A 144,179-nucleotide genomic window follows, 5' to 3' on the forward strand; every position below is an offset into this window, starting at 1 on the left:
GAATTTAGTAAAAGGTACCTACTTGAAACATCTTTGACTGTCTCTCTAGCAGAGTGACAAATACAGGTCTTTGTTCTTCTGCCTCATCACTGAGGCTTTCACTGAATGAAAGCCATCATTGAGTGACCAATGAGTCACTCTCAGTGAACATCACAGACTTTTTTTGTGCTTCAATTCCTCCTAACATTAGATGCAATGATGTGGAAAATAACTATAAAAAAAATTAACAGGTGACATTTTTTTAAGTTACTTTCTTAAGTTTCTTTTAAAGCAGAATCTGGCTCAGAAAACAGGATCATAACATTTGTCCCTTCAATGGAATGCTCTTCAATTGCTAATTTTTTAGCAAAGGATTTCTTTTTGCCCTAGCAATTTAAAATATAGTAAATGTGGAGATCAAATCATGCCATGCCCAGCTTCATAACTGTCTGCTGAAGTCTGATTCCAGAGAAATTATTGATTTTTTTTCTGCTCTATTAATATATGAATCAGAGAAAACAAATCAAAAAACCTGGAATTTTTCAAATTGATATTGTTTGACCATCTCACTAAATAAGCATGCAACATACATGTATACAGCTTTACCTATCTGTTATTCAGTGATATACTTCTATCAAACCATCATAGGGCACTCTCCACAAGCGGTTAAAATATTTTCTAATAATCATCTCATTATCACATCAAACAGGGCCTCTTTCTGAGTTTCTAGCAGAATTTGCTTCCCTAGATACAGTAGCTCTGAAGGCTATACCTCATGAGAGTTCAGGTTTCATGAATGCAAAGCCATCAGTTGCTCCTATAGATACCACACCTCATTTTCCTGTGGGAAATACAGGCAGTCTTGACTCCTCTAATACAAACCAGAAGAAAATAGCAGATCTATCTTTGACATGTCATATGGGAAAAGGCTGCTTTTCTGAAAAAAACCTGCCTTTCTAACTCTGCTGTGTGACACATTGCTTCATTTCTCTTCCTCTTTGAGTTTAAAAGGGGGCATTTTGGAATTGTTATAACAGGTACTTTTTTAAGGCTGAAAGTCCACTGTATCTACATGAGTAATCAGTACCCATCTGTGGGGTTGGACAAAGAAAACAAGCTTGCTTTTTCAATATCTAATATCAATATTAAGCAGCAAAGGAAGCTGCTGTTCTGCTCTGTTCTGTTCAGAGTTAAACAGAAGTTTGTCACAAATTATTGAATTATCTCACAAAAAGACATCCTACTGAGGAATCTAATTTGGGATTGCAATTGGCCTGAATCTCTACATGATCTATGGATACCAGTAAACACCTTCAACCCCTCTAAGGTTTAAATCACTTTCTGCAACAGCTGATTCATCTTTTAATTGATCATAGAGCATGCTTATTGTGGCTATGTTTCTTACTGAAGCATCTCAGGAGCATACAATTAAATCATAATTACAAAAAATCGAGTCCAAATTCCATTTAAGTAAGCAATTCATACCTATGCAGCTTTGGGGTCTTTGAAAAATTGTACCACTGGTATTTTTTCTTTCAAAAATCCTTCCTCAGGTTTTCTCATGTGCCACCAAACCTTGTATTTTTATTATTTTTCATTTCTCTACAAATAAACTTAGTCTAACAGATAAATCTGCAATTTCTTGCTCATATGTATATTCTGTGTATTCGTGAGTCGTAGCTATCTATGAGAAAGATGCATTTACAGTAAGAGCTGAATGAAATGAATTTGAATTTCTAGAATGCTTGTCAATGTAACACCACTATCCTGCTCAATATATTTCCTTGTAATAGTAAATTTACATTTCCTCAGAAAACTGAGAAGGTGAAAAATATTACAAACCTATTTTCAATATATGTCAAATACAGACAGCAAGAACAACTACTTGTTATACACTGTTTCTGTGTTTTGAACAGTGCCTAATTTTTTTCATATCTCAACCATTACTATTACTTATTTACTGTTTCTGCAAATTATACTGGCAGAAAGGCAAAGTTCAAAACTCGAGTTTTAACTTTTCCATCTTTCCCTTCTCTCTCCACATATTTGTAAAAATCGCAAGGGAGTTAAACACCATTTTCTCTCTCATTTCATATCTTTTCTACTCAATGCTGGGGTTTAATACCTTGCATTTGCTCCAGGGTGAGTAATTGAACTATGATACATTGACTTGCAAAGACTTGTTATGCCCAGAGCATGTACAGCTGTGTGAAGCAAAGAATACAAAGTTCTGAAATCATAATCAAACCATATGACATCATGTGGTTTCCAGAATGCTTTCTCTGTAATTTGTGAATTAACTTTTTTGTTTTATGAACAGATTATTGATAGAATTGAAATTACATGCTTCAACACAGATCTGTCTCTTAAATTTAAAATTATACATTAAGCATAAAACTAACAGAGTTTTCTCCTGGAACCAATCGCCTTTTGTTGCTTATATTACTTTATTTTTTATTCCTGAGTTCCTAATCTGTTGAATAGTTACACTTTGGAAAAAGTTGTTACAAAAAATAATGAGTGCCTGCATTAACATGAAGAACTTGAACATAAACCAAGACACAGTTTAGGCCTTGATCATGCAAGCCTTCTTCCACAAGATGAATTAAGGTGTGCACTTAAGACTGATTTGGATGTCTGTTGACTTTACTGTTAGCTCTTTGATTTTTCCAAGTTATTTGCAAATTTCAGCCCCCAACACTGAAAACTGGAAATAGAACAGCCAGGTGCAACATCAACCTATAAAAAGATACACCTAATTTTTTTCTTTTTTACACCTCTATTTTTACATACTCACACACACACATATATATGTGTGTTTAAAATAAAGACCATTTAAGATTTCTCCTGATGAAACCTGAGCACCACAGACTGTCACAGAAAAATAATCAGCTATTTTCAGATCAGGTGGTGGTCTGGGTTTAGTAAATATCTCTTTTTTCTAATCACTGCCATTGATCAGTCATCTGACTGAATAATCAATAATGACTGAAGAGAGATTTCTTAGTCTTTGATCAAGAAAGTGGAAAAAAGCAGCCAACCAAACCTCAGCTGGTCAGGAAAAAAAGACTTATTTACTAATGATTGCAGTGCAGAAACTGTAAACACTTTCTTTAGTCATATTCTCAACAGGAAACTGAGCTGCTGCTCTTGTTTTGAATTCTAATTGTCAGGTTGCAAAATATTATAACCGATATATGTTAAAATGTGAGAAAACTTAGACTTTAAAATCCAGGTGTTTCTACAATGGACCTGTTTGGTGGTCTCTATTTGTACAGCTATGCCACTGTTGGAACAAACCCGGAGGAGTTTTGTAGAGTAGGGACTTCTAAATGCAGCTCTCATACCCTCAAAAGTTTACCTTACATCCTACTTCACTATGAGATTACTGATAAGATACTAGTTTAATACTATGAGATTACTGATAAGATACTGATAAAATACTAGTTTTAGTGTACAGCTTGGCTTTACATAGAAGTGTTACATGCCTTACTGGTATTTAATAATTTTAAATATGGTCTGTAAAGTTAGACAAAAATATGACACTTCATATTAGCAACAGTTTGGACTCTATCTAAAATGATCACAAAAATATCTTACAATCTCTCCCTTGCTTGAAGTTTTATGTGTTTGTATTTTTCACTTAGTACCTCTGTGTTAACCCACCATATTAATCATTCAGCATTTGTCAAGGAGGAAGCCTGGTCTACTTTTGAAGCTAATTTCCAACAAAGTTACCTTTCTTTATGTGGAATTACGAGTGTGATCTTTCGGAGACAAATGGAACTGGCAGACTGTAGGTGGTGAGCAGCAGGCAAGAGACCCTGCTTCTACAACACATCTCCAGAGTTAAGAGCACTCTGCTTGGAGTCATAAATGATGCTGGTACAGCCTCAGCCTTGGAAAATATGCTCCATAGGTAGACGGCTTCAACAAGTGTGCTTAAGAAACACAGACTCTGCTAGGCAGCATGTGACATCTCGAGCAAGGAAAAACAAAACAAAACAAAACAAATCAATACGTCAAGGAACTTTCTACTGCAAACTTCAGGTTCTCATTAACCTTTTCTGTTCCACCATGACAGAAAAAGGATAAATTTAGCAAGGAAATGTCAATTCAATCTAAAATGTTGCTGAAACCTAATTTAAGAACTCTAGCTCTCACTTTATCAAAACCCCTTTATTTAAACACATAGAATCATAGAGTAGTTTTGGTTTGAAAGGATCTTAAAGTCATCTAGTTCCAACCCCCCCTGCCATGGACAGGAACACCTTTCAGTAGACCAGGTTTTCTAGAGTCCCATCCAGCCTGGTCTTGAACACTTCCAGGGATAGTACATCTACAGCTTCCCTGGGCAATCTGTGTCTGTGTCTCACTACCCTTATGGTAAAAAAAATTCATTTATATATATATAATCTAAACCTCCTATCTTTCAGTTTAAAGCCATTCTCCCTCATACTACCACTACACACTCTTGTCAAAAGTCCTTCCCCAGCATTTTTTTGTCCCCTTTCCACCCCTTCCAGGTGCTGGAAGACTGCAATAAGGTGTTCCCAAAGCCTTCTGTTCTCCATACTTGACAACCCCAACTCCCTCTGGCTGTCTTCATAGAAGAGGTTCTCCAACTTTCTGATCATCTTCTGTCTCTCCTCTGGACTCAGTCCATCTGATCCATGCACTTCTTTGGGAGCCCAGGCGTTGGATGCATGTCCCAAGGTAGAGTGTCATGAGGGCAGAGTAGAGGGGCAGAATCATCTCCTTCAACCTGCTTTCTGCATTCTTTTACTGCAGCCCAGGATACAATTGGTTTCTGGGCTGTGTGTGCACATTATCAGCTTCTTTTGAGTTTGTCATCAATCAGCACCTTCAAGTCCTTCTTCTCAGAGAGTCTGTCAATCCATTCTCCTCCCAGCCGATACCTATGCTTGGGATTTTCCCAACTAATGTGTTGGACCTTGGTCCTGGCCTTGTTGAGCTCCATGAGGTTCACACAGGCCCTCTTCTCAAGCCTGTCATGATGCCTGTGGATGGCATCCCTCTACTCCAGCATGCTGGTAACACCACACAGCTTTGTGTTATCAGCAAACTTGCTAAGGATGCACTCTGTGCAACTGTCCATGTCACCAGCAAATTTATTCAACTGTGCTAGTTCCACCATTAACCCTAGAGAAACACCATTTGTCAGTGACCTCCACTTGGACTTGGAATGCAACTTGTGAGTGTGACCATCCAGCCACATTTTTTTATCCACCAAGTGGCCCATCTATCACATCCATGTCTGTCCAGATTGGAAACAACGATGTAATCTGCTTGAATAGAGGTTTTTAAAGTGGGGCCCCAATGAAACTGGCTTACTGATTGGAATGTCTGAAATTCCATCTCCAGGCTCAGGGCTTGTCCCACTGCCACTAGCATCAAAGTAGTAGGATTGGGATGGATTGAGGTTCCCCTCCTCCAGAAACTTTAAAGTCCTTTTCACCAGCTGGGCAAGCTCGTTACTGAGGATATTCTTCCCCTTGTCTTACAGACAGAGCCCATCAGCCCCTAGAGGAGTAGGTTTCTCAAAGTGAGGCCTGTGGTCTAAGTAGCTGAATCTCTCTGGCTGGGGCACCATACAGCACTAGAACAGTTTGCCGATTTGCCTGTACTTGAGTACTCTGACTTTTTTTTCTACGTCAACATTATTTGAAAACATGTTTTAAACTGAAATGTGAAGTGGTGGTGGGAGGTATTTAGTGGGACCAAGAGCGGAAAGGATGGGCAAGGGTAGATTTTTCCATTAAACTTTGAGCTAGTATGGTTTTATTACTTTAACTTAACTTTTTGGTTAATTATTCATCAAATAATGCACTACATATTTTACTGTGTTTCAAGCAGAAATCTAGATTTTGAAATCACATTGAACCTTATATTTTGAATAATTATAAGTGCTTTCATCTATGACACTTGAAAATGCTGATTTATTTAGAAGTTTCTGTTCAGAATTTATGTAGAACTAAGAACATCTAATAATAACCTGGTGGTTGGTAAATGAGCACTACAGTCCCAGTGACAAAACCACTGGATTTAGCTTGATAAAATAAAATAGAAAAAAAATTAAGTTCAGCAATTCCTCTGTTGCCATGATCCGCTCCTGAATGTGTTCCTACTGAGTTTGTTATTGCAAAGTGTGGCAGATGTTGCTATACTGATTGCAAATTTCTTATTTATACCATGTAAAATGTGCAATTTCAGGTCAGTTTCTCAGATCTCAAGTGAACCAGATTTCCAAGCATGTGCTTAACCTCAAAGTGACTTAGAACAATAAAAACAAGACTGCCATAAATAAGAACTAGAGGCATCAAGGAATTTGAGTGAACTGGGGCCTTGGAAGGAGCTAGAATTCAGCACAAGTAGCACAGCGTATTAGGGCTTCTTGTGTGATCCTGGCTGGGAGGCACATCTCCTGTATAATTCTCCATAGGAATACAATTTTGCCGAGGAATATGTACAAGCAAATGATTAACCAGATTAGAGAAGCAAAACCAAACAACAACCCCTATTTCAATGACAATATTTGAAGTCCATGGATAGAGAACAGTCATTACGACTGCTAATAAATAATGATTCAGTGATAACACACAACTACAGAGTGTAAAGGAAAATGTACTGCTCTTTTATATATATATAATTTCACCCACATGAAGTTAGTGCATTGTATTTCTCATCTATTATATATCTCTGATAAACAACTTCAGTACTGTCTTCTGACAGGATATTTTATTTTTGCTGCTTTTGTTTGATTTATTTATTTATTTATTTATTTGTTACCTTTCTATAGCAGTTACCATGCTGGGACTTTTAGAAAAGATCACCATTCAAAATGCCTAGAATGCAAGCAGTGTCTTCCATGTAATTGCAGTTTTCTAGCTCACTCTCTGTTAAATTTTTCAATTATATGTTTTCTTAGTGCTACATTAAAAATGAGGCTATTTCTTAGGACTAAATACTAAATGTTTGACATTTCTTTTCATTTTGAATGAGGTTGCATAGTTGACTTACCAAGCAACAATTTTCAGTCTGTAAATATTTTTCATTCAAAAACATGAAGATCTTTGTCACAGTTTATTGCCTTTTTGACAATACAGTGAAACATGTTAAAAGATAGTCCCTACATAAAATGCTCTGCAATTTAGTGAATAGCAGACTCTCTTGCTATGATGAAATTCTTAATGCCTCTGTACAAGCATGACACAGAAGCTGATATTCCACCTCCTGAGTTGCCACTATCATGCTATGTGTTTACACATAAGTTTGCAATATTTCCACAGCCTTTTACAAATAACACAGTGTTATTTTTAAATAAATACACTGGCTGGTAAACCCACAAAGAACTTTCAGAATTAGCTTTTAGGTTTCAAGGCATATGCATGTGTATTTATATGCTAAGTGTAAGAAGAGTAAATATAAGGATCTTTCCTTTATTATTCCTATAAAGGATTCTTTGTGTATTTCCTCATATTTATTGCATACAATCATATTTTATTCTATTTTCTCTGCATTTTTATGCTTAGATATAGAGGACTTAATAAGCAACTACCAAACAGCAAAATAATGAATAGCATAAGATACATGGAATAATCTTGCTAAAGAACCATGCTATGCGCATTGAACATATATTGAGCATTTAACATAAAGACATACATTTCAAAAGCTACAGAAAATCTTCTGCTGTAAATATTATCAACAAGTTAATATAGGGAGCCAGAGATTCAAATTTCATGAAGAAAATTCTTTTCCGATAGCTCTTTCATGGCTTCCATCATTCATCCAGGGCAGATGCAGTATTAGAAGATAATTTGAGGTTAATGCTTCTCTTATTTAAAGACTTTTACTCAGTTTTATTCCCTACATTCCCTTCAGAGCTCCATGTGTATGTGATAGAATCAGCCAATCATTCAAAATGCTAGAAGTGAATATTTTTTATGAATAATAAAATTTCATTTAAGATAATGAAATATTAAATTTTACATGTGCTATTAAATCTCTTACACTGTTGCATTCATAAGGCTTATAGACTATAGATATTCACTAAAAGCAACAAGCTTGGAATTATTCTCTGAGCCTATGCCAAATTGCACGGACTGGCATCATCCAGAACATAAATGCTCCCTACCAAGTCTCCACTGAACCCTATATAATGTCCTTCTATCCCAGAATTTTCTTGTGTGTGCCCAATTCAAAACACAAAAATAAGACAGTGCTTGTGTTGCATGGCTGCATAATAATGTTTTCATAAAACTGAACAGAGAGGGTGAGTTGTGTGTGATGAAGTATAACATCAAAGCGTCTGAGCAAGTAAGGTTTCCTGGGTAATGAAAGAACTTGGAGGAAAAATCACATATTGGTAGTGATTTCTGCTGCATGGTGCCTCCTGAAAAATCTGGCATTTTCTTCTATGATATAAGATTTGAGCCCCAGTCCTTGCTCAGCAAGGTTATTTAGAGCAGGCTTAAGGTACAAGGAGTCAAAATAAACAGTCAAAATGAAGCTTCCTAGAGAGCATTGACTTCTCCAACCCTACCCATTCAGCCTAAAGTTACCCATATTTCAGGAGAGGAAATTAGATGTAGAAAAGGGGAGAAAGAGAGAAAAGCAAGAAATAGCGACATCCTTGGATCCTAGTGTGGTCTCCTCTACCACAAAATCCAAGGACAACAGGATGTAACCATGTGCATCTCAGGGCAATGGGTTTCATGTGCTCTGGACTCCTGTGACCAACCCCACCCAGGTGGGGGTTTCCAGTCATCCAACTACTCTTGGGCTCGAGTGGGGCAAAATATTGTGGAGATTGATTTCCAGAACTCTGGTGAGACCCACAACACTTGCAATAATATTTAGTAACACTAAAAATTTCAAGTTTTATCTGTGAAAAAACAGAATTACACTTTTTGTTCCACTGTCATTCTGGAAATGGAGCACTAGCTTTTCTCCTTGGTATTGTGGAGTGAAATCTTTGCACACATCAGATTCAAACCAAATTATCTCAGAGTATGCAGGTGATATTTCTGCAGCAGTCCATAATAGAAGTTCTCATAAAGCTTCAGAAGTGTTCTACAGAGACATGGTGGAAAAGCTCTGAAGACATGTAGTGTCTTGTCAACCCATTCTATTTCCTATCCATGATCTTCCACTACAATATTTTTCTTCTTTTTGAGTTTTTCTTCCAAGTCTTCTGTGTCTTATTCTCTGGTGTGTCCTTGGAAGAGCACTGGGACCAGCTACCCCACTGGGACCATCACTCTGAACCTCTGCAAAAAATATGAAGGAAAATTATCTGAAGAGCTATAAAAGAATGTGTCTCCAGATGGGACCAACCTCCAATAAAAAAGTTAATAAAAACCCACTTTACTACACTTATTTTAATTGTACCTTCTGCAGTATTAGAAATCAAACTTCTTATGGAAGTATAACAAGGTTGGTAAGGATAATTTCCTATCAATAAATGAGTTGGGCATTGTAAGAAGTTTAATGCAGTATAAAGTAAACTTATGGAGCCCAAGTAGCAAATCTCTCTTTCTTCCTCTTAGATATTTTAGTGCAGTTTATTTGTAGACATCACTGCAAATAAAGACTGACAAGGAAACATTGGTGGTTATAGCTTGTGTTTTAATGTGCAGTGGGGCCTTTGCACAATGCATTCATTACACCTTTTTCAAGGTCACCTTGAAAATTCATGCTTTTTGTTTGTAATTATTCAGATCACAATGACCACCATGCATATGCAACTAGAATTCTGGGAATAGAAGTTACATGCACATAGCAAGAAGGAAGAGAGCTAAAATGATATTTTAGTCTGCAGGTACACTGAGAATCATAGGCATATCTTTAGACTGTTCCTTGCATATTTCAAGGGGTTTTGCCCCTAATTCATATAATGAACAATCCATTAAAGCTAGCATTACTGCTCCTATTTGCTAGTACATAAAGAGCATAAATTCCACTGGAAGAGTGTATTTTCTTTTTTCTCTATGGCATCCCACTGGTGGTTCCTTTTTCTGATCTGCTCAGTGGTGGAGGACCTCAGAGTGTATTTCTGGGGGTACCACTTTTATATAGCCCAAGACCTGGCAATCCAGAGGTGTCCATGTCATTCCTACAGCTTGGAATGGGATGTGTTCAAGCAGTTGCTTCCTTTCCAACCATTTGCCATGGTGGGAGACTTTGTACGAACAGGTTACCCAGATCTGTCTCACCAGGTCTAGTGTCTTCCTGTTGTTGCCTCTGTGCTTTTCCCGCAGTCTGCACAGTGGAGTCTTGCCCAGTGGGCTAATTCCAAGCCTTTCACCTCCATGTAGGCCTGAAATTAATGCCTCCCTCTTTGCCATCTGTGCCTGTCATGGTAGTTTATCTTATGGGGACAGTGGTTTTGAGACATTTTAAATTAATGCTTTAAGTCCTGACATACACAAATTCTTCCTAGAGAGACCTCTGTCTTTAAAATATGAGGAAAAAAGGTCCAACCATCATGAGATCATTGCATTTTGATAGTGCTAAATGTTTCTAAATCAATTTCCAGAATTCCACCTATTTATTTGGAAGATCAGATAGTATGTTAATGTCACAAGAGTTTTGTAAATTGAAACTCCAAATGCAAAGCAGCTAAGCTGTCAAAACCCCCAAACAAACCCAGACCTCATCATCATATTGTATTCCAGAAAAGGGGGGAAAATCTTCAAAGACATGCATAAGATCTCCAAAATTCTATCCAAAATCAAGAGATTCATCAATTCAATATTTCAACTGAACGATTAGATAATTTATAAAAAGAAGCTGGAATAGAAAACCAATAAACATTGCTCTGGGGTCAGCTAGGCTAAACATAAGCTCATCCACAGCAAGTACACCACATAACAGATGATGGATGTACATGTCGGAAATAAATAAGTCCCATCAAAAAGTCCTTATGCAGTCTCCAGGGTTTGTGGACAGTTGTAATAAAATCCATTTTCCACATATTTCATTCTTCACCTTCCTTGTTTCCCTACACATCCTTTCCAGGTTTCCATCACCAGTGTCTGTCTTCCTACTCAAAGACAAATCTGCATCATTATGAACTGTCAGATTCTCTTCTTTTGGTAAAATTATATCTAGCCATAAAAGTAGCAGTCTCTATCCAGTTTCTAGTTCATACATGTACATTTACTTATGACCAAGAGTATTTAATAAAACGTAGATAGTTTTCTTCTTATATTTACTGAAATAAACAACAATTACTGTTTTAATAAGTAATTGCTCAGCAATGATTTTTCTTCTGATTCAAACCTAGTATTTCTGTAAGAACTTCTTTAGTTCATTCTTATTTTATTTCTGGTGCTTTCTCTTTCAGGAGCTCCAAATGGACATTATTAAGGAGCAGTTTATTTGTCTAGTATCCTCATCATTTTTTACTGCTTTTGGAGCAGCAGATGGTGATTAGATAATTCTATAGGGCTACAAATTGTAATTAAGTTCACCTGGTATAAATATCAGTGTTCAAAATTATATGTTTGAGCTGCCCACTCTTCCTAAATGTTTCAACAACCAGAGTTCTTACAAGATGCAATGGGTTGTTGATCATTTAGTCTTCTTAATCCTAATCAATAAAGTAATTGAGCAATGGCCTTTGAAAATTGCTTTTCCAATGTTTATTTCATATTCAGAATAATAATCATCTGTTCATACAATTTTCAATGTTATCTGTAATATTGCCCTTGTAAAAACTGATCTTATAGTCAGCTAGTATTGATAATGATTGTTCCATTTTATTTTTTGCTCAGTGTAGAACCCTTCCAGATTTTTGATAAATTTGGCCATTAGATTTATTTGCTAATAATTCTAATATAGCCTGTCTTGGCTTTCCTATGTAGTTCCACAGTTATTGTCAGATTAATTAAACATAGTTACAAGATTCCTGTTTGGATTTAAATTTATTTATTTTTATATTTATTCACTAATTATTTCAAAGTGCATTTGGGGAAATTCTTGGACAATACTAATCCTCATTTTAAAAACAAATAGTTTGAAAGAACTCTGTTTCATTTTGCCATCACTTTTGCCATCACAAGCAAAAAAACCTGAGAGAGGAACTGCATTAAGTGACATTCTTAGTTACAAAATAATTTCCATATTTATTATACTGATGGTTGAGAAAGTGAATTTTTGTGGGAGATCCCTTACCTACAGCGCCCTGCTGCAAGGCCTTGTGTGTTCCTAATGTCATTCCACATAACTGTAATTGCTACACGGGATCTGGCCCTGCATGACAGGGAAAAAATCAATAAACAAAACTTAAATACTATAATGATTAGGGCAATAGTTGCACCTTACATTACACCCTTTGACTTCACTGGCACGTGTCCCATTTATGCTCAATTTACCAATCATCCTCTTATAGCATTCCCTTGTCTCTTTTCAGCTACTTGTATTTGGGGCTTTCAGGTCTTCCCACAGATAAAAGGAGTTTATTCCATTACCTTGATGTCTGAAATGTCACTGCATTGGAAATTACTTTAAGGAAATTCAGTCCAGACTATTCCTTTTATAAACAACTCTTTCAAAAGACTGGGAAGCTTTTGAAATTAAGAAAATAAATAAATGAATGAAAACAAGATGCTCAACTTTTATTTTTATTTTACAGTAGAGCAAAATTAGAACTAAAAAAGACAAACCACAAGTATAAAGGTTTGTACACCTCACTTCAACCCTGCAGTTTGTCTGCTTAAACTTGAGTATCCCTGCTCCTCACTGTCATAACTGTAGGACCCATCACTTCCCTTTGGCTGTTCATACAGTTTATTGACCTTCCTTTCCTAAATATGCTCAGTAGCTCTCCAGGCAGTCTATCTCACCTGTTGACCACAAAATAACACGACATATTCTTAAAAAATACACTGCTGCATTTTGGGACTTTAAAATTACAGTAAAATAAGCTTAAATTAAAACTGGAAAGGATTTAGCTGAGCCTTGCAAAAAATTCCTACAGTAAAATCCTTTACGCTTGGTGAGGGTTGCTAGGGAAAGCAGTAATGTGACACAATAAACAACAAAACAAAACACTAATAAGTGCACAATGAACTACAAAGCTGTGTTGGCAGAAAAATAGACAAAGGGTTCATTTTTCAAAATGCATAATGAATGAGCAGGTTCATTCTCATTTTCAGATATAACATCAGAATCTTGGGCTTCATCTCCTGGCAAATTATTGAGGTTTCAACAATCAAATCAAGTCAGCATTCCTGAAGATAAGCTAAAATGACAAATTAGTCTTTTTTTTTTTCTTTCAGCATCTGTGATAGCATTAATCATGTAACGGTGGCTTATTTATGATCCTTTCTTTGATCTTCACAATGCATATCTACTGGGAGAGTTGAAAGCAATAAAGATAATTTTGATGTATTTTTGGAAGGTGTACTATTTTTATGTGAAAATGTAAAAAATCACAAAAAAAAAGAAGTGATATAATGTATGGCTAATACTGAAAAAGTACAGTCCTTGCTTTCTTCCTAGATAGGGGATTAGTTCAGAATTATCATTCAGGAACTCCTTAAGATTAGAGAGAGGTAATTCAATAACATCATAAAAACCAGAAAATAGCAATGTTACTAGAAATTGCCATGTAATGAAGAGAGAAAAAAAAAAGAAATAGAAGAATATGAAGATTGCATCATTTCCTTATTTATTAATAAATCACTGACGTATAAAACTATAGCTCACAAAGGACTGTATTTCAAAAAATGGCTAAAATGATTCAGTGGTTGAGTCTCAGTGATTCTGTAAAATGGCATAAGGGCATTGTTTAGTACACCAAACTGAAATTTCAGAAGTCTTTTTCCCAAGTCATAGAATACAAAATGGGATATTGAGTAGAAGGGATTTTCTTAGTGTCTATAATAAAGAAGGGAAACCTAAATTAAAATCATTGTTCTGCTTCAGTGTCCCAAGCTGACTACAGAAAGGAAATGTACATAGTTACAATTCCATCAATGATTCTCATTCTCTGTCTCTGTGGAAAATATTGTGAATTATTCATAAAAAAATCTTCATCTGAAGGGGAAAAGATGGAAGACAACATTTTATTTTTGTATTTGAAAAGGAGGAAATGTAATGCTAGTCTTAAGTTTTTCAATATTTATGTAGCCAAGATTATAGCTATGATTATGTGTGTATATTCTCAGAGACTCAGTCTACAAAGAAATGTAATCCAACATCATTTAATATATCTCAAAATAATGCATGATTTACTATTCCTTATGAATGCAGTACTTCAAGTCTTCTTCCATCTGGACATGTGTTATTCTGCAGTACTTTTGAGAACAATTTGGAGTTTCACTTTGATAACATATGATATTCCATATAATTTTTAAAGAGATTTTCATTTTGAAGAACCCTTGATTAATGTCTTTGTTTGCCCAATTCCTTTTGCTGGCTCTTAATTGTTTCTTGTATTAACAGTTTTAATGAATTTAGAGCCAAAGTCTATTAAAAAGTAAATCTTTAATTCCGCAGTAAAAGTTGTTGGACTCAGGGTTTTTCTAATCCCTTTAGCTGCTCAATTCCCAGGATTCGTGGTTGACAGCAATTTTTTGGTCCAATTTCCTAAGAGAAAATCCAAATTTCCCTCATTACGCCTAGCTAGGACCTTGAGTAAAGTGATAATAAAATATTTCACTGCTTATAGAACATTTCACACATTCAAAGCTTTAGGGAAATAGTAACTAATTAAATGAGTTGGACCTTCTTGTTGTTAACGCTGTTCACAGAGCATGCTGACTTCTGTCATAATTGCTCTTCCAGTGCTAATATAAAAATGACATTCAATGCATCTTGACACAGTACTTCTCAATATAGAAATGGTTGAGAAAGCCTCGAAGTTGACAGACAAAGGGAAAATTTAAGAAACCAGTAGTATATCTCAAGAAGCTGTATTAGTAATCTTACATTAGTTGTGGCTACAGAGGATACAGGAGTCTTGTGCAGACGTCTTAAATAGGATGGTAACAAAGTACTCAGGTTTCAGCTGGGGTAGAATTAATTTCTCAGTAGCTTTTGCAGGGCTGTGTTTTGGATTCAGAATTAAAATGCTGTTGATAACACTTTGATGTTTTGTTTTTTGCTAAGGTGTGTTTATGCTAAGTCCAGGACTTTTTGAACTCTTTTCGTGCTCTGCCAGTAAAGAGGAACATAAAAGAAATTGGGAGGGAGCAAAGCTGGGACAGGTGACCCAAACTGACCAAAAATATATTACACACCGCTGAACCTCGTGCTCAGCATTTAAACTGGGGGCACATATCCAAAATGAGGATTGATCTGGACTTGGGAAGGAGGATCTGGCATCCGTCAGCATGTGATGAGAGGTTGTAGTGCCTCATTTGCTTTTTTATCTCATTACTCCAATTATTATAATTTACTACTATCACTGTACTTGTACGGTACAAGTACTGTATTAAGTAAAATAATACAGTACTGTAATATACTATAATTTTGCTTATTACACTGTTCTAACCTCAAAATCTACAAGTTTTACTGATCCTCCTCCCCATTCCACTGGATTTGCGGGGAAGGAGGAGGTTGAGTGAGCAGCTGTGTGGTGCTTAATTTCCTGCTGGGTTTAAACCACCACTGAAAGATAGCAGCAAATAACACCCCAAGCATTTGCTTCAAATTTTGAACTCAATTTCTTTTCCTCATCAAATATCTACCTTGGAACTATCCTTAGTCAAACAAACAATATGGTTTACAGGCTTTTGGCAATTTACAGCACTGCTGAGAATAGCTGAAATGAGATTAACTTGATGCACTTTCTGTCTTTTTTTGTAGAATTATTATTATTTCTTATTTCTATCACATAACCTTTTTTTTTTTTTCAGTAGAGTATTTCTTTTGCCTTTACTCTGTCTATCCATAAGCTTTGGAAGACTATGTCCTAAGAGTCGATTTCTTCTACTATTCTTTTTGGGATGATGAGACTGCACCTTCTCCAGCCTGATTCTTGGCTTGGCAGGCATAACTGAGCCACAAATATCCTAAGCTGGTTTGACGATGGGGAAAATAAAGTAGCTGAGTAGCCACATTTAGTACAGTATCATGGGGAAAAGGGGAAAAAAAAAGAATTTTTGCCTATCATCTGTCTTTGGACACTTCAGAAAGCATAGAGCACAGCATGAAATCTAGGCAGATCTGGAATACATTGAATACATCAGAGTTTTAAAACAGAGACAGAAAACAGCAGTTAAGAGCATTGAAGTATAGAAAGAGGCAACAAAAAGTTTGGCTAACCGTAAAGTTACTGTAGGATGTAGAAAACACATTAATCTCTGTATTATTTTCTTGCAGAGATTCTAATATCAGAACATCTCCTTCATGGAACACCCTTTGCATACTTTTCAGACTGAGAATCCAAATACAACTGGCTGCAAAAAGTAGTTGTGAATCAGGCATTAAGGATGCTGATGGAATTGGTTGCACTCAATTTTTATTATCTGTTAGGCTTTTATCTATTGTATATAGGTGTAATTAATCCAGTTTCAAGTAAAAGGATCACTAAAGGCTTGACGTATTAAAAAGTAGGTTGTCCTATTTGGAGATAAAATGAATCATTCAGTTTTAGGGGTAAAGCACATGTGGCTATTAGCTCAGAGTTGTGCCCAAATAAACAGCCCAAAAACCAAGGCAATATTGTTGAACACAAAAGAATAAAGAATTATTTAAAGAAAATTATTCAGCATTTCAGTAATAATACACCTGGAGACTTATTTTCATTTTGTCTTCAATTATCAAAAAATATTGTGAGTCCAAGTGCCTTCACAAACCTGAGGGATTTAAGGACCTGGATGTGGGTTCCACACTGGCATGTGATACTATTATTACCATTACACATTTGGATCAATAGATATCAAGCACTGGCAAAAGAAACAGAGTTGAAAAAATTACTGTACTTCTAATGTTTTTGCATAAGGAAAGGAAAACAAGAAGACAGATAAGACATGAAAGTATATAAAAGGATGTTAAAATAGCAAAGTGAAGCTCATGAAGTGGTTGCAAATTATTTTGTATGCTTTTGTTGCTCTGCATAAAAAGACATAAATTGTTACATTGAACCACTGCATTTTAAAATTACCAGCAAATACTCAGAGTGGAAAATGACAACCTTACTAACAGAGATGGCAAATTTATAAGTGACTGTAAGAGTCTTGTTGAGGAAAGCTTTGGACAGCACACTTATAAGAATAATTATTCTAACTACGACAGATCCACCTGTAAGTAGAAGGATTGGGCAATTACATATACATAATACTATTTTTTTCCATCAAATTTTGGCCCTACAATAGCAAATATAATTGTCTTTTAAATTCTCTAGCCAAACTAATTTCAAGGTGACTTTTCAAAAAAAAAAGTCATTAAATTAACAAAAATATAGTAATTAAACCACCATTAATGAAATGAAGCGCTCCTTGCTAAAATGCAAATCTAAATATTATTTCAAGACATCTAAAAATAAATTTCTGTCTTAGAAGAACATGTCTTCTGAAGTTTCATGACACGTCCAATTTTATTACTTTATCCAAAAGTATTTTTACTGTGTTTTTAAACTACTCTTCTTTGTGAATCAGTACTTTGGTTATTAACCAGGGAGATGAGCCTGAAAATGAAAATGCAATTATAGAGAACCAAGAAAAAATTATTTTCTTTCACACGGGATAGAAGTATTCTGAGTCTCTTGCTGGTATAGTTACATTATTTTCAGACTACTGAACTATACTTAAAAATAGAAAAACTACTGTGAAATTGAATTAACATTATATAGCCGTTTCAGCAGGCATTGAAGTGCTAGCAGAAAATTCCTACAGAAGTAAAAGTGTAGTAAAGAAAAACAATGGAGAACTTGTGCAAGAGATATTTGCATTTTATTTGCAGAATTGATGTTTAATGTTAGAAAATAATACTGACTGATATTTTTAGGTCATTCAGAATTAAGGTCAGACATGACAGTATTGCAATCTAATTCAAAAACCTATGTCAATAGTTAGCAGACCTTATTAATAATTAGGTATTTTATCAGGTTCTTACATGCTGTTTAAACATTTGGCAAGAAACAGTATTATTGGATATCAATGATGTATTTCATCATTCATATTCAAATTGCTGAAAAATCTGCATACTAACATGGACACTATTTATCATTTTTTTATCATTTATGTGATTCATAAGATACTCATCTTCAAGCAGGAAAAATATTTAGAAATATGACCTTTCTTAAAGGCAGGTCAGCAGGTAAAATTCATCCTTGCTTAAAGACTTCCAAAGAAAGGACATATCAGACAGCTAGACTGTGAGGACGAGGCACACATCACCTTGCCATTACTCAGAAACAACAAAATAGGATTAAAAAAGTGAGAATGTCTTATGATTTAATGTAGGACTTCAGCAGCCACCAGCCTAATGAAAGCAGCCATACGGCTCTCAGGGGTCCATCTGCGCATTTGCCACCAGCCTTGTGAGATTCTTATACCAATCAGGCATTACGTCTAAGTCTGTTCTGAAATATTTTTCCTCTCTCTGTTTATCATAGTTCCCAATAAAAATGGCAAGTCCAGACTCACTAAGTGTAATCCAGTGGCATAAAACTTCTTACTTTAACACATGAGGTAACTAACCTTGCATTATAAGGTATTAGTCATCGCACATTCTGCTTTTGTAGGTGCAAGTCATAAAGGCCAAACTGTCCTATCTTCTCTGCACACTGAGACTGGGCTTTGGCAGCTCTTTCCAAGAGGTCCTCTTGAAACATTCCTCATCCTGGCCTCAGCCACATGTCCCCTGACTATCAAAAGGCTTCAGCATTTCCCTCCCTCTAACTCAAGGAAGGGTTTGCAGCCAACTGTGAGACCAAGACATCTGAGACACCCCATGTGTCCAGATGGCTCGCCAGTCAGACAGCTGATGTACTCAGCACATGGCCCCTCCTTTCCCTTTCTTATTTCTTTTCCCCAATTCTATTGCAAAATAAAGCAACAGCAAACAGTAAGAAAAAGAAAACAAACAAAACTTAGAATCCCCCAAAACTGAGAGTTTATCTCTTTTTTTCAATCCACCAACTCAGATTCAGAGCTGCAATGTAGAAAATCACATAAAAAGTAAACTCAGTGTTAATTTAGCTGCTTTCTTCAGATATCCCCTCCTGACACAGTTTCTGCCAGCACTATCATCAGAAATGCCATCATACAAAAAATACAAAGGCAGCAAGATAATTTAGGTGTTCGGATATAATGAGATGTGGAATCAAGGTGACAATATAGAGAGTAACATGCTTTAGTTACCTTGGCAGTATGTAATATGCACTTTTATTATTTTCCTAGCAGGAATATGTCTACCATTTGAAGAAATGTATCCTTTAAGAAAAAAGATCCTTCAGGGTCATATATATCTAGTTAATAACATATCCATAAAGGATTGCATTGAATTATTTACAACCATGGGTAGCAAATATCATAATTAATTCTCATTAATTTTTCATTAATATGTAAAAAGTACTAGATGACTTTCAAATACTGATAAAAATCAGCAATTTCCCTGAATCAATCCTAGTTCTTACATCAATGTTCCAGAAACTGATAATATATGAATAAAGGAAATATTACATTCTCACTGATAGATATATATATACACACACAAATATATATAATGCAATCTCCTCTAGGAATTCACCTACTTTGTCAAAAATATTTCTGTTCACACTATGAATACCATTCTTGCCCCCTGGGTTTACATTAGTGTTTGATTTATTTATATTTTTCTGTCTCATTTAAATGTAGTGATTGAATCAGCTATTGAGATATTTCACAAAAATGCAAATTACTTTTTGACTTCTTTAAAAGAAGTGAGCAGTCAGGAAATTGCCAGAGAAAAAGAACACTCACTAGAGGATCTATGTTGGTCATGGGATAATTCCAAGATAAATACAATTCCAGCTTCAAAGACATTAACAGCAAAGAGCTGTCTCATCAAACAATGCTAATCATCACATAAACTGAAAGCAGTCAAACAGCCTCTGGCATGTGAGATGATACACATATACAGCTGTAGGAACATTTGGAGTAGCAGCAACACATTTTAGAGGCAATTATTTTGAAGTTAGGAGAGAATGGCATCATTCCTTGTCACAAACATCAGTGGCAGCAAAGCAAGATGTAATTCAGAATCCCTAATACAAGTTTTGAACATCAGCTACATCCTTGTGACAAAGCTGAATTTTTCAAGTCATGCAGTTGCATTCAAACCACAGGACTGTCTCAAGAACAAAGTTTTAATGCCAAGGTAAATGCTGAACATAGCTTTAGTAATATGACCAACAAACCTCAATCAGCCTCCTGAATAACACTGTCCCTATTCCTCAAGATCTGCTTCAGTTAAACATGTAGTGTGTATTTTTTTCTGTCCCAGGAACCAGAGATATCAATGACAAATCTGTGCAATGGACTTTAAAGTGAAAGAAAGGATGCTTAAAGAAAGAACCTGGTTACTGCCCCTCAATTAACCTTTCTTAAGTTTGAAGCACAGCAGTCTGTTTGTGAGACACAGCCCATGTTCAGATGAATATGCTATTTTTGGTCTCCTCAGCTATATCAAGTACTCCCACATTCACTATAGGGCAGGAGTAGCCATTACTGGTTAGATGAATGTTTCTTCACCTCTCTATCAATCTGCACCCCAAAGAAAAGGTGAAAAGCCTGAGAATATTTTGCTGGTGTTTCACAGCGAAACTCCTGTGACTATTTCCTGACAAATTGGGCTACAATGCAGCTGAAGAAAGGTATTGTAAACTATGAAAAAGGGAAAAGTGACATCTCTGACCAGGTTGTTGTGCAACTGCAGTCAGCACAGCACAGTGGCTAAGAAAGCCAGTCTGTTAAGTAGGCTTTGCTGGCTCAGCCACAGTACCATGATTATGTTTTCTCTGGGCCATAAGGGTGCAACCTAATGGACTGCTGCATTAACAGAGCTTACTGATAATTATCAAAAAACCCAAACCCAACTGGAAAAAATACCCCAATCTCTTTGTTTATGCCATGCAAATGTGGTTAGACATCAGGCATCCACATAGATGGCTGCAACCCATAATTTCAAGTGAGATAGTGCAACCAGTTTTGTCAAGAAATAATGTTTAGTGTTGTTCAGCACAGGATGCTGCATCTATGGAGGAGCACTAGTTCCTCATTTTCCATCCCTTTAATACTGACTGTTTGTTTGGTATTTATTTAGCTCAGAAATAGCCTTGGGACTTGTGTGCCTGACCTGACACCTGTGCTACAGTCTATCATACAGTAGGTTTTGTCCTTTATAGGAAAAATATATTTTCACCAATTTCTAATTCATTCAAAGACTCAATCACAATCTACAATTAAAATGGATTGCATTAAAAAATAGAAATTACCAAGGGTAATTATCATTCAATAACTAGAAATACATTAGGTAGAACCACATTATTTTGGTGTGAAAATGTCAAAATGGCCTCGGGAAATCAGTCAGGGTTTTGATTGTCAATGAGAGCAAATGACATACAAGGATATGGGCAGACTGACATGTTGCTTGCTTCAGATTCAGGAGATCACTTTGAAGTAGCTGCAGGTTAATTTCCAGGAGTACAGAGCATCAGCAGAGGCTGTCTTTTTTCAGCTTTCTTAAGATCATGACTAATGTGCTTGAGCAAGCCAAAGCCTGAGAGAGCCAAAGCCAAGGCATTCCAAGTAGCTGCCATCTCTGAAAAAAATAAGTAACTTGAAAAACTATGAAAGGCTGAACATTTTGGTTATGTAGTAAGCAATGGTAAGCCTATGATAATGTAGCTTGATTACTAAAACATATGTCTTGATTTTAAAAATATTTCCCACTCTGAGCCCAACTCCTTACTGAGCACTTTATCAGCCATGGATAAGATTTTCTGTCCACACCTGAACACAGAGTCTGGGTTTGTGATTCATCAGGCCAAATGTAGGTTTTTTTTCAGCTAAACTTATAGTCCACATAATTTCTACAGTCAGTGGAGAAAGTTAGCTCAGGCCTCTATTGATGTCTGAATAGATCTTCTAAATCATACTCTAAAATCACTGTTTATTTCTATTGAATATTAAAATTACTTCCCAGAGAATTCTTGGGGTGAATATTTCTACAAAGTAGACTTTTAACTTTAGTTAAGGTGAAATGCAACCTTTATGATAATTTATGCTTTAAATTTTGCCTCTTTTAACTATAAGATTCATGGTGTTCTATGAAAACTTGGTTGTTTCCTTCCTGATGGCTAGAACTACATGAATACAAGCTAAGCAAGAGAAAGATGTACTCTTGGTGAAAAAAAAATTAAAAATCCAAGCCTGACAGCAGGATGTAATCACTTCTTTCCAATGTACATGAGGTAACGATGGGGAAAGTACTAAAAGTCAGAGGAAAATTAGCAGGCCAGATGGCTGGTGAAACAGTGACAAAATGACAGGAAAATGAAAAACCCAATAAAAATGAGCAAGTGACTATAGGAAGTGCATGCAAGGCATTAGAAATTAAATAATAAAGAACCAGAGAAAATAAAGAGCATCGTTGGAGGATAAAGGAGACAGAAAACAAGAAAACTTTGTATAGGGTAAGATCCAAGAGAGGTGACATGTAGCAACAGATGTTTCCCTGTGGCAAACTGATGAAGAGCCACATGAGTAGGGTATAAAGCTACTAAATATATATCTTGCTCACATCACTGGTATGTGATTTTTAGGCTTCTTTTGTAAGAGGGATCAAGGACTCCAAGAGACAAAGAGAAAAAATAGTGTGAACTACTGTAAATAGTAACAGTGGTAATGATAATAACAGTACTCTAGCCTCTGCAGTGACTTCATTATAGACTTCAAAGCACAATAGAAGCATTAATTAACCCTTATGTGATGTCTCTGAGGTGAGGTGTGCTTTCAGATAAACAGACTGAGAATCTAAAATTTGACGTAAACAAAATTAATCCACAAATAATAAAAAACATAGAAATAACTTAATTTAAAAAAAAAAACCTGATGCCCAGTACCTAGTCTAGCTAACAGGATATTCTTGTAAAATTCTACAGAGTTTTTCAAAAGGCTACAAAACCTGTTTGCAAGAAGATAATTTCCATTGTCACCAAAGTCAAAAAGGATTTTTGCTTGCCTGTAGTGTAGCGGAATACAAAGATCCTGATGCATCTGACAGACAATTTAGGCAACTGGGTTAAAGCTGTTGGAGTGTGAAATAGTGAAATGATACATTGCAAAGGGCATTTATTATAAATTTAGCATTTTGTCACAACAGTAGTACTTCAGTCACACATTTTGTCCTTTATTGGATGAGATATCATTATAAAATATGCTGAATGTGTACATTAAATGAATTTTAATATAGGACTTAAACTGAATGCAGAATAGAATATGAATCTGAGACATGACTGCTTACCAAATAGGAGGAGATTAAAAGACCACACAAACACAAACCCATCAAACCCCGACCCAAAACTTTCTTACTAATTAAAGAACAATGCTTTAGGATGTAATTTCGCTGTTCAATCTGTTGCACAGCCTAAAAGAAACAAAAAATATCTGGTTCAACTGATGACTGGAATCTTTATTCATTCTCACACCGAAATATTCTTACTTTAAATCTGTAGGCCTATGAAATCCATGCAGACTGAATAATATTTATCCTAAAGAAAAATATCTCATTATTTAGGTAATATAGGAATTTAGGTAAAATAGGAATATCTGCAAAGACCACAGAAACAATGTACTCAATGTATGAAAATATAGTGTAGAAAAAGTAACGTGCCATCACCACCAGATGTAAAGATTCTGCAGATAAGCAAGCTGTCATTTGTGGGGGGGAGGTTGTTGTATAACATGTACCAAAATAAATATAACAAAAAAATTCCTATCTGTCCAGGTGAGGAAAACAGGAAAGAACTGTTTTGTGGCAAGTGCTCAGCTGAACTCTAAGCTATGAGATGTTTGGTTCAAGATGGGCATTCAGCTCTCTCATTCTCCCAACAGAAGTGCAAATTCAGCAGTTCAGTGCAGAACACAACCTGACTGTGCTGATGGAGGGCTCTTATTAACAACCAAATTGGAGCACATCAATGGCGATTTGTGGTACTTTCCAAGCACATTTTATGCAAATTGAGGAGAAATGGATCAAGATGATGCACTTGATTTCATTTTCTTGGGTTTTGTGGTTATTTTGGGGGATTTTCAGATCAGTCAAGGTATAAACTTTTCTGGGGTTTTGTCCTAAATTTCTCAATTATCCCCACTTTTTCTGCTTTCATTCAGTATGGGTCTGTTTCAGAGCATATGACCTCAATATATTCTGAATATATTCTGAAACTAAGGAACAAAATAAATTCCCAATGCATCCCTAGTTGTCCTAAGATCATTCCCTCCATGGAAACAGCACAAAGTCCCAAGGAGGATTTGGGGACATTCAGTGCAGCTGTCAGGTCTTCTGCTCCATCTGCTCTCTTCTAAATGTCACTCTTTTGAGTATTGTCTGCTAGGTTTGCATTACTACTGTGGGCAAAGCAGGAGCTGAACTTGCTTAATTCCATCTTTGATTCAGTTATATGACACCTGCAAGTACTTTGTGGAAAACATAGGTCTATAAATTAGACAAAATAAAATTATAAATGGAAGTCTTTTCAAAATAAAAACAGCAGACAAAATGTCACTGCTTACAGCTATGACAAAGAACACTTGTTAGCCCTCTGATTCTTAGAGAGGAAAAAGTTGTATCTGGACTAAGAACATTTGTGTTTATTTTCCAGTTGAATACGATGCTAGTGAAATTGACACCAACATGATTCTTACGTCATTTAGGGCCGCAAAATAGAAATATCCCATTGCAAAGAGCAAACTGGTCACTGTTCTTACACTTAGGCTTATAATACCTACAAATCAAAAATTACTTTCCCCAGGCCTTTCAATTTATTTATACTATCCAAAGAACAACTTTTGGAATACCTTATCAAAGAGAGAAAGTCCAACCACATTAAGGATGGAAGAAGACAGCTTAAAATAAGAAATATCTATTTGAGGCACACTTACACAACAGAACAAATAGGAACATTAGAGGATGAACAGTAAGTGAATTTACTCTTTCTCCTTGAGAAAATGAGATTAGAGATTTTTCCAAATGTGTCTTGTATCAGAATGTATTTGGTAAATCTCATTGTTGTTGTTTACTCCATTTACTCTGCTCCATTGAGATGCGGTTGATGTATGAAATGGCATTCTACTCCATCCCTTTTAAGTTCTACTTAGAATCAGTTTTGAAATTATTAAATAATAATTAAAGCTATACGTGTGACAGCTTGAAATGTTGTACAAAGCTACATGAAGAGGTGTTTTCAGAATGAAGTGTCAGAAATAGAAAGAACTAGAGGAGATATAATAGGATGAATAATCACCTAACGAGAAAGAAAACCTCACAAAAATTAAAGTGCATACTGGCTTTCAATAGCTGCAAGTATCAAACACACCTGAAATTAAAGAAACAATTTCAATGTACAGATGTGTCCTGGGGAAAATGCTTAATATAAGCTACGATAAATAAATAGGACAATTTTCTATGAATGAAAAATTTACCCAAGAAAGTTGGTCTGGTAAAAGAGAAGTGCTTTTGTGGATTATATGGCACCCTTCTGAAAAATATGTGAACAAATTGGAATCAAATGGATTTTTGAAAACTAAAGAAAGGAAATGTATCTAGTGTTGGTCATAGTCAGCAAGAAAAAATGAGAAGGGCTGGAAAGAAGCCAGAGGAGACTGACAACTGGCAAGTGGTAAGAATAGGTATGACTTCCTATGGAACACAGCATCAGGAACTTGGATGATCACAGCCCCCTCAGATCTTGGTAAATTTACATCTTCCAGAAAGTCAGCTGGATTTAACAGCATGGCAACATCCTGCACAGTTGGGGGCAACAAAAAGAAATCTGAAGCTGGTGTTCCTTTCCTGCTGGGTTTTTACATCTCCAGTTGAGAGGCAGCAGGCAGCCTCAGCAGAGTACCTTTATGTGTGTACTTGTTTCATGTCAAAATAGGGAATAAACTGTTGGAGTAGTGCAGCAACAGAGAGGAAGCTTGAGGTTTTCTGAAGGAGGCTCACCAGCTGCACACATAAAAATGTTCTGCTGGGAAAACACAGAACTAATATTCCAAGGACATTTATGGGGAAACAGAAACAATATAATGAGCAAAGAATGGGCAAAACAAGCAGATAATGAGTTGATACTGCCGTAGTCATTACAGGAGAGTTGAGACACTGCACAAAAAGCTGGGGAGAAGATAAATAAGGACATGTCATCAGGGACAAATCAAAAGCTTAATGGTCTATGGGAAGTTGAAAGTTTATTTCTAAAAGGGCATATTGGGCAATTATAGACCTGTCAACTAAGTAGGAAGGAAGAGAAAAACCAACATGAAAGATTATCCATCTGAGACCAAAAGATAACACACTTATTTCTGTCATTAAAGCCAGAAATTTTTCAGGTATTGAAAAGTTCTTGAATTGCTTTCTGTTTTGTTGATTGCTTTTGTGTACTTTTTAAAGTTCAGTCCTAATGAGATTTTATTTCTACTTATTTTAGAATTTCCTAATACAATAGGGCTATAGATTCAGGAAATACATTCCAAGAAATACTTGTCTATCATATCCAAAGTAACAGGAACTTAAGACACTACATCCTTACAAATACAGCTATATCTTCTCTTTATGGAATTTTCCTTCTTGGAAGTTCTCACAAAAAAAAAGTATTTCTAACAATAGGCTGGCATTTAAATGGTAAACACGACAGTTTACATTTTCAGATGTTTATGTAATTTTATGAAACTCTACACTGATGGGAGACAGGCCTATGGTAACCAATGGTAGCTTCATCAAGATAGTTGCTTATTGCATTCTGTTGAACTGAAAGAGAAAAAAAATTCATACCATTTTCAGAAGATAAAGTATTGCAACAAAATTGATTAGACCTGTTGTAGTGTGTTCATTAAGTTCATTTAATTCCTCCCCCATTTTATGTATCTGCTCCCCCCCATTTTGTGTAAAATGGTTCTGCCCTCCTCAGTTTTCCCGCTGCAGCCCTGCCAGTTCTATTGTCAATCTTTTAGGTTATATAATTCCTCCTCACCTTTTTCCCTTATATGTATGCTTTTTCTCCTCCCTGGGCCAAGTCAATCACACCCCCCCCCCCCCCACTCCACCTAGTATTCTAGAAGCTTCTCCACTTTGGGGGTTGTGGTTGGCTGTGGTCCCGGGGCCCCTCCCATACCTGGTACCTATTGGGCTCTCCACTATGTCATTTGTGTTAAGTTCATCCCCTCTTCTCCCCCTATTGATCTTCTGTAAATCCCCCCTTATCCACCCCTTCCCTTTATAAGCCTGAGGCACCTTTTGTTCTGGGTGATTCGCTGATACATCGTGGGCTTTCCAATAAACCTGTTTCGCCCCCAGCGAGTGTCCAGCTCCTTCCTTCTCATCGTTTAGCAGCGATCCAGTCCACAACCAGCACAGGCCGAGGCCTTACGACGCCGAGGGGCGCTGGCAGACCATGCAGCTGGGTGTCGGCCTTAACCTCAGCTAGCCGGACTCTGACCTTCTCTGCTCTAAAAGGCCAAATACACCTCGCTGCAGACCTGCATTTTTTCCTTTTGTTTTCATGACTGAAAACTTCAAACACAGAGAAAAATATGAAGTTGGTTGAAGTTATGTCGTCCAGTCTTGACATTGTTCCACCTTGAGCATTAGCTGCTAGTATTTTTTAATATTTGTAAGTTACATCATTTCTTGAGTGAAATGCATACCAAAAAGATTAAATCTTAAAGTACAAGAGCTTTGCAACTCAGAGTACGGAATGGACTTTAAAAAGACTCTCCTCTAAGACATATTTTACATCTAATATCTATGCTACACCTTAAAGAGTGACTGTAAACATCAATTAAGCTTTCAAAACAAAAAAAAATGCAAGAGGTGAAGTTGATGCAATAATTAATTCATAATAAGTATATCCAGGAAGAAGGAGACAGGGATAATACAGAACTTAGCATTTCCAGAAATAGAAAATAGTATGTTTTCCTGTGTCAGAGGGGGTATAGTCAAAATGTCAACAGATGAGAAAGAATATCTAGTGGCAGAAAACCATCAGTATTGACACACAAAAGCCGAATAGATAATATGAAGCAAAACCTGATATTTAAAAAATATACAATAGATTATTTCCTTTTCTTTTCCTGACTTAATTTCGCAAATTCTAAAATTAATATTTTAATTGATTTATTATTCCATTTTTCTTACCGCTTCTGCTTTTTAATAACAGTTCCACAAGTAATAATGATTAATTTTATTTAATTTGAATTTGCAATGATATTTTAATGACATTAAGAAGCTGATAATTTATATCCAAAATAAAATCTTTCTAGTGAGCTACAAAGATAACTATTTCTTATATAAGAAATAGTCATTAAGGGAGAAATGTTGCTAGTCTGATGTGGTGGGCTGACCCTGGCTGGACACCTAATGCCCACCAAAACCACTCTATCACTCTCTTCAAAAGCTGGACAGGGGAAAAAATACAATGAAAGGCTCATGAGACAAGTTAAAGACAGAGAGAAGTCACTCACCAGTTACTGTCATGGACAAAACAGACTTGATGTGGGGAAGATTAGTGTAATTTATTACTAAACATGTCAAAGTTGGATAATGAGAAAATAAAAACAAATCTTAAAATCTTCTTACTCTTCTCTCCTTCTGAGGCTTAATTTCATGCCCAGTTTTCTACCTTTTTCTCCCTAGGGACATAGGTGAATGGGAAGTGGGAGCTGTGGCCATTCCATAGCACATCTCTGTCACAGCTTCTTCCTCAATGGGACAACTCCTCACTGTGCTCCATCATGGGGTCTCTTCCACAGGAGACAGTCCTCTAAAACTTTTGTGTCAGTCCTCCCCAGAAGATGCCCCCAGTTCAGTAACTGCTCCAGCACAGGTCCCTCCCACAGGGTGCAGTCTTTCAGAAAGAGACTCTACCAGCATGGGCTTCCCATGTGGCCACTGCCTCCTTCAAGCATTCACCTGCTCTGGTGTGGAATTCTACTTGGTCTCTGGGTAGATTTCTGCTCCACCATGGACATCCATGGGCTGCAGGGACACAGGTTCTTCACCATAGTCTGTACCACAGGCTTCAAGGGATACCCAGCTCCAAGTGCCTGGAGCACCTCCTCTTTATCCAGTGACCTTGGTGTCTGATGGGTTGTTGCTTTCACTGGTCTCTCCAGCTAGAATTGTGCAGTTTTCTGTTTCTCCCCAGTTCTTATATATGTAATCCCAGAGGCATTACCACTGCCTTGGCCAGCAGTAGGTCCTTCTTGGAGCTCACTGGCATGGGCTCTGTCAGATATGAGGGAAGCTTCTCACAGAAAAATCCCTGTAATCCGTTCCCCTACCAAAACCTTGTCACAAAAACCCAATATTTCTAACTATAACATACGTAATTTGTATTTTGTAATTAAACCAATTTTTCCACAACTTCTTTAATTGTCTTGCTACTATTAAGTAATTAAAGTGCATTGGTTAATGCATAATGTCACTTTCATTTAGAAATACCAGAAATTACTAGATGTGATATATTTTGATTTTTTAAAAAATGCAGCAACCTAATGTATTTTTGTCTCTCCCCAAAAAGCCCTGCCATTTCGCTGAGATACACTACTTACCAGATTCCCGTGTCTATAAATTCTCATTCTAATGTAACAGGAAAAAAACAAAAACAAAAAAACCCCTCAAACCTTGTGAAACACTGAGCACCTTTCATTACAGTTGTGTGAATTGAATAAGAAACTGAATTCCTAAGTTCATCTTAAGTATATATAACTGGAAAAAAATATAAAAAATGAGAAGTGGATGTTGCTACTTTCCAGCTATCTTGTTTTGGACCTCTTCTCTGAAAGATTACCATAGGTATCACTTAAATTAGATCACAAACTAGAAATCTTGCTCTATCAGCTCAAATTTAACAGTTTCTATGAAACTTCATTTATTTACATCTTGTTAAGTTTCACTCGTATTTAACTGGGAAGTAACACTGCCTGGATAGCACTTCATTGTGTGCTTGTCTTCAAAGCTGTGCTTAATTCAAACTCATGGTAAGGATCAGTGTGTGTGGCAACACACTTCCGATCTGGCCTGCCGCTTCAGCAGGACTTCAGCAATACAAAGCAATGTTTGCTTTCTTCTAACAATTCAGACAAAAGTAAAAAATCATGTTTTTACCGCCCCTGCACTTGCTGTAACTATGTCACAGCAGGTGGCAATTCGTGCATCTTAGTGCTGGGATGCTCCTTATTAGAAGCACCATTTCAGGGTAACATCCAAGGTACCTACCACAAGTCTCAACTTTCTTGTATAAACAGCTTTCCTGGCTTACTTTCAGCACTTAAGAAATGTTTTAGTTAGAAGCATCTACCTAATATAAATTCTAACATTTGAACCCACATATCATTTCTTTTGCATTCCTATGCAAACCATCCTCGATTATGTTTAACAAAATTTCATTGCAGTTTGTTCTGTGAATGTATTTTTTCTTCTTCTCTGAAATATATATTTGAACTGAATTTAATGTTTCATGAAAGTTGCTGGTGTGAAGGTCTTTGAACCTGAAGCTCTTCCTTTCCCACAGAACAGATTCTTTACTGTGTAGAGAGATACTTTCAGTTCCCATGTTTTCTATACCTTTAAACTCTTCATGCTTCATCAGGGATTTAAATATGTATATACAGGGGATTGAGTTAATTTTAGACCACAGAAGCATCTCAAATTATCAATTAATCACTGTTAGTCTAAAGTGCATGCCCTTTAAAGAAATACCAATGATTACTGTTGCCTTTTGAGTTGAAGTATTTTAAAACAGTATGATTCTTCAGTTATGATAGACATTATTTAAGTAGTACTTTAGAGCTTCTCCAGGAAAGTCTATAGTAATAACATAAGAAAACAAAGAAATAATTTTTCACTCAATTCCATCTATTGTAAAATAAATTAATTAATTGAGAAAACAGACAAAACCACATTTTTTAATCTCCTTCTTATCTTCATATGAAATATATAGTACTTCCTCTTTCTTTTGTCTAGATTAAGAACTCTACATATGCATGCTTTATATGAAATATTAATATTTTTTTAATCTTGAAATTTTGTCACAAATTCTGGTAGAACATACTTTCTCATGCAAATGGCAGTCTTCTTAATTAGCTGGATGAAGTAAAAGGGTGCAATAATGCATCTAATTTTCTTTTTTTGAGAGTGTGTATATTTTTACTCCTTCTTCTAGAAAATACTAAAGAAAGATGAACTGAAGAAAGAATACTGAAGGAAGATGAAGATAAATGTGAGAAATTAACAGAGAACTATATTTACTAACAATAATTAAAATACACACAAATATGAAAGTCAGTTTCAAATGCAAAGCACTGTAGAAAATCAACTACATTTTTCATATCTTTACAAAAAACCTTCTTCAGACAAAAACCTACAACCTACTGGTATCAGTGCCATCTCTTGTAAAATATGCATAGTTCTTTTCTCTTTTTCACTGTGGTTGTAAGTTAATTAAAGTATACCACATGTTTAAAGATCTTTTATCACAGACATAATATTCCTGAAAATCAGAAATTAAGATGAAGCCTAAATGATAAAATAAATGTAGAAGTGACAAATTAATAGCAAAAGCAGATGCTAATATACTTAGGTTGTTTTATTTAATCTCTACATTTCACATTTAATTATATCAGTGTAAAAATAAATCACATCTCAATCCTTTATAACACTTGCAGCAACATACAACGTCATCCTTTCCTCTTTTGTTTTAAATGTCTGTAGGCCACTTTTGAATCATATTAACTATTCAAGATTATATTTTAAATCTGGTCATCCTTTCTGTGCTTATAGAGTAATTGCAGCATAATTTCATCAAAATGCCAATGAACATGCTGTTTGGATAGTTGAATAGATCATGGTATCTCTCTAGGAAGTACTCCCGGCAATAAATTAACTATGATTTCCATTGTGTTCTATAATTAGCAATTATTGGTGAGCTGAATGTTTACAAACAGAGCTACACATTTTCACAGTGACATATTTCACAAAATCTTTGCAATTTCATAGGTAATAGTAATGTAATGCAAAATGCAAGTTAAAGGTGCTTCAAGGACATAAAGCACCCAGTGATCTGAAATTCCTTGGAAGTATTTGAAGTAGAGACCTGACTGTAAGACCCATAAAACCTCTGTGTTTTCATCAGGATACAATCACAACCAACAAATATAAGTGTACTAAAATTGTGTTACCAGCAGTATGTGTTTTGTAGTGCTGTGATAGCACAGCCAGACACCCTGCATATGCATTTCATGTAAACATGGGATTGTTGTAACCACCAATGGGGCTAAAAAGCATTGGTGAAGCTCAAGGAAGACTACACCAAGAATCTGCAAGATAAAGAACAAGACAAGCAGAAGAAACTGCCAATAGGCAGAATCTCCTGCCAAATACCCCAGAAGGATGAATCGGAAAATCCAAAGCAATATAAGCCCTGTTTGGTGAGAAAAGGGGTATAAAGAAGGCTAAAACACCACCAGTGAAGAGGAAGGATGGAGAAGACAGGAGTCTCCTCTCTGATTTGTCTCTCCAAAGAGCTGTCCAGGCTGGTCACCATGACCGTGGTAGCTCAGTATCACCAAGGAGCATGGCACTCATTGTGAACTGCACAACATCACCTCCAGGACACAGTGTGCTCATCACTAACTTCAGACATAGCTGTTAACTTACGTGAGTTCGTAGTGGTAATGGTCATTAATGTGTAGGAGAAAACCATTAGCAAGCAGTCTGTTGGTAATGAATGAATGGATCTATTAAAGGTTTGTTCCTAATGTTTAAAGGCAGCCTGATTTATCAGTCTTCTAAACACTCCCATCAGAACCATGTCGCATCTCCTAACTTAAATACACAAACATATATTTGTGTTGTAACAATGCATAAACATTTGTAATATATTATTGTTTGTGCTGTCACAAGAAGAAATGTAAACTGTGTAGAAGATCAGACCCTCTAAAGCATGGATACAATTCTTCCATTGTAAATAAAATGTTTTTTTCTAAGGTTTATTCAAGTCAAAAAGAAAGTTAACAAAAATTGGTAACATTTTTCCCCCTCGTCACAGAAGTAAAACTTGAGGTTTCTAAGATAACTCTTGAGTCCTTCTCATTGATACACAGAGATAGTTCATGCTTTATATTGTTGCTGATGAAGAAGAAATGCTCTTGCTGTGAGTAACTTGAAGATATAAGGTTCTTTTTGTCCTGTGCCAATTTTGAGAATTAATTCATTATTATCAACTGGATAATCTTCAAATTTATCTCTGTCTATATTTATGCTTGTCTATATTTGCCTCTGTCTATATTTACGCTTGTTCACGAATGCCTCAGTTCTGTCATTCAAAGCAGGAAATTAAGTGCGGGCCTTTAGTTTGTTTCAAGAAGAAAGGAAAAAAAGACTCAAGAGTTTTGCTTTACTACTTCTGTACAGTCATCCAAAAAATTTTTTAGAATTTTTTAATAAAGAAGGGAATTAGAATTTTCCAAGTAAACTAATAATTAATTGAATAAAAAGTTATAGGCATCCTTGTAAGAACAAAAGTAATAGAGACTATTCTTTCTGGCTTTGCACACAGCTAAAATTCCTTGTAAATTTCAAAATTTAAAATTTACTTTTGCATCATGAGTTCAAATCATTTACATAATTAGCATTGAGGAAAGAAGGTGAACTTCTAAGGGAATAGTATATTCACCCTTTCTTTTCTCATTTTTGAGCAGCAATCCAGTGTGCTTTTCTGAAAGGTGGAGACCAATGAGAAAGCTCTATTGATCCACCTCCATCTCCTGCTCCGAGATAAATAATGCCTAAAGCAAACTGGCTTCAAAGAGATGCACTGATTTGAAGACAATTTAAATGGAAAGAATATGTGTGTGAAGGGAAAATTCCTCCACAAGAGCCAAATGCAGACTATCAAATTTAACACATTAAAAGGTATTGCAGAAAATATGCTGCACAATGGTTACTAGAGTCCTCAGCAGTCCTTTCACACCCATCCAGTTTTGTAGAGATATATGTTGCCCTAAGGCAGTCCCTAGTATTCAGAGGAAAGAAGTAAATTTCTAGGGACTGAGCCAAGATTATGCATTTTACAAAACTGGACAGTATCTATCCTTAACTTTGTCTTTTATCTTGTTAATTTATGAGCCTCTCGGGCAAATTGCCAGAAAAATTAGAACAGTAATATTCAAACACCTACCCTCAAAAGATACATTGTATGATATAATTTCCCTTCTCTTCATTGTGCTGCTTACATAATGATGCAATTAAGCAGTTTTCATTAGAACACAGAAGAATCAGGGATCTAGACTTTGTTGAGCTCTCTTGAGCAGCTCTCACAAAGAATGTTTTTACAAGCCATAGAATGAACTACTGGCCAGTGTGAATAAATTTGAAAAGAGCATACAAGAACCTGTGAGATAGTCTGTCAGTTTGGAAACTGGTTCTTTTTGTGATGAATATTCAGAGCCAGTGAGAAAATTACTGTCAAGTTTGCCAGGGAGAAGTATCTGATAAAGTCCTACATAAATCATATAAATACACAGAATGTAAAGTATAAGTAATTGTATTTTTCTTGTTTTAGGAATTAACTTTCCCTATTGATTTAATGTCTATCTATCATCAGCTAATATTTTGTCTCCATTTCTGATTATTGCCAGGTAAATTAAACGTTCATTACATTTCTCAGACTCTTACTATTGTGTTGAAATTCTGTTTCTCTGATTTGAGTGTACATTGTTAACAGACGAATTTACTTGACTCTCATTGCACACTGCTATAAATGAGCACGCAACATGCAAACCAAATGAAAGGCAAGCCTTTCATTTGGGTAACCTAATCCATGAATCATGAGGGAAAGCATGGGGTAATCTACATCTTCTCAAAGGTACTCATTTTCATTGTGCAAGAAGTAAGAACACAGTAGAGTAAATGAGAACAAGGCTCATTCTATGTAGACAGAACTCATTTAATATACCTTTGGAATTTAAGGGAAACATGATTAACAAAAGAAGACTAAGAATGATATTTATATATTCATGCATTCTTTTTAAATCATGCAATTCTGAAGTGCTGAAGGGCTTTTTCATGTTACTTTGAGTAGAATAGCAGCTGTGACTGACTATTCTTTAAACTTTTTGTAATTTTTATTAGCTTGCATCCTTTGTGATTTCTGTACTCAGTAAAATAATGCCCTTGTCAGCACCTTTAGAAGACATCGATACAACAGAAAGAAATGCATTTCCTGTATTCACTGTGAATGAACCGGAATAACTGGTTCAAGCTCAGTAACTGTCCTCTAATAAACCTGTCACTGCTAGGAGCAAAGCAAATACACTCCAGATAACCCACGAATGATTTCTTATGTACAAAGATAGATTTAACCCAGAGAATTTTTAATTCATGGCCAGAATTAAGTAACTTTCAAGTTCCTGTCTATCAGTGTCCACTCTCAAAAGTACATGAGAATTCTTTATGATTTTAGGACATTGGTATTCCAAATATCCTGCCTATGATAAAGCTGAGACATTTCCATCTCTCCTTCCAAGTTATTAATTATCTTTGCAATAACAGCTAGATTTTACAGGTTTTGCATGCAAAATATGTTTAATCCTCCTATCTGTATTCAGTTCAACTATCATTCCCAGATATGTGATAAATCTTTAATCTTATGATGAACCTTGTCTTCCTGCCCTGAAAATGGCCTTTGGGCTAGGCTTCTCTGCTTTTTCTTGATCTGGTATAATTTTTTGATTTTTAGATTGCACATATGAACTTGTTTCATTTGTGAGTCTTAGTCCTAGACTAGCCTCAGGTCTACAAGATCTGATGAAATGCATCTCAGGCTCCTGTGCCAAACCAGTCTCCAACAAATTTGAAAGTTCATGGCCATCTTACAAAGTCCTGTTCCCTGAAAAAAGGGAAACTTCAGGCCCATTTTTAAAAAGGAGGAAAAAGAAAGACCCAGGGAACTACAGACTGATAAGCCTCAGTTCTGCTCCTGGGAAGATAATGGAGCAGATCCTCATGGAAACAATGTTAAAGCTTATCCAAGAAAAGGAGGTGACCCAAGACAGCCAGCATGACTTCACAAATGGAAAATCATTCCTGACCAATTTGGAAGCTTTCCATGATATGGTGCCAGCATCGGTCAACAAGGAAAGATCACTTGTTGTCATCTACCTGGATTTTGTAGGCCCTTTGAGATGATCCCACTTGACATCCTTATCTGCAAATTGGACACACATTAATTTCAAGGGCAGATTATTCAGTGGATAAGGAATTCTCTGGATGGACGTAGCCAGAGAGTTTTAGTCAATGGTTTCATGTCCAGGTGAAGGCTGGTGATGAGTGGTGTCACTCAGGGCTCTATCTTGGGACTGCTGCTCTTCAGTATCTTCATCAGTGAAACAGACAATGGGGTCAAGTGCACCCTCAGCAAGTTTGCAGATGGCACCAAGCTGAGCAGTGCAGTTAGCGCAATAGAATGATGGGATAACATCCAGGGGCACCTGGACAACCTTGAGAAGTAGACATCACCAAGTTCAGCAAGTGCAAGGTGCTTATCACGAGGTGCCAGACAAGTAAAAACTGAGACAAAACTCATTGAGTCCTGACGAGAAGGGTTTGAGACTTTGACTTCTCATGGATGGAAAGCTGGATATGAGCCAGACATTTGTGCTTGCAGCCCAGAAAGCCATCTGCATCCTGGGCCTGATTAAAAGCAGCTTGGGCAGCAGGTCAAGGGAGGTGATTCTGCCCCTCATTCTGCTCTCGTGAGACTCCAACTAGAGAACTGCATCCTGGTCTGGGGTCCCCAACACAAGAAAGATGTGGACTTGTTGGAGGGGACCCAGAGAGAGCCCCCACAAATCATTTGAGTGCTGGAGCACTTCTCCTTTGAAGACAGGCTGAGAAAACTGGAGTTGTTCAGACCTGGAGAAGAGAATGCTCCTTGTAGACCACAGGAACAGGTTTCATAGGACATGGAGCAACCTCACAATGGTGTAGTGGAAGACGTCCCTGCCTACGGCTGGGAGGTTGGAACTAGATGCTCTTTAAGGTCCCTACCAACCCAAAGTGCTCTATGATTATGTAAGTCTAAAATGAGTTTTCTGGAGCACATGTTTTGAAGAACATATTGTCTCTCTCCCCTCCTCCCCACCAACCAACATCATCAATAAAGGTTAGTAAACAGTTTTGTGAATGCAGAAGCATGCATGCCAGTTAGGAAGATTTAAACTTGCTCCTATTGGAGTAAATTCCGGGGGTGTTTTGCGACTAAAAGTTGAATCCAAATTTAAAACCACAATTTTTATTCTTCTGAAGTATCTTTCTCTAACAGTCTCTGACTTGTAGGAGTTATAGGTTTTTTTAGCTGGATGAAATTTCTTCTGAGAGTGCTTTTTGAGTCTTTATTACCTGTGAAAGAAAGAACTGGAAATGTGATGGAAAGTAGACTTCTTTAATAAACTTGTGCTGGGAGACTGCTTCCCCCTCCCCTTTTGTTTTACTTTCAGAAAACTGAAACACTGTTGTTATGTCCCCTCAGAGATGGTACTATTGGTGAGGAAAGTGCAAAAGGATTTCACCATTTCATTCAGAAAAATGGCACACCTATCTAGGGTAAAACACTCATTAGAAAACATATGAAAACCCTACCTTCTTCTTTAAAGTTAAAAGCAGTTCCTGTTTTCCTGAATTTTTTTAAACAGACAATTTAGGCATAAGTTAATAATTATTCATAGGATGTTGATTTTTATCTCAATGATAGTTTGATATTGTGCAGCTTACTAAAAGTCCAACTGCATTAGAGATACTAAAGAGTGAACAGAGATTGAAATAAGAGATCACGTAGGTAACTCCCAGTCATGTTAATGCCAGGAGATCTATTGCCAGAAGATCCAAGAAAAACTTTCAGTACATTGCTTAATGACAAGTTTGTACCCTGATGCTTTTAGTGTTCAATTATTTTTCAAACTCAAAAATCATAGCAGGATATGTTGTAACTAGACTAGTAATATTGTGTCAGCTTAAAAAAAAAAAGAGGGAATTAAAGAAAAAAAGGAGAATTCTAGATCACTGTCAGCTGCAACAGTATCATAACAGAAGGTTTTGCACTTTCAATCAAATATGAAAATGCAAGTATTAATATTGAAAATGCGACCCACAAAGCCTCCTTTTCCTCTAGTCCTTCTAGAAATGCACAAGCTGCGAAATCAGTTGGTCTCAACTATCATCTTTGTGAGAAATAAAACAGGCCAGAAGAATAATCATTAACTTAATATTTCCCAAGGAAATGAATGACAAAAATAGTAATTTGTTCAGATCAGAGCTGAAAATAAAGACAAGTTCTGCTGTTGCTGAAAATAGCATCTGTCAACTGGATTTGAGGGTCTCAGCCTTCTGTACTTGTCTGTGTCTTTTTTGAAAGAGTAAAAAAGTTAGAGAAGGGTACCCAAAGTATATAAGATGTGTATAATTTACTTTCAGTCACTGAGCCAAAAGACACATGACAGCAAAAGTTCTTTGCAAAATACCAATCTCTGGCTACCTATATATAATTATCAGGAAGCAAATGCTTTTCTATCCTTATCACCTTTAGTGTTCCTCAGGGATACTGCAAGACAGAAAGAAACAAAATTTTAAAAAATCTTTAGTGAAAATATTTTCTGCTAATCCACAGTTTCTTTACTTTTTATCCTTTATCTTGTATATTATCTCAATTGATTAATGCTCTACAATGCAGTTGTATGCTATGTAAAGCCTTCGTTATGCATTTTAGACATCAAAAAAAATTAAAGAATGATGACAGGTATGATGGTCTTGGTATAACCCAAGATTAAATTATGTAAATTAATTAAATTACTGAATTTCAGCAACTGAACAATAAGTCAGTTGACTGTGAAACTTCTGAATTATAGGTCATGGAAAGAGGAGAAATAGTTTTAAGGTTAGTTATATTTAATGGGAATTGTCTCCAAAGATAAGCCACAAATATAAAAATCACTAGGTTGTAGAAGGTTCAGGTGGGATTAGTTGTCAATAAAGTATCATCAGAAGCGGAGATACAGAGTCCTATAATGGAGGACTTGGTGATAGAGAATGGTTTTCCAGGATCAAACTTTCAAATTTAATCTTGATTCATAGCCCATGTTGGTACTGAATTAGATTTATTGTCACCTGTTTCATTAATTTCCTAATGTAATGACAACCAGGTCTATGCATCCCAGGAAGAGAAATGCCAGCCTCTGCTTGCCCACATGCCTTAAGAATCCAGCAAGTGAAATGCGTCCCAGAGGAATGTGTGTGAGGCTTAAACACACCAATTTATGTAGAGTTGATTATGAAACAGTGATGATACAAGGCTGTCCTTAAACTCACCATTGCCAGTTCAGTAAATCTGGCTAATGAACGAAATATTGCACTTTGATATTCTTCTTGACTGGTTACTATAAATTTAAATAAACATGTTTATTTATAAGGATGACAATGGTCATTGCAGGCTTTCCTCAAAAGAAGGCATTGCATGTTTATATTTGCTCATGGAATAACTTTGAAGGGCTTTTTTTTTTATTATTTCCTTAGTAACAACTTCTAAGTGAAAAAGTACAGATTTCTTGTAAAAACATCTTTTATTGAACATGTGTTTTTCACTGATACTCTGCAGGGAACGTTTTTCTAAAAAGCAAACCAAACAGCCTTTGTGTAACTGGTTGGGAACACAAAAGCAAAACTGTCAGCTAACTTTCCATTTTGCTACATAGAGAACATCCTCATAGGATGCTTTGGAAGACAGTTCTAGAGCAGTTGTTTCTGCTTTAGCTTTTTTATTTAGCCTGTAATATCAGTATTGCTTAACATAAAAATTTTATTGTAAAGATTTGAACCTATATGCTTGCTGACCCCAAGCTGTAAACTATAAATCTCATTTTCTTCCATGCCTTTTTTTTTTGGTTCATACATTACAGAAATTCTGTGGAGGACATCAGTGCATGATCTCTGATAATTCCTCCCTCTAGCAGACTGAGTAATCTCCTCAAGAGAAATCGTTTGGATGGAAAACATTGGGGCAAAAATGTCGGTCCCTTTAACTACTCATCCATATACACTGATTCTACTCATGGGAGTGCTATTTGAGGTACCATGCAGAAGTTTGAGATGAAAAGTATTTAAGACAAACTGCAGTTCCTATCAACTGCAGCAATGGAATTTTTGGGTATACAGCATGCTTGGTCTCTGGAAGATTCTGAAGTGTGGAATTAGTAAGGTGATGATGGGTAAGAAAAGCAATGAACAATTATTGTAAGATGTGAGTTATATGTCAAACACAGATATTAGTAGCTGTGCCATCTTTTATGTCTGTACCATAGTGGAAACAATAGAGAAAATGGAAACAGTATAAACAAGTGAAGGAGAAAATTATTTAGAATCATTTAAAGAGTAATTTCTTAAATCAAGGTCATGGTGATAAAAATATTAGAAACATTGGTGTTTTCAACCATTTAAACTAATGCTAGCTTCTATAATTTCTAGTGTCTGTTTGATAATATTTTAGTGTTCCTTTGCCTACTCATGCAGATTATTTAGCTCAATAGCCTGGCTCTTTGTCTTTGCTTTCACTCTGAGCTGCCTTTATATATTAAGAAAAATTCATTTGTTCTACCTAGCAGCCATAATTTTAGGAGTAGTGCACTTCCTTTTCAAGCTTATGACATATAAAAAAGTCTCTACAGCCTATTTAAACAGAATCTCTCCCAGAGGTTGTTGCCAAAGCTTGTCTTTTATGATTTTCATTTTTATAAGTCTCATTTTTTAAGCCAAATTTGACACAGAACAAAAGCACACACGAAGGGACTGGAGAAGGTGGAAAGGACAAATTTCAGAACAAAAGCAATTAAAAAGTGTGAAAATGAAAATGACAAAGCAGTTTGAAGACTCTAGTGATGCAGAGAAATTAAATGTTCTGGCATGGGATTTACCAAACACACCTGGCAAAATAGTGCTTGCCCTCTTCAAGGGTCATTTTAATAGATATCTTCCTATTCTCTCTTCAAGGGTAATTTTAACAGATATTTTCTTATTGTCTTACTCCTACTTTCAGTTTAGGGCCGATATTACAGATTTGCTACAATGACTGATCACTGCTTATGGATGTCATGGTAAACACTTGCAAAAAATATGTATAAAGGAATATTCTTTCTGAGGTAAATCACTTCTGGGCTGTGTCAACAAGGAGAAAATAAGACAAAGACTTTTTTTCCCGTAACAGCCTACATGTGGCAGAGGATTGCTCTTTTACACAGCCCCAGAAGATGATTCTGGACTTCAGGCACTGTTTTCTATACTTCTCCAGCAAGATTTTATCAATTCTGAAATCATCAGTAGGGCCTCTGAAAAAAAAAGTAAGAAGAGGAGCTATGAACTTGACCACAGGGCTACAAACACCAAATCCTCTTTTTCACTGAATTTGCTGAAAAACTTTGAAAATTCGTGATTTTATGACAATTACATGGGGCAGGGATGTGCAAAAGAGATGTTTATTGTACCTATAACTATCATTCTAGATAATAATAGAAATTAAATTATATCTGATGCCTGTGCTATCACAAAATCACCAGTTTAACATATCAAAATCATTTACAATCACCTCGGTCTACCAATGATTTTCATTTATTTGCAAAATATGGATAAAATGTTGATAAAATAATATGTGCTATTCTGTATAATCTTATTTTGGTTTTGCTTTTTATCATGGAGACCTTTAAACATGTTAGAGTCCTGAACTGTATTTAAATTCTTCATAATTATTGATATCTTAAGAAGCCAAGATCCTCTCTTACATTTAGTTACTACAGATTTTGTTTTACTCAAACTAATTTTATTTCAAAAAGTACAAAACTTATGAAATACAAGAAATTATTCATTTTGGAAAATCAGCATTGCTAAATCAGCTTATCACACAATTACTGTTACACATTATATATGATCACCTACACACCAGAACAAAACAAAAAAAATATATTATCATGAAAATCTTTAATGTATTCTATATATAAATAATATTTGGTCTCTCAAAAACCTAGTCCATATTAAGTAACTAATAGAAAATACTAAAGCAAAAATATCAAGTGGGGTATTTTTATTTTTACTGAATGCAACACAAAAAGATGATGTGAAGAAAAAGAGATTAAGTTTTTGGAAATGGGGAATGTGAAAATTTTATAAATTCCACATTATAATGTTTCTTGTGAAGATACAGCCAGAAAACTGGAGATGAGTTCACCTGTATAGTGATGCAGGTTTATATCTATTTAATCTGGGCTGGTGATATAATTATAGAAAAGCTTAAATTGTGAGCACTGTCAGTCAGTAATAATTGAATGCAGCCACATGTGTATGACAGGGATGAATGCTTGAAAATGTTTCATTTAATTTTATTTCTTAAACTAAAAATAGGGTCAAATTTACAACTTTGTACACCCCAAACAATTTTTACCTTAATCTTCCACATTCTAATACTTGAAGTGAGTGAAAATATGATAAATAATTTAGTTGTATAAACTTATTAATGAGGAGCTGAGCCCTCAGATCTGAAGTATGGACATTCAAAGATTGTTGCCCGTGTTGCCTTTGACGTGTACTTTCCACTGCACTTCTAGAATGTCATGAGGTTCCTACAATGAATTTTTATTGCATAACTCTGTTGTTAGAACTGATGCTTCTGAGGCAGGCAAGATGAAAAGGTCTTCTTTATGTTCTATCATAAGTGGTATTTGGAAAACTTCGGTCTATTAACAACCATTGTATCTTTATGGATTTTTAAATTTTTCTGTCTATGCTAAATCTTGTCTATGCTGTGTAAAACAAGAAGACCTGATAAACTCACTAAATTAATTTTCCTGTCTTGCACAAAACTCAAACTTCAAAAAAGCTCAACAAAACAATAAAAAAACCCAACCAAATAAAACCTCAAATGCCATATCCCACTTTAAAAAATTCAGATTATACAACCATATAGCAATTAGCTCCACTATCTTAAGATTCTAATTTTTTGTAATACACTTGTTATCTATGAAACTTTCAGTTTCTGCATTTGGAAAATCCATGATCAATATTAAAATTAATCACATTGTTATCATGCAAAATGATGTTGCTACAATAATTTCTGAAACAAATCCCTTCGTACATAAATTTAGCAAGATCATCTTAACCTGATTGTCTTAAGGACTATTGAGCTTATTTTAATATCGTTTTCTGAGGGCTTGTACTGATATTGCAGCATTGTTTTTGTTCTATCAATACACATTTTCTGACATAATAGAGGCATTTATAGCCTGCAAATATGTGGGGAAAAAAGTTGAATAATTACACAGTAAAAGTTGAATAACTACACAGCTGTGACACTTGTGTGCCATAATTTTGAGATGAGTTATGTACATTTCATAATTGCAGTAAAAATACTCAGAATAACTTCATAGATGGTTTGACCAGTATTTAAATTAGAAACCTTTGAGATTGGAGAAGTAATTCAGGTCTTTCTCAGCATTGCAACTGTTGATTCATTCATTTAATTGAAATTAAATTATATATTTTTTTCTTTTTTCAAAAAAGGATGAGGAAACTTTTAAAACTAGTGAAAATATTCTTATTTTATATGGAAGAGAAACTGTGATTCTTGTGTGGTGAAATTATGCCCAATTTTTCAAAATCCTTCATTTTCTCTATTAAAATGCATTGTGAGTTTGCTACTGTCGTAAATGTGGAGAATTATGTCTACATGAAAAATACGTACCATTTTTCCTACAAAGGAGAAATATATAGTTTGGTATTTACCATTTGTCAGGAAAAAAATAACATGGAGATTAGTTGCACAGGAAAAAAAAGGCCTTTGAGATTACAGTATGAAAATAGATCTTGGAAATCTAAACTTCCAACTACCCACAGCTCTTTTTAAAGAAAACAGCAAGCACATCTAAAATTAGTATCCTTGGCTTTCATTTTTAGTGTTCATAATTTGTGTCTGTGCATAGCCTCAAGGTCCTCCCTACTGTAAGAATGTCTTTATATTAGGTTAACCAATCAAAAAAAATTTATTTTTCAAAAAAATCCTACCAACAGGCAAACAAAAAAAAAACCCCTAAAAACAGCCACCAAGGAGGTAAAATTTCCATTTCCTCAGCTGGAACGCATGGTGCTCTGCCTTGGGGTGGGTGATAAACCTAGAGTTTGAGGGTAAGGATTACAGAGAGGATGGGTATGAGTAACACTGCAGCACCATGGGCCCTGTGCTCAGGAAGAACAAGTGGTTGAGGCCTTCTAGAGGCAGCTAAAAGCAGATTTGCGTTTTCAGGTCCTTATGCCCGTGGGGAGCTTCAACCAGCACATCTGCTGGAGGGAGAGCACAGCATGATTTAAGGCATCCAGGGGGGTTTTTGGAACACATCAGAGAAAACTTCCTGATCCAAGTGATATATGTGCCAAAAAAACAGAAGTGCTCTGGAGGTTCTCATGCTCACAAAAAAGGAAGGACTTGCTGGAAATGTGAAGGTTGAAGGCAGACTTGACTACAGTGGCCATGAGATCATGGAGTTCAGGATCCTGAGAGGGAGGAACAGGGCAAAAAGCAAGATCAGAGCACTGGGCTTCAGAGGGTCAGATTTTGGTCTCTTCATGATCCGTTCAGTAGATTCCCATAAGATAAGATCCTGGAGCCCCTTTGGGCCCAAGTAGCTGTTACATGTGATGGAGCCCTGCTTTACCAGAAATGGCAAAACACCTGTCTGCCAAATGCAGGTAATGAATGAATCCCTTATTTTGATCTGATTGCAAGGGAAGGTTTTCTTTCCCTATTAGATTGTGCTTATCTCAACCCTCAAGTTTACTCACTTTTTACTTTGAATTCTTTTCCCCATTCCATGGTGCGGTGTGAACTTTGTGGGGCTTAGTTGCCTACCAAGCCACACACATCTTCCCAAATTCCAGAAAGTGGCAGGACATCTGCTGAACAAGGGGAAATAGTGAATTAATTTCTCTTTCTCCCTGCCTTGTAATGCAATATATGCAATATATGTTTTTCTTGCTAAACTGGTTTTATCTTGACCTGTGAGGGATGTTTTTACATCATTTCCCCTGCCAATCCTGTTGAGGAGAAGGAGTGAGAGTGACTGCATAGACATCTGGCAACTGACCAAGGGAAACCACCACAAGAAATAATATCTCTTAGTCCCTGAAGGCATTTTTGTTTAAGACAGGCTTACTTTAGCCTCCCAAGATAATTGGGAGGTATTTCTCCAAACCCTCTTCAAGCCCTTTCTACACAATTGTGCAGTATGTTCTTATAGTTTCCCCAGTAATTCACCTGTTATGCAAGAACATACTACTTCCCTGATATTAATCCTGTCACATACACTGGCTTATTCACTGGTCTATTAAATTCCTCTTTAGAATGAAGAATTTTCTAAAATGTATGGTCACCTAAATAATTTCCTATAGCAGTAAGATCCTTTCTTTTCAAAATTCAGACCCTTATTGTTTTAGAGCAACTATTTTAAATGCAATTTTTCTTCACTGTGCCATGAAGGATTTTTTTAAAATGTTTGCTGCAAAACACGTTTTTAAGCATGTATTATGTGGGCTCAGCTGTGATACAAAAAGGTTTTGTACTGCTGGTAGGCAAGATAAATGATTTTATGAAATCAAATTAGTAAGAGTGTCAGGTCTGAGGAACATCCTTACCTGTTGATCTCTAGGGTTATGTTCAAAAGAAATTTTTAATAAGCTGATCTCTGAAATACCATGACCAGGGGGCACATTTTCTTAAAGGATTAAGTTCTGATTGTTTGGCTGAAAACATGAGGAAGAGAGATGTGGAAAGGATAACATTAAAGGTCTTTCTTTGACAATTATGTTATCTATAAATCAATAACAGGTACAGAGCTGAAAAATAATTGACTGTTTTTCTGCCATAGCTCTCATGCTTAAAAAGGAAAACATTTTTCCTCATTATGTCCTCAAAATATGCCACAGAGCTCTTCAAAAGATTCTGCTATCGAGACCTCCAAACTACACTATCAGAAAAACCATCCCTGAGGAAAAACTTTACTTTTGAGAAAGCATATGACTGAATGCCCTCCTCTTTATAGATAAAAGCTTGGCAGAAACTTTGGTGATTTCAGACTGCACAAAAGGCCAACTAAATTCTTTTTCTCCAGATATATTTCTTAACTACCTTTCACTCACAAAGTGCATTACAATTGTCAAGTGGCCCCAGTCACGCTGTTATGAACTCAAACTTTCATTACATCAAAATGTAAAAAGGTCACAAATGTCATGTGTAATCCTAGGAGGAGACCCAGCTCTTCACATTTGTCAATAATGAATAGTTTCAGTCTGCATACTTTCTCTCAAATTGGAATTTTGTTTTCCATCTGTAGGGAAATGCAATAATCAGTCTACCAGATAGAGTGAATGATGTTTGAAAACCCTCTAGAAAGTGTTATAGCAAGACACCATTTCCTGCAAATCTTCCTTCATGTGGTATATTTTATCACACATTTGAGGGGCTTAAACATATGTAATGGAAGGGGAGATAATTCATTTAACCTTGTACATAGCATATGGCCTTTTGAATGACTGTAAATGAAAATTATAAAACAGTGTTTCTTGGTTCATTTCTACAAAGCATTATTGTTTCTCCATTAATAACCAGCATCATGACTTCTTAAAAGTCTGCAGCATACATAGAAAACATCAGTTCAAGTGCACTCATCTCATTATTATTTTTAATTATTTTTGAATTCTCCTCTCAGTTGTAAAGCTTTCATTTATATCAAGAAATCCTGTTTTCATAGGAATTATATAACTCAGTAAATCAGAGGTCAATATTTGGTCTTTTTTTTTTTACTTTCAACACATTTTATAACATTTTATAACATTTTTCCTTAAAGCTATATTAAAATGAGCCTTAAACAACTTCTTCAATTCAATAGCAGCCTTATTTGTTTAATACACAGTTAACATTACCACTTTTACAGAGTACATTTAGCAATAATAATATGAACTGCTTGTTTTATATTACAACTAGGAGTTTACATTCTTCCTTAGGCCATTCTCAAATTCCTTAAAATTTTCACATATCTGTCTAAATAAAGCACATTTTGTCTCTTCCATCAGATACAGTCTACAGACGTAAAAAAAATAAAATTAAATGCTTGCTGCACACAAGACCTTTTTGTAAAATCAAGAAGCCTGATTGAAGGAGAGGATTGGTTTCGGGTGTGGGGTTTTTTGTCTGGTTGGTTTACATGTATAACTCAAGATGTTGTCTGTGGAAAGTAATATTCTATAAAATGCTAAGGAAAAATGCTAGAAAACTTCTACCAATGTAAATTTATCTCACACAAAAAATTAGTAACATTTAATTGAGACGTTTCATAAGATAAATTTGGTCCTTAAATGGAAAAGTAACTCTAAAAAGGAAGGTCATACACTGGGCTCCTAGATATATTTCAGGGAACTTCCTGTACCAAATCACAGAAACTAATTTCATTCTATCTCTTGCCGGGTAGTTTGGGCATTTGTCTCTTTTTTCTTTACCCAAACTGTTAAATTTTTTATTGAAAAATTCATTCTCTATAACATTGAAAGACTAAATAAATAAAAATGACATTCTAATTTTTGTATTGATTCATAGCATACTGAAGTATTCTTCATTAATGAACTGAAATGAAATATTTTATGTGAACCCTACCAAACCTTAAATTGGTTTTGTCTCTCCTTAAGGACCTTTAGTTCAGAAGCTTAATGAGCTTTCTCTCTTTTCACCTGACTCCTTATATGTCACACATTTTTCATAATGAGCTGTAGCTAATCCAAAAGGGAGACCATGATCAAGTGTTGGAAATGAAGCCAGGCTTTCTGAAATATCACCATTACCATGCAAAACTTCATAAATAGAAAGTTTCCTCAATAGCTCCATAGACACAAATCTGTCCTGCTTGAAACCAACAAGTTTTCCCAATGTCTTCAGGAAAACCGTTCTTCAGAAAAATCTTGACTGTTTCAGTAATTTTTGTCAGAAGAGGTTCTAACTACAACACCAAGCTGAGTGAACTGCAGGGGAACACATACATTTTGGTACCTTCATCACCATGTTTTAATGAGAAAATATCAGCGTCCTGGTTGCTTACATGCAAGCTTCTGAAATATTGAATTCAAGAATGTTTAACTGGGGAAGTGAAAAAGCCCAACACGATCTATATATTTAATAGCACATAGTTGAGCCATTTAAAATCAAAATTATGTGGATTGTGTGAACTTAAATCTTCAAGAGACATGATATTTAAGAGTGTGAATGGCATCACTAATGTTTGATCCTTTAATGTAGCTTTCTGAGAGCTGGCAAAATATGATGGAGGTTTTAAACATACCAAGCATATCATTACATTATTCATAAAATAAAAAATTAAAAATGAAACATTACATTTATTTAATTTTATTTGAACCATAGAATAGAATTATCAAGGTTGCAAATGACCTCCAAAATCATCAAGTCCAACCTTGACCAAATAACATCATGTCCACTAAACTCTATAGTGAAGTGCCACATCTATTCAATTTTTTAACACTTCTGAAGATGGAAATTATACTTTTTTTGATATGCATAGGTAAAATTTCCTGCATCAACAATTAACCTAAAGTTCTATATTCTTCTGCAAAGTATAATTTCTGTCACCATGATGAGAGTATCAATGAGGAAATTTTCAAACATGAATTACTTAAATCAATTTCTTTTCTAGCTCTTTTACAATATTTAGATAATTGAGATATTTCTTGCTTTGAAATCAATCTTGACTGTATCTCTGAGAGCATACTTGAAACCCTATTTGTGTAGCAGTTAAATGGCTAGTAGTAAGATATCACAGACCAGTAGTTATTCCAAGAATGCTTTTCTTAATGTAACTCTTTCAAATAACATCTGTTGCTTGAAAGAGGAATATGGTTTCATGCTTTGGTTTCATAGCTGAGAACAAATCTGTTTAATTGCATGCAAGAGTGAAGCTGTTCTGCACTGGAAACTGAAGTAATGCTCTATAATTTATCTGTACAGGAGGCTTTTCTGTACAGTGCTGACATAATTAAGCAGCTAAAGTTATTAAGTTACTTTCTCATGTGGAAACTGATCCCTCAGTGAGTACAGTCCCCCCTTCCCTTTTTTTTTTTTAGATTTATTTTACAATGTTTCATAAACAACAAGAGCTAAGCTTAAAAGGGTCATTTCTTACTCAGATGATGCAACCATTATCTTTGAATATACAGAGTATTTTATGGCAGTGAAATTAGGCTATCTAAAACATTAAAACTGACAAATGATATAACACCTAATCCTAAAGAATTGTGGTCTTAATTCAGTTCATGCCTAGGTTACAGTGCAAAAGGTCTTCTATTTGATTTTAGTTGAAGAAATGTTTGAGGAATATTTTCTTTCATTCCTCAATTAAAACACTAAACTTCCCTATCAAGTTTTTTACTCAACTTTGTGCTCACTTAAAATCCCTAATCAAAGTGAATGCTTTTTTTTTTGTTCAGTTTGGCTTCTTTCCCTTATTTTATTTTTTTTCACGTCTTTCAGGTTCTATGGAAAATGCCTAGTCAGTATGTCTGTCACATAGAATTATTAGTTAAAATGAAGAATGTGCAAAGCTGTTATAACAGAGATATCCTAAAATTTGTTACCATCACCTATTAGCCATGAGAAGTTTATATGAAACAGAAGTAACAGAAATAAAACTCTCTTGTGAGTTTCTTTTAGCACTAATTTCACAATGCAGTCAAAGAAAACGGGTAAAAATTAAAACAAAATTATAATCTCAGATTTTTTAACTTGATGAAGTGCAAATTAAAATTAATGCAGTACAATTTCCATTTCCCAAAGTCAGAATATATAGCAGGTAAGGAAGCTAAAAAAGTAAGACTATACAGCAAGCAAAGAAGCTAAAAATTTTGGGGGGGGGGAGGGGAGAGGGGGACGGCATTGTTGTTTTTTATTTATTTATTCATTTGGTTTATACTCAGAGACTTTGAAAGCCCTGTCTCACATCAGAGGAAATCCAATGAACATTACTATTAACATTGGTCAAAATATTTTATGTAGCTTTTTGAAATGTAATCAATGTTTCATAAATCCTAAACATCGATTGATGTTTCCCTGTAAATGATTCCTATTTGCTTGTGACTGGGTAAATGAGAGAAAATCAGAAAGCACAGATTGAGACCATTCACTCATACCCACAGGCATGTTACAGTCTTTACCTATGCCACTATGCTTTTGTGGTTCCCAGTGGGATGGGAAAACAGCTCTTTGCAAACACTCCCCAGACCCTGCACACACTCAAATAATGCCTTGCTCCTCTTTGGGAGAGAAAACCCAGCCAACACCAGGCTAGGAATCTTTCCAACAGCCTAGAAGTTAAATAGAATGATGAGGTGTATTTCCCAGCATTGCCTAATTTATAGACAGAGGAGCCTTGGAGTGTCTTCTGCAATTACTTAAGGACAAAGGACTGGTCTCAAATATGGGACAGATTTGGCCCCTTAGGTGTCCTTACCCATCTGTTTTTCTCCAAGTGAATCCTGGCCTACATCTAGGCAACAGCTATCTATCATGTGCTACATCTGTCATATCACAAGGAAAATGAGACCCAAGGGACAGCACAGTGTGTGAAGCCAGTGGAAAGGTTGCTGGGAATCACCTGGAGAAGGGGGGATGTTTGTTGTCATTCTCAGGTGAAAAAAAGACTTGCTATAACTTTTTCCTTTATAATGTCTTTTGCAGAACGTTACTGAAAGTGGCACTCTTTGTTGTCAGCATCCAGAGTTTCAAATCTGCGTAGAAGGTTTGAAAAGTATTTTATCACTGAAACAGTTAAAATGAAGTATGTCCCTATTTCTTAAAGCCAGATATAACTGCTGAAATGAAAATTACAAGGCACTTTACTGTGATAAATAATACATGACAAGGTGTGTGTTGCTGTGAGATAATGCTCATCTCAGAGGCATGGTGACATATGCCTTGGAGGGTCTTAGTGCAATTATAAAATGGCTCAGAGTGAGATTTTTAAAAAGAAGATTCACATGTTCATAGCTGTCCAAAAGAGAAACATGACTAATTTGTTACTATAATGATTACTGACAGACTTAGGAAGGGAAATAATAATGTTGCTTTAATATTCTTATAATTTTTGTAATTTTCTGTCTCAGGAATTACATCTATTGTTCTATGGAACTGGAGTCCTGCCAAGGTCTCTGTTATGACAGTCTTAAACAGCGCTGTAGCTGGTATCAGCAATCTGTAGTGAAATGTTTCCTACTAGCAAAAATATTGAATTAACTGATTCTGAATTTCTTCCAATTGGACAGTCACAGTTTGATTATCATGTTTTCATCACCTTTGACTGACCCCATATTTGACTCATGACAAAGGGCAATGACAGAATCCCCAAACTTGTAGGTCTTGGTGTAGATGAGAAAGGGAAATTTTGTTCCTTGAAACCTCTAATCTCCGCTTAGGATAGTTAGGAGATTAGGTTTGCCCCCTTAAAAAATATGTAATCAAAACCAGGTGGAACAACATGGCAGAGAACTAATCCTTCCTCCCCTTCCTTCTCCTCTCTTTGCACCCCAGGGACTGCTGGGGAAATAAGGAGCCAGTGCTGAAAATCTGTTCCCACTGCGCTCTGGGAGGATTGCTGCAGTCACACCTCCAATCCTCAAATGAGCCCTCCAAACAGAGACACAATTGCTATGCAGTAGAATGCTAGATACAAAATGCTGCACATATTAACAAGACTTTTTAATTATAATATCCACCATGATTTCCTGTCCGTGTTTGAGCATGCTTTATGCATTCCTTTGCAGCATAAAAAAACAAAAATGAAAACAAAAACAAAAAAAAAAATATGTATTATAGCTGTAGCAGTGTAGATGCATCTCACTCATTAAAAATAACAAAACACTAGAAATAAGACTGGAAGATAAATTACATAAAGAAAATAGATTAATTACCCCTCTCTTACATTTATTCTGAGATGCTAACATCTGCAATCAGTTCACCAAAGTTAGCATTTAGTTTTCAGGTTCTCTAGTGAAAGGAAGGGGAGAAGAAGATGAATACATTTACTGACTCTCTTAGCCATTTCCAAGTTAACGTTTTTAGAAAGAGTAGTTTTAAATCTCTCTTTTTTTTTCTGGCAATGTTGACTTCAGGTAAACACATAAACTCCCACTAGCAATGATTGCTGCATGTAGGGGTCTATAAAAACACAAAAGGTCACTGTACACAGAAATCAGTTGGGACTGTGAGAGAATGCACTGACATTTATAATACACCCAAAACAGAAACAGTTCCTATGGAGACTATGCATGTGTTTTAATAATGCAGTGTTATTTATAAAATTCTAATATGAACATTTATGTGAAATAAATACACTTAGGGCTTGCATAAGAAAAATTCTAACCTGCTTAATATGTGACTATTATGCTGCACCCATCTCTTTCTGTGTCTGCTATGATGAAGCTGGTTTGATTATATAGGAAATATTTCCTTTAATATGATCTCTTGTTTGTTTTCGGAGTACTCACACAATTGGACACCACATTCTCATGCCCGTATTCCCTCTAGACTTATGGTTTTATATGCAAGGAACCTCTCTTTAATTATGAAATAGTAATCATTTTCAATAGAGTTCACATTCCTCAAACGTAATATCCAGTCTTTTAGTGTCATGTGACAACAGAAGATTTTGGCACCCCACGAAAGCCAAGACCCTTGCTCCTGACCAGTCTGTCAGTGTCCTGTTATGGGGACCCTTCACTGAAGAGTTCACAATTTTGGAGGGTGATTTTACTGTTCAGGGTCACGTACCAAACAGAGAGACCCCCTCCTGGGCCTTCACACCTTAATCTGCTGCCAGCAATGGGCAGTGCCCTTGAAGAAACCACATTAACGGTTTGCAGAGTAAACTAAAATATAAACTCTTTATAAGTAAAATTGTAACAGGATTAAGTTCAAGGATTGATGGTGATTTTATCAGCTATAAAGTACCACTGATTTTCCTTCTTTGCAAGGCCTTTACAGAACCTGGCTGAGGTAGCTCCAGGCTGCTCCACCCTCCTTTTTGTCCTTAGATTTTATTCTCTCTGGGAGATTAGACACGCTGATTGCCTTCCATTCAGGTAGCAGTAATCATATTTTCCCCTATAATTTCCATACCATTACGTTTTTACCACCAGTCAACTTCCCACAATTATGATTATGATAATTATCATTATTGTTTTACAAGTAAGAAACAAACTGCAATTGAGTAAGTAGTGGAATGTCCAGGAACAGTTTCCTCAAGCAAGAAATAAAGAGAACAGAAATGTTCTTGTTGTCTAATGTAAGTTTAGACAAGCTAGTATCCTAATATTCTGAATTTGGTCAGGACTGAGAGAAAGAGGTTCTGTTAGTGGGCAAATACTCAGGCCATCTAACAGTGTCATGAGAGATGCAAGGGGAGTGGATTTCTTATTACAGACAGATGCAACAAGATCAATATGTAAAATTGTATCAGTTAGATGTCTTCACCTTCCAGGACTGTGTCTTATTTTAATCATATTAAAATAGTACTTCATGGTCTTGATTTGCTTTTAGGAAAAAAAAAGACAACAAATTCCTGATCCTTAAGATAAAGTGTGAACGCAATAGATTTCTTTTATTCTAAAAATTTTTCATTTGTAATTTCCTGGGGATGCAAGATCTAGGAAATTTGAGACATTTTTACTGTATAAAGGAGAAACTCTAGACTAATCTGTTTTTAAAATTGTGGTACATCTGTCTGTCTGTTATGTGCCTATGTGAGTAGGATAGACCTAGAGGTTTCCCCCAGCAGGTTCCTACTCTGCAAGAGCCAACTACATGAATGCGCTGTTGGTAATATCTGGGGTAGGCAACCAGGACAACCTAAGAACCTTCTTACAGTTCAGTCTTTTCTATGTAGCAGATGCTTTGAACATAGTTTAAAATATTATGTTACAAATGCTCATGCGCATGCTGGAGTTGCCACATAGGACAAGAAGACTGTTCGGTTAAAGAAAATCACCAGAAAATCAGTTCAAGAAGTCACATCTGATCCAAGAAAGAGGTCATGTCAAAGACACTTTAAATGGGGACCCCCATTTTCATGTACATGATGAATGTTTATCATGTTTGAGAAATTTATTTGCTCACATCAGCACGTACGCTTTCTTCAAATTGACTCTGTGAATGTCTATGACACACAAATAAATAATGAAATCTGACAATTGTGTTGTATTTTATTATTTCAGTGCACTCACCATATATCTTTTAGGAAATATTAAATAAAGGTTCATTTTCATATAAAATTGTTGTGAATAATAATAGCCTCTTTGTTTTTCAATTTATAATTGTATAATCTCGCTATTGAATGCTAATAAATGTAAAAACTTTTAATACTGAAAAATGAGATTTCAAGACATGGATACTGTTTCCATGTTGGTTGCTGTAATAGTTGTTATATATATCCTAGGATATATCTCTTTATTTAATTCAGAGGAGAAGATCTGTTCAATGCTTGAGCTTCATGAAAGGTTAGCTCAGGTAAAATTAAACTCTCTATATACTCCTATATCCAATTTAGGAATGGAGAGATGAAACAATGTAGGCTGTGCGAGATTTAGCCTATGTACTTACATATAAATCTTAGCACTCCAAACCAGGAAGTTTTATGCACCATCACAAATTATGTTTGATGCAAACAAAAATTCTAAGCTTGCAAAAGCGGTGAGTTTAACAACTTGATCAATGTGCCAATACTGAAGTAAACACACACAAATCAGCTTTTAAATCTTAACAGAGAAAAATGTTATATTAATCCAAATAGTATTTCAGATGTAAACTGGCTTTTTTTAGACAGTACTATAGTACTATATTTTGTGAATTGTTAGTTAAAACAACCAAACAAAAAGCTTGTAAAAGATATAACCTTGACTGCTCTGAAATCAATCTAGGTAAACCCATCTGTTATGTACACACCACATGTTGAAAGAATGGCATATTCAATAGGGTAGTAAATCAGACATAAACCTATGTAATGTGAAAGCATGTTCTGCCATATTGTACATGGCTAATGGACTTTGTATGAACTAGGACAGAATTTCTCTTAGTTTAAGATGGATAGTCCATTATATAGTTCAGAGTGCAGTAATAATTATAGTATATAAATGCTATAAAAGAAGAGGTAATAAATGAATGCATAAATATTTTGGTCATTAAACCCATGACCTTTCATTGTAAACTGAATGCTGAGTTTGCCCTGTAGGGTTCCTTACAACTTGGTCAAAGTAGGTCAAAACTTTTACTTCTTTAGGTCGAAATAATCAAAATACCCTGCCAAAATCTCATCAGAAACTGTGTTTAAGTGCAGAGGATCTCAGAAGAGTTACAACAAGGTTGTAACAAGGTTACAATATAGGAGTGATACTGCAGGTCCTGCTCCCTTTTATTAACAAGCTAATTTTTTGAGTGTTTTTTGTGAAGCTCTTTTGTTTCTACCTACAAAACTCAAGCTACACAGCTCTGCTAAGTAACAGAATACTCAGTTTCTCCCTGACCACACAGGTAACTTTTGTTCTGGTTAAAACTTTTATTATTTCTACTAGATTACTAGAAAATAGACCTACATAATTCTAGGATTGATTTACAGTTAACAGAAAACATCTATCATCCCAAAAAGGGTCACAGCATTCAATGTCCATGAAGACAGTAAATGTGATTGACACTTAAAAGAAGATTTAAACAAGCTTTAAAACAAGTTATAAAGCTATTATGAAAAGGTATTTGATGAATAGATTTCAAAAGGTATTTGTTCTACTGTTTAGTATGAATCTTCTACCAGTAATCTTAATTCAGAAAAGGAATACTGTTGTATCAAGTTTGTCCCACCAGAAATAAGAGAAATGGAAAGTTAAATAATTTTTTTTTTCTCTTTTCTATTCTTGGTTTTTGACTGCTGGCCTACAGATGTATATTGCTCTTGTCAGAGTAACAGATAAGCACAGGAAGCATTTGTAATTAGAAAGCTTGAGATACATCAGCTCCGCTGTTTCAGGAGACAATTTATTAATATAACTGTCAATTTGTTAATTTAACTCATCACAGAGCTGGCATTGCAATGTAGCTGAAAAATTGATAGCTTTATAAAAAAATTTCATCTTGGGAAGAGCTGTTCAAAATGTGAAAATTTAATCCATATTACTTTAATTAGTCACAAATTTCATACTTCCATTTAACAGGTTAATTATATTAACAGAATTTATATATTATTCAAGTGATTTTTAGGAAAAACTCAATTTCCAAATATTGCATCTGAAAAATTAGTCTAAAACAAATAATGCTTTTGAATGTTATATCACAATAACTAGAGATGGCCATAAGGGTCACATGCCAATCAAATTTCACATGCTAACTACAATCACACTCATTTGGAATTTTTTGTCAGAATAGACATACCTTTCAGATATATGGGTCTAGATGGACTTAAGGCTTAGGGACATTTAAAACTAAATTTCTTGGATGCTGGAATCCACATGGAGAAGGCAATCTTACATACCAAAACTTCTTATGGATGAACCATATGTACAGAGCTTAAAATTTCTTCCTACTCACAATAATGTCTTATGGGCTTACTTACCCAATTAATATGGAAAATTTTAATAAAATTAGAATTAGAATTATTAGAATTACAATACAAAAAGTTTCTAGTGCCTCTGCCTTTTGTCTGGTGTACTGCCCATCATTCCCTTATCCCCAGTGCACAGCCAACATGTTCAGTCTTTCTCAGAAAAGAAGGGAGAAAATATTCAAACAAGTGTCTTTTGGGGTAGTAGCATGATGTTCATGATAGTACTGTCTTCTTTCTCACCATTGGATCTGCTTAGGGCTATTTCTTTCTTAGAATTCTGCATCTTTGTCATGGATTACCAGACAGAGATTTATAATTCCAGTTGTCCTCCAGTTCCACTTTATCATAAATCAAATGTCTATTAAAGTTATTTAGAGAGGTTCAGTAAAAACAGGGTGGAAAATAACCACTTGATAACTTAACAATGGTAAAAAATTGAGATGTAGCTGAGGCAAAATAAGTACAGAAAATCTTTGAGACCTTGCAAGGCCAGATTAGACCAGAATAGACCCACAGCCTTCTGCTAGTAAGAGCAAAATTATATTTTCCTGGCTAGAGCAGCTTGTTCTCTGTTGATGGCATAAGCTTAAGAGACTTATATTAAATTAATAATGATGCCAGATGCTACCAATTTCTCTGTGTCTAAGTGTCCTATCTCCTAAATGGGGATATTGGTACTGCCTTACTTCAGGTATTAAAGATTAAAATAACATCATCTATGATAAGAGCCCTAAGGATATATTTCATAAATATCTGACTTAGGAAAGCCAATCAACTAAAAGCAGTGCACGCAAACAGAGTTAGAGTTCTTTCAAGAGCACATCTCAGGAAGGATGACCTCTTTCAGACTGAACTCATCCTGATGTGAAGGCAAGGGAGGAACAGAGAAAGGCAACTGGAGCAGCCCTAATAACGGAGCAACAGTCCTGTGAATGGAGATTTACAAAACCAGGACTCTGCAGAGTGGAGAATGAGGAGGCAGAGGGGGCAGGATTTACTCATATTTACAAAATCAAGGATATAGTACATAATCTGGTGCTGGTTATAGATAGGGTAGAGCTGTCTTCATAGTAGTGGTATGGGTCTGTGTTTTGGATTTGTCCTGAACACAGGGTTGATAATATAGAGATATTTTTGGCTTTGCTGAGAAGGGCTTACAGAGAGACAAGGTCTTTTCTTGTTTTTGCAGTACCACACTGGTGAGGAACCTAGGGTTGCATGGGAGGCATGGCCAGGACGGGAGACCCAAACTGACTGAAGGGATATTCCAGACCATATGGCATCATTCTTAGGTTATAAAGTGGGAGGAAGAAGCATAAAGGGAGACAGGTTTAGAGTGATAGTGTTTGTCTTCCCAAGTCACAGTTACCAGTTGTGATGGGGCCCTGATTTCCTGGGGATGACTGAACATCTGCCTACCCATGGGAAGCAGGGAATTAATTCCTTATTTCACTTCACTTGTATGTTTTATTTTTGCTTTCCCCATTAAACTGTCTATATCTCAATCCATGAGATTTCCAGCTTTTACCCTTCCAGTTTTCTCCCCAGCCTTGCTGATGGGGGAGAGAGCAAGGGGCTGTGTGAGGCTTTGTTGATGACTGGGTTAAACCCCAATAAATCCAAAAGGCAGATTGTTCTTCATGTCCTAAAATACAAGAGCTAAGAATTACTTAAAAGGATATTTAGAGATTAGTTTATGATTAATAAATGACAGTATTTCTCTACAGAGTAACTAAGGCGTTTCTGCAGCTTTATGACACAGGAGACTGCAGAGACGCACAGTACCTTCAGATTCAAGAAATGACTAGAGAAATAATTGGACAAGTGCCTAAAAAAGCCCAGGCTTGCATGTCCTCCATAAATAGCACTTCTATTGCAAGTGTCCAAGGCAGAATTCAGATTTGGCAGAGCAGTGGTTATTCCTTATATTCTTAGGTATTGTATTTGTAGGCAGAACTGTCTTTCTAACCTTTATTTGTTGTTGGAGGTGTCACATCAAACTCCACTCTGAATTCAACACATCTTCATTTTGTCCTCTGGATTGGAAACTATGATTTGGCCAACCTCAGACCAGTTCCTGAGCTCCTCCAGGGCCCTGCAAAGTGAGTCATTCCCATATGTAGATACATCATAAACATTTGAATCAAACTTGAGCTCTGTATGTGTGACCATAACTGCTGAATGTGATCTGGATGCATGTAGCTCTAGTGAGGTGACCACTACATTCTTCGTCTTACGTTCTAACCTGGAAAGTTTAAAGACAAGACGAAAACAACTGCCATGGGTTCCCCCACGGCTTTAAGATCTATATTTTAAGTTTTGCCGGGAACACTCAAGTCTTTTCACAGAAAAGATCTGAAATTTTAAAGCAAATGCAACTGCATGATTCAATAATACTTAAATACTATGGCAGTTTAATGTCAGAGAAGTTACTGCGAATTGTCAGAGAAAAGAATTTATGTAAAGCAGAAGCTTTAAGTCAAATTATCCAGGCAGTTAATCTTACAAAAACTATATCTTTAAACTCCATGTATACACATCCTCTTAAAAGCCACAACTTAAGATGATTTTCAGCCAACCTTAGCTTCTGAAGGCTCATGAGCCCTGGAGGATTACATGACTATTTGAAATTTAATTTTCCTGATGTTCTTGTCCTATTGGTTTGTCATAACACTGCCTCCATGCAAAGATAAGGAAAGCACTCAAATGCGCAACAAACCAGTTTAGCACAACTAATGATCCCAATCTACCTCTAACCTTATCTGTGGAAAATCTTTCTCTTCAGAAATCACTGTTATTGCACCACTTCAGGCAAACAGTAGATCAAGCTACAGATTGTTTTCAGTCACACTTTTGTTCCACAAAACCTCTTCACAACAGTCTCTCTGTTGATTTCATCAATTCAATTGTAAAATCCTTCTATTATGGACTAATGCATAAGAAAATGGGACTAAGTTAAAATGTACAATTCGGTAGTTCTCAGGAAAATAGTTACAGTATTCCATATACTACAGAGAGGAAGAACTTAGTGGCCAAGCTGCATTTAAAACATATGCTAATAAAATTTAAATAACATAATTATAGGTTGATTCTCTATTGGATTTTGGTGGTTTGTTGAATCCTTTGGTGGTTCGTATTTTGTGAGATTTTAAACTTTATTAAACACCTTCTTTGTAAAGAACTCAAATCTGGTCCATATCTGTTGTATAACATGCTTTTTATGTAGTTTTTTATGATGTTTCACAACATCACACATACATTTTTTCCCATGCATAGATAAGGTAATAGCAAAGCATGTTGTTCTATACTACGATTGTATCTCAAGGCTAACAGTATCTCAAAAGAAGTTGTCTCTTAGTGGTGAATTGCAAAATTTTTATATTTTGTTCTACTGTGCACAGGGTTCTTAAGCATTTCTGTGCTTTTGAAAATCATGCATATGTGATTATGGTCCTGTTTATGCTAATATTTTTCAGACACATTTTCAAAGGCTTGTAAAGTAACATCAGAGTTAGTTGTCAAAATTTGTGTCTTGTTTTATGCTCTAAATAACCTCCCCTGTCTGTTTCATGATCCAGAATTACAGCTTCAGAAATGTCTGGTGTTTACCTTCCATCGAGCCTTTTCTACTACTGAGTATTTTTGTGAGCTATGAAAAATTAGTTATCAGGTCCTTTTTTTTTTTATCACAAGTACTTTCACATAAATGAGACTGGAACATTTCAGAAGACAGTAAATTAGAGTTGTATTTACCTTGCCTGACATTGCATCTCCTAAAAGCATTTAGTCCTCAGAAGAAACAAAGTGATCCCCTGGCCAGCAAGAAACCCAAGTCAATTCTGGTAAGGCAAATCAAAACAATTATATTTGTCTTGTTTTATACTAGCTTGAAACACATCTGGTAAATTTTGGGTTGGATTAAAGCTTTATCAGAAGCATTCACTATTACTTACATGTTTCATTCACAAAACACAGAAATTTGTATACTTCACTACATTAAGTAGAGTTAAGGATGTAAGGTGATTAAAATATTTGTTATTTAGAAAATTATTCTGTTAAATATAGAAGGCTACTGTATTGCCATTTTAAAAATATTTATTTATTTTCTATATACTGTATACTTCCACAGGTATAGTACAAGTAAAAAGCCCCAACAACTTGGCTGTTAAATTATTACCTCATTACACATGTGAAGGTTTTTAAGGTTTCTGATCATCCTCTCCTAAAATGTGGTAGTGTAACATCAAAGAAGATTGATGTTGAGCCTTCCTTTCCGAGACTTTTTCTCCTTTCAGCCTAAATATTTGTATGCTGCCTGGGTTTCTTACTCTCACCTTTCTACTAAAATAGCTATGAGATATAACCATAGGGATGTATGAAATGACAAATTCCCATCCTTTTCAAGGTTAAGAACTTTTTTTTTTTTTTTAATAATGGCTCAATGAGGCTACTCATACATATACCAAGAAGCAGCAAAATTCTATTCCCCAAATACTTGCACACACCAATAATTTCAGTGAATTATTTATCTCAAGCATGAGGTGGATTTTTATCATTATTTGTTATATCCTGTGGTGGCTGAGGAGATACAGGAACAGTGTCTGAAACCGGAAGAAGGCATTTAGTTGATATACATTCCCAGCCTTTTTCTTCTATCCATAAATTTACAGTCACACACAGATATATTCAGTGAAACACATTCAATTCCTGCAGCTTGAATAGTGACTAGAAAACACAATGGTCTTCAGTCTGAAAGTAGAGCTTCACTGCATTTTGTGATGTAGTGAATGCTTACTATAGTGCAGATATCAGAGTGATTTAAACTTCAATTTTCTCTCCACCCTGCAGTTCAAAAAACTCTTTCACCCTTCCCCCAGTTTTGTTCTAACACAATATAAGTAGTACAATACTTTTTTGGAAATGAGAAGCTAGTTGCTGACACTTTGAATACAGAAATTAATTAGCATTTCCATAGCAATGTAAATAGCAGTCCCTGGGGGCGTGCAGTAGAGATAATGAACATCAAGATTAACAATACACATTACAGACATGAGTCTATGAGTCTATTATTACACCTTAATAACATGCAAACGAACAGTCTTCAAGTAGTCAAAAGATGCTGTGTAATAACAGATTTCTTCAGGCTATAAACTGGGTAACACAAGTACAGCACTTGTTCACATCACATAGATAGGCAGCACAGTTTTACCTGGCAGGCTATCTTGAAGGGCAAAGTTTAAAAAGACATGACTGGAAAGATATAATCCATAACCATACATATTTCTCCATCACATATAGACTTTCACCAGTCATTGCTTTTTTGTGACCATGTGACACCTTGATGGCAAATAATAAATGTCAGTCTGCTGAAATATGTGATGTTGTGGGATACCCAAATTAATAGCACAAATTCAAGAAAAAAAAATCCATCTTTTCTCATTACTATAATCTCACTGGGTGCTGGCTATGTTTCAAAGCCAGTCAAAACACTTAGTCCAAATAGGATTTTTCAAATTAACCTACTTTAGTTTATTCACAGCCTGATTAAACAGATAATTAAAAGTTACAGATGCATAGCAGTACTAAATTACTGTGGTTTAAGTACATTTGTGAGAAAGATTATTAGTCTTTGAGATGTTGGCAAGGACCCATGTGGTTAGGACGATGAAGATCCACCAAGCTTCAATATTTTGCTGTCTTCAAAACATTTTTCCTGAGTTTCTTTTCATTAATTTAAGCAACAGTAGGAAACCCACAGTACTTGTAAAACCAGTATGATCTTAGTAGGCTTTGGATGTGAGTCATTCCTCACATGCTCCACCAGTGAAAAAGTGCGTATATCTCTATTCACAACATAGTCTCTGCAGCTGAATAATTCTATTTAACTCTCCAGGAAACTGACTTGTCTTCAAAAATTTTCTACATTCTGCAGATACTTGTTAAGAAGTAATGACAGAAATTGGCCTTTATTAATGTAGTTCAAAGACAAGACTCAGAGATAAAGTAGGTGACTCCAAATTTTCAGCTTCTGTGATTCTAGCCTACAGAAAAGGCCGGTAATTGGGATCCACAGGATTCTTCCTCCTGCAAAACAGCAGCAGAGAAACTTCGGCACAGACACAGATTTCGACTGACACAAAAAGTAATGTGCTTACAATGCTTTTTAAAATTCATTTGGTACTAATTGCAGAGCAAAGATTTCTTCCTGACTACTGTTTCTGAAGCTATCAACTGGCTTCTGTATTTATTCTTTTGATTTCTGAAATCCTCAAACTGAGTGTTTGATTGCCTTATTTAGCTGAGATGCTTTTTTTCCTACCTGTTTTTCAAAAACTTGTCAAGAATAGAAAATAGAGATATTTAAAGCATAACATGATTGAATGAACCATCCAGAAGTTTGAAATATGGATCTAGACAACACTTTGAAGTTGTAGGCAGGAAAAGTGATTGAGAGTTATTCCCTTATTGGACAGTTTTACATGCTTGTGAGCTAAATTGCAATCTTAAGAGTAAAAGTGTATAAAATAAGTAAAGAAACAGCTAATTAAAAGAGCACATCTTTCAAAATATCAATTTGCTTTGCTTTGTAGTTTGCCAAAATACAATTAATCTCTTGTGGAATTTCATGGTATGGAGAGCTTTTTATTTCACATGTGAAGTTTGTTCTACAGGAGGGCAAAACAAAGTCTTGATAGAACGATTAATCTGTAGTTATGTCCTTATGTAGTCCAATAAAAATTGCTGACATCTGCCAAAGAGTGACAGTGGTCTCTCTTCTTCTAGTTTAGGTCCCATGACCCTCTATGTGGTGAAGGCCTGCCTGGGCTGAGGACTCAGGAGGTGACAAATGGAAGCCCTTGCAGGGAGCTGGGGGTGGGAGGCAACTGTCTAAGTCTTTGGCTTTAGCTCAAAGTCTCTGAGACGTGAACTTGGACTGTGAGAAAAAGAGGGAAACAAAAAGCAAACCAAACCAAAAAGTCCAATGAAAAACTCCTACACATATAAAAATAGCCCAAAGCAGAGCCATGAGAGGGAGGAAAAATACGTAATGTTGAACCTCATGTATATATCTCAGAGGGAGATACTGAGGATGCTTATAACTTGGCAGAACACTGCCTCTCATTCATGAAAGAGAGACAAAATGCCAGTCAAAACATGTGGAATGTGGACATATACCAGAGAAAAGGACAGGCTGGCAAATTTTTGTTTAATCATTTTAACTGTGTTAATACTGGGGCTTTCCTTTTGTCATGAAACCATTCAGATGAGTGATGAATCTTTGGTTCCATGTGGTATGCCCCCAGCAAACTTTTGAGTAACGAGCATTGGCATTGTGATGTAACTGGACATTTAAAAAGTACATTAAAATTAACTATAGTGTTCCATTGTCAAAATTGAACAGGATTCAGACGTAGAAACTCCATGTCATAAACCTAGACATAAAGGCCAAAATACTGAGAAGCTACCTATAATTCTAAATGCTATACTTTATGTCCATTTTGTGCTCTTTTGAATAGATGAATTCTCAAACTATGGAAGCTGATCTTTTTCAACTCACTAAAAGTTTGGCAAAAGCACCTCTGAAAATAGAGATCTTACCAAAGCTTTTAGTGAACAGCAAATTTTCTTTGCATGTTAATGACCTATCTTTTTACACACTATTACATTTCAAGAGCCATTTTGTGGTTCTTGTCTGCTGAATCCTCTCTGGTAAGTAAGCCAGGTCATATGCTCTGGCTGAAACACAGGGCTTCTGATTTTCTTTGTGGGAGCAATATAGTGCAAAATATTAATCAAAGATATGTTTACTTCCTTTTTACCTCGAGTCCAAAAGAATAGTAGATTGCTTAATTACTTCGTGGTCAGAGACACAGAAGTAATTAATTTTAAAAAGAAAGAAACTGTAGACACAAGTTTATTTACAAATTACTAAACTGTAAGGCAACAAAAAATCCATGAAAATTCCTTTTCTTGTCTGTCCTCCCTCTTTCTTGCACATCTAGCACTTGTTCACACATCTACCCTGGTTCTCTGAGGTTTCAAATACAGCAATCATCAAGTGAGGGAACCTGCTTAACACCTAAAAAATCTAACTTCATTTGATAAGAAATTGCAAAAAGCCAAAGTGTCATCAGTTCTTTTTTGTGAAGGCCAGAGAGTTACTGGTCTTTATTAACGTTACACTTTTAACTATTCTCTACTGCTTTACCAAGGATTTTTACAAGTCTGCAAAACATTGTTCTTTAACACATAATGAAGAGGTCAGCTTACCTCCACTAACTGAACACAAAAAGAACTATGCTCTGTGCCTGTGGCATTTTCATTCACTCATATGAAGAATGCTGCCTTACAAATAGTGTGCCTTAAATTACATTTTCCCTGCTGTGAAGATCTGTGTACTTCTGCAGTGAAATACGTTTTCATTTGGAAGTTGTCAGTTTGTCAAAGGTGAAATTACTAGGCATTGTTCCAAAAGAAATCAATACATCATATTTTGTTAGAAGGTGTTAGGAGGGAAATACAAGTCAGATTGGCAAGCATATCTTGATGAAGATGTCAGAGATAAGGCAATTCCAAGTTGTTGTATTTATGCTATTATTTATTGAAGTCAAGTGTTTCCATAAAAGTAGAACATTTATCTGTGCTAATGTCCTAATACTTCAAAAGTAAGACATAAAATAAATTATTTTTTAATTGCCTCTTTAGCATTCTGCTGCATACATTTGGAAGCTGAAGTGTGAGTTTTAATAATTTCAAGTGATGACGTTTACTGTGTTTCTCTAGTTGGAAACACAATTTCTCCAGGAAACCTGCACTAAGGAGCTTGGACCCTAGATCTAGTGTTATCAGTGTTAGCCTTATTTCTGTCATTTCAAGACAGAAATAAGGTTAACTGATCAGAGCAGTAATTGCCTTCTTTTGGGTTATGCTGTTGAATTGATTTATAATTCTGGTCACAAAGCACTGAAGGAAGAGTGTCACAAAGGCAACAGATTCATTGCGACAAATATATCTATTTCAACACCTTTTCTTGCTCCCCTCTATAGCCCATACACTGAATATAAAAGATATCCTAGACACACTCACACAAAAAAGAAAAAAGCCATACATATTACAATAAATCAGAACTGGTCATATTTAGAGTAATATCCTATCTCAAGGGGATTAGCAAGTTATTGGTGCTTTGCACTGGTGGTTCATCACACCTCGGCTTTTCAAATATTTCCTATTAACTATGGGCATCAGTGGTTTAAACCTCAGCACCTTTTAAATGTTTCAGTGACCTGCAAAAAAGCCCCAAACAAACAAACAGACAAACAAAAAAAGCCACATAACTGGAATTCAAGTTTAACACCAATTTCCAGTCCTATATTTTGAATTTAATGGATCTATCACAAATTAAATAAGGGCATATATTAGATGATTTCTATGGCCAAATCCATTTCTCTGATCTGAATCCATCCATCTACATTGCTAAAAGGCCATGAAATCGCTTCTTTGATATTTTAGTGTCACTGAGGTGTAAAATTTAACAGCAAAGCCAACAGTAGCTGAAATCTCTCTCGTCAGGGAAAAGGAAAATATGAAAGATTTAAAGTCCAAGAGACAAGATATTAAAAAGTAGAAAATGGATGCTCAGAAAGAAGTTCTGTCAGGAAAAGCCATTAGTGAAACATGCCAAAATTTAAAGGCTTCCCTTTCAACAAAATATGCTTTTGACAGTCTTCAAATTCCAAGTGTTCATTTCTTCTTCTGAAAGAGACTATGCTTATTGCAAATGTGCTCAGTACTCTCTACTTTAACTGAGCAAAACAGTCAAGAAGAGCATTGCAATTCATATTCATTCACCACATCACCCATCACAGTAAGTGCTGAGGATGTCAGGATTGTCACAAACAAATCTTTTTGTCATTCATGGAAAACGAGTATTTAGAAAAACAATAAAACTAGCTTCAAGAGGCAGGATATCATAAATGTGCAATAACTTGTGATACTTGACTGGGTTGTTTTGATGCTTGCAGACAAGGATGTAAAGAGAAGAGAAACAGGGATGTACCAAGGCATGTAGGTTTAAGGTGTTGTTCTTTATTACTGAAAAGTCCCGCTGTATTTCCACCACTGACATTAGTACCAGCTCTTTTCTGGAGCAAAGTACTGGCTCTGCAAACAACACAAAACAAAACTAGAAACCTTCAAAACCAGACCATGGCAAGGGTGAGTGGCATTTAAATTGTGAAATAAAGAAATTACCTGGTGGTTTTTTTTTAAGTTGGCAACCCTCTATTGCTGGGGTTGCAAATAGAATTTGTGTCCTTACTATCAGCATTCACTGACTTAAGAGTACCATAAAGTATCTGTTTTCCTTTTTCCCTACAGCAGATCTGTTCTCTGATTCCAAAGCAGCAAATCACAGCCTTCAGAAAATAATTGTTAGTAGTTTAGAAGGCTAATATTGGAGTAATTTTTCTCATTAATATATTCCCACAAATAATATCCATTCATTTCCTAGAGCAATCAATAGCACACTTTCTACAGGTCAGTAGGTCGCTGTTCATTAGTCATGATGATGATGTTTTAGCAGTGGTGCTAGAAGGCAGAAGTTAGACACAAGACTGCACTATGAATATCCTACCTGGTACGAATTAAAAGGTGACATATAAGTATGGGAGAAAACGTTAACTCCCAGTGCCACTCCTGTGGCTTCATTTATACACATAGATCTAAAAGGACTTACTTGCTAACAAATTTACCAGTCTGTGAGTTACAACATATTCATTCTTAACCTTGATTTTTTATTTCCCAGGTCAAAGAAGCCATCATAATTTTACAAAGTAATCTTAGTTTGTGGGGTTTTTTACATGTAGCTGTAAAGCTAGTACAGTCTTATCTAATTTTTTTTTCTCTCTAGAGGGTTAGAAAAGTACATGTGAATTACATTTAGTCACAGTGTTGTTGGTATTATGACAAATGTGCGAGTTCTTTCAAATAAGGACTTACTCAGGTGGATGATTTGCAGATCTCCAGAGAGACTTCTTTGATTGCAACGTATTTTCCATAAATTTTTTTCAATGCAAAATAGATCAGCTATAGACCTATGGTGGATTTTATTAGATTCTTGCAGAGAACTGACTTGGGAGCCCTTGGACTTTAGTGGAGCATCCGACCACAGTGATTTTAAACAAATTACTGAAACTCTTGATAAGTCTTAACCTTGCCCCATCTCTTGGCTTTTAGTTGCTTATCAATCTTTAAAGAGCATGAAAGATATTTCTTGATCTTTATAAAGATGGGTAAGTAAAAAACTGTGGGTATGTAGTCCTTTAATTCCAGTCTTATCAAACAGAAAAATAAAAGTTCATGTAGTCATAATATATTTGAAAAATAAAATTAAAAAGGAAAAAAGAAGAAAATGAAAAAAAAAAAAAAACAAACAAACAAATAAAGAAACCAAACCAAAAAAAAAAAAAAAAAAAGCAAACAAGCAATCCTGGCCCACAAGTAATTTAATGAACAAGAGACAGAAAAGGAGAAGAAAAGCAAACAAACACGCAAGCAAGTAAATACATGAGAATTTTTTTGTTGCTTGACATTCATGCTTTATGTGCAAATCCCGATTAACTTTCTTGTATTAATTAAACCTTTGAGCCATGTAAACAGAAGTAAAGATATTAGTTAAAATGTTTACAGAAACATGGCATATAGAATTTATCAAATATTTCTGACATATCTAAATAATACTGTCTGTAAGAAGTTGCCTCTGGTCAAGTTCAGCAAAACAATAAAAGTAGTGCTTAATCCTGCTGAAGGAAATTAGCATGCATAAAATTAATAATTTGCATACTCTGCATAATTTTTTTCTCTTCCAACTTGTCTAAATAAAAGTGGTGTTACTACAGCAGCACAAGTTCTACCACCTCCTAATATCAGGTTTCAAAAGACATATTTTTTAAGTAACATGAGCTATAAAGCAAATCTTAAAACCACCAAATTCGACCATTTGAGTGTGAGTTACTGTTATTTATTTTGAATTCTGTAAAATAATTTAAACAGTGTGTTTTATCAGTATAACAAGGACTATTTCCATCTTCTGATCTATTATGGTTATTAGATCTTTCTATATTTCTCAAGATGAACGAGTTTAAATCCCTTCTATGCTTCAGGTAAATTAAAATGGTTTAGGAAAACATCAGGCACTGCTGGTGTTTGTAACTCAGTAGGTGACATTTTTCTTTTTGTTTGTACTAGTAAAAGTCCAGAGCATGGCATTTAGAGGAAGCATGCTGTTAAGTGGACTTCATTATTCTCACAAGGTGTAACTGAGAATTCTACCACTCACAGTCATTAACTATTCCACAGCTGTGCTTCGGGAAAACTGATGTCCTGGCCATATCTCATTTTCTCTACTTAATTTGTGGAAACAATCTTTCTAGTCTGCCAGCTGATTTTATGTGCGTGATTGGAAGAGCTGTTGTGCTCTTGTTGCAGTGGTGGGTGAAGATTTTCAAGTCACCAAGGCTTCATGATCTCAGGAGTCCCAGGGAGGTCTCCATAGGACATCTGTACCAAACTGGCCAGACATGGGGCTCGTCCCAGATAAGACTGGGAAGCTGGAAGCCAGGAAAAGACTGTATGTCTGAACTGCATACATCTATTCTACAGGAACACAAAGGACTAAGGATTTAAGGAGCCCCTAAATCATAAATTACCAGGAAGGATGACACAGTTTTATGTGTCAAAATATTTTTACTTCATTGTATAACGCAGCCTGTTGTAACGTGACACAGAGGTGAGCAGGGTCTTATCACACCTCTGCTGCAGAGAAGTTCTGGTGCTTTCTCGCTGATATTTCAACACGCTTAACAACAAATATTTCTTCAAAGGTCTTTTCTTGTATACAATGTTTATTTCAAATGCTGTTACTCTTTTGCAACTGGATTTTTTTTCTCTCAAATAGTCATTTATTTCTTGATTGTTTCACAAATACAGTTACCAGTACTGGTTTTTTATTTATAATATCAATTTATTTTAAAAATACATTTTTTGTAATCAAAAAGAAGTTGGTAAGTACATTCTTTATATAACACATGAACTCATCAGCAAGACTATGGTTTTAAAACATACAGCTCCACTAAGTTTGTACCATTGAATTTGAAAATAGTCACAAAATTCTAGAAAGCTTTTAAACTTTGAATTAAATTGAAAAAAAAACCCAGCCAAACCTCCCCAAACAACAGCAACAAGACAAAGTCTGAGTGTTACATCTTGTTCTGTTACTTCATAAGGATGTAATGATACAGAGAGGAGTAAGATTCTTTAGAACTTTAGTAAATAATATTTCATCCATCAGTAAGTCATACATCTTACTGCAGGGAATAAAGCAGGGACTTTCAGGCATTAAACGACTTATTAATTCTGAGTTTACCAGTAAGGCTTTGGATCATTCAGACTTGAGATTTTTGTTTTCTCACTCATGGGACATCAGGTGCTGCAGTTTAATTTCAATGGACATTTGAGTTGTCTCAGAGGGGTCTTTCTTTTTATTTATTGTATTTTTAATAAAGTGAGTCTCTGGATGTTTTATTCTTTGAAGTTAAGAACTAGGCTTGTTAGGTATTGAAAAGTTATGCTTACTACATATTTAGCTCACTACATATTTAGCTTTGTTCTAAAAATGACATATTCTATCTGTCAAACACAATGCAAAAATATTAATATCTTTATAATTAAAAAAAAAAGCAGTGCAATATGTGCCTGTCTTAGGACTGCAGATAATGCTGATGTTAGAGTAAAAGCTTAGCCAAAAGTACTACCAAACATGTGAACCCTTATGCATGCCAAGCAAATTCACTGTCTACTCTCACAAATCTTCATCTGCCCCTCTAGGTTTTTTCCAGCTGAAATAAGAGTCCCACTAATTTTGTTTGGATGAAATGAAGATTTGCAGATTTTATACAAGAAATCTTTATGCAAGATCTTTTCAGTCTTTTGCAAAAAGTTGCATGATTTTATTATCCTACTTTGATTCAAATTCTCATCTGGGTCCAATTCTTATCACTGCAGAGATTTTTAAGATTGTGATTGAAGTTTTGACTAAACCATAAGTTGATTTAAAATAGTGTGCCTTTCGTATTAGCTGGATTGCTATCTGTTGCAAATGTTTCTTCTTCTTGTGAGTGTCAGAGGTTTTTAATTAAAAACTCATTTTCTGAGATAATAAATTTTCTGGTATGATTTTAATGGAACTTTACATGCCTGTTTTATGAAAATGGTTTGAAATAATTTTTGAAAAAAATACACATTCTTTTTATTGATGTTCTCACTATTTGTAACAATGCTAAAGGATCTTATCCATCATTTCTTATATGAACAAAAGTCTGCTACAAAGAGAAGCAAATAAACTCTGCAGAGTTATGCTGGTGAACAAGTGGAGGATAAAGTCACCTGCTTGGCATTGCTGGTAATTCTTTTCTGAAGAATGTGCAAGTAATCTTCCAATAGAGTATTCCTGTCCACAGCTTTTTCTGTCCAATTATCTGCCCAAGATGCAATAGAAATATTCCCATCAGTCTTTGGAGTATATCTGGCTGGAGCTTTTTCTGCCATGAATTATTCTGGTTTCACCTCAGTGCCACTACTATGGAACACTCTTACAATGATCTCCCAACTATATCTGCTAGTTCTACAGAACCACCCACACTCTGAACAAACTTTCACCACAACATACCTTCTGTGCTTTTCTCACTTTGCTATTTTTGACTACATATTTTAGCATTTCACAGAGATATAAATCTCCAAACCTGTAGTGCAATCTTCACCCTAGCAAACTTTCTGATTTATAGTTTTTACTATTGAAGTGAATGAAAAGTCAGTCTGAAAGAGAAGTAGATGTACCTGTTTCCTAAAATACATCCTGAGGTATTCTTTTTCACCTTTCAGATGAAATTAAATATACTTCAGGATGCTGTGCCTACAATGTGAAATAGCATGCAGGTATAAATTGCCTCAGACGAATAGCAAGAAAAGAAAGATGCAAGGTACATGATTTAATTAACTGAAGTTTTATTCAATTCATGTGGAGACTGTGCCATGGTAAATTCTACAGTATCTGTCCCTTTGATGAGAGACCTTGTTAAAAGTCTTTTGAAAATCCAGGTAGGCTTCTTTGTTGTCATCCACAGAAGTTTGCTGAGAGCTTGCTGAGAGCACTCACATGTTTTTCAGTTTTTCCAGAGAGGCTTTTTTCATTTATTCAAATATCACCATTCACCCCTCATTACGAAGCAGGAGTAGCAAGTGATTTTGAATATCTGAGATAATCACTTTCAGAAGGTAATTACAAAGTTGTCTGTTTCCTGTGATTTACATGTCTTCTGGCTCTGTCTCCACTGGGGGCTCCATTCCAATATGCCAGAGGGATGTGACTGCAGTGCACAAAGGCACACTTCATAGCCAAGAATGCAGAGAGTGGATCTTCATTGTATTTCACTTTTTAATTTCTCAAACACAATCCATCTCATATTGGCAGTGACTGAAAAGATAATGTGCTTTGCCAATTTTTTTTTCCCTTACTTTATTCTTATTTTAGGAAAATTTTTTATTCCTGAAAAAATCTTTGCAGCTAAGAAGTAAATCCAGTGCCCTGATTCTCTACAGATTTAATAAGTGAAACACATTTTACAGAACAATTTTGCAAATGGGCCTCCCAGAAAATCTTTATTATGACACAGACCTTTCTCGATACCACATATCACTTCTGTCTCTGAATTCAGATTGCATTCTGTTGCAATAGAAGTGGTATTAAATGAACCTGAAACTTTTGTGCTACTCCAACTGGCCGAAGCCTTTCCTGTGCTGGACACAGTACTCAAGATGGAGTCTCATGAGAGCAGAGCTGAGGGGCAGATTTGTGTCCCATGACCTTCTGGAAATGCTTCTTTTATGCAACACTGGATGTGGTTGTCTTTCTGTCCTGCAGACACACATTTTCAGCTCATCCACTAGGATCCCAAAGTCCTTTTCCTAGTTGTTTGCCCTTGGACATCAAGGCATTGACAAACAAACACCTTGGCCATGGCCAAAGGATTTAGGCAATCCCTTGTCCATCTAACAGTCTGTCCATGAAACCTCTCTCTCCAATTTAACGTCCAGGACATTGTAAGGAACTGTACCAAAGGCCTTGCAGAAGTCCAGGTAGATGACATCTATAGCTCTTCCCTTGACTGCTGATTAAGTCGCCCCATCCTTCCATACAAGGCTGCTGGGGTGTTCCCTTTGTGAAGCCATGTTGGCTGTGTATATTCACCTCCCTGCCTTTCATGCTTTTTGGAATCTTCTATCTTCCAGGAAAGTCTCTTCTGCAACACTGTCAGGCACTTAGGTGGGGTTGACTGGTTGGTAGTTCCTATGGTCCTTCCTTTTAAGGATGGGAATGATATTCCCTTTTATCCAGACACTGGTGATTTCACCTGACTTACAGGTCTTTTCAAATGTGAGGGAAAGTGACCCACAAACTACATCAGCCAACCTCCTCAGGACCCCAAGTTGCACCTCATTGGGTTCCTCAGGCTGTTTTAAACATGATCTTCTCTTATGTTGGCAGTGACTTTATTCCTCCTGTCTCTGCCTTGAGGTTAAACTTAACTCTGATGAGTTATCTCACGAAAGGTATACAGATTGTTTGAAAGCAGTCACAAAAATCCAGGCTCAAAAAATTGCACACAGGAAAAAGCATCTTCTCTTTTATTCACCCCCACCTCAGTAATGATAGCAATAACAATAACAATAGCAGCAGCATTTACAGTAAAAAAGAAAATAGTTCACTTATTATAATAAAATAAGATTTTTACAAAAAGAAATAACAGTAAAGCATCACTAACAGCATTTTTATTTTTACATCTTACTGAAAGCATATTTTCTAAAAATGTTACAGAAATTCAAGTTCTTTTATTTCTGAAGAAAGAGAAGGTAAAGAGCAGTAAAATTCACATGTCAACAAACTGAGTTTGAGACAAAGATAATGTTTAATGACGTTTATATAAAATTTTGTACAATACTAATCTGAGGCAGATCACTAGGTGTTCAGTTCAGTATAATTTATGAATTATTGTAGAATTCATAAACTTATGAATTATTGTAGAATGATCAGCTTTACTTGGGCATAAACAGAAATTAAAAGCAGTCTTTTAAAACACATCTATAGATCTCACCTGAGAAATGCAAAAAACTATATGGAACAAAAAATTGTGTCATTACCATCAAAAAGTTCTTTCAGTTGATAGAAACTCTGCATCTCTGCAATGTTTGACAACAACAGCATATTAACAAAAATATCTCATCAATGCTTCTAGGGCAAAACTAAAAGCATCCTTTCACCTAGTACAAACAAAGATCAATGAAAGCTGTTTTTTGCATATATCAAAATGGAAGTATACAATACTTACCACTGGCCTTCTCCTCTGCTATCTTTCATCCTCTGTGTGCTTCCCCGAGTAGGCCATTTGCAGCTGATAAACATTTGAAGTGGAAATAACACAGAAAGAGGAAAGCAAAATAAGAACTGCCACTTGGACAGTGTCTAGCTCAGAAAAACCGGATAAGATGTGCAAGCTACTTCTGCAGCCATATTCCCACACATAACATTTCAAGAAAAGGTGAAGCAATAGTTTACATATGTATTCAGCATGAAAGGGTGGCCATTGTTTCTCATTCCTAAATCTCACATAACTTAGCACTCTGTTGTACTATGTGCAACATTTATTCAGCAAGCAGAAAAACTTCTGTAGATTTGAAGACAACGGAGATGAAAACTGAAAGTGAGGTCATGGTTTTTCTTTACTTAGCGGGAGTTTTGCCTTTGACTTCAAAAGAGACAGAATTTCGCCCCAGCGGCTTACCAGTCCTTATCAGAAGTTATGCAGATGGTCACTACATGTAAGATTATATTGAAAATAGGAAAAACCCCAAACTAGTGTATTAACTGTTATCTTATAAATTGTGCAGACCTTAAAATCTATTGTGATATACCCCTAAGTGTCATGAGCGATCTGTTTTCAATTAGCATAGAGCCTTCTATGAGCAAGGAGAAAAAGGAGATTTCTGAGGTGTTTTATTAAAGAAATCTGGAACACAGTTTTTGAAAAACAGAAATCTGACACTTGTCCAGTTCACTGTGTGCAGCCATATGAATTAACAAATGACACTAATGGAGGAACAAATTCCTAGTCACAATTATTTTTTGGAAGAAAAGCAAAATAAAATTGGAGCCATATGGACTTGCTTAATGAGAAATTATGGCATATAATATGCTTCTCTGATTATCTGTGGCTTATGTGACCATTTTTGTTTTAAATCTAATGAATAAAAAAGAAATATATATGACATTCTCACCATCTGCATTAAAGACCATACTAGAATTGGCACTCCAAACTTTCTTAAGGGTTGTACTTCCTGTGTAGCTGAGGTGCAGTGATCATCTAATGTTTTATCGAATACAGAAAAAGAACTGCAAGATACATAAGGATTTTTTTGTGTTTTATCCAGGTGATGTGAAAATTCATCCTTTCATATTTTCAGTCATAGATTCTCACAGTTGCTTCCAAGGTGTGGTTTGAAAGAAGCATAATTTAAATAAGAATGGGGATGTTTATGGCAACCTGCCATAACAGGGTACCCATGCACAGTATTTTTGGTCACAACAAAGACACATCTTCATCAGCTCTAATTTTGTGTTTTTGCCTAGGCAGCACTAGGGCAGTCTGTAGTGCCACCTCACTGGCTGTGACCAAACTTGAATGTAAAATCTCTGGAGGCAATGACAGATTTTAAGAACAAGTGGCATTCCACATACTAGTATATGGTATAGAAGACCACTTACTGCTGGTCACTGCTTCAACAAAGTGTCCAGAGCTATTTGTTCAAGTTGAAACAAAATTACATCCAACAATATTAGCAACCCATTTGAAGTGCTTTAACTAGGCACTTGAAATCTGTTAACACAGCTCTGAATGAGAAGCAAGAGTTTAATGCTTTGATCTTTAGCCTTGTGTGATGCAAATATAGGTGGTTCTCTCAGCTGGAGATTAGTCTACAGATCAGAGGAAAAGGGAAGTCCTTTTCAAAGGTCGTGGAACTAACTTGGTAAATGCAGAATCAGTTTCTAGCTTTGATTTCCTCTATGACTTTAAGCAAGTCTTTGAGGTGCAGTGGCACAAAAAGGATTTAAATACATAAAAAGAGTAAGGACACTAATCTCTTTGTAGGTTTGAGTAAATGAGTTCTTCTATGTGTCTACCTCACAGGAGTAGCTGTGTATGATTAAAGAGTATATGAGAGAATTACAGGCTTACATACATCGATTGGAAACACAAAAACCTGAAAGAAATAATGAGAGATTGAGCTACTCCTTCCTCTAACTTTGCTTTGCCTGTTTTCATTGTAAAGCACCTGCACACATTTTATTCATGCTACAGCCTAAGATGGAAATTTTTGTACACCAACTGCAATAGAACAACAGCTATTTCAGCCAATTCCTCCAATGGCAAAGTATAACTTTTTGAAACCCTGAGATCTCATTTTTATTAAAATTATAAATTTAAATTAAAATTTAAACTATACATTTAAATTATAATTATAATTTAAAAATACTTTATCTAATGTCTTACAAGATGTTATTTAGTCAACACTCAGATACTTGAATTGTGATAAAACTGAGTGTTAAAAGAAAGGCAATGTATGAGTGTAGTGTATGTCTCAGTCTTCTTAGCCCTGCCAACATTACTGAGAACAATTTTATTTTGACAACTGACTGGTTGTTTCCAAAAAGAGAACAAAGCAAGGTTCTACTAAATAGTGTGATTAAAAGTAGAAAAATCTACACGTGATAATACATTCAGTGGCAAAAAATGGGAAACATAATTGTGTTCCCAAAATGAACCAAAAATGCAATTATTATAAGAAGGTAAATAAAAATAAATGACATAGATATATTTCAATCACTCAGAGGAATATCCAATTTTCCATCAAAAAACATACCTGTAAAGTCATATCATGCTGTCTTTTTTCTAGTGTTTATATTCTTGAAGTGAGGAATAGCTACTGGATTCCCTTCATATTCATAGAGCAAATGAATTAAATGACTGCCATTCAGCTGTTTTCATTTTTATTGACCTCTTCTCATTTTTTATGCAACCAACTGTTTACCATACTCTTATAATAGAATAATACAACCTTACATTGCATTTTTATCATTACTACCCTTTTTTAAACTCTGGATCATGCAAGCTGAAAAAAAAATACATGAATCAAAATCACATTAAAATATTCTGCTTTTTAGATACTGAACAGTAAGCAGCAATTCCTAATTTTCAGCTATGCTTTATGTGTAAAACACCAAAGTGAAATTCATCTGCTATGCAAACACATTGGATGGAAGAATGAATTTGCCCTATTGATTTAAACAAAAGGATTTAATCTCTTGTAAAAATGCAAGACATATCTATCATTGCCCATAGCATGCATTCGCACTGTCAAATACAAAATAAAGCACATTCAGGATGCAAAAGTATGACCTCTTCAATATGGCCTTTTAAAAAAAGTATTTAAAATGAATCATGGTGAAGATTTGCAAAGCCTTTAGTAGAACCTATGGCATGAAAAAAATACTGAAGAAAAATCCCTGGCACTTTTTGTAAACATTCATTGTGTATTACAAATACAAAAACCTAACTGCTTGTTCAGTTCCCATTTATCAAGTGAGTTTTGCTCCTGGCTTAGCTGAGGTGTCATTTCCATCCAAATTAAAGAATTAGAAGTTTACTTTTTCCAGCCTTAGGCTACCCTACATGTGTTCTAATGTCCCCTCTGCTTAATTCTCCTATCAGTCTTAGTCACCATAGGATAAGAAAGCCTGCAAGATTTGAGACCGAAACTTAGAGGCAATAGCAAGAAAATTGCACATTTTATAAATTACGAAACTGTATTGAGGAAGTGTGCAACAAGAGCTTTTAATCTGTTGGTTGTTTTTTTTTTTTTTCTGGGGGGTAGTTTGTCCTCTTTTTCTGTTTCAGGTTAGCCTGTATGGATACAAATAAAGACCTTTTTTAAGATTCATATTAAACAAAATGTTGAAAATTTCATATATTTTGCAGAATCAGATTGTCTCAAATTGTAAAGGACTTGCGGATCATCAAGTCACACTTTCTGCTTCTTGCAGGACTATGTAAAACTAAGCGATATGACTAAGAGCATTGTCCAGACACTCCTTGATCTCTGACAATCTTGGCACCATGACCACTTGCCTGGGGAGTCTGTTCCAGTGACTGACCACTCTATGAGTGAAGTGCCTTTGGCTGATGTTCAGGATAGCAAAACCATGAGAAATGAAGCAGTGAATTGTAACATAAGCTCAGGATGTTCAAACCTAATGTAATTACTGCAGAAGGGATGTAAATCACTGCTAAATCCTAATGGCCTTCAGCCATGAGAAGACCTAACTTCTAGATATTAAACTTGGTTGCATGACATCATAACCAGGAAAAAGGCAATAGTTGACTTTCCTACACAAACTATATGTGGCTAACATCTATGTGCTCAGCTGTCTGTGCCTTGGCAAAATTCTCATTCTATCTTTAAGAAATAAACTTTTGAAATAATTTCAGGAATTATAGCAATCTCTGATCCTTTTATAATACCAGGTTGAAATGCTGGAAATAAACAACTTTTACTCAGGGCACCCCACATATTTCTTTGTTGATTGGAGCATTTAGTTTAGGCAACTAAGATGACCCCCCTCTATCAGAAAAATTCTAAAAAGGGAGAAATCCAAGTGCTGTTATCTATGATAGGACAGCATTAGTAATTTGAAATATGAGTGCATGAAAAACTGTGAAACATGATCATCTGCTAGAAGAAATATAATTAATAGTTCCGCATACTGAGAAAAAATGCTAAATATAATGTTTAAAAATTTTATATGCATTATGTGTGTTTATAAGCATTCTAACAAAATTAAAGAATGGCAAATCTCCCTATCAGAGAGACACATTGTAGGCCTATCTTGAAATGCAATCACAATGCTCTTTTTGACTTCAGTGGATTTTGTAACCAAGTAATCTTATAATATGGGTGTTTAACTCCACTAGGTAAGTTCTTGTATAATTTAACAAAAAATAATCACCTTCCAAACTTTACAACAATGTCACTGTAATAAGTTTTGTACACTTTTTCCAAAGTTCAACAAAAGATTATAAATTCTCATACCCATACATTTTAGGAAATCCTGTGCAAGTGCATTCTTTCAAATTCTGCTCGGATTTTTCTTGATAAAAATCAGCTAGGACTCAAGAATTTTTGACTTCTAAATCCAGGCTGTAATCCATTTTAATCTACCAAACCATACTGCTTGCATAACTAATCTTCCTGTCATTTATAACAACTGACTAAGGAAAATTGAAGAGCAAATAGTCTCCGGGGAGATCAAGGATCTCAGCTGCTTGTTTCAGTAAGTGATGTGAGAGGGTCACTTTGGTATTACACCAATTGCTGAGCCCTGCATGAGGAGTCACCAGTGAAATTTTATGTGAGTTTAGACACTTGCATGTTATTTACTTCCCCTGAATGGCCAAATTCAGGAGTGAGTTGTAATGAAGGGATTGATGGACTTCATCTCCAATAGAGAAGCAACAATACCCTTCACTGATATAAATCAGTGAACAAAGAAAATTCAATGCTAAATCCAACAGTGATTTAACAGGATTCAATGGCAAAGTAGACCTGATTATTAACTGCACAGGGCACAAGGTGAGACAAAGTTTATCAGGGAGACCTTGCCACTGAAACACAGGTTCAGAAAGGTCCCTCTTTTCAGAGAGGACTCTTAAGTGCAGCTGCAACTAATCCTGCTCCCAGACTTGATTAATGTTTTATGGCTAAAGGATTATATGTGCTCAACTAATCCTTTATATGACTTAGCCAAGATTTCAGAGTTTAACATGCTATTAATCACTTACCAAGAGCCATTTGTGCCCAGGAATCTCCCATCATCAAGTAGTAACTTTGTTACTATTAGAGGGGAAATCCTTCATTCAGGCAGGAGAACTCAATGGGCCCTGGATTGCCCACTTCAGAGTAAAATAATTGCTTCACAGACATATTTTCATACCAGAAACGTCTCTGGGTCACTGTTTCAGAGAGCCCTTAGCTACCATGTTGCCATCCATCCCACAAAATCTGGATGAAGCTGTCACAGTGCTGGTGGTTATGGCTTAAGGGGGGGAAGGGGGAATCACACCACCACAGCTGTAAACTGTACTCGTGTTTGGTTTGTGGAGAAAACAGCAGTCTCAAGTTTCAATATACGTCTCCCAGTCTTAAATAAATGCTGTCTTTTATGCACCCCTATTTTGGTTTAATACTGTGACCTTGTTTGGAACATTTCTTTTTCTTTGTTAAGCACTGGATCATTTCTAAAAATGATCCCTTCCTTCCTTCCTTCCTTCCTTCCTTCCTTCCTTCCTTCCTTCCTTCCTTCCTTCCTTCCTTCCGCCACTTCCGCCACTTCCGCCACTTCCGCCACTTCCGCCACTTCCGCCACTTCCGCCACTTCCGCCACTTCCTTCCGCCGCTTCCTTCCTTCCTTCCTTCCGCCACTTCCTTCCTTCCTCCTTAAAATGTAATATCACCCTGAAACCTGTTTTCTTGGTTTCTGCTTCTTTTCAAAGAGGCACAATCCAGAGACAAACATCAATGTGCATTGCATCTCGGTGAACTGATCACATAACTGAAATATTTTCACTCTCATTATTTTAATGAATATGATGTTGATAGATTGTCAATTACTATAAAGCCCAAAATAAGGTGCATCTGCACACAATATTCTTGAAAAATATGTAATCAAATTTAGTATAAGATGGAGTCTTGAAAATTAAAATTGCAAAAAAAGACACTTCAGTATTTTTTTACTTTAAATCCATAACATTTTTACTTCAATGTAGCCCATTAACTTTCAGAGTTGAAGCAGGTGTGAGTCTATAAAAATCACGGAGATAAAAGACAGGACCTAACAAGAAAAGTAAGATCCTTTGGGGCTTTTTCCTTGATTTGCCCTCTGTTTTTTTCTCTCTCTTATTTGCACTGTTGACTCTTCTGCCTTCTCTAAAATGTGTTGTCTTTCTTTAAGATTGATCATGGGATTAACTGACATGGAGCTGTTGTTCCTACAAGAATCAACATAGCCTGACAGAGCTGTACTCTGTTTTCCATGAAGGAATTCATCTTCTTCTACTGATTCTGCAGTGTTTCTCTATTAGGCAGGTAGGTAGCTGTAAAAAAATGTCAGAAATTCGCAAATTCTTGCTAGTTGAGAAAAACAGGAATTTTACCTCCATAGTTATTTCAGGAATAATATTGAAGTGTGTAAAAATATATGATGAAGGATAAAGGGTCTCACTGAAATTCTTGTCTGATTTATAGCTCTCAGCACTGCCATATTGTCGCTTAAGCATATAAAATACCTCTACCTGCATACCTATTTGGATCTCATTGTACGTGACATCGCTGAAAAAAATAATCTTTAACCTTCTTTACACTTTGTTCAACAAATAATATTTTCTGGCCTTGAATAATTTTGAAGCAGTTCAAAAATTCAGTGGTGAAATATATGAAAATGCTCCTCCAGTTGCTCTTCACCTGCCAACGAGTAATTTTCATCATTGTCCAGAAGCTCTTGTGATATGAGAAGAAATTTAATTCTTAAGATAATTAAATTCTCTTAAGAGAAGCATTAAGCATTCTCTATTTAAGGTTTTTTATAATGTCATACTTTCTTCTGGGTTATGTGTTTTCCAATATAAAATCCCTTGACTAGCGATTTAGTATTTGTATTAGTATTAGTATTAGTATTAGTATTAGTATTAGTATTAGTATGTTTGGGAGTTTTGTTGTTATTTTAAGGCCTTCACATTTTTGCTTAAAAACTACATTGTAATCTAATAATTTATTCCCTTTTTACTATTGCATGATGCATTTTTATGTTAAAATATGCGGTCAGGCTTGGTATATTACAGCTCAATTGTATTGTGCAGAAACTTTAAATAATTTTATTCTCACCAAAAAGAAAATTGATCTTAAGAAATATATTTTCTTGTTTTCTTGCAGCACTTCTCTTACTTCCTTTTTTCTTCTCTTTCTCCTATTTCCTTTTCTAGTAAATAACTTCTATTTAATTGACATGCAGCGTCTACAACTAATATTTAAAAGCACAACAACTTTTTTACATTTCTTTTATCTTGAATTTATACATTTCATTCCATGTGATTTTCCTTTGTGAACTGGTTTCTTTTGGAACTCAGTAAGATTCTGTCTTTGGCTCTCTAAAGTCTGTTCTTTCACAGGATACTTGAACAGACAGTAATTTTTACAAAAATAAAAGATAAAACATCTTCTATTAAAGGTTTTTGGTTTATGGGACTCTCTTCTTAGATCTCATCCAATGTCTGTTTTCAGTGAGAGTTTAATTTTATTCGCCCAATAAAGGTACGTAACTGTTGGAATGTGCCCCCTGTTGACAGAGTGACCAAATTTTTCTTTGTCTGCCTAAAAAGGCAAAAAGCCCAGAAGTTTCTCTCCTCAGTTTGGTACAAAGACACCTCATAGGAGCTTTGGACTTCTCCTCAGACCTGGGAGAGGCCTGATTGGACAGAGGCCAAGAGGTCCTGCCTAGGTAATTCACTAGAAAAAGAAGAGGGCAAAGGAAATAATCGCTTTTGTGGGGTCTTTTAGCAGGAGCAAGGACCTCATGGCCCTGGTTTGGTTTCTCTCTGTAAGGGCTTTGATATTTTGCCTTTTATTAGAACTTTTTTTATTTCCAACACAATCTCAGGAGCCTTCCTGCTAATTTTATGCCATTCAGGGTAGCTGGGCTATCTTGGGTGTGGTAAGTTCTCTGAGAGCTCATAAGATCTGGCTCAAGGAGAAACCTATCATATAACCTATTAAAAACAGTTATAAATGCTTATTATATGTTGTATTGATATCAGACAGATTGTAAAAACTCCTGGATTCACTGTAAGCAACCCAACATAAACATGGAACTTGTTGATTTTTTTCATATTTGAAGCAAAGTAAGAGATGACAAATAGAAGTAGACCATCATTATGTATGAGGTTCAAAACAGGCATCAAGCAGATAATGTTCAGATTTAATAAAATGTGCTTTAACTTCCAGTGAAAGCACCATTCAGCTGGTTCCAGACAATACTGAATGAAATTTAGGGCCAGTCTTCTTTTTTTCTATTTTTTCCTGATGTCATAGGAGAGGGGAGTGAGAGGCAAGGTGGGAGTTTGGCTGCTGGCCAAAGTCAAGTCACCACAATCTTTTAAAGACGACACTTAAGGAGTGTATCACAGCCTTTGGATGATCCTACCACAGAAGTATAGTAAAAAAAGACAAACAATTTCCTGAGATAACTGAACTGATAACCCTGGAAAAATCAATTCTTGACATAGCTGCAAGAGGACAATATCTTAGTGAGACAGAGCTTAAAAATCTCTTTTGTCCAGTTTTACGTCCATGTCTTCTGTGTTCTTGATCTAACATCTTCCTATCAGAAAATAAACTGCAGTTCTATACTTAGATTTTTATGTTTTAAATTGGTTGCTTAAGTCTTAAAATTTCTAAAAAACCTCACAAATCTGTGAATCCGCAAATCTCATTCTTGTGGGCGTCCTCACCTGAGAAGAGTGATTTTCCCGGTTTTTGAAGGAGAAACATAACTGGAAGTTTACCTGGATTAAAATCATTGAATTTGAGGCTATAAGAAAAGTCTCACTTTTTTGAACTTACTTTTCTTCACCAAGACCCTGTGATTTCTCTTGAAGCGATTCTCATTCAATTCTCTAGTATAAGCTTGATATTGGATGTATATAGGAGGGTGTGTTCCATCTTTCAGTGCAATATGCACCCAAAATGGTTGGCAAACAATCCATTTTGATATGAAGGTTATTCCTGTCTGTTCCAGAAACTGCCACTGGCCTTTTATTTTTTCCTGACCCAAAATCTTACTTTGACAGGTTTCCTATAATATGACCTGTTAGTATTATCCTGTTTTCCTGCTATTACTGTCAAAGAAATTCTTGCTGACCAAATTTCTCTGAAACCCTCTAATGACATAAAAAGCAGAAACACTATGTTGTATGAAGCAGTCATGCAAAATTGTCATAAACATTTACTAACACTGACATAAAAATGACTTGCTCACTCTCAGTAAAGTGATCATCAAGAATGTAAAGGTCAGCACTATTTTGCCTAGAAAAAGCCTTATGTGAGACAGAATTGGTATGAATATTTGGTCTCTCAAAAGCAAAGTGAACACAGGAAATAATAATCAAAACATAAATCTAACAGGACATTTTATGTTTTGATGTTTCTTTACAAACAGTTTTTTTTGCAGTGATAGTTATTGAGCATCCTAGCACACAGTATACATAAAGAGAGAAAGGACTTTTTCAAGACCACAGAATTTGTCTACCCTCTTTACGCTGTCTGCAATAATAGTTCTGGCAATAATTGGCCATAGTAATCATGATAGGTTTGATCTATCTTCCATGCCATAGAAAGAAGGCATGGAGGGAAATGAGGCACATACAAATTCCATAATAAGGGGAAACAAGCTGACCAGTGTTCACTAACTGACACTGGTGCTCCATCAGGTAAAGCTTTAGTTTCTTTTTCTGTCTGTGGGATCACAGCACTTCTTTAAAACATTCAGTATTTAACTGAAAACCCCAACAAGATGGTAACTAATTGTCTTCAGTATTCTTGCAAATACTGTCATCAGCATCATAGAGTGGACTGGAAAAAAACCCCAAAACTTCAGAAGGATCTTGTAAATATTAAAATTCAGTCAAATCTCAACTCTTATTTGCAGACATGGCAAAAAAAAAAAAAAACACAAATATATTTACCCTTCCCTAGTCTTAACTCCTAAATAAAAATAAAGGAGTCTTAACTCCTACTAGAAAAATGAAAACCCTCAAAATGTTAATAGAATGGCCCTGATAAATCAAACAGGGATATTACAGTTGAATTTGAGTTAATTGATATGTTGACACGATAGGAATACATGACAGGACAATTTCTACCCCTATGAAACTGAGAAAGACATTGAAAGTGCCTAACTGATGGATGGTTTACTATGATGTGTCTTGGTCATTAGGGTTCTTTTCAATTTGTTTTCATAGTCTAACTTGGTTAGAATTGACTGTATCCTTTACTTTGTGCTCTTTCTGTTTGGATTTGGTTTCTTTATTTTATTTATCTACAGCACTCATATGCTGTAGATAATAATCCCATTTTTGTAACCACTTCTAGAGCCTGAAATTTCTAATCTCTGGACAGAGTTAAAAAAACCCCAAGTGTCAAAAATCTGTCTTGTACTCTCATTCTTTTTTATTTTTTTAAATTTTTTTTTTCTCAGACATTATTTTCCTTAGCTTTGACTCTATTTGGTTATTAAAGGCAAGTATGAGAATGTTTTACTACTGATAAAAATACCTACTACACAGTTAGGTCTGGTACATTTGAGTTATGTACAAAGTATACAGTATGTAAAAGATGTTGGATCATTAACATTTCCACTCTGTGGTATTTGATGAAGATAACAGGATATTAGATGGGCAGATAGAAAAAAAGGTAAGAAAACAAGTTGATTCAAAGCATATTTCCTGACTTGTCCTGTTTACACCTACACAGCACATTTTTTTAATAACTATGTCTTAAAATAACACACCCACTAAGTCAAGGGTAGACAGGAGGAGCCAACCTTGTTTTTGATTCATCCTGTTTATAGAGTGCTATGTTGTACAAGCCATTGCTGATGAATGGCCCCCGTCCCATCTTCTTCGGGTTTTTTCATTGACCTCATCAGTAGTTGAGATGAGATGTTAACTCATTAGTAGCAACAATTCAAGAAGTTAGACAAATTTTTTTATTGCAATGCTTCTTTTAAAATCAAAATGGCTTTTCTTTGAAAAGTTGAAAGTGTGTGTAAGATAAGCACTTTATTAGCAGCTAGAGGAAGGTTTGCAGATAATTATTACACCTATAAAAACTTTAGCAGGAAGATATTGCTTTATATGTAAGACTTTAGTGGTACAGTGAGGAAATCCAAGCCAAAAACTGTCCAGATATAGTATTTAAACTCCACACACAGCTCTGATAATGACTGAAGCCTGAGTATCTATTTTATGGACTAAGCAATTTGCTAACTAAATTTGCACCTGATGATATATGTATGACAGATGGTAACCCATAGGACATAAATGGTGTCCTATATAAGGAACTGATTTAATTTTGAAAGTGATGTCGAGCCTGTGGCCTCTAATTTGAGCCAAACCAGTGGTCACCAGACCCATGCTGACTTTGTGGATATTAAGTGGACAGCTACCAGCTACAGCGAGCTGCAGCTGATGTATACAGTAATACATCCAGGAGATACCTGGGAGGAAGCAGGTGCTCCTATGGTTTCAGGCCATTACTTCCCAATGACACTGCATTTCCCCCACATTGCCTGCTGCAGTTTTATGCAAGCGCACAGCAGATGCTGTGACACTGCATCATGTGCAGGACAAGCCATGCTTATGCCAGTAATTAACCTATTCCCTCCTGTGAAATGCACCACTTACCCTTGACGGACAATGCAGGAATGAGGAACACACAACAAAGACAAAACAATGGTTTTGTTCTGTAGATACACATGCAACAAAAAATGAAGGAGTTGTCTCCTTGAGTGTCTTGCCCACAGAACTCAGTCCAGATGACATCTCTTCTTCAGTTTGCATAGAAAGAAAAGCAGACTGTCCATGAGAATCAGACGTATGTCTTCCCTAAAATATTCCAAGATGTCCTGGAGAAGAAGAAATCAAACCAAGCATCATGGAACAATACCTTGGTCAACTGTATTGCAAATTGCATTCTATCCATCACTAGATATTTCCCATCCTTGTAATAGCAGTGTATGTTCTTCTTTTTAATGTCAAGGATCTATTTAATCTTTTCTGGTACTTTGAATCAGGCAAAGATAATTGGAAAAGACTGATTTTTTTAAAAAATAAAGTTGAGGAATTGCAACTCAATAATGAGTTGACATTGCATGCACAAATTCAGTCCAGTGTGTATGTAAGAAGGGACTGACCATCTGTTTTATTATTCATGCATATGTCTGCATGGATAAAAGATGTTCAGAAGTATTTAATGTATTAATCTGTTAAGTAATGAAGGTGTGTTTGTGCTCACTATATTTTATGGATTGCCTATTGATTGGAATTGTATTTTTATATTGCAAAGTAGTCTGGAATAATATAAGTATTTTCACTTTGGTTAAAATGAGACACATCTACCCTAAATTTTCCCCAAACTTATTAATTTTCTTGTGCTGGAATTCATTCCATTAATGTCATCAACACAATCTGCAAACATACTGCAGGTAACTTCTTAAACTGAAAAGTAATCTTTTTCTAGATCAAAACCTCCTCTTCTGCAGCAGTGACACAAATATTTTCCAGGTAACTGTCTCTAGGTTTTAATATGTGTGAATCTCTGGTCCAAATAAACAATTTCTCCTAGAATTTTATTTTGTTAATTATTGTTCCCATAACTTTCATGATGGATAATTTACAGCTACCTGTTTTGGAAAGGGTCTATGATTGGGAGAAGATTAACACAAAATTAAATACTTATTTTTGTGCTATTCATCCTCACCAATTACTCACTTTCCACTGGGAAGGTGAGGTCCATAACAGATAAATATAAAGGTTTATTTTATTTCCCTTCTTTCAGTCCTTCAAGCTCATGATTCTCTTCTTTAACTTCTGTAGGTCGCTCAGCTAACCTCCATCACATGGTGAGAAAGTGCTTATCAGTGTAGAACATGCACAAGGAATTATGTGGGCATAGCATCTGGGAACCAATGGAAAATTACAGGGCTTGCAGGACGCCACAATGTACTAGGATTTAGCACTAGATTCAGTAAAAATGTAGGAAAAGACCCTCAAAATAACCTTAATTAGAAAAATCAGGGGATGTCTTTCTGAAGGACACATATCTGCATAAAGGAAGGACAATCAGAAAAACAACTTTCATAATACAATGAACCATGAGGAAATTCAGCTTTACGTTTGTGAAACTCAATCAAATAATTATTTAGGATTAAAAAATGTACAGGCTGATGTTATCAAAAGATGAATATTTCACTCTCTTATTCACACTGGGAAATGTAGAGGAATAAAAGCATTTAAAATCTCTTCTGGAAAATAATAGTAATGTGAAAATTATGGTTTTGACAAGAAAATGAATTTGACAGAAAATTCCAGAGGAATTGTGATAAAAACCTTTCTTAAATATCACACTTGTAATAGAATTGAATGCTACATGTAGCAGTTTTTGATATTTTTCATCCATACCAATGTGGTGTGTAAACACTTTTCTACTCTTTACAGAATATTTCTTCCAATAAATGTGTTGAAGTGGAGAACTGTAATAATTCATTTTGCATGTGATTTCAAATTTTTTTGCTGAGTTCATAATGAACTTTTTGTGGCATAATACCTTTTTGTCCTCTAACCCTTAATTCAGTGATTTTCCACACTGCATAAAAATAAAGGAAATCTACATTAAAAATATTTAACAACTGTTTCCTTGGGGAATACATTAAAAGTGCCATTTCTTTTCATAAAGCAACTATTTCTCTATTCTGTGTATTTCCTAGGTCATCAAATATAAAATGAAGTTATCTTATTTTTGAGCTCATTTTAAATTATACATATTTTCAGCTAGAGTGCATTTTGTACATTCGAATACGTTTGTGTTCAAAATAAATTTGTAACGCTGCTTATGCCTTCAATAACTTTATTTGAATTCAGTGAATTCGCATCCAAATAGATTTCTGTCTCAATGAAATTACATAAAGAAAATATTTTTTCCAGTCTTTTAGGCATAAAAGTGGATGTAGCACTCTCAATTTCTTGACACTTCAGAAATGGAAGGTTTAAAGATAGAATTTAAAACTATTTCCTATTATAAGATTCATAAAGGATATTTGTTCTTGCAGTATCAATAACTCCATAAAATATAGCACTGTAATTTTTAATCATTCAGCAAGTCTTACCATTTTCTTAAAAGTGTGTGTTGTCCTTTATTTAGAGAAAGCTGGATTGTTCAATTCATAGAATTCAAAATATGAAGCAGGCACCTGAAATATAGCATATGATGCTGAATTGAGTATATTGCCTCTTTATGATTTGCCAATATCTGTTTCTAGAGAGGATATAATTTATGATCAATTAATTCCCCACCAAATCTTTTGTGAAAACATGTCTATCAATTAATGAACAGTGCTGTGAACATTAGTAAATGTTAGAGTTACCTTCTTAATTTCAACAATGAAGCAGAGAAAACTTTAAAATTCTTCAAAAAAGGCCCTAAGTCAGGAACCCAAGATTTTAATTCATTTAGTGTTGTAAAGATGCTAGATAATCTTCAATTTTCAATTCCTGTTTATATTCAGTTTTCAAACTCTTTCTTGGCAGGTGTGGAGAAGTGTAATATGAACTCTAAGACTAAATGACAAGTTTTGTAGTTTTCTTCCCCAAACTGGGCTATGGGTGGTGGGAGCCAGCTCTGCCACAGTGAGGAGGTGACATGTGACAAGGTCTGGGAGCCACCTGCCCATTTACACCTCCGTGCCTGTCTGGTTTCCCCAGGGCTGTGTCTGACCCTGGTTCTCAGCACTGGTCCTGCCCTTCTCTCCCTCCTTGGGAGCTGTGGGACCATGTCCCATCTCTGTGATGTCCTTGTCCTGCCAGACGTGCCATGACCCACAGCTACTGGCTCATCTCCCTCAAGGGGCCACTAGCCCTCCCTGCTCCTGACACATGCAGCCCAGCAGGATTTTATCACAAATATTTAGTCCCACAGTGATAGGGTGCATGTGATCATGTATGGTGATCCTTCTGAGATCATCCACTGAAACACAGAAAATTGCAGAGCATGCTTGATCTGTGAAGTGCCTCCTGTTAATTTAAAACACTGGTGAAGTCTGAGCCCTCTGATTACAATGTATTTCTTACGTTTCAGTTAATCCTAATGCAATCTCAGTGCTGTATTGAAAATAATAGGCAGGAACCAGATAGATATTCGCCTTCCATTATGCAACAATGAACTATTACCAAAAGTATGTTAACATTTCTATGGATTGAGACATCAATGATAATAAGGAAGACATTCTTCTTAATGTATTCTATAACTCAATAGTATATTTTTCAATGGAAATAAGGGGCAACACGTTATCTGAAATAACAGAGCTTTTACATATTATTTAAGAATGATACTCACAAAGCAGCAGAGCCAAATTTGCTGTCACAATTAATTGATCTATATGAATGTCTACTGGAAATATTGTGCTTTTGCAGAAGGCACCTCAATTTCTTCTGCAATTCACATATTTTAGAATTGACTTACAAGTTATTTTCTAAGAAATTCAGATGGAATTCAGAGAACACTGAGAATTTTCTCTTGAGAGAAAAAAAAAGACAAAAACCTCCGTCTAGTTATACACATTCTATTTCCAGCAATTTATGAGAAATAATTTCTCCATTCATTCTGTGAAACTCTTAAGTATTTATGTCTAGATTTGCAGAACGGATGCTACTCTTGGAAACATGTGACAATAAATTCCTCTATGGATGCAATTCAGTGCAAAATAAACAGTACCTTGATGTTCCTCTGTGTAGTAATCATGCCAGCACTCTGATTGACTCTAGGTAAGAGATCTGTTTCATGCATCAGAATTTCACAATCGCTATAGAAATTAGCCTCTCATAAGCAAGGGCTAATTCCTGAGAATTTCCCCTCTCAATAGTATATGAGAGTTCTTTCAAATCAAGGAATTTCATTTATATTTCTTTCTTTTTTTGTTTTTTGTATAGGTGTTCTGCAGAAAGTACAGCAGAAAGATAGAATTTATTCCTTTTATAGGTACTGGTTTTATTCCTTATATAGGTATAAATTTTCATAAGCTGCTTTTCCACATCCAGCAAGCTCCATAACCTTAATTTTCAGTGTCTCGGTGAACAGAAATTCATTAAATTGCTCATTTCTCCAAGTAGTGACAACTGTAGTGCCAACAGTCGTCCCTCGATAATGTCAAAATATTGAAGAAATAAATTACACCAGTAAGAAAACAGCAAGGTTTGAAGATCGTATGCCCTGTGCAGCATTTTTAAAAGATATCACCACTTTTTTTCCTTTCAAAAACATGGTGTTCACATTTACTATTTTTTTGCTTACATCTGCCAAAAGCACAATACCTTCTAAGGAGAATTTAATAAGTAGAAACAGAATAATATTACCCATTTATTAGTAATAGAGAAGGCTAGAAAAATAATATGTTCCAGACAGACTGTGGCTCAGCAAAGCAGGTACCACCACTGAGTGCCAGCTCTGTAAGACACCAATGCCAATTTGTGGGAGGTAGTTTTTCAGTAGCAGCATCTGGCTTTTTGGCACACTCTCCAGACTGTTTCGCTGACAGTTTCTCTTCCTTCTAAGTTGGTCACTTGGCTATGACATTTCCTGGGTGAGTAGTTCTGCTTTGTTCCAAAAAGCAATGTTATATCACATCTTCTCCTGATTCTTAGCCCTTCTAGTGTGATTTTTCCCTGCATGCCTGCTCGATAGCAACTTAACCCGTGAGTATTACTGCTGGTATCAGCAGGATTAGTCAGAAAGTTGTCCTGAAGAGATTTGTCAGCATAGTGCCATCATTCCAGAAAACTGTTCTTATAAAGCCAGAGTTATATCAAGAAAAGGGCTCTTTAGGGGTAGAGCTGTAGTGGATAATTTCCTAAATGAACTAACATTCTATATCAATCACAGAATTTGACATGTTTTTTGCATTTTGTTTTGGTATGATTTGGGATTTTTTTGGATATTGACTTGTACCTCTGCTGTAGCATTTTCCAGAGTAAATGTATTGGTTCAGGGTTACTATGAGCAAACCCAAGAATCTGAACAGGTGCACTTAAAAATACTTTTAAAAATAGGATAGCACACAATTTAAGGAAACAAGGCAAGCCCAGTTCTAAAGGAAGCACTTGTTCATAGAAGAATAAGGGGATATTGTACACTGTAGAAACATCTAGCTATCCCTTTCCACAATAAAGAGACATATGAAATAGTTAGATTCTGTTATTTTGAGATCCTGGCATACATTTCTCCAGCTTCCAAAAAACAAAGCAAACATATCATAGTAAAATTTCATTACTTACTTTTATTCTGCATTTAATTATTAGATATATCTATTTCTAGATTAAACAGAAATAAAATTGGTTTTGAATGCAATACACTTTTTAAAAGCTTGGAATTATTTTTATTTGTTGAACTACTATTTGCAGAAATTTAAGAATGTTTTTTCAATGTAATAAGAAATGTTTGCAAAAATATTTTACAAGTACATAAAACATGTGAACTAATAAGGGACCTGGTTCCTAGAGTGTACTGGGCTAGCTTGTCTGGACTGTACATTTAACAAGAAAAGTTGTATCAGATGATCCTTGGGGTTCCTTCCACTGATTCTATGCTTTTTACTGATTCTATGCTTTTCCATAAGAGTGCATCCATTAAATGTGTGTTGTCATATTTTAGCTCTTGACATTGTTTGTGAAAAAACAATAGAGATAATGATAACTGGAATTTGTAACAGAAGGGTTTATTTCCACTTTTATGTTTACACATGTAAATTACATTGCTATTTCCCCTAATATTCTTCTCAAAAAAATGTTCTGGAGATCTCTCATATACTGATTCTGGCAATGTGATTAGATTAGCAGAATGTTAAAAATTGTGTTGGTTTTGTTTTAAAATGCTAACGTGCACACTCTCAGCTCCACCATTATAAATTGGTGTTAAGATGTTCTGAAAAGCAGCCTTTTAAAATGCATGACAAATCACTACATATTCCAACATAAAATATATTTAAAAAACCAAACAATTCTATCAATTTTTAATTTTTCCAGTTTTAATATGTCTTTATTATTAAAATATAAAATTTATTGTTAAAAAGGTATAGTATTTTTAATACAGAAATTCTGTTGGTTTTGTTTTTCTGTAGCACAGAAAGACTAGACAGTTTTGCCACCTCAAAAATGATAACAATGTCTAGCTCTGTAGTGCCTGAGGGCTCTTTCTTCAAGCAAATAATTTATGCAATTGCAGATTAGAAATACTTTATTCTTTTATAATGACTGACAAGCTGTGGACTTTATTCTGCAGAATATATTATAAAATCCTATGCTGTGAAATGCAATAGGGAAAATTTGATACTAGTTGTACTTCAAATATGTATTTAGAAATATAAATTACTCATGAAAAGAGTAATTTTTGAGATTAAAAAAGGGGGCTTATTCTCCATTTGCTGTTGTCAATCTTATACTGGATCAATGGATGTCAACACTTTCAAATCAATGCTGGAATGGAATTTGACAGAAAATATGGCCAGGAAAGTGTAATTTCAACTTAAGAGCCTAAACAGTGGCAGAGAGATATCTGCTTAAATATCTTGTAAGTCTACAGTAAAAGAAAGGACAAAAATTCCCACCAGGGATAAAATTATCTGCCAAAATAGAATATGTTTATAGATCACAATACCTGAGCATGGGTGTACATAAGGGGATTATAAAGAAAAAAAGCAAACAGAACAGTTTTCTGGAAAAATAAATCTGTCATGTAAATGTAATTATCATTGTGGTTTAAGTTTTTAGCGTCTCTATAATATTCTGAAGATTTTCTGGGAGATAGGCAAAACAAATTAAAAATAATTTGCATTATAAGGTAGACAAGAGTATTCATCTGTGCCTGCCTAACCTGACATTCAAGAAAATGGAGAAATAGAAGCTTCACAACCATTTGGGATTTTACTTGTTGAATCATAAACAATAATGGAAAACAACAGAAGACAATGAAATTGAGGACCAAACTATATATTATTAGGAGGACGAAAATACTCCAATGAGATTAAAGCTCTCTGCTCCACTGTATGTGATTCTTTCTTAGCCACACACAGCCTTTTAGAAAGAGATAGATAGATAGATAGATAGATAGATAGATAGATAGATAGATGGATATAGATATCTCTTTGTATAGACCTGTATTCCCAAATGAAAGGTTCTTGGATAGGAATTCCCTCTTCATTGACTAGAGAGGCAAAATATATATTGAATTGAATTAACAGTCTTATGACATTCTAAAATGAAATAGATAGATAGATATAGATATAGATACAGATATAGATGATATAGATATAGATATAATTAAAAGAAAAAAAAATCTTAATTCTTGTATCAGTTTGCAAGACGCAAAAGCATTATGTCTGGGATTTACCACAGGGTAGGTTATTTGCTGAGCCACTTTAAATTATTGTCCCTAAAACAGTAAAGAAAAGTTCATAAAAATTTTGTCTATTCCTAAAATTACTTTGACAGTTCAAACAGAGTTTAGATCAGAATACAGGACACTTTTTCATGGAGGAGGTATTTAAATGTAGAAAGAAGTGAGCAGAGGCAGACAGTCATATACTCCTGGAGGCATCACATGGTACCACATGAAGAGAACTCGTTATTGTTGTTGGAGACAAGATTGCAAATGACACCACTATGTCTGCCCAGTTTTCCGGTCAGTTTTCAGTCATGAAAACCGTGGAAGTTAAATATAATACTGGTAATATTGTATAATTTAACCACTTTGTTTATATTCTCAGGAATATAAAGGGGGCACATGTGGAAGTGGGATCACAGTTCCATGGGGCTCTCAGGGGAAGGGTTTATGGCAAGATACGAACCTTTCAAATATTAGGTTGATTCAAAAACTCCTCACCCTACTGCCTAATGAAATGCTGGTTAGTGTGCTAACCATGTCACCGCATCTACTAAGCAAGAGTATCCTACAGCCACTGGGTTAGAACAGTTTCTGTAACGCCTCCCCGGCCCTCCACAGCTCTGCAGGAGAGCACTTCTGTTCAATGTTCACTGAGATGTGCTCCTGAGCCCTCCACATTTCAGACATTTAGGCCAGTATAACCTTTTCCTCACATCTGAAAGTTTAAAGCATTTGCCTCAGGCCATATGAAGCAATTGAAGCCTTATTGTTAAGTAGTGCCCGCTCATCCAAATGTTGGAATTGGAACAGTTGTCTGGTGAGAAGATCAAATATCAGAAAGCTTCAATGTTTTGATAATTGGCAAAGACTTTGTCATTTTACATTAAACAGGATAGATTTTAAGGTAGGAATAAGATTAGGCCTAAGACTGCATTAGGAACCTTCAGTAGAACCGGCATTGCCTACAGCAACAAAGTAATTTAGCCACTGTAGGTCATATCACCCATTGCCCATATTTTTAATAAATTTTATTATTCATCTCTAATTAAGTTCATAAATTGGCCAAAAGTATTTCCTCTGAGCTGAAAATTGGTGTGAATTCAAGAAAAAGAATAAAACACTCAATTATTTGCATACTTTTTTCCTAATAATGAGCTGTACCAGCTCCAAACCAATAGAATTTTAAGAATTTACCAATCATGACCTTATAATATTATTTATTACATATTATTGCTTAGATTCAGCATTGTAGTTTGGACGATAGGATTTCTTAGGTTGCGAAAAAGTTAAGAGATATGAAGCTCTCAAATTAGAACTGGAAATGTATAGAAGAAGCTGGAAGAATTTGAAATTAGGAGCTTTGTTAAAATTGACTTTTCCATCCCTAGACCATATAAATCCTGTTGATCAATGCTGAAAAGACAAGCTGACAAGTTTGAGAACACATTAAAAACTCACCTTTCATTTGCCTACTCTGACTATGTCGATGAGCCATCACCACACAGTGAAATTTATATGTCCTAAAGACAGCTATTTTCTTTTTTTTATAGTTGGAAAATAGAAATGGTATTTGAAAGTTTAAGCAGTTTTAAATGATAGTTAGAATTATTTTTCAATTTAAGGTCTTATCACAGCTAGGGAATGGAATAAATAGATTTATTCTAAATTGCTTCAGAGAAGATTAAGAAGTACTTGCATGAATTCCTTTGCTATTCTGCATCGTCAAAACAAAGAAGGTAGTCCTAGCATTAATGACTTTGAGAGACATTATTTAGTAACTCACAGTAGCACTGAGTTTATATTTCAAATTCCTAAAACTTTCAGAGAAAATATTTGGGTTTACTCCATTTGGGAAGTCATTGTCTGTCTGTAGTTTGTTTTTATGTACTAATGCACCAAATAATAAAATGTAATTGGAAGTAAATTGCTATTTATGATTTGTTTGTAACCAATGTAGTCTATAAATCTCAGGAAGAGATTACTCCACAGTCATTGTAATAGCATTCTAGGAAGCTCAACTCTTAGAATGTTTTGGATAATTCAGTGCATGAGAAGTCCTGGTATCAAAGTTTTTCTGAGAAACAAGTTTATGGACTGTGTCTCATTCATCCTCTGGTTCTACATGTTTTTCTCCCTTGGATTCAAGGCTGTGCTCAGAGGAGTGTACCTTTGTGCAAAAATAATTTCTCCTCCCTCTCAGCACCTCTTCTCCTAAAGCAGCACTTTTACGCATGTCAACCTGCCAGACTGGCTTGCTGCAGCAGTGATAAAGCAAATATTTCAACCTGAGGTATCTTACTATTCCTTTTAGTTTCCCTTCATAATTTAGGAAGAGATACATCCACAATGTTGCTGCCAGTATCAGCAACACCCATTAGATATAATATTTCATGTCACAAGAAATGATTGAAAAGGATTTTGCTCTGCTTCACTTGCCCTGAATTCTGAATGACCTACATCCCTTTTATTCAGCTATGAAAAAAGAGACTACCTTAATGAGAAAATGCTGCTTTGTAATTTTTTTCTCTCCTTCTCCTTGAAGAATAAATCTATAAACATGATCTTCTAAACATCTACTGTGTGACCATTAATGGTTGATCTGCATGCTTATGAATCTAGTAGCTGCCAAATTTACCCCTCTGTGTAGTCATGGTTGGTAGTTTTAACTGCAGTGTTTTTTGTCGAAGGTGAAACAGGCAGATTAAAAGCCTCTGAGATGAAAGGCATGCCAAAGAATGTTACTGGAAAACTGTATCCATAAGTAAATTTGCCTTTTATCTCATAATACATTTCGGACGCAGCATGAGCCACCCGAAATTGCAAGAGCTACCTGTTGGCAGAAGAGGAAGGTTAATTCAACATTTGTATGTTTCCTGTCCAAAACAGAACCTGCATTTTCAACAGTTTTCATGAAACTTCATAAAGCATATCGCTGTAATATAATTGCTACTGTCATGTATTTGAAGAACAAATGAATATCTGAAGTTTTATATCTGCTTTGTTTCTTGTTGTTCCCTCAATTTTGTTAGCCTTACTTCAGGTTTTCCCTTAGATGAAAGCAAAATGAGCAAATCCAGGACAATAGTAATAAAAGGACTGTGATATTGCTTTGCTTACACTATGAAGGTGGGAAGTGTGTTTCAACTTTTATTCCCATCTGCTTGTATTTGCCCAACCCCTCCCCAAATAACAAACAAACAAAACACCAAACAAACAAACCAAACAAACAAACAAACTGGGTTCTTAATATAAATCACTCTTATTCCATGGATTTCAATTCAGCTGTGTCAGTTTATATCCACTGAATGTCAGGCCCAGTTTATTAACTGTTAACACAAAGTGAGTTTGGCCTTTAATTAGTATTTTGATCTGAAAAAATACCCCATAACTTTTCTTTCCTGTAGCTAGTCTTTTCTTCTTCCTTTCAAACCATTTAAAATTATCCGCAACATGAAAAAATTAAAAGGAGTAACTTGGCTTGTCTTTTTATTAAGGATATATGACAAAATAAATGAATAATTAATGCAGCTTTTAATATGACAAGCCTTAAAAACTGTCTGTAGCTTTAGAGGGATGCAGATGGTTGCATATTAACTTTTTTATGGAAACCTGTGACTTAAGGATGCAGGTTGAATAACAATTTTTATTTCTGAGTGGACAGAACAAACAAGACTTAGGCAGTATAAATCACTTCAGAAAAATACATAAGGACTGCAAACAATTTATTTTCTCTTTATCCATTCTGGTTTGAAAATTAATGAGATAATTCTGCTTTTTTTCTCTCTGTAGCTATTAAATATATAAAAGGTAGTACTTCAAAAAGAACAGAAAGGATCAAAAAAAGAAAAAAAGATGAGGTTTGTCTTCTACCTGGGAAAAGAAGGAATACCAATGTAGAAGTGCATTTTCTGATCTTGTGATGTTTAGCAGTACTAAGGGAACTATAGCCCACCTAATTAATACATCAGGTGGAGTAGTCTGTCACCTAGGAAATGCTTCTAGGAATTTTAGAGCAAAATCCTGGCCAGAATTTATATCTGTGTTGCCAAATTCCTAAGTGATACATAAAAGTATTTCATATTACACTAGGCAGGTAGAAGACAGACTGGAGAACTACTAGCCAATTCACTATAGAAGTAAAATAAGCCAAACAAAACTCATGAATCTCTGAAGATATGGGCTATAATACTGGAAATTCATCAGAGGAAGTCTAGTGAATGGTCTACGAACACATCAATGACAAAAAAAGGTGATACATGTTTGGCTTCACCATTCAACTTTTGAGACTGCAAAAGCAGATATACTTTTCCTGGTTGTGTTTTTTTGCTTTTGATAAAAATTCGGAATGCACTGTACTTGTACCAAGTACAGTGATGTTAATTACAAGAACTAACTCAGTAAGAGTTCTTTGTGAATACAACACACTACAGTGAAGACAGGAGTGAGTTTTTTCTCTTAATGAAATAATTTTTATTGCTGTTTGGACTACACCAATCAAAGAGTAAGCCTGTGTTTGTACCTAAGGAAAAGACTTAATTTTCAAGATAATGTAGTAATGTCTATCTACTTAAATCTCACTCCAGTTTTGTACTCTTTGCTTCCTTAAAGGGCATCTCTCAGTTTTTTCTGGGGAGTTTAAAAGAGTGTATGAACCATGTTAAAGTAGAAGTAAACCTAAATTTTACACAATCATGGAGCTAGGGATGAATGGAAATGATGATGCTTGTGCTCACATTTACTTGCTGGCCTTTCTAGCTAAAATATCAGCATACATTTCTACATCATTTTGGTATTTATTCTTTTAAATAAATGTTCATTTGAAGAATATATGTTAAGTGATAGAGGTGTTTAATTTTTTGTGATAGAGGAAATGTAGCAGTGGGACATTTTGCAAGTTACAAAGGAAAAGCAGTAAGATTTTGTTAAAGTACACTTTGGATTGGTAAACATTAGAATCTTTAAAATTTTATCTTTTAATTTTATTGTCTTTGTGTCCTACACAATACAGTGCTCAATTACATATTCAATTTTTGAGTGAGACTGGAATCTGCAATGATTTCTTTGGCACCATTTTTGAACACTGTGAGGTGGTAAGAAGCAGCTAGCTCTTCTCACTTCTTGCTTCTGTAAAAAAGGTTCATGCATTAGAAATGTTTCTTATATCAATCTGTATTTGAAATGTACATGGAAATGTACACGATGACTAAGTTTAAATTATGAAATTCATAGTGATTTAAGTGGATTAGAATAGCAGATCTAGTAGCAATAATAGGAGACATTCTGCTCTACAAAGGAATGTCAGAATATATTAAGAGATTGTTCTGTTTATTTGTCCGAGGAGTCAGCAAAACAATTGTTACTGCAGCATGTGTGGCATCAGGGACTTCATCAAAATGATGCTGCTTCTGCTGTTAATTTATGCTGATCAAGGTAATGAAAAGTACTGAAGGTAGAAAAGTGCTGAAAAATCATAAACATCTTTTCTAATGCAGATCATATTTAAATGAAGAAAATTAAGGAAAATTAGGAAAGCCAGCACATTTTGTGCCTTAAGTGCACTTCAATATTCAAAACTCGCAAGGTAATGAGGCCAAAACAAAAATTGTCAAAGAAATGACACTGAACAAAACAAAAGAATTAAATGAAGAAAGCTAATAGGTTCCAGCGACAAAATTCTGCTTGCAACTCATTGGAAGCAGGAAGGAATAGAAGGAAATCATTCACTAGTGTAAAACTTGAACTAACAGCACACAGTTCTTCCAACTTACACAGTGAAAGAAAAAAAGAAATCCATATATTATTGTTTCTAAGTAGGGTTGACCATTTGAATGGTCATACCCTGCATTTGTTGAGTGTTCATGGGAACTATTACCTACACTGGTCTTTCGGATCTGAGGAAAATATGAAGCCATTTTCCCTGCTCAGGTGCAACATACTGAAGGAACAGTACCAAATACAATTGTCAAAAATGCCACTGAACTCAAGTGATTTTTGGTTCCACCTATACATCATTCCTAACATAGTGTGATATCCACACATTTTATATCTGCAAGTAAATCTGAACAAATACAAAAATTATCATCATTGTGTTATTGAATTGGTAGAGTTCTCTGTAGATCCCAGCTAGATATAAAGGTAATGCAGAAATGAGTTACAGAACAGCACAAGGGCAGGTATGGGTGGCAGGAAGTGGGCATGGACTACAGAGGGAGATTGAGACCACCAAAGACCCCCAAAGCCCTTCAATCCATTTCCAGAAAGGTCTGAAAGAACAGACTGCAAATGAGAACTTACCTACATAGAAACATGCTCACACAAAGGTACACCCTGCCAAGCCTGGGTGGTACCTCCTGGACTGTGGGCATCTCGTCAGCTGGACTGATGCAGAAGGACCAATGCTTAGCAGGTGGATTGAAGGTGAAACCAGGACCTATATCCCCTCAGCTGGATTTACACTGGAACTAGGACTGTTGATAATTTTCTCATTTTCCTCTCTTTTTCTCTTTCTTTTTTATTCCTTTGTTGTTGTTGTTCTTTAATTTATTTCAATCTCTTAAATTCTTTCTTTCTTTCCTTTCACTCTACCCCTTTATCCAAAACTCTCTGCCTTGTGATTATACAGTTTGTCTGGAATTACTATACCAATTTCCATGCAGTTTATAATTTACTAAAAACATTTTCTGATTATTTGAAGACCCTCTGACCTTTCTAGTTTCTTTTGACAAATGAGCATTTATGAATCTTAGGTGTTTGAGGTAACAGGCTAACAGAGGATAGGCTAATGTTAATTAAAGTATAATTTCCCTACCCTTTTTCCATGAAAAACTCTAGGGCTTTCTGTTTATATTTGTTCTAATATCATCTGCTAAATTTCCTTCCTCAAATTTCTGCATGGACAATGAATAAAAAGCTACAGAATCATTTCAAAATATTAAAAAAAATAAGACCAAAAAAAGTTATCATGGTGTTATGCATCAATTTGTTTGGTATTTTGCTAAAAAGCCAGGTACAATCCACGCCTTCCATAGCTAAGTGTGCTGAAGTATTAACTGGACCCAATGATAGGAATTCCATGCAAGTTACTCCAGTTCATTTTCAATTTGATAAAACTATCTTAAGTGATAGAAGTATTTTGACAGAAACAAGGGCAGAAAAGGTAGAATCAAGTCCAAGAGACCTGGAGTACTCAGAGAAATGCCATATTGTAACTGACCTTTCTCAGGTATTAAAAAGAAAAAGGAGGGGACCTACAATTTTTCTTTCCTCCACCAGAAGTGCATGTAAAATTGCTGATAGTGACATTTGTAGGATAAGTGCATTTGGCAGTGAATTTTGGAAATAGTGTTTCATTAAAGTTTAATGAGCGCTATGCAGGAAGGCTGCAAATACTGTTCTGTGCTAATGTGTCACTGTAAAATTTGTCATGTGACAGATATCTCAAAGATAATGATGCTGAAAGATAAGGTTTCTTTTTTTCCCCTCTAAAATTCTGAGGGCTAGATAAAGAAATCCCACTCTGTTCCTCCACTGCTTTTTCGGAATAAGCTTCCATTATGATAAGCAGGGGAAAGATATTCATACCTTTATTAACTCTCCTTATCCTGTTAATAACCTCAAATTCTTACATCAGTGAATGATGTTATCTGTCTGCTGGATACTAATGTAGCTGATGCTTGATGTAGCCAGTAATGCATTGCTTTGTCACTGGAAAAGATTCATGCTACCAAAATATAAAAATGACATCTGCAGGTCTCTTGTGTTTGCATTAAATTGAACCGGACAATACTTGAAAATCGATAGAAAGCTATGTTGGGAGTTCTGCATGTATTTTTGGAATGTGCTTTATAAGCTTTTGCTGTTGTTCAGTCAGAGAGCTGGATTCAGAAGGTAACCTTCCTGCTGCTTTTTTATACCACTTTCAGAAAACAAAGTGTTGTCAGTCTGTGGGATAATGGTTCATTGCAGCTATTTCAAAAGTAATATAGATTACTAGAAAGTGGAAGCAGCTGTCAGAAGGCATGACCAGATAAATGGGATTCATTTATGCTCCATACACTGCTTCTTGTGAAACTACTCAGGAAAGAAATATGGATTTTTTGGCATCTTAAGGTCATATCTGTGCTTTTCTCAATAGACAGGACAGTGAGTCTGGATGTAGCTTTATATGAATTAAGCACAGATATCTTGAGACCAGCCTGACCTGTGTCCTGTAGCAGGTGCATGAACTGAGTCGACAGGGGTATGTGATCACTAGGCCTTCAGAAAAAAAAAATATGGTTCATGAAGTTCTGTTACACAGAGCTTGTGAATTGATGACTTAGGCATTAGGGGTTTAATAATGATTTTAATAATTTAACTATGAATATTTTATAGCAATTAGGTTTTAACACTTCATATTTTTTAAAAATTAAACTTCGCAATTTTCAGTATTTTCTTACCTCTTATTAAGCATTAATATTTGATTTGTTAAAGATGCTTTTTCAGTAAGGCTTGAAAGCTTTAAAACACATTAAAAAGGAAGTTAGTGTTTATTCTGTAAAATGTACATTTTAATAACTGCCAGGTATAGATAATTTATTTCTGTAAAGGATACTAACACATCACATTTTGCTCCAGCAAAAAGTACAGAATAGAATCATTATGAATGAAATAGACCTTGTGAGTCACACAAGTGCTAGCCTAGATCCTTATAATGCATGAGGAGTTTGCTGAACTTTGCTGCTACATGGCAAGCACTTCCACATTTCCCACACATTGTACTTAAGAAGGACATATATGGATCTGTGCACCAAATTAATACAATCCAAGCACAAAGTGTGCTCAAACTGACCACTACTCCTTTTATGACCGTGTGATATATCTGAGGTTTTCAGTCAACATTGCTTGCCCTGACTGAAAGGACTGAAGCATGGGTGATACCACTGTAGACATGGTCTCACACATGGCTTCTTGCAATGTAAAGGACCTCAGAGCTCATTACAGAGCACTGTTTTCCCTTATGTGCTGTTTATTATAATTTTCATCAAACAAAGATACATTTTTTCAAACAAAGTGGAAATACTTGGGTTTGTATGGTTGCTTTTCAGTCTTTTGGAAACAGTATCATCTTAAAGAGGAGTTTTACTGTATTGAGGCTGCTACTGAGGGCTATTGAATGAAAAGTCTATACTGTATTTTTCTCCTCTTCATGACCTGATTTATCATGAACATGGACTCTGGCAGTCTGTTTCTGTCCTTCCACAAAATACCATTTCTATCAACAAAGTTTTCCTTTCAAAAAAGTTTACTTAAAGGTTGCAAATATATTTGTTTGAATAGTTCCCAAAGCCTAACTGGGATCCTCTGTTCTCTACATATACTTACAGGACTGAAGGGAATGCTCTCCATATTTCTGAGCAGCTCTATTCACTCTAAAGAAAACACATTCCTATTGAATTGCAACCGCTGCTTAAATAACATTCACTTCCATATTTCTTCAGATGCATAAGTAACAGACATGTCATAGGATTTTAGTTATTTCTGACACCACAATAGAATTCTCTAAGCTATTTGGAGAGCCTTTTCTGGAAACTTTAAAAAAATATTTTATCAAGTCCATAGTGATTTAAGTCCTCTCTAAGTTATTTAGCAGTAGAGAAGAAAACAGAGGCAAAACGAAAATTATAAGGCCTAAAAACACTTTGAGGTTTCGTGAGTATGGCCCCTGCAAAATCCAAGTTGTATTCAAAGGTCTGACCTGCTGGATACTACTTCCTCCATACTGGTATGCCTGGAAAGGAAGCTTTGTCACAAGAGCCACCTCAGAGAAACAGCATGCCTTGGCAAGGATCCTGATCGACGTGACAAACAACATCATGCCAAGATCATACTGGGGCAAGACCCCACACATCAACTTCAATGCTTTTCAACAGATTTCTTAAACATCCCTTCATGCCTTTTAAGATTCAGATACACAGTATACTTGTTTCCCTAATGGTACTTCTGTCCCTTGTTTAGAGTCTATAAATTTCCAAATTTGTAGGTATCCAAATAGATTTATTCTGGATGGAAATTCTTTTCTGTTACCTCGGCATGCAGTAATGCTTGAACATGAGCATCTAACACGTAAATTTGGATTCCACACAAAGGAACCAGGCACAGAATCTTCTGTATAATATATACACCTGGTTAGAAGCCTTTGCAATATCCTACCTAGAATGCAATATATGATTTTCTGATTTACTTGCCTTGATCCCTCTGTGTGAAAATGTAGTTGAGGCAGAAATACTGCAACCCCCATCAAATCTAAGAAAGTATTCATAGATTTTTTTTTTCCTACTGGAATACACAAAGCATCTTGATAGTAAGATGCAAAACAACAAGGAATTTATAAGAATAGAGTATTAGCTATCCATGATTTTCCAAAAGGGCACCAACTATTGGACTAGAGTGTTGAGAATCTGATTGTAGTCACAGAGCCACTGATAATTTTCTTGGGATGAAAGGTAATAGTTGGTAGGAATATGCTAACAAGGAACCAGATTTCTTGGTTATAGCTATAATCAGTTTTTGAATAGATGGAAATAAAAATGATGAAAATGTTTTAGGCCAAGGAAAATTAACTTGTTAATGACTCCTGCATAAGAGTTGATATAGGCTCTTTCTAAAATTGACATTGCAAAGCAAGGATATGTATTCATGCTACTTCAACCACTTCAGAGAGGGAAAACAGAACTTCTGTCAAAGAAAAGGCACTAACTTTAATAATTTTTTTTAGCTTTACATTAGATATACTTCAACTGAGAGCTTTTAAATCCTTTAGTGACAGGAAAACATATGTCTGCCAATTAAATGAACAGTCCCCATATATATTAGTATAAATCATTCATATTTTCATGCTTTATATCATCTGATATATTTGGAAAAACTCTGCATACTTCAACATTCTGTGTAACAGAAATTCCCCATGGATTTCTAGAATAAGTGTTTAATGTAACTGAGAGCAGCAAATGGAATCTCCTCTAGACACTCTGGATTAAATGAAACAGCAATGTTTTCCATGGGGGATTTTTTAACTTCAAACCTGAAAGCTTTATTACTATAAAAGAAATGTAATTAACACTGTGTATTTATAATCATACAGCACCTTGAGGACTTCAGATAGCCAGAACTGTGTTGTTACTCCTCTTCTACATACAACTAATGCTCGATTTGGAGGAACCAAAGACTGACATAACTGGCCAAGGAAGAATCCACTTTAGTTCATGTTGCCAAACCTGGAAGAATAGAAGGAAGCAGTGTTTAATGGACTGTCACCACTATTGCCAGATCTGAATATAGTAGATCACTTCAGTCCTTGCATTCAGCTACAACTGAGCTGGTTGAGCAAGGAAATAAAACCCCCTAAAAAAGTAACTAGAATATTTTTTTTCTTATCAGAAATGAGGCAAAGGGGAGAGGGATTTTAAACTGCAGATGCTTAAGCAGCATTTTTTTGACAAGGGGCCAATTGCAGTATTATAAGGCTGTGTAAAGAGATTTTCACAATGATAAAAAGGGTTATAAGTGGGTAGATTTAGGAAACAGCTCAGTTCTAATTGCAGAATGCCTACTCTACGTTATTCTTGACATTACTAAAACTAAGAAATGTTTTTCTAAAAAAGCCCCACATTTTCTTTAATAAAGACATAAAAACACTGTTCTAGATAATTTTTTGAGTGCTCTTGATCCTGTCAAAAGCCTTCTCACATTTATCATGTGTAATTTCATCAGGGTCTTTGACAGAATATTTTGTTGAGAAAGACTTATACCTCTGACCTTGATGCAATACTAGTTTTTCTGTTTGTTAACTTTTCTTCTCTTTGTGACAGATTTTTAAATCTGGGGCAAAAATTTTTGATTAAATCAGTGATCTTTTCTTGCTGAGTTCTAAGCCTTGATTGTCAGGTGAGTCACTTTGTGAAGAGCACTTACATGAATCCTGGTTACCTTTATTGCAACCATCTGTTTTGACTCTGTACTAGGTGACTCAGCTTCATTCAGATCACAGAGATCACAACCCAACTGATTTCCCAATGTGTGTATATCAACTGAATTACTCTATTTAGCACATTGTGTCTGAGGTACCCTTAATGCTACACAACTAATTTTGGCTTGTCTAATTGTCACTATCCAGAAAAAAGTTCATTTTAATTTATGGTAGCAGTAGTAAAGAAATCCAGATGATCTGAAGGATTCCTTATCATCATGACATTGACCCAGTGATTCTTATGATGCCTGAAAACCCAAAGGTGGATCTGAAGTAGAAGTGGAGAGTGCATCTATCCCAAAGACAAAATATTGTCACCAACCTTAAATGGAGAGGGAAGAAAATAATAAGGATGGTATGGAGGGAGGGCTGAAGGAAGAAAACTTCCTAAGCACAACATTTTCTTGATAGGCAAATTGATTACCTGCAAAGGAGCAACTGCAGAATTTCCAGCAAGCTTGTGCAACTGTGTTGATGTTAACTTATGGTCAAAAACCTGTGATTGCAAGAAGTTGTGCCAGCGTGAATTAGTGTAATAATTTAGCTTGGATGCAGAAGTGCTTCAAAATATGGTGCCTGACTGATGCAAAAGATAAGTGCTACACTTTGGATTTCTGCACCTTATTTTTTAAGAATTCTAAAGTGTTGAATGACGACTAGAAGACGTTGTCACAAATACTTGTACAAATTCAAAAGTGAATTTCAACTCCCCTGAGTGTTTTAAAAAAAGGAGATTAGGAAATTGAAGGGTTTTTTTGGGATTGCTATTAAAATTCGATCTCTGTGGGTTTCAGCATATCGCTCTACTGCTAAATAATTTGCTATTTTTGTAGTCTGATTGACAGACAATTTCAGAGTAAGGGATGCAGGATTGTGTTAAAATAAAGCAAAACTCTAGATCTGACTACGTGGTGTAGACGTTTGTATTTGCTGTCTGTAGTTTAGAATGTTTATCTTTTTGTGAATGTGACTTAGTAGGAAATTAACTTTTCCTTTAGAGACCAATTTTTGCACAAGGTTTAAGCAAATAGGGCCTTTATTAATCGTCCCTTTCTCTGTAATATTCTACTTTCAATTCAGTAAAATCCCTCTGTGCTTTCAGAATGCTGAAGATTAAGTAACTCTGGTCTTGAAAGTGAATTTTTTTTCCTGATATTAGTGGAAAAGTGTTGCGTGTTTCCAGGCATGCTGATAATAAATATACCTCCATATTGATTTCTTTAGCATAGATATATGTGGTATGTTGGTGAATGGTCTTATTAATATTCATTAAATTCTAAATAGCTCTCTTTTTAATGTATCTATTTAGGAAATGAATAATTCATGCACGTATAGGAAGTTCAGTGCTGTCACTTACAGCATAGACCTTTGCTGATCTAAGGAGGTGTTTGAACTGAAGGACACTCTAAGATGTGCAAAGCAATTGAAACATTGCGCACTGCTCAGCTTCTTGCCACCAAGGGCATTTTTTTATCTTGAAATTTCACTGACTCATCAGTCTTCTTATAGCACACATTCTCAAATTCCTTTAGAGGAATCAGCTATATAATTTTAATATAAATTCATACTTTACAAAAGCTGAAACAGTTATGATATATTCACCATATAAAAGGTGTTTGGGCCGTTTGGTAAGGCTTCTTACCCACATATATGTTGGTAATTGATGAGAACTCTGGTTTTGGAAAGAATATCATACATGCAAGCTTCTGTCACAGAGGGTTTGCATCATAGAAGACATTCATTATAGTCCTGCCTTAGGCTTTTTACATCTCTTGCACTAGGTCCTCATTTCTCAGTGTTCCAGAAACCCAAGTCTCACGTTTAATTGCCACGCCTAGAACACACAGCATATTTATTTGCTACTGGTATTTACATCTATACAATGTATTGTAAGACTTTTTTCATATTTATGTATCAGGATGGACCAAAATTGTAGTCGGTTTCTGGCTGTGTATGTAATACAACTCATGCTCATGGAAGTGATTAGGATTAATTATATGTAGATTGTAGAATCATAAAATCATTCAGGTTGGAAATGATCTCTAATCGTTAGGTCCAACCACTAACCCAGAACTGCCATGTTCTCCAGTAAACCACGTCCCTAAGCACCATATCTACTCATATTTTAAATAGTTCCAGGAATGCTTGCTCAAATGCATCCCTGAGCAGCCTGTTCCTACCTGGGAGAAGGCACCAACCCTCACCTCACTGCAGCATCATCTCAAGCAGTTATAGAGGGTGATAAGATCCCACCTGAGCTTCCTTTTTGCTAGGTTAAACAATCCCAACTCCCTCATCTGCTTCTCACAGGACTTTTGCTCCAGACCTTTCACCAGCTTCGTTGCCCTTCTCTGGACCTGCTCTAGCACCTCAACATCTTTCTAGTAGTGAGGGGCCAAAAATTGGGCAGAGAATTCGAGGTGCTCACCTCAAATTCCAGCCTCACCAGTGCTGAGTACAGGGGGATAATCTCTGCCCTGGTCCTGCTGGCCACACTATTCCTGAAACAAATCAGGATGCCATTGGCCTGCTTGGCCACCTGGGCACAAGTTGGATGACTTTTAGCCACCTGTTGGCCCATATCCCCAGGTCCATATCTACTAGGCAGCTTTCCAGACACTTTTTCCTAGATCAACACTCTCTGGTGAGCCTGGTTGTATCCATTCCCCCTTCAAATTTGTTTCAATGAGCTGTGTTAACATTCCCCCCTTGAGACAGTTGTATCCCGTCTGGCACCAGCAGGACTATTGTCATGCAAATAAAACCTGTAATAAAAAGGCCTTCAAATTATATGGAATTATGATCAATAACACACTATTTATGACTAATTATCTGTATAGAAAAGGTGCTACAAACTGTTAATGCTTCTATGACAAAATTAAAATTATGTGATATATTAATATCTGAATTTATTTGGAATAAATTTTGCCTACTTCTTTGAGGTCTTCTTATACATTTTCTCTTTTCTTATTAAAAGCAACAGTCTCAATTAGGCTTCAAATGCCAAAGTGAAGAGTCCAATATAAAATATATAGAAAGTATAAATTTCCTGCTTTTTTTCTGTACTTAGAGTCAGCAAGGGTACAGTATGAAAGGGCAATAAAAAGGTCGTGTCAAGAATACCTAAGGCACATAACAGCCCTCTTACACAAGGTTATAGAGAGCTTAAAAAGCTCTGCAATGGTTTTTTTCTTCTCAGCAATGTCTCATTCATGGTATACTTTCCTGTATTTTTTGTCTTGATGTGCCTCCAGGACTTGTTCCCTTTCTGATTAGCTTGCACACAAGACTTTATTTAAAATTAAATATTCCCCTACTTCCCCTTAGAAGACTTAAAAGAGAGATCACAGACAGAAATCAGTTATCCGGACTGTAATGGAAATATGTGAGATTGAAGGAAGAAATGAATGCTTTGTGATCTGAACTGAGGAACACCTTTAATATGACTCAAATAAGACAACTTGACCTTTATTAAAAACTGTTGAAAATTTTTCAAAGTTATGTTTGATATGGTGAAAAATCAGAATTCTACAAATATTGAGACTTAAAATGTAAAAAACACGAGGTATACAAAAACATCTGTCCATTTTACACTGTGGGAAGAATGTAGACATCAATGAATGTTTTTGATGCCTGGTTGCTTCTCCTTTTTTTTTTTTTAAGCAGTTACTTTTATGATAGCTCATGCAATGAAACAATGTTTAATTCATTCTTGCCATACAGAATATGAGAAAATGTCTATACCGTGTGGATTTATCTATGGTCATTCTTAAACATGGCTTGCTCTCACATACAATCTTAGTAGAAAAAGTTCTTCAATAGTTTTGCTTTTGATTGTTCAGGGAAAATCTTCAGTTTTGACATTTATGCCTAAGCTGAATAGAGCTGCCTTTCATGTTTAATGAGCAAGACTTCTATCTCGATTTCAAATGTTTGTAATCCAGATGTGCCTTGAGAGTAAATGAATTAAAAGAATAATGGTCATGTTTAAGTAAAATAAGAAGACCAAATTTATAATAGGATAAAACTCATTTCATGTACACAGAACAAGAAAAAGAATAGACTTCATTTCTTTATCTTTGAAAAGAAGGAGAGAAAGAATGGAAAGGAGCACTCCAGAATACCTTCAGCATTCTTGTACTTGTGGTTTCTACAAAAACGTTTATTAATCAGTCCTTTGCAGACATATCCCTTAATTTGTCTCAAAAGAGTCTCCTTCTATTGTGCTATAAAAAGAAAATCCTTTCCTGTGACATTAATGGCGGGTTCAGAATGCCTCCAGCAGTCCTTACACAGATTTCCAGCTATATGTAGATATGCTCTATGTTATGGCTCAGTGAATTTTTTCTCACAAAAAAAATTCCTGTTTATCCTGTTATTTATTTCATTTCTGTCAGCTTTTTAAGAGTGAGAAGAGGTATGGAAATTCACATGGAACCTCCATCCAAAAGATCAGAAATTGAATTGAATATCATAAAGTTCAAATTCTCCTGGGCAGCTGAAGTGCAAGATGATGTCCAGGAGTAACCTTGTTTCCTACATGAAGATAGAACAAGAGAGTTTTTTTTTTCTGAAACCACAAGAAGTTTGATAAAAATAGTGTGACAGCTCTGTCATGTTGCACAAAGAAACCACATTGCAGAAGGCACTTACCCCTAAAAGAATTATATTAATTTGACTTTGGAATATCTGTAGAAACTATTTCAATAATAATGCAATGTCAAATTATCCTGGGGGAATTTCTATTGCAACTCAACTGAAAACTTTTGTCAGATCATTAGAGGCTTTCAAAGAGAAATCTGACCACTGTGCCTTATAACACAGTGCTGCAGAAAGCGAACTAGCTAGGCAAAGTCAGAGGAGTACTACAGAGGGAAACTTCTGCTAGCCTCATCAATAGTGCCTAATTGGTCATATGAGATAGAACCAAAGTGTTTGTTTCGCTATTGCTAATTGCCTCATTTCATGGACAGTCTGAGTTTTGCCCTCTTCCTGTTTTGATATTGCTGTATGTGTGCAATAGTTGATTAAAATAGAAATACCTGGCTCTGCAGAGATTCTGGGGGAAAAAAACCACCAAAACCTGGGCAGTCAGTGTATTTCATTATTATTTTTTAGTTCTCAGTATACATTGTTCACTGGACAAGGATCAGCACCAGATGCTGGTCTGTTGTGTAAAAGAGTGTGGCACTACATTATGACTAATGCATGGTGGAGCTTAGTCCATAATAATTTATTGCCCTAGTTCAGCCTGGCTAGCTAGAAAGACTAAAGAAAAAAGATTGCTTTGCAGTTTGCATTATGGTATGCATAGCTGGGAGGCAGACAGGTGACTTTGAAAGACCCCAAATGCTGTGAGTCTGGTTTAGCTCTGACCCAAGGTCTCCACTATTGCTGCTGAGGACAGAACTCTTACTGCACTATGAACATGAAACCTCTGGTTTCTTGTCTTGAATTGCAAACTAAAACCAGGGAAAGAGCAAACAAGGGAGAGAGAGATATTCATCCCTGACCTATTGCTAAAAAAGTAATGCATCTCATGCTTTCAGCTCACAGAGAGATGCCATAAAATTCAACAACTTATTTGCTGCTTACATCTTGTAGAAGCAATTTGCATTCTGTCATGTTCTCTCACACATGGTGTTCAAAACAATTAAAAGAAAATTGCACCCATTTTGCTCAGTGTAGCAGGCTGAAAATTTCAAAGATGAGAAGCACTTCTCAGCATGACTAAACTGTGAAGTGTTTTTGAAAATAAGGTTTTTAATGATAATTGACATTAAAACCTTTATTTTCTAATACATTTCACAGTTTGCGCTTGTCGAGAAGTGCATGTTTTCTTTGAAACTTTCTCCTTGCTACACTGAGCAGAAGTGATACGTTCTCCTTAAAATGAAAACCAGAGATCCTTTTTTGTTGTTGTTTATGTATTGAAAAAAAATACTATCCAAGGCTTACAAGTAACTTTCTTAACTTTCCCCCCAATGTCTCATATTAATATTCATCTGGGTAGCTGTAAAACACAGAGAACAAGACTTATACAGACAGCAGTGCAACTCCTTTCAAGTACCTGAGAGAGGAATATGCTCACTACATAAATATAACTTAGGTAGCATGTATAAAAATGTCATTCTTTTCCCTTCCTTCAGCCAGCAGCCTCCCTTCTTGGCAGTTCTGTGATCAGCACTGTACACTGACAACGGCATAACTGAAAAATCAATGAAAATTAAGAAATCTTATGGTGCAAGTTGTGCAAATGAGAGTACTGATTGGTTTGGGAGGAGGATTTGACACTCAAAAGTGTCAGCTTGCGCAGGTGAGCTGAGGTTCATGGGTAGGGAATTGCTTTAGCAACAGGGCTCATGACTAATGCCTTCTGTGCATAACAAGGCTTGATAGCACAAGGCAGAAATAAACTCCTATCATCAACAAAAATAATTTTGCAGCAAAAAAAAATAGAGGAGGGCAGAAAACTCTTTAGGCTTTTTAGCAAAATATAGAATGATCTCAGTGAATTAAGCAAATTCTTTTGGAATGAGAACACAGAAACAGTCATTCCTATTCCCCAATAAGTTACTTTGAACAGGTGTTAATTTTTGAGAAGGAAAATCTAAAAGAAATTTAGTGGGTAAAATACCTTTTGTTACATATGGATGTTGTCACAACAGAAGGAGCAAACACTTGCTGAAATTTATAAAAAAATTAAAAATTACCTTTTCACAATTGTGGAGATAGAATTTTGTTGCTCCACAAGAGTGAAAATATCACAACAAACATATTTAACTAATCAAAACCATTTCACTGTTGTTACATTTTCCTTTTGCTTTATCCTCCCTGTCCATCCTCCTAATACATGTTAACAAAAGCATAAAGTGAAAGAACCAGTATTACATCTCTATTCTGAACTTTTCTGCAGGACTTCAGTTGTTAATAAGGATTGTATCTTGATTTCTTCAAGAAAGATAGATTTTTTTTTTCATTTCTTATTTAACCCCAAGTATAGCTTTCTAATAGATAAGTGTCCTGCTTCTGTTATTCCTCCAATATATTATAACTCCAAATGCTAAGGTTCCTAGAGATTTTCCTTCCTTTGTGTAAAACATTTTAATATTCTATTCATACTGTACAAGCCTATTGATATTATAGTTGAGAACTGAAAATTACCTTTTGGCTTTTTCATTGAGTTCAAACAGTGAATATGGAAGATTACAACACAGGGTCAATAAGCAAAGATTTTCCTTCAGCATGCAAGGAAGGTAATGATATCACCCATCCATTTTAGATAGAAGGGAAAAAAACATCACCCTTTATTCTATCTCCTATACATTTGTGATGCAGATTTTAACAGCATTTAGCCAAAGCTTAAGCGTTTTCTAAGTGGTAATTAAGTCCATCCCCTTGGCATGAACAATATTGTCTATATCTGAGTCATTCTTTCAATTCATCTCCAACTGTTTCACAAAACTCACATGGTTGGAGTTTTTCGACTCTGGTAGGCAATCTTTTTCTATGTTTAAATATCTGTTAAGGTTTTCTTGTGATTTCTTACCCAAATGTCTTCATAACTTCTTCGAAAGTGTTTATATCCTCTTCAAAGCAATTTTCATGTATTTGAAGACTCTTAAAAACTTTCTCTTCCAACTTTACAAGATTAAATAAACTCAATTCATTACCTTTTTCTTCATAGAAAACTTTCACTTTCTCTTGACTTTTCAAACTCTTCTGTCTTTCCTGTGGATAAGCTGGAGAAAGTCAGCATCTTTTTCAAATGTGGGATCCTGTCTATGCATACTCAACCAGCTTAGGACTCAGTATCTGTTATATCCATATGTTATAATGCTTTATTTTGTGCCTTAGATATCTCAATTTTGTTTCCACATATTTACATCATCTTTCTATTGTTCTGTATTGTAATGTTGCCTTGGGTTGCTGCCGTGTGAGTTTCATTAAAGGATGTCATGTTAACAAAGACCTCATGGGTTTACTATTGCTTATTCTGTATCTTCATATTGTGATATATAATTACAGATTAAATGTAAAGAGAAGTCACACTTTGGTGCTTGGTAGCTGCCAGATGCTTGACTTATCTAATTATCTCTTAATATTTTTGAGGTTAGCAATATTAGTTGCCCAGCCAGGAGCTAAGCTACACACAGCCACTTGCCTACTCTCCCCTGGTAGAAGAGGGAGAGAATCTGAAGAGTGAAAGTGAGAAAACACATAGGTTGAGATGAAGACAGTTTAATAGATAAATTAAAGGCTGTGCATGCAAGGAAAGCAACACAGAGACTCAATTCACCAAGTCCCATGGGCAGGCAGGTGTTCAGCCATCCTCAGGAGACCAGGGTTCCATCATGCACAGTGATGACTTGGGAAGATAAACGCCATCACTACAAATGTTTCCCCTTTCTTTCTTCTCCCCCTGTGACTAAATACTAAGCATGACACCATATGGTATGGAATATCCCTTTGTCACTTGGGCTCCGCTGTCCTGGCTGTGTCCCCTCCCAAATCCTTGTGCCCCACTCCTCACTGATGGGGTGGGATGAAAGGCCTTGACTCTGTGCAAGAACTGCTCTGTGGAAACAAAAAACTTCCCTGTGCTAACATTTTTTTCAGCACAAATCAAAAACACAGCCCTATACCCTCTACCATGAAGAAAATTATCTCTATTGCAGACAAAATAATCACAAATGCATATTATTCACATTTGGTTATTGTTTAATTTACCTTTGCACATGACAGAGGTTCTGCTTCATTTGTCAAACTATTCAATGAAATTATGAAATATAATTAATGAATTAACACATATTATGTATTAAAAGATAAATCAGTCTTCAGATTCTTACTCTTAGTTCTTTTCTTTTCATTGTTTCCTTTTCACTCACTGTGGTAAGAAAGATGGGAGCCTAACTGTGTGGTTGATACCCGTCCTAACTATTTGAGAGAAGAACTAGGGCCAACTTCGTGTTCAGTAATTACTGTCTGTCCGTATCCCTTGTTACTTTTTCCGTGTATTCAATACTTCTGATTTTACTTAAGGGATGACTCTGGTAACAAAGAGGTGTGAACTCTGGAAAGATGTCTGTGTAAGAGGATGTAATTACTCTGAAAAATGTGACATTTCAAATGGTACAGTCTGTGTAAAGTGGGCACCGAACAAGCAGGACTTTGAGTCTGCTTTGGCTAGAAATCAGACTGCACTCTCACTGAGCAGCTCCCCATCCATGCAAGGAGCAATGTCCTGGGCATCTTCCTGCTAGCAATGTTAAAAGAAATCTATAATATACACTTCTAACATTGCCTTAGATCTAAATACACTTGGAGGTTAGTAAAAGATTTTTATTAAAATGTAAGGTCTGAATGGCTTGTAAGAAGGGAAATACTTAATCCGAATCATATGTACTACAGACACACAGACAATCTTGTTTATTTAACACTATTCTAAGATTGCTTAAACATTGAGCTTGAACTGAGATCACCTCTTTTTTTGGGCTGAAAACATAGCTAAGATTTTTTTTCTCATTTTTGCATAAGGCAAATACATGGAATTCAACTTCTGCATTTGTCACTGTAACTATATGGTTAATAGTGTATGTTTACAGGCCAACAAGAAAATTCTGTAGGGGACACTAAATGCTACAGAGAGTTTACATTGTTTTGAAAGGACTGCTTTTTTGTTTGCCTTTTTTAAAAACACTTTCTAATTGAAAAAGGTATTTCCTAGAATTTTCAAAAGAGTCTCAGTCTTGATTGGGTTATAGAAATTGGCTTGAAGAGAGAAATATGTTTCTTTTAGAAGAGTATTAGCATTGTGTTACTCAAAGCATAACTTTTGGAACCAAACTAGGTAATCTTTATGGACAAAAGTCATTACATCAAGTTTGTGCACTATCTTGTTGGCATACTCCAAAAATCCAAATGGATCTGCTCTTGATTTATTCCTCAAAACAAGAAAAGTAAAATTGTGCCATATTTTTTTTAATATTGTTCATGTTCATGAAAAAAAAATAAGTCAGTTGGCATATACTTGCTTGAAGATGCTCTTACATAAAACGATTCCATGTGTGTGCTGTTTTTTGTATTACTGGAGGTTTTTACTGTTTTCTGTCTAAATCAGAAGCCAATTATGTTATTTACACAAATTTTTGCAGGTTATGATAATACTCAAAATTAGGAAATAATAAATTTAAACTATCCAGGCTCTAGCAACAGATAAATAAGATAAATAGATAAATAAATAATTTTTGAAACCCACAGTAGAATATAAATTTTTAGATTAATTATCCAAAGCAATTGGCTGGATTACAATGAATGTTTTTTACTGGCCTATTATTTTTCTTCATGGTTACTAAATGCACACACACATGAATCAAAACACTTACAAACAAGAAGTTTTTCTCTCTACCTGTACACAGTGAACTCCCTTTACATCTCATTCTGTTCTCCCTCAGCATAAAATGATTGATTGATTGCTCACAGCTTGCACGACTCCCTGCTGCCCTAGATCCATCTCTGCTCTTCACACTCCATACAGCTCCTGCATCATTGACTTTCTGCCAGCCATTTTGCTGCCAGTGCATGAGCTGACATTTAATGATCTTTAGACGCAGTAATGTCACATTTATCACTATTTATCAGTTGTGACAGACCTAAATTCGAATGCAAACATGAAATGCAGACTGAATCCAGTCCAAACAGTGATATGTTTTTGAGTGACATCCATCAAGGCACATTGAGAAAGAAGTGAAAAATTACCTGTTTCCTACTATGTTTTAGCTACAAATAGTAGGGGTTTAGGTCTACTCTAAAATATTTCTCCTTGCAGTTTTCAGAGAAACCCCATTTGGTTTCTGAAATGTCATCTCTGTTTGAATATTTGAATGTTACTGAATTTCCAGTATTCCTAGATTTTACATTTTCAATTTAATTGAATCCAAAGCTTTACAGGAGAAATCCCAGAAGCACATTGATTCCTATGATCACTCTACCTTTATCTGCTGCGGAAGAAACTGCTTGTCCCTTCTGAATTTCAGCATTGCAATCCTGACTCAGCTACTTCTGTTGCAAATGCCAAAGAATAGACAGATTTGGTCTACATTTACCCTTCTCCCTAGCTGGCCTCTAAAAGTTTCCAGATGTAGATGCTCTCCCAGAGAACCTTGACATTTCCTTACATGTGGCACTGATCAGTGGCTTTCACTAACACACCTTTAGTAGTTGGGAACTATTTTCTAATCATTATTATGCTCCTCAAGGAATAGATGCAGAATTCAGGGCCACAGATGTGACTGCATGTATCTGTGTCCACTGTTCAGCAATTTGTGGAGAAATGAGGTAATTAAGCTATGGTTTAAAAAAATATTTGCTTAAGTGCAATTTCCTCTCTGTTTTCTTCTGCCCTGGGAAAGGTCAGCCATTGGAAATTTCTAAGGAAATTGTGAAAATAGAGGATTATTCATTACCTAATGTAAGAGTTACAGCTAGCAGTCCTGGTACATCTCAGCATATTTTCTGGCTTTGTGATATTATGCACCAGGACCACATCCTGTTGTGCCTAGTTCACTAACTGAAATCTGTCCTCAGCAAGACTTCTGTGGACTTGTCCTTAGTCTCTGATTGAGAAATGGCTCTAAGTGGCAGTGGAATGACTGTTTATAGGGTAGTCACAAGTTTTCAGAAATATTAATCACCATTGTGTGAGACTCAGAATTTATGTTTTCCAAATGTATTTTGTGGATTTTCTGCAGAACCCTAGGAGATTGCATTAGATCTCCAGCTCGCTGGTATAACTAATGCATTGGCTGTTAGAAAGAGCATTAATACCATATTTCAGCCAAAGTTTTCCTGTTACCTGCCATTACCATTGCAGAAGCACTGGCTAAAATAGTTTTCTTTATACTCTTTATGTAAAAGAAAACTACATTTAAATTTGGTTTTGTATAGGTATCAGAGCTGATGCATTCTGCACTTCAGGGAAATGGATGCTGCATGAGATAACTAATTCTATTTATAATATTTCAGCTGGAACGTATCTAGAAGCTCTTCTTTTGTCAAAGGACAGGATGCTATCAATTATTAATAAGCTATCCTTTAATATATTTTAAAGGAACTGTTTAATAAAAACACATTTTTAAAATTCATAAAAATGAAAATTCTTACCTTAAGAGAAAAGAATGTTTAGAGATTCAATTTGATAGAAAAATCTCCATAACTGTTTACCAAGGGTGCTTTGGTGAAGAGGGCTGGAAAGCTGAATACAGTGGTATTCAGCCACACGGAAAATGTTATGTCCCCTAGCACCCAGACTGAGATGTTAGTAATTATTGTAACATTATATACAATGGAAATCTGAATTTGTTGTTTTATTATTGCTTACTACTATAAAACATATTTAATAAACTATTAATTAAACACATTCTGTGATAAGCTGACTCAGTAAAAACACTCTCTCAGTGAATGGAAATATGGAAAAAAACCTATAGAAATTGCTAATGTAATTCTATGGGCCAGGCATCAAACCAGGTATTTGGTGTAACAAATTCCTCCACACACACAATGCAAAAACATCCATGAGAAAATCTCAGTGTTGAACATGAGCTCGGGAATCCCTACAGACCCTGAATAGAACAGATATGAATGCATAATTTTAAAGCATCTCTTCCTTGTGGAGGTTTGTTTCAAACATTTCCCCCTCACTGCATCAATATCTTGCCCCACTTGTCCCCTTACTTCCCTTTCCTATTGCCTAGACCCTACTCACAGCTCTTCAGCTTTCATTCTTTCATCTTCATACGTACCACAATATATATTTCATGTAGTTCTTTCCTTAATTCTTTGTGTTGAAAGCTCTCAAAGGGAGGAAGGGCCACTTGTCCTGTGAAAATCTGCAGTTTTCCTCCCAGCTGTTACATAGTGAGGTGGAGATAAAAGGGCAGATATTTCCACAGGTCAGTCTTTCTAATTGTTGTCACTGACTCTAATCATTATCAACCCCTTAAAGTCCAGTCTGGGTAGTAAACAGCCATCAGTTCTGGACTTGTGTATTGTTACTGGGTGTTAACCCTTGCTTTTCTGATATGCTGACAATTCCTATGGATTTATGCATTATACACCTGTGACTACTTTGCTACAAAAAAAGTTTGTTCTTGCATGGTTTGGAAAAAAGTGCGAGCAGTTGAAATTAATCAAGAAACAGCTGAGTTTGACACAAAGGGTCACCTTTAAAGGAATAATTGCCCTCTGAAAAAAATGTATTTGAGTTGTCTGGAGAAAAGTTATGACTTGAACAACAAAATTATAATTGATTTCCCTTATTGTTTTAGGTTGGCCAGCACATCTGAAATAAAATTTTAGTTTTTTCAGACCTCAGAATTTTTACTTGAACATTTTTATATATCTTGAACAGCACTGGTTTTTCCCAATTCTTTATTTGGAAATCCCAGTGCTCAAATGATATTGACACCTGTAGAACAGTTTTCAAGACCAGACACTCATATAAGAGTTAGAGAATCCAAACAGGTTTGGTATTTCTTGAGAACTTCCAGGTTTTTTACACATTTTTTTTTCTTTAGCAATTTGACCTTTACCTTATTAAAAACCAGAGAAGTATTCTTTTCATAAACCTGCTTCAGAATGGCAAGCATTCTGAATGGCACAAGATGTTCTCTTGTGCTCTCAGAACAAACTCTCAGAACCAAGCAGACCTTGAAAGAAGCTTACTTTCTTCAAGCTAGAAATGACTCAGCTAAGTTAATGATTAATATGAGTATAGTATCCCTGTACCCCAGAACAGCTGATGTTGCCCCTACTGTCTGATTTTTCTTTACACATCAGGCAATAAATTGTTTTTCTTAGTCTCTTAATTAATTTTTTCAGTGTGTATAACTATTGAATATTTGTTATTGTTCATCATTAATAGCTCGATTTTTTGTCCTGGATTATTTTCAAGTCCTGATGCTTAGAACAACTTCAAAGGCATGCTTCTAATATTTTCATTCATTCCTGTAGTGATACTAGTGTGTTGTAAGATCAGAGAAAAAACAACTGTCCAAAGAATGTTACTGCAGAACTCAGATTTAGCCAGGCAGATCAAGCTTACTGAAAGGTAACAGAGTCCCCAGTACTTTTGAAGAAAATACATCTGTAATGTAGAATCCATTTTAAAAGTATATATAGAGACTTTTATAAAAAGCAAGCGGAAATGAATTCTAGAAAGAATTTCTGTAACCACTGCTCTAACAGCCCTGATGGATTTTGGTTTTATCTACTTTCTAAGTTTATAAATTAGAACTGGAGTGAGATATGATGCTGACTGAGTTAAAGCTAACTAAAAATGACAGAACTCATGACACTTAATCATGACATTTTTCCTCATAAGGACTAAATCAGTAAAAAATTCTTCTCCCAGATTGAAGAGATTTTTACCCTCTGTGCTCTTTTAGTATATTTCAGTATGATCCTTCAGGAAAAAAAAAATGGTTTAAAATGATGGGTTTGAGATTGGTGATGAACCAGTGAGAAGTCTGCACTCTCTTCAAACTCCTGTATCTTCTCTCCCCGCTGTTCCCTGTTCTACCAGGTAAAATCCCTACACATGAATCCACAAATCAAATCGAAACAAATACACAACACAACACAACACAACACAAAGTTTAACAATCAAGCTTGAATATTTTTCTCCCCATACAATATGTGCTTATTATTATATCAGTGGATTTTAAAACGTAGGTGCCAACTATTGTCAAACCTATGTAGGCCCCTGGAGATTGGACTGATGGGCTGTGATTTAGAATGCTTTGGCTGCTATGAGTCTGTGCTTAGGTTCACAGTGATTTAATCTAGAGACCTCCATTCTTACTTTCCGCTTTCTCTCAGGGCATGACATCCTGTTATACAAAACCACTTCTGTTCTGAAAAGACAAATACATTGATCCACTGACCTAAAAACAGGAAGACATCTTCCATTACCCAGGAGTGTTCTAAAAAGTGATTATATATATTTTATGGTGATGTAGCATTCTGTCTGAGGCATTTTGTCATTATTTAGTGAGATTTAAAACATGTTTCTGTTGGTTTTCCAGGGTCACCCAGTAAATTTTTTCAAGCTGTATTAAATCTTGTTTATTTGAACTGAAGTGTGTATAGAATTGATACACATGGAAAATTTAAGTCTCAATATATTTTTCTCACAAAAATGAGTAAAATATTTGCTTAATTATATTATTTGTTTTAAGGCATTTAAAAATCATTTATAACATGCTTTATAATTGGAGTGACTTGTGATAACCTTAAGAGATGACAGACAATTTCCAACTGCAAAGATACCAACCTCATCTTTCATTTTGAGTGCATTTGGAGGGATGCTTTTCCCCTCATTTATTATCCCTTAGGCAATAACCCTTTTCCATGCTTACATATGCCAGATGTCTAAAGCCTCTCTACTGGATGCAAACATTTTCTGAAGACAAAAATCAACAGCTCATTACCATACCATGAACTTTAGTTAAAAGTAAAGACTTAAAATCTGTACAAAGATTACTGTATCCTATTTCCTTCTGGAGAATGAGTGTGCATAAATTTCCTCTTTCTCTTTCATTTAAGACCTTACATTTCAATTTTGCACATTGGAAGCACCTTTACATTGCTAAAATGAACTCTTAAATGTATACTGAGTCCATATTTTTAAATGTACTGGTGTTAAATGTAGCTATATATGTAACCTATCTACATAAATGTATGCACAAATCATCTTTAATACTTGTTTCAGCTGGATAGTGTGATGAAGATGGAAAAGAATAAGTGTGATGATATAAACATCCTGATGTCTTTGGTCACTATATCACAAGAAAGGGCAAATCTTTATGTCTCCATTTGATGTCTCAAGTTATAACATGAGACGCAACTTCAAAGTGGCTCAGGGAAATTTTTTGCGCTGGTTGCATTTGTTCATTTGATCATTTAAGCCTGTATATTCAGGGGCTCATTCAATTCAATAATTCTTGCAGCCAAGCTGCAATCCTGATTTGAAAAACTGTTTGGCCCTCAGCACCCACATTCTCTTCGAGCCAAATTCTGTCCTTGTGGTCTCATATTCAGAGTTTGCTCATCCAAACACCCACGTAAGTCATGTGGTAAAAAATATGGATTCAGACACCAAAATGGGCCATCCAGCATTGCCAAATCAATGCCTACTTTAAAGACTATCTCTCATTGTTCAAGGTTCCCATTTTGATATTTTATCACATTTTATGTTTGACATCACTAAATAAAATATGATAGTAATGATCTAACATTAATAAGACAGTATCTGAACATCTGGTGAGGACTGTTCCTGTAAAGTTTTGGTGACATGGCCCCACTAACCTTCATAGGCAGAAAGATTTTTGATCCACTTCTGTTTTGTTTTTCTTGACTCTTTTCCGAATTATATAAGAGCTAAGCTGTTTATTTAATAATAGTTCAAAGCTTGCTTTTTCATGTCAGTATCCCTCATGCAATTATTTTTAAATAGAAGATTGGCAATGCCTAGTTTGGGCACTGTTTGTAGCTCATCACTTCTGTAATGCTTTGATGCTTTCTTGGAATCACAGTCCTGAAGATAAATGAAGAGCTAGATAAGAAAGAGCAAAATAATGTTACATGGCTCATGCTTGGCAAAATGCAAAAAATATCTTCAGGATGGCTACTACTAAAAGGGAAATGATACTAATTGGACAACTGGGGAAGAGCCTTGATATTGAAGAATATGTCATGCCTGTTGGCTCATAATTATGTGGGTTATGTGAATGTTTATTTCTTGAAGCTGTGTTTCATGAGGTTTCAGTTTTCTCTCTCTGCTTGCACATCTCTGTTCTTATATTACTTGTGCTAACTACTTCTGCAGTGGAAAACAGTGAATAATCTGGTTGAAAAGGGAGCAGATCTATACCTATATACCTATACAATGCCCACATCTATACCTATACAAAAAAAAAAGATTAAACAGGTTTTAAGTTGTTACAAAAAGATGAAAACATATTTAACTTATATCTTTAGATTTAGTTTGGTTTTTTTTTTATACTGGCTCCTCATATATTAATTTGGTTCTGACCATGCAGGAGCATAGAACCATTTATCAGGTTTGAGTCCAAGCATGGGAGTCCTTGCTCTATGCTGACACTAGGGAGTATGCTAGTCCTTGCAGGAGGAAAACCTTTTATTTTCAGGATCTGACTATATTTTGCACCCCTAGTTGAAGTACAGAGCAGCTTCTCTCTTCTGCTTTGCTAAACACCAGGCAGGGGTAAGTGCAGGTAACAGATCCAGCAGGTTATCTCTGCAGAGGAAACTTGTGGGCTTCTCCTACAGGAGAAAGGTCTGTGATTTAACCATTTAGAGACTTGAAGAAAAACTGACTGCAGGGAAACTCCTGAAATACTTTTGTGAGTCTTCTACCAAACAAGACTTGATAGGTCTGAAGCTATGCCCAGCTAGGAGGAAACGGAATCGTGAGATGAACTGCAGTGCAGAGGGAAGGTTTGCTTATCACCCCTGCTGCTGGCAGGAGGGTGTGAAAGGAAGAGGGGGTGAGAGAGATCATCAGGAATATCCTGGCCATGTGGGAAGAAGGACTGGAGTTGCTGTGTCTATGACACCAGACAGAGGGAGGGCAGAGAGCTTGCTGACCTGTACAGCAAACTGTCTCAGTCACACAACTAAGACATGAAAACCACTCAGTGTCCACACATTTAAGAGAATAGAAAATGTAAGTGGTACAGATAGTTTTCAACATACAAATTTATCTCAGGCCATTCCAGTTTTAGCTCCTGTTTGCTCCTTCTCTCAAAGTATGTGAGGAGGTATGAACCTTTTCCTTTTTCTTGTGGTTTTTTTCAATGAGCAGTAAGAGTCATTTCTGCAACATTTCATAATGCTATCCCTTCTGTGGGGAGTAAAATCATTTGCATATTCAAACCTTTAAAATGTCATCTTTTCCTTACAGCACATCTAATCAATGTCACCTGCAGAACAGGATGCTCAAAGCTCCTGTAAGGGCCAAACTCTCTTTGCCAGCTGGACAATCCAAGTAATGCCCTTTATGACAGTATTTACAAGGTTCAGGACACAGTAGCTTTGTTAATTATGAGACAACTTCAGTAAAGAAGGGCAGAAAGGTCATGGATTGCAGAGTGACAATGACAATTCATCTGGAACAAACAGTAATCTCTAAGGTGCTTTAGTTCCTGCCACTCTCAATGAAGTTCTTTAGTCAAAGAAGAATAAACCATAACCTATTCCTCTGAGTACAGGGCATTGTATTCTCTGTCCTTGTGAAATGCAGACAGTCACTTTTTTGTTCACATGATTTTGTGGAGAATAAAAGAGGATACTGGATTTGTTCAGACATCCTTGTCATTCACGACTCACAGAAAGCATTATTAATATAAGGAACAGGGAAGAAGAATTACTGTGAGGCCAAAAGCAAATTATGAAACAATGCAGAGAATGAAATGGCAGAGGGAATAGGAAAGAGGAAGTAGTAAGAGTATAGGAGAGAGAAATAGTTTATAGGATAAAAGAATATTATGAAGCAGAGGAGTTCAGGTGGCAAGAGATTTGTGAGGAGCAGCTCAAGTACACGTGAATGAATGATTAAGAGTAAAAATGAAGAAAAAATTATACTTGTCTGAATGTAGGATTTCTTTACTTCTGAAACATTTGGAGCAAAACATTCCATGAGAGTTTCTGTTCATTTATGAAACATCTTTTAATGCCAAATCCTTATGTAGCACAAAACCAAAAGAGTTGGTCAAAGCACATGGAGAAGTGGAACATATTTTTGGCAAAGATTTTTTATGACCATAAGGCTCTCAGCTAAATATCTTTACATGAATTAGTGATGCAATATTATTACACTGGCTTTGACTTTAATTAGTTATATTGCCATAAGCTCCAAGAAAGGTTTAAAATGCTTTTACAGAGAAGAGTCTCTGCTGCTATTTATATTCCAAAGTTTCGCTGTGGCACTAGAAAGTCACCCAACAACAGGTTTTTGAAACTTATGCCTGTGACTAAAGATACAACTAATGTCATTTTTAAGTGTTTATGCATTTAATTTCCATTGTTTTATAATGATTGAAATATCTTTAAGAGTTACATGCCTATCTTTCACCTGCTTCTGACAAATATCACATTTTCACCTTTAAACACTTTTATATCTTTAAAAATCTGTCTTTCAGCTCTATGATGCATTGTACTTTTTCTAAATGAAAAGTAGTAGGGGTTCCCTACCTATCACAGGTATTGAGAGATTCCAAAGAACTTGAGAACATATGTTATTAACAGAGTTTATTAAGCAGAGTGCTTAAAGGCTGTTATAGTCCTCTCTTAAAAATATGTATATAAACTATGATGAGATTGTTTATTTGTTTGTTTGAGAGCCAGACTAGCTACTATGTAGCCAGCTCTACTGCTTATGGAGTTAATGACATAACTTTCTTGAGATTTCAATAGAAGGAGCACTGGGAGCACAAGCTGCTTCCTATTTAATTATCAGTTCCATGCTGAGACAAAAGAAACTTTCTTCAGAGCAAACATGAGGCTCAGACATTTTCTCCTATTCTCCTCTGGTTTTCCTCAGTGATACAATAGTATACTATCTATCCCTGCCACTCTCCCCTCTATTATTTCTTGGCTGGAATCCATTGAAGTCCTTAAGATATTCACTCTGCCTCTCATTGACATCTTGATGATAACCTTGTCAGTGAATATCGACAGGCTCGACCACCATATATTAATTAGTGGTCACTAAATTAATCAAGCTTTTTTACTGTTCAAAAAGCCTCCATTACAACGGGGAGAGCAAGACCACATTGCTTGCAATTGCTGGTGATGGTATTAACCCCCTGTTTGCTATTTAAAGACAGTGATGCATTAAATTTCCAGGCATTTATGCAGGCTGCAACACTGTATAGACATTGCATGCTTTGCTGAAGCAATAGAAACAGTAATACAGGGCATTCATAATTCTTATGAATCCTCATGGAAATGCTTTAAAGAAAATAAAATACATTGTTTTGTCATGATATCCAAATTCAAGTATCCATTCCTGTGCTGACTTCTTAAATGAGAAAGTTAGTATATGTGTCTTGGCATTCAGTCTGGGAGATAAGGCACTCTGGTACTGCCATTAACACTTGCCTGGGATCTCATCTAGATAAGGAAGCAAGATCAGACCTCTGCAGCAGCAGCAGGAGATAACTGGATAAAGTGGCTGAGTGTCAATCACTCTGAAATTCGGTGGAGGATATGAATACAGTTTAGCTAAATCAGCTCTATGTTTGTTCAACCTTAATACCACTTCATGAAGTGGAGGTTTCAGGTAGTTTAGCAATGAGACAGTGTAACATTTCACAAGGGAATATTGACCTTGATGTTTCTGTGGAATTCCAGAACTAAAATGGTGTTCTGCTTACTTAGGATTTTACCTGTAGTTTGACTTCCACAGGAATTACCCTTCACGTCCCTTATACTATCAAGTACATTTGACTGGTATACAAAATTCTGTTGTTTATGTGTAATAAATGTATATAATCAATATTCCTATGTATTATTGTATATGAATACTACAGGACACATGAAGAGCCTTTTCAGCTGAAATGTGTTACATATAAATATAATCTCTCCTTCATATTTACTTTTGCTGCCAACAGCTAGGAATATAAGAGTTACCCAAGAAAAGCAATTGTAATCTACCTAGCTTTATGTTTCCCCATCAAAACTCTTTAAATATTTGTCAAGTTACAGGAACGTGTCACATTTTTATTTTCTGTTGTTTGTACTGGGAAAACCAATTAGGCTAAAATATGAATATTTTCTCAAGATGAAAATAATGAGACAACAACAAATAGTACTGGCATAGTAAAACATGGATACAGAGTATAAATAAATTTGAAACTGAGATAATAATTTCACATCCCCCAAGAGCCATTTAGCATCAGAAGGCTTTAAAAAATGTTTCTTTTCTGGTTCTCAGTGTAGATAAGTAAAATTAAAGCAATCTTGGACCAACATCATAATTAAATTGCAATGTGTTTCATGTTTCCCCCTTTTTCTGCCCTCCTCCCTGGCAAAGTTTGGCAGTTCCATTATTATGGCAATCAAGTTGTCATGTTCTTACATCATATATTGTCACCAAGAAAACTAATTTTAGACTCTCAGCATGTTTGCAACTCCTTAGAAATAGTTCTTGCTGGTGGTGATGAATGGATTGTAGAAATACAGAGACATCCTACGGTCTAGGAACACTTGGATAATGTTCAGACTAGTTCCTTATGTTACCAGATATTCCAGGTAGGAGAAAAAAATCATATTTTTACCCTTGTTGTTTCCCTCTCCACTTAAATGTGATGACAGATCCTACTGCAGATCTTCTCTAGATGTTATAAGGCTTCAATCAGACTAAAAAACAGTTATAGGAAATTGGAACAACAAGTTAATTATTTTGTGATTACCCCAGTTTGATCTACAGAGCATTTGCTTCAGTAGATTTATGGAACACAAACAAATATGAGCATGACTTCAGTTTCTCATATGCAAATATTTTAGGGAGAAAGCCCAGGACATTTGTCTAGGATTTGTAAAATGCAGTAAACTGTTGTTGGAGCCAAATTTCTGCCCCCCACTTGCCTCCCACCAAAAAAAAAAAAAAAATTAAATATGAGTTTGAGGCAATAAAAATTGAAAAAGGTCATATCCAAATCTTTTATTAATGAAAAGTGTGAAAGGAACTCTAGCTTTGTATATTGTACACCTCATCACCTCGCACAACCTTTACTTACACATTTTAAGTTGTGTCTTTGTCGAAAAGGGAAGATATATCAAGGTATTGGACAAAACATGCTAATTTTCAATAAAGACCACAGAAATTATGTCCTTTTGTATGCTGAAGTCAATGATTGATTATCTTTTTTGTTGTGAGACAAACATTTTTTCCATGTCAGAATTGTCTAATAAGTACACGAGGTGTAATACAACCATATCAATGCAGGGTGCATCTTTCACACTATGAAAGCTTTCACCTTTCTTGTACAAGAATGAAACTGGTATGTTTACCCAGAAGATCAGTGAAGCAGTACTCTCCATTCTTGATCTTGCTCCCAAATGCTGCTAATACACTTTCTGACACCCCATTGCCCTGTTCCTCTGCACTGTCACATTGCGCCACAATTGCACACCTGTATGAGAAGAGATGCATTACACAAACATATATAGGCAAATTTTTCCCCCACAAAGAATTGCAAAGCTAGAAGTGAAAGTACCCTTTTTTGTCTTCTGCCTTGAGAAATCTCTCAGTAATAAAAACAACACTGTAAAAAGCATGAAAGGGTGTTATTTTCCTCAGTCTATGGAAAAAGTCTCTCAAGAGACTCTTTTTTACATACATTTATTTTTTGTTTATTCTAAGTTTGCTCTCAATGTTGTATTTTATTTCAAATTAAATGCCTTGTACCATACACTGGGAAAATTTAGCTGCAAAAAGGTGTTTCCATGTTAAGCATTTTTGCTTTCAGTTAACATTTAGATCCCACTTTATTTAAATAGCCATATAGGAAGACAAAATTGTTTTCATGTATCTGTGAGTAGGACCAGATGAAAGAAGAAGAGGAAGGCTTCATAGTATTTAGATCCAGTATCTAAAGTAAACCACTACTGTAACTGAAAATAATTTATTATACAAATTCTCCTCATGGAAAAATCAGTTCCTGCTGTTCTTACCACTCAAAGAAAATTATTTCCTTGTCTTAAATGAGCTTTTTGAAAAATAGCAAAAGAAAGATTAAATTGTCTAAAGTTAGATTGTTAAAAGTTTTCTTTTCTTTGAAGAGGAAGCAGAAACTGAAATGATACTCATAAACAGTTTTGTCTAATATTAGGATTTGACATTTTATTGTTCTAAAACAGGAAAATGCCATGCTCTCCAAATGACAATTGGTGTTAACATTGAATGATCAGGGGAGCAAGAAGTCAGCTTTTCTTCCTATTTTTCTTCATGTTTTAAAACAGCTTTTTAAAGCCTACATATACATTCAGTAGGAGTCAAGAGAGTTCAGGTACAGGTACAAGAGGTCTGCCTACACAGAGCCATTTTCTGAACAAGAACATTAGATTGTAAGAAAAGTAAATACAGAATTCAATTCATTGTTCCTTTCTTGCTAATCACATCAAATGGAGAAAGACTCTGAAAGTTTTATTATCTAAGCTGGAGATTCTGCAAATACTTGACTTCAAAGAGTATCTTCATTCACAGAAGCAGCATCACAGTGGCAGTTACTAAGCACACCTATAAAGTTATTATTGCAAATCATTTGTAGGATCAAGACCAGCAAAAGGTGAGCAGGGAAAAAATGCTTCTGGAGTTTTTATTTCTACACTCCTCTGGTAAAAATCTTTATGAGCTGCAATATACCAGAGAGCAACCACTGGCTGTAACTATATATTTATTATGTGTAAAGGTGCTTGAACCTGATGGACATGGAGGTGCTTTTCAGTGTCTCCAGCATCATTAACAGAAATGGGATTGTAGCCATACAAGCAAATGTATCCAAGGACTAAAGAAAATTTTTCTGATGCTAATTTCCTTTGCATTCTTCCTCTGCTTTATTAGAAGATGATGGTGGTGGACCAATATTGAAGTAAGGCATTCTGCAGCCCTTTGGCCTCACGTTCTGCTTTCATTGAAACTAATGGGACTTTGTTTCATAAGTTTCATAAGAGCCATAAGTACAGTGATGGTTTTAAGAGAGTAATTTCTAGGTGTTGATGTTTCTAGAATTTTGTGTTTGCTTGTTCGACCTCAGACATGATGTTGACAGCAGGAAAATTTTTATCTTCTTTTTTCTTACCCCTCAACTGATATAGAACATTGGGTAGATGTAACCTCTTTAAAGATGTTTGTATGTGTTTTTTAATTGTTGGCACTTCTACTTTTTGTAGAAGAAAATATGGGGGATTTTTACATCTATATAGACACACACATATGCACTCTCATATAAATAAATTGTTTATCAGCTCATATTGACTTAATACTTTCCATTGCAAAGGAAGTGGTAAATAGGCTGTCATGGCAATACACCAAAACAGTATCATCAGCTCAAGTGCATGTACTTAGCAATTTAGGCTTGCAAACATGTTTCACTTTGTTTTTTGCCATCCCAAAGAAAATTATTATTTAGCTTTTTCAAGTTCTTTAGTTGATACATGAGGATATTTTCAAGAATTAACTGCTTGAAAATATAAATTCCTGTGAGAATTAAATAAAGCACATTTGGTTTAGTTGTCTGACATTCTGGAGACTAATGTAAATTCTACTTGCAATTTCAACCTGGTTTAAATCAAATGAAAATAAAATAACATTTTGCAGAAAACAATTTAAAATGGGATGAAGAATTTTTGGTAACATGAGCAATGACAGCTCAATTAGAAAGGGGGAAAGAAAGGAGTATTTGTGAGAAATAGTATTTGGATTACAAGGAACACATGTACACCTCCAAAACACAGACAACAAAACATTTAAATTACAGAGAAATTATGTCCTGATAGAGTATAGAAGAACCTAAGTTATGTTTGGCTTTCATGCTTGTCAGACATTTGTGAGAGACAAGTAAGTCATCACTAAGCTAGAGTTTGTTTATTTACCTGTTGGCAGTGAAGCTTGACTTCAGTCAAATAATCCAGTCAGTACATATTGCAGAGCCAGTGATGCCTTTTCTTCTTTGTGCTAAGTTGTTCTTCTGCAATGATCTGTTTTCAGACTGAGCAAACAAACTTTGGAATTCCAGTCTGTTGTGAGGCTTAAGTTATTTACTCTGTCTCATGATAATTTCATCAAACTCATACAAAGTGTTATAGATTTTGGCACTTTGCTGTGTTCTTTTGGTGAAACACTTTTGGTGTTTCTGCTTTCAATGGGTAATGTCAAGAATGAAGCTTAAAGAACTGCTTAGAAATGGGAGGAGGAGTAGCCTTGTTTTTAATGGAATTTCAATGGCTGTAAACCAGGATGAGAATCAGTATAATTCTCAAGACACCTGTTACAATCTATAAAGGAACTCCTTCTGCCTCACACACCCTTAAAAGGATTATAAATTAATTAAGTTCTGAAAAACAGGTCAGCTATAGAAGTGTTGTTTATTTAACTACTTGGCAAGTATTTCTGTGTTACCAGGAGAAACTGCCCAAAGAGCATGAAAGGGAGAGGGAATTGTTAATATCTTAATTGTATTTTGGAAAGAATGTGCAAAATTCCAAAAAACATAAAAATATCATTTCACAACTAGCAAGGACAGAAAATGTGTTGGAGCAAAGGGCCAATTATGAAAGTTGTCATAACTGCACATTCTGCATTATTCTAGTGCTGTGACCACAGCACTCTGCAAAAGTTCAGTACTTTTCAACATATATTCATACAATAAGAAGTCTAAAATACCAGGGCTGCTAGGAATGCAAACTCAGGCTTTAAATTGAAATCTTGTAGGAAGCAATATCTTCAGCACTCTTTTCTTCATCTGCATTCTCGGTGACAGATATCTATATTGCTTTTGGTCATTCTGAATATCAAAAAGTAGTTAACAGATTAATTAATCCAAGTATTATTTTATTTCCTTACTAGTTATCAAACATATGGATTTTTTTTTAGTTTATGTGACAGTTCTTCAGTTGTTTTTACTGCTTATAATCCAAAATTATAGCAGAGAATCTGTTTCTATGAATGTTATAAAATAGTTTGAGCTAGAAGGGATGAGGTTATGTTGTCCAATACCCCTACAAATGGGCAGGGATATATTCAATTAGACCAGGTTTCTGACCTCGAATGACCTTGAATGTTTCCAGGGTTTTCCCAAAGAGCGATATTTACCACCTCTTTGGGAAACATATTTCTGTTTCTGCTTTACCACCATCATTGTAAAAAAATTCTTTCTTTCATCTAATCTAAATACATCTTCTTTCAGTTTAAAACCATTGCCCCTTATAATGTTGTTATATCAGCAACCTTCTTAGAAAATATTAGGCAAGTAGTAAAAATATGTGCACCACTTGTGAAAATCGTGGCCCCAAAAATCCTTAATTTGAGCTAGCAAACAAAAATGCAATAAACAAGCCAAACAAGGAAAAACCTCCAAACAAAAAAAAAAAAAAAAAAAGACAAATAACAACACAACACTAAAAAAGCTTAGAAAATCTTTTAAAAATTGGGAAAACAATGCCAAACAAAACAATCTCCACTCAGATTAACATTGAGAGCTCATTTTCATATAATATTTCTTCTTTTAGACAAGATGTCAAAAAGTTAAGGCACATTCTTTTGACTAAAGAGGTTATTGGGGTCTTTTTAATAGTAGGGAATAGAAAATAATTTCTTTATACTGGCAGCACAGGGACAGTCATCTCTGTCATGATGACTTTCCAGGGACAGAGCCCAGCAGGGGTTGATTGTCACACTGCCATAGATTCCCTAGTCAACTGCAGTTTACACCAGCTGAGGATTGGTCTCAGGGTTTTCTGTTTTCTACATAAGAACTGAAGAAAATTAAGCACTTAAAATATTTCACAAAATTCCACGCATGTCCTCACAGTCCAATAAATTTGTTGAATATGATGTGCAGCAGCTCATTTCTTTTTTGATTGTGAGTGTGGGATCTCAGCACCTCAGGACTGATGTGCAGAGTGACCGAGACCACCCTTGGGGGGCTCGGGAGTCCTGGAATGCTGCCAGAAGTGTCTGGTGGCTGGACTTTGATCCTGCACGGGAGACAACACCTGTATGAGGATGGGAGGATTTCACTGGGGTAAATGGTGAAGGGACAAGTTAATTAGAGTGTAAGACACAGGGTTTAGGATTTCTGTACTGGGGGGTCTAAAGAAGTAAGATGGAGGAATTGGGGCGTGTCCTGTCCTTCTTCTTCTTGGCCTCCATCTTCTGTGGTGATGTTGGCACTTTGGGATTGGTTATTACTAAAAGTGCACTGATCAATAAGGGTGACAGGTATTGGGGGAAAAAGGTAAGTATTGTATACGTAATTTTGAGTATAAAGATAGGTGACCGCCCCGGAGGCTCTCAGTGTGCTCATGGCTGGCTGCTGTGCAGATCTCTGTTGGGCCGAGAGAAAATCTTTTAGATAAACAACTAATAAATACTGAAGATAAAGAAAAAACCTGAAGCCTCTTCTCGTCCTTTGAAGCGCGGGCTCTTCAAGGCCATCCCCGAGCCTTTCCAGGCCATAAATCAGCCGGTAGAAATCCGGCATGTGAGGGAATATTTTTTTACATATTAACTAGATCTAGAAATAATGTAAATAATTCTCAGCCTTTTCTGGCAGTTGAACCTGAAGATGAAATAGCTATGTAAATACAGAGAAGAAAACAAACAGTGACTGTGACAAACCTTTAGATTTATATGTTTCAATAGGTTTTCTGATAATGTATCAGTTTCAAAGTAAAAGAAGAGTATTTTCTTAATACTGTATTAACTATTTCAATATTGTCTGAATATCTTTTCATGAGAATGTCTTCTCACAAACCTCAGGGAAAGAGATCTGCCTACTGAAAAATCACTTATAATTAATTCATAAGCTAGTGGCTGAAATGAAAAGTCAATTTAGGGGAATTAAGAGGAGGTTGCCTTTTAACCTCATTGAACTGCAAGTTTCTGGGTCCTGCTTAAGTAGCCTATAGACAACTGAGGTGACAAGGTTCTTATCTCAGCATCCATTAAGTCAAATAATGTTAGGAATTACACTTTGTGAAATAAGTAAGTCAATCCAGAGACCCAAAGATAGCTGAATATCAAATTCCAGTCATTTTGTTGAAAATGAGGCAACAGGAAATTTGAATTTTGATATCGAATTGGCCACCTTTAGGGAGAAGAAATCACCACTCCTAGAAATCACCACTTCACATATGCTGGGGATTTTTTTCTTCCTTATAGGGAAATCCACAGATGCAAAGGAGTAAGAGGGAAGGTGAAAAATCAAGTTTCATCCAGTGAGTTGTACACTGTTGGAGTTATTCAATATTTACCTTTCAACAACAACAAAAAAATTATGTAGCTAAAATAAACACTTTGAAATGGGTTTAGAGCCAACACATGCTTTCCCACAGAGAGGGAAACAGCTCAAACCATGCAACAGGAACAAAGATTTCATCACCATTTACCTCAGAGAAGTTATCTCAGAACTGCTCAAAAGACCATCTTTGTAGCTTGCCTCCTGATACATCTATCTTTTTTTATCAAGATGTCCTACTGTTAAGATCAGGTTACCATGACTACTGTGATGTTAAGGTTATGTGTAAACGGTTTTTTTGGGAATCATTCTTACTATCAAAATAATTGTTTTCTGGAAGGAGAGCAAGGGGAAAGATGAAAGTGTTTGAAAGTGTTTGGGATGACTGTACATTTTATGCTCCAAGAAATCTAGTGTTAGACCTGTTTGACCTAAGTCATCTGAGGTCACTTTGACTTTCATTATGCTCTGAACGTGAGAAACGTCTTATATTTTTTAGGTAAACCATATTTAGAGCTGAAGTTTTCTTGTGAATGTCTGGGTTTTTTTTCTCTTGACTATGTTTTCTAAACAAATGTTTCCCTTTTCTCTGTCTCAGTTTGAAAAGTTAATTAAAATATGACTAGAGATGGACCTACAACAATAATCCACATCTGAAAAAACTCAGACATTTTTGAAATTAGCATCTGCTCTTAAATAATTTCACAGCTGTCTTTTATCCTTATGAAGTTATTTAAAACCATCAAAGGAGTTATGAAAGAAGATTGAATGAGACTTACCTCAGACCTTATGGCAGTACAGACTTCAGATGCTACAAAAAACTTTGAGTGTAATTTTTGACCATGATCAACACCACCTGGTTGGGAAGGAATTTGAAGGATTATGCACAAAGATTTACTGAAAAGGACCAGTTTTTCCCCTGAACTTCAACACTCTGTGTTTGTGCTGCTGGGAAGGCAGTAACACAGTTTGAGTGGATTTTTTGATAGGCTTCTACAATATAAGCCATAGTAAGTGTATTTGTCAAGGAAGTGACTAGAACTGCCAAAAAAAAAACAAAAAAAAAGGCTGAAAAGATGAATTTTCTCCTCAGAGGAAGGAATAACATTGCAGCTCCATTTTCTTTCTTCACAGGTATAAAATGAGTTTTCTCAGAGGTTTTTGACAAAAGTATATTCCACTGAGATGATTTGATTGAACAGAAAAATAGATGAGGAGTATTGGCACCCTTCAAAATGAAAATTTATGTACTAGAATATCTTGAAAAGGAAATATATTTATATGAATTGCAGAAGCTCATGGAATGAAAGTGTTTCTGGTTCAAATATTTCAATGCCATAATCCCACTGCTTGCAATAATAATCTAGGGACCAGCCATGAAATGTGCTGTCATCTCTTGGATTTTCATATACAGTCCTGGATGGCCTTAATATAAATCCTTTAAATTTGAAATGCACAGTCCCATTATGTTCATGTTGGAAGCAGATATTCTATCCTACAATAAAATCACTAAAGTTAAACATTTTCTTATTAATAGCTTCCTTATAATTGACAGATCCTTAAACTCATAAAAAACTAAGATCTGCAACTAAATTTGCTCTTATAGTCTTTGCACTATCTGTGACTAATGGTTTAATTTGTACTTCATTATAACGGTTCAATTTGAAAAATTTTAATAAATAATTAACATAGATTGTAATAAGCATGCTGTGGAGTGCAGCTCATGGTTTAATTACATATAAGCTCAGCTGCAAAATGTGTTGCAACTGCTTATCAATCTGTTTTATAACCAAACTTTCTCCAGTCAGATGCTGTAACATGCAATTAACCAGTGGTAATAACAATTGTTGAAAACTGATAACCTACTTAAAAATGTATTCTTAATATAAAGTGTGTCCAAGAGAACATTTGTAGTGAAAAATCTGTTTTTAAGAAAACATATAAAAATAATTTCCCAATTTGTATTATTATTTATATTAGAATCTAAGGACAAATAAAAGTTCAGACAAAATTGAATATACAGATTTATATATTTTTTTTATAAGTTATAATACTATTTTTCCATTCTCTTTTGTAAGTAACATGCTGAGGTGCAGAAACAAAATTTGCTGATTTCAAGGACAGTTTTTCACTTGATCAATATAACCATTTTCACGGGTAATCGGTCAGGTTGGAAGGGATCACAGTGGGTCATCTGGTCCAACCCCTCTGTTCAAACAGGGTCATCCCAGAGCACATGGCACAGAGTTCCATCCAGAAAGTTCTGGAGTATCTCCACTGAGGGAGACTCCACCACCTCTCTGGGAAATCTGTTCCTGTGCTCTGTCATTTTTTCAGACAAAGCAAATAACATTAGCTACTATATTTTCGGAAATATAATCTTTCCAATATCTTGTGTCAGATCAGAATAAGGCTTAATGTTTTTTTTTTGCCAAAATTTAAGTTCTCTGTACTGACAAAAATGAATTCTATAGCACTGGAGAAAAATTTTCTTGGACAGGTACATATCTGTGTCTTTCTGCCAAGCAGCAAAACAGAGATGACACAGAATTTATATAATATTTGAACAATTTACAGCAAATTTATGCAAAGTCTGAGAGTCAGAAGTAGAGATTTAGTACTTTAACATGGCACTTACTAATCCAACTTTACCTTTAAGAACAGAAATTATCCTATAAAAATCTATATGCTGTGCTTGGGCAGTTCATTTTCAGGTCATATGTGAATGGAATAGATTGAAATACAGCTTGAGGAAATACAACCATGTTTCTATATTACCCCACTTTGCCCTGTCCTCTGGGCTATGTGAAAGTGTAATCATCTTCAAGAAAGGTCATATTTTTAAGTATCGATATGGCAATTTACACCATTTTTGCTTGCATTTCTCAGGTATGGGGTTTTTGTCTTCACATTTCAAGCATTTTTACACAGCAAGATGAAAAGATTGCAAGTGGTATTGTCTTTTATGTCAGATGTGGGGATCTGTTAAATACCTCATGTTTATACATGTTAAAAAAGTGATGTGCTTTCTATGAATGACTTATATCAAATGTTCAGCTCTATACTGAATAATGATTGATTTCTAATGTCTGTCTTAGTTGATTATAAGTCACTCTTGATCACTGATGATTGCCACAGAAACAAATACCTATGATACAAAAAGGCAGAAATTATGCTTGCTTAAAATTACATTTTTGCATCATAGATGTATTTAGTCGAAGAACAGCTAGGTAATGGTATTAAAGTGTGTCATCTTTGTATGACATCCAGGAGATTGGTTCCAAATGCTTTATTGAAGTGTATGTATTGCAAAAGTAATGCATGCTCCATGGAAGTTGTCAATAGTCTAGAACTACAGCATGTCACTGAATTTAAAGACATATAGCTTACTTCAACGTGATATAAATTTGCTCTTTTATCCCTGTTACATTTTGATACAATTGAAAATTAGCCTTCTTACAGCAGCGAAGATCTCTGCAAATACTGATGTTTGTTTAATGATTGTGGAATGCATCATTGACAAGTTTTGAACATGTACAGTGTTTCCAAGTCAGAAAGTTGTGAAGATGGATCTTCAAAGCTAACTGGAACCATTTTTCATACTGATCACTCTGAGAGTAAGCTTTGGGTTTTTTCTGTTGATTCATACTGTGAGCATCAATAATAGTCATTATGACTAAGTTCTTTTTAGGACTGTTACTGGGTTTTTTTATTTCTTATGGTTAAAAAAAGGAATGTTTATTATGATTTTAATACCATCAAAATCATAGAATCATGGATTGGCTTGTATAAGAAGGTACCTTAAAGATCCTCTATTTCTACTGCCCATACCTTGGGTAGGGACACCTTCCACTAGCCCAGGTTGCACAGAGCCCCATCCAACCACACTTTGGAGTTAGTATTGTCCTAAAAGCATTAATCCTATACCTAGTAGAAAAAAGTGCATTTCAGGTTAAAGTGCCCCTGCCTGTTTTTTAAGAACCGGAATTACTGTAGTGTTTTTATCAAAGTGAAGGGAGAAAACCCATCTTTGTTGATCAGCATCGAACTCCAATTTATTGATCTCACTCACACACTTTTATAGTGGTGTTAAATAAGTTTATACATATTACAAAATCCGAGCTCATCATTGGTCACAGATTAAACACCAACCCCTCCTTTTGTTTTCAATACCTGTGGTTTGTTATTGAAACCAAGATTTGTGTTCTCACCCTGATATGAAAGTTCTCAAGGCCTCCATGTTTGTCAACTTTTGCTTTCCCAAAACTTATCCAAGGACAAGATATTTACTTGTTATTAAAAACAGCCTGAGAACTCTGCTGTTTACAGAAATGTGCCTGAGAACTTTTGTTGTTTACAGAAACAGGCTGTGAGAATTTGCTCCTCTCAGCTGCCTTTTACTTTTCCATCAGCTGTATATGATTATGGCATGTCTGAACAAAACTCTATAAGCCATTTCTGAGCAAAATTCCCCAACATGGTTTGACCCTGGAAGGATACCAGGCATCCACCAAAGCCACTCTGTCACTCTCCTCTGCCATGGGACAGGGTAGAGAAAATCTAACAAAGGGTTCATGGGTTGAGATAAAGCCTGGGAGACATCTCTTATCAAATACAATCATGAGCAAAACACTCAGCTTTGGGATATTAATACTGAAATTATTACTAACAAAATCAGAGCAGGATTATGAGAAGTAAAATAAATATTAAAAATACCTTCCCCCCAACCCCTCCCTAATTTCTGAGCTCTACTTCTTCCCCTGCAGCACAGGATAATGGAAAATGGGGATTATGGTCAGTTCATCACATGTTGTCCATGCTGCTGCCCAGGGAGAGGACTCCTTTCCCAGCTCCAGGATGGTGTCCCTCCCATGGGACACAATTCTCCATTAATTTCTTCAATGTGAGTTCATTCCACAGGAAAGAGCTGTCCATGAATTACTGAAATATGGGTCACTCTTCTATGGGGTGCAGCACTTCAGGCGCAGTCTGCTCCAGTGTGGATCCCCCACAGGGCCACTAGTCCTACCTGGAAACCTGCTCCAGCATGGGATCCTCTCTCCATGGATCTGCAGATCACTGCTTGCTCCAGCATGGGCCTCCCATGATTTCACAGCCTCTTCTCAGGCATCCACCTGCTCTGTTGTGGGTCTCCTCCCGGGGCTGGAGGTGGATTTCAGCATTCCAGGGATCATCCATGGGCTGCAGGGGCACAGCTACCTCACCATGGGCTGCAGGGGAATCTCAGCTCTGGTGCCTGGAGCACCTCCTCCCCTCCTTCTCCAGTGACCTTGCTGTCTGCAGGGTTGTTCCTCTCACATATTCCTCTCCCATATTCCTCTCCCATGTTCCTCTCCCATGTTCCTCTCCCATATTCCTCTCCCACGTTCCTCTCCTCACCAGGCTCTTCTCTGGCCCCACTTACATCTGTGCAAGAACATTTTATCTCTTCCTAAATAAGTTGCCACAGAGGAGCCACCATCATTTCTAATGGGCCCAGCCTTGGGCAGCAGCACATCCACCTTGGAGCCAGCTGGCACTGGCTCTGCTAGACAGGGAGGAAGCTTCTGGCAGCTTCTCATGGAAGCCATGCCTGTAGCCCCCCAGCTACAAAAACCTGACCATGCAAACTCAATACAATTATATAGGCATATTCCAGTAAATATTTTGGGAGCAGGAGGAGCATGTTGGATTTTTTTAAAAAAACTTATGAAATGAAATAAATAATACATTGCAATATATTGCAATTTAAAGCCTTCTATTTTAAAATAAATTAATCAGATAATCCTCACCACTAGCTGTGATAAAAGTAGGTGTTTTGACACTGAAATTCATCAGGGCCTGGGATATCTAATTTCTCTTTGCCTCTAAAAATAGCCTTAAATTAACTTGAATTCATGTATAGACTTCAGGCTTGATGAGATTGGACCTTTGTATTTTCCCAGAAGAAGCTTAACTTGTATGGAGAGAAGGGATCTAAATCTGCTGCAACCCAGCAAGCAGTTTGATGGCCACACCACTACAGTTACTTCTGTTTTCAGAATGTATTCTGTACTGCTTCCCAGTAAACCAATAAATGAAATGTTTCATGATCTGAAGGTCTCTTAGATACCAGGGTGTAAAACTTTTTTCAGCTTTCACATATTAAGAGAATCTAGAGGGCAGCATACATCTGGAATAAGGTAAAATACATAAAAGTGGTCATGAAGTCCAGGAGAAAAATGTGATGAACCCTGTTTTAAAATCCTGGAGGTCAGTCATCTATGAGACAAACCTTAAATGTGAATAACACAGTTATATAGCTCTAATGCCAACTCTTTTTCTTTCCATCATCCACTCTCAGTCTTTGTGGTATTGGCAGATCTAATGCAAGTTCTGAATCTCATACAGGACTGAGACACGTAATGTATATGAGAGCAAAGTACTGTTCTCTTGAAAGGGAAATAAGGACCCACATAGTCTCATAAAAGTCTAGCTAATCTAGATTAGTAGAGGTTTTGGATGGATGGGTCTCCTACTTGAGTATTCAAGAATTTTCCTGAGTAAAACTGTCATGGGGATATTTCATGTTTAAAAGAAAAAGTAATTTTTATCTGGCCTTAACTGAAAATCTGCCAATCAGAATTTTTAAAATCTGACTCGTCAAAATCAACTTTGAATCTAAATGTCATGGGTAATTAACACTAATAAACATCCTGACAAAAGACAAGCAGTTATTTTAGCTATGCATAAATACACTTCAAGTTTTTTCCACCTGTTTTAACAGCTCAACAGGGGACATAATTATGATGAAGGAACTGAAGCTAAGATAGGTCCTCCAGTATTTTTAATCAATGGATTTGAGTGGACTTCAGTTTTAGCTGGTTTTGGTAAATTATGACAGTATTCCCTAAAGAAACATATGCTCTAAGGCAATATAATTTTTTACAGAGTCATTTTAACAACCATGAAACAGCAATACAAAATTCAATCTAACTGTTGTATTTGCCTAGGAAAAGGTTACTAAAATGACCTAGCTCTATGACATGCTCTATCTGCCTTTGCTCAGGACTATAAAAACTGTAACAAACAGTACTGTGTTAATGTCTATGCCATTTACGCTCCTTTAACTTGGCTTTAAAATTCAATATACACCACTGGATCACTCTTATTCTCTTTCTCTTGCTTTCTCTCTCTCGCTCTCCTTTCTAAGGCAAAACTTTTCTCATACTTTCTTGTAGAGGAACAGCCCAACCACACATATCAAATGATTTCAGACTTTCACACACTAGATAGAGGGTTCAGAGGCCTAAGATGTGTGCAAAGCTTTTCCCCACAGTTATAAAGCCTGAGGTGAGACTATTCTACCCATGGACTTTTACATCTCTCTTCCCATTGTATTTGGAAGTGCCCTGGCAGATTTCTAAAGCCTACAGCTATGCTGCATCCAGTTCTCACATATGACAGATCTACCTTCAGAAAGTTTTTCTTCAGTGCTCACTATTTCATGCAGGGAATCTGCATCTTTCTCTTGAAGCAGATAATTATTGGAGCTTTGGGCTCTGGCAAAGCGCTCTGTAACCATAAGGTAGAGGCTGAGTCTACCCTCAAAGAATTACAAACCTCAAACAAGCCTATGCCAAGTGCTTGAGTGATTCTAAGTTGCAGGCAACAGATAGCTATGAAATCCAGTTTTAAGATAAGTGAAAGATGAATATTCATCAAAGGAACTACTGGTTGAACAGGTTCTTAAATCAGTCCAATTCTTTTCAATCATTGCATTAAATCCCACTGATTCAGAATGTAAAAAGTAATTTTGAAAGTTCTGTTAGAAAATAATTTTTTCTTCATGACTGGTTTAAAACCTGCTGGCAAGATGATTTCAAATGGCAGAATGACACTTGTGGAATAGCACAAGTGCAAGGTTGAAAGGATGATAAGCAAAGAGCTATGTCAGTCATCATCTAGCCCTACTTGAGTTTTACATTGCTAGGTAGAGTGCAAGTCATCAGTTCTTTGATTTAAATGCTTTAGGATTACAGGTAATCATTCCAAATTCAGCTTTAGTAACTCAAACACTTAAGATTTTTGGGGGCCACAGTACATCATGGGAAATATTTTACTCAGAGGTGCCTAAGTTTAGTGTTTGTAGTCTGTTTTTAGTCTTCAATGGTTGTATGTATGTTTTTCTATGTTAATGCAGAAAACAGAGATTGATGCGTAATATTTGCCAATGCTTAACTTCCTGTACAACTTGGTAGTCAATGCACAGCATTGTATTTCAGCTGAAAAGAACTGCTGCAGGAAGGAAATTGTGTTGATGGAGATAAATGAAAGGGTCAAAGTTCTGAGTCCAGAAATCAGTGATAGAGGTAACGATATCCGAGACAGATATCAATAATAAAGTCCAAGCTGTGTGACATGAAATTGAATGAGAAAACAACATGCAGAGAATGGAAAGCAACTCAAGATGGAGACTGGATGCTGGATGGCAAGGAAAACACTGTGTGAAAAAGAGTTATAATTTGCCTGTAATTCATCTAGGTGCATGAGAACTATTTTAAAATATAATAGAAAATATGCTTTTTTTGTTTGAATTTTTAGAAGTGTTTGTTAAGGCAATAACAAAAAAAGGTGAATGAAAAAGCTCATACTCCTCAATAATTTACAAAAGAAAAAAAAATAAAACATGCCTGAGTAGACCAGTGACTTTGCAGTCTTGTGTTATATTCACTATCCCTTGTAATGTGAAAAGGTCTGATTGTCTTCCCTTTATAAACATTTCAAATTAGTTCTCACCAGTATTTTCTCTGTAGTCTTTCAAGAAGAAGTACAAGGCTTCTGACTGAAAGAAAAGGAATTGAGTTATGTACTTAACTGAAAATACTTATTTTGAGTACTCTAGAGGATATCAGGACATTTCAGTAAACTCGTCTGGACTTATAGATGTAACTTCACAAATTTTGCCAGTTTTAGCACTTCATTTTATTTGCCAATGCCTATGAATTCAATAAAAAACAAGGAGTTTTTTGCTAGTTACTCATGTTTATTGTTTTTCAGTACAGGAAGAAAGAAATACATAGACTATTTACAAAAAATGTCTCTCATTAGAAAACACAAGTGTCTATAAGCTGTTAGGATAGATCTTTACTTTTCATCTACATCCTTGCCACTCAAAGCAAGAGCACTGACTATTTCAGATATTCTATTCTAGTATTTTTTTCATTTTCTTTGTGAAAGCCTTTGAAGTTTATTGCCTTTCAGTTTAAGAGGGAGGTTGAAGGGGATTAAATTTGAAACTTTAAAATGTTTGAGAAACACCTTTCTTTCTTTCTCACCTTAAAAGATGGTTGTTTTCATGTCAATTTCTGCTTTCAAAATGGAAGTAGTTGGAGAGCTGTTGTGGAAAAGACATATTTGGAATGGGCAGAAGTTAACACTTTCCCTCTCATACTCCTGTTGTGGAGCCTCACAGCCCAATGGCCTTCTCTGAAACAAAGCGGCAGGAACCTGGTAGAATAATTTTACCTTATTTGAAAAAATCTCTAAGATATTTGAAAGCAAGACCTGAAATGAGATATTTCACTTCTTGCTCTATTATTAAATTTGAATCCAAATGTTTTCCTTTCTTTTTCCTTCTTTTTATGCACACTGTAGTACATTTCACTCATTCTAATGCACTGACTTCTAATACTTGTGATATGTGAAATCATAGCAAACATTACCTTCAAGAAAGTCATGTTTCTCAGAGAAAAGGGGAGAGCTTTACACAGAACCATAGGATAGTTAAGATTG

The sequence above is a fragment of the Ammospiza caudacuta genome, chromosome 1 (assembly GCF_027887145.1).
Source record: "Ammospiza caudacuta isolate bAmmCau1 chromosome 1, bAmmCau1.pri, whole genome shotgun sequence".
Taxonomy (NCBI): Eukaryota; Metazoa; Chordata; class Aves; order Passeriformes; family Passerellidae; genus Ammospiza; species Ammospiza caudacuta.